Genomic DNA, 119,505 nt, shown 5'->3' on the forward strand with positions numbered 1-119,505 from the left:
CACTATGGCATGGTCAAAGAGCAGGGCTTTAGAGCTGTGTACGTCTATTTTGAATGACAGGTAGCTTCTCAGAACTACAGATTCCTCATCTGTATAAATGAAGATTAGCATGCCTGTCCTTCAAGCAGGGTTTCTCAGCCTCAGTACTATTGACATTTGGGGCCAAATAATCCTCATTGTGAGGACCTGTCCTATACACTGTAGGATGTTTAGCAGCATCCCTGACCTCTACCCACTAGATGCCAGGGGCACCCGCTAGTTGTGAAAATAAAAATGTCTCTAGACATTGGCAAATGTTCTCTTGGGGGCAACACTGCCCCTGGTTGAGAACCACTGCACTCAAGGCTTTTGAAAATTAAAAGAGAATTTGCGTGTTAGCAAAGTCCCTAGTGCGTTGTGGGTATCAAGTCAATGCTAGTTTCCCTTTTCTGCTTTCTGTTGTCATCCTCATCGACATTTGCTCACCCTCAACATCCCCAGAACATGAGTTGCTCTGGGTTCTCTCTTGCGGCCCTTTGCTGGGGCCTCTCTCCCAAAAGCTCTCTGAGGAAGCAAGCTGTAATATTCAAGGAAATGACATTGTGAAACCTGTTCTTACACTCTGTGGTCTTCAGAGACCTCAACAGCCCCACTTCTCTGGCCAAGGCTTTTCTACTGGCCCCGTTCTACCCCACCTCCCACCCCCAATCTACCTCCAGCCCTTATCTGATTTTTAGGTGAAAAAATTTCTTTAACCACTGAAAAGACTCCAGTGAGCTGACATCAACACTTTAAAGGTTAATTTATACAATGGGACCCACACATTGGAGCCACCCCAGTGGACCAGACCACATCATAAATCTAAACCTAAGTCAGCCTGCACTTAACAGGAAAAACCTGTCCAGGGACATAACATACACCAACCACAATCCTCCATCTCAGCTTTAGCTAGCTCACCTTACTCTAGAAATCAGGACCTGTTAGCCTTATAAGGAAATTCCCAACCTCCTAGCCAGTCATGCCCTATCTCCACGTTGCCTCTTGTAAAGCTCTATAAAACCTGGTCTTGCTCAAATCCCTTGGGAAGAGTTCTCCACTGCTTATGAGGAACTGTACTATCTCAATCCATGGCATGTTTTCCCTTGAATAACCTTGTAACTAAATTGTTTTAGTTTTGTCATCGGACAGGTCAGGCATATCTCATTTTATTGTGCTAACTTAACTGCGCTTTGCATTTTTTACAAATTGAAGGTTCGTGGCAACCCTCGTTGAGTAAGTCTATCAGTGCAATTTTTCCCAACTGCATTTGGCTCACCTTGTGTCTCTGTGTCATATTTTAGTAATTCTCACAATATTTCGAACTTTTTCATTATTATTATGTGTTATAATGATCTGTGATCAGTGATCTTTGATGTTATTATTGAAATTGTTTTGGTATTTTTAGCAATAAGGTCATCTTAAATTAAGGTATGTATGTTGTTTTATAGACATGAAGCTATTGCACACTTCATAGACTATGGTGTAAACGTAACTTTTATATGCACTGGGAAACCAAAACATTTGTGTCTCATTTTATTGCAATATTGGCTTTATTACAGTGGTCTGGAAGCAAACCCGCAATCTTTGCAAGGTATAGCCTGTATTGTCAATGAGGTGTGATGTGAAAACAGCCACTGAAGGTTCCCGGGTTGGCTCCTAGATGAAGGTGAAGGTTCCTACAGAGCCACTTTAGTTTGCTACCTCTCCAGCTGCTCTCCAGTATCTCTGGTAATTTCTCTTAGATCGAGCTCCACCTAGTTCCCATTTGGAGCTCAAGTTTGTTTGTTCTAATCCTTTTAGGTGGAAATTTGGGGTGTGAGAGACTTCAGATATTTCATGGTGAGACCTAGTAGGCCACAACATTTGAGTTTATGCCCAATCTCAGCTACAGTGTAAGCACCTTCAGGAGGTACTGACAGATCTCAGGAACAGTGCTCAAGCAGTCAGAAACAGTAAGTCTGGTTGAACCAGGGAGAATTACTTAAATGAGGGAAAATAATGGGTGCCCCTGAAGCAAAAGAAAGCATGATGGCAGCCATTAGGAAACTCACAAAGCTTGAGGTAAGTCCACAGCATGAACTGCTGAGGGACTTGGGGAATTGAATTAAGACAATACACGTGGGCTGTACTAAGCGCTCACCACCTCACGCTCAGACTCCTGGGCTAGGATAAGTTGGTCAAGGAATGGGTTAGATCAACAGTGGTCACATGCCAACCTCACGAAAATTTCCATGTAACAAGCTACACTGTTAAATACCACATAATCGGGGCTTCCCTGGTAGCACACTGGTTAAGAATCCACCTGCCAGCGCAGGGGACACAGGTTCAAGCCCTGGTCGGGGAAGATCTCACATGCCACAGAGCAACTAAGCCTGTGCGCCACAACTACTGAGCCTGTGCTCTGGAGCCTGCAAGCCATAACTACTGAGCCCACGTGCCACAACTTCTGGAGCCCACGCCCTTAAAGCCCATGCTCCACAACAAGAGAAGCCACCACAATGAGAAGCCCACACACCGCAACGAAAAGTAGCCCCCGCTAGCTGCAACTAGAGAAAGCCCTCACGCAGCAACAAAGATCCAACGCAGCCAAAAGTAAATAAATGCATAAATTTGTTAAAAAAAAAAAATACCACATAATCTGGTGGCACATCCCTATTAGGCATTAATTTGGCTCTAAGAGATCCAAGGCTTAGCTACAGAAGTGGGACCCTCAAATATCAAAGAATTAAGCTTGCCACCTTCTGGCACACCTGCCTATTTTATGTCTGATAAATGCGGTCCAAGAAGCTATAGATATCTACAAAAATGGCAACATCTTACTAAGACAACCTAGAATGACAACGACCATTATAGGGAATCTTCCAGTTAGACAAGATGGCTCATTTAACAGTACACTTGAAAGTAAGAGTCCTCAAATCAAACAAACAGAATGGGATACCTATTTTAATTGGTATGCCTCCAAAAGGCTTCAAGAGTCCCAGAGAGCTTCATTGAAAGATTCATCGCAAAAGGGTAATGAGAAAGTAAAGACACAAGAGGTACCTAAAACAAAAGACTACAAGACTGATGTGACCCCTACTACTCCCCTGTCCTCCTTTACCTGAGCACCCACAGTCTGCTAATCCTCTGTCTGAATTGCTTTTCCACTCTGAAGAGACTATAGAACTGTAAACAAAAGTCTGCCAAGTTAGTGGTCTCACAGATACCTTGTATCTACCCTCAAAGGAGGGTCACCAAATGGCCTCTCTCAGGGTTGGTGAGACTCTGAGGGAGTCTCTGGTAAACTGCTACCAATTATTCCCTTAAGCAGCCAAGGGGACACTAAAACTAATATTAATGGAAACCCTTGTTAAATTCTGATAGATACCAGAGCTACACTCTAAATACCTCATGCTCCAGAGCCTCCAGAAGGGATCCTGGAAAAACTGGCAGAAGCTGGTGAAGGATGAGAATTCTTACCACAGTCAGGTCTCCCAGATCTCTGTAGTGCCTGGTCAACAGAGGAAAATAAAATTTCATGTTGTCCTTTCTTTTCCAAATTCAGGCTTTTTGGATTTTGGTTTTGGGGTACCTATTGGTTATCAATTCTTCTCTCCCAGGGACAGTTATTTTCTTCTGTTTGTCTCATTTTGTGTTGAGAACTTGACTTGGCAACCATCAGTTTGGGGCCCCCAAAATATGGCCAGGCAGAAATATGGGTTTGTAGTGTAAGCCCTGACAGTTTTCTTCTTTTTTGCAATACAAGTGGCTGACTTAAGCTTTGATTGCCAAGGCATCCATTTCAAAGGGCAGCCATTTCAAAGAAGGCTGTCTCAGCTGAACACAGTACCAACCACACAAGTAGATAAAGAGCCAGGCCACCTCCACTCACTGAGGCTCCTTTGTTTTAGAGATTTTGGTAGATTTAAATAACTGACCAATTGGCCTACATGGTTTTTGTTTTTTTCCATCCTGTCCTTTAAATTTCTGCTCTTATGTTTTAAATTCACCAATAAAGAGTGAGCCCCCCAAAACCCTAGGACCCACCCTCAGCCCCAATAAAAGCAGAACCCCAGGCCCACGTGCAGTCTCTGTCTCCCCATGACCTTGCTGTGTGGCCCCAGGTGTGCTGTGTAATTTCCAGGTGTTATAAGCGATGAGCCTCTGTTTTCTTCAAACTTTCCCAATGGTTATTGCTGAAGGGCATCTGGCACTCATTATAAGAACCACAAGAGCTGGTCCAACCACAACACTGGTTGTTGATAGGCTGAGGCTGGCACAAAACAAGGGTGCATCCCATTTATAGCTGTGGTCCTACTGACTGTTGCCAGCTCACAGGAGAATTATCTAAGTTTTTGTCTTGGCAACTTTTGTGAGTGGCTCTGGATCTTGGGAGAGCTATTATGTTTACATCCTATTTCTTATTTATTTATTTATTTTTTTGCGGTACGCGGGCCTCTCACTGTTGTGGCCTCTCCCGTTGCAGAGCACAGGCTCCAGACGCGCAGGCTCAGCGGCCATGGCTCACGGGCCCAGCCGCTCCGCGGCATGTGGGATCTTCCCGGACCGGGGCACGAACTGGCGTCCCCTGCATCGGCAAGCGGACTCTCAACCACTGTGCCACCAGGGAAGCCCCAGACCCTTAACTCTTAAATCATAACTCATTTGACCTCCAGGGCTTGGCTGATCACTCTGCACTCCTATTCCAATATTCTCCATCATGGGAATACCTCTTTTGGTGGTGCCACCTGTGCTTCTCTCAGGTTTATCTATATCTGTGGATGATAGTACCCCCTCATGCATGGGAAACTCAATGTTAAAATACTTGGGAGGTGGTGAGAAGCTGCGGTTGAGCTAACTCTTTACGTCTCCGACTGCCCACAATCAAATCAAGGCTTCACGGTGGGCTGCACCTATCTACCTACATTACAGATCAAATGGGAATTACCAGGAGGCATTCATGACTCAAAATTTTCTTCCTTTGGCAGATCCCTGTTTCCCAGACTAGGAGTCAGGTGATCACAGAATCCACTGCTAAAACAGTAGCTGCCCAACCAAAATCCCTAGATTCTCTGGCCAAAGTTGTTCTTGTAATACGAAAGCCCTTGATTGTCTTTTAGCTAAGCAAGGTGTGTCTGTGCCATAGCCAACACCACTTGCTGCACTTGGATTAACACTTCTGGGGAGGTTGAAACTCAGTTACCTAAGATAACTAAAAAAGCCACTTTGCTTACGAAAATGTCTCCTTCAGTGTGGTCTTTCTTTAATTTATTTGATCTATGTTGTTTTGGGTCATGGGGACTGTGGTTTTTGAGTGCCCTCCAAATGTTGGGAATTATTCTGCTTATAGTCGTTTTAATAGTCTCCCTGGTGGTCTACATTCTCTCAAAAGCTTTAAATGCATGTGTCAGCTGCGGGAGACCAGACAAATGATCTCCGACACAAATGTCCTCCCTTCATCTAGAACGCCAAAAATGGGATTAAGGAAACAGCTAACTACTCGACGGAGACCTCAATATCCCAACCTATGGGTTCAGTCAGAGAGCCAAACTGATTCCAATATCAAACAGAAGCGGTAGCTCAGAGTCATGCCAATATTTTAAGTTTGATCAACACTCTTAGTACAACTGAAAGTGTGATCAAAGGGGGGTGGAATTAATAAAGTTAATTTACGTTAATATGGAGGCTGTCCCAGTGGCCCAGCCCACACCTCACATCTAAACCTAAGGCAGCCTGTACTTACAGAAAACACCTGTCAAGGTAAGCTAACATACACCAATCACAATCCTCCAGCTCAGTTTTAGCCAGCTTACCTTACCCTAGGAATATGGTACACTGGGTTTTCCAGTTTCAATTTTGGGGGAAAAGTTTTTATAAGCAAAATTTGGGGTGAAGGCCGCATGGTGTGTGACTTTCTTCTGATTGGTGGATGGTGAGGTAATAGGGTAGCCTTCCAGGAATCTTGTGCTCAGCATGAAGTTACCGTCTTCCACCTGGGTGGAGGACCTTAGTTTTTTGGCTGCCTTGGGTCTTTGTTGCTGCGTGTGGGCTTTCTGTATTGCAGCAAGCAGGGCCTACGCTTCACTGTGGTGCTCGGGCTTCTTATTGCGGCGGCTTCTCTTGTTGCGGGGCACCGGCTCTAGGCGGGCGGGCTTCAGTAATTGTGGCTCGTGGGCTCTAGTGCACAGGCTCAGTAGTTGTGGTGCACGGGCTTAGTTGCTCTAGCGGCATGTGGGATCTTCCCGGACCAGGGATTGAACCTATGTCCCCTGCACTGGTAGGCGGATTCTTAACCACTGCGCCACCAGGGAAGTCCTGGGACCTTAGTTTTGAAACCAAGCAGGACCCTGTGGGGCTCATGGGCAAAGAAGCCTTTCTGTGTCCTCTGTCTATTCCTTGTTTGTAGGGAATAGACTCTAGGCTCCATGACCTTCCCTGAGTTCCAAAGGGCAGATTCAAACAGTTGCTAATCAGGGAAGGGAGGGGATGCAGAGACAAGGAAGGAGCAGACAAGAAACAATAGTGCAGCCTTGGGGCAGGGTCCTGTTCCATCTCAAGGGATACACATAACAGTATCTTTGAGGTTTTCTACAGAACTAAAACCCCCAACAAATGGAAGATGAGCTACTTGATGAAGCAAACCACATTCCAGAGAGAAATTCATGGTTTGATAGCCTCAAGAACCAGAGAAGCTTATCCAGAGACCACCTGAGGCCAGATTAAAGGAGTGCAGGCCCTGCGCACACCCTAATCTTATCAGCAACCCTGCCATTGAAACATGGCTATAAAACTCCTTACCAAATCCTCCTGGGTTGGGACACACAGTTTTTGAGGGGCATGAGCCTGCTGTGTCCCCCTTTGCCCAGCCAAGCAATAAAGCTATTCTTTTCTACTTCACCCAAAACTCTGTCTCCAAGATTTGACTCAGCGCCCGTGCACAAAGGCTGAGTTTTTGGCATCAGTTTCTGCAGAAGAACTCAAATATATGTGTCATATTGCTATGTATACCCCTTGAGGAGGAACTAGGACTCTGTTTTTTTTTTATCACTGAGCTACTGTTTCTTGACTGCTTTATTTCTGCATTCCCTCACTTCCCTAATTAAAAACTGCTTGCATCTGCCCTTTGGAACTAGAGAAGTTCCAGGAGCCTGAAGCCTTTTCCCTACAAACAAAAAACAAGGGACATGGAAAAGCTTTTATACCCAGGAGGGCCCAGCAGGGTCGGTTTCAATTGCCTTTAGCTTAAAATAATTCTCACACAAAAGGGCACATTTTGGGGAGGCTCATTCTGAACCCCTATACCTTCATTTGCACACAAAAAAACTGTTAAAAGATAAACTGAGGCATATGAAAATTTTTTAAAAGTTCATTTGAGCAAAAATCAATTCCACTTGGGCCACACCAAACTGGAAGTGATTAGGAGTGGTCCACAAATAGGAACTTGGCGAAAGACTTTTTTGGAGAAAAGATGGAAGCAAAGCAAGGGAATTATTTGACTGGCTATAGGTTAAGTATTTGCATTATTTTAGAAAAGCCTAGGTGGCTCTTTGTAATTGGTTGAGAAGGGAGCAGACTATGCCACCCCAAAATATGCCTCTCTCACTTAAGGATTATCTTGAGCTGTATTTTTTAGAAACAGCAGTTACTGGAAAAGCTCTGAGAACTAAGCAGAATTTTCTCTCGGAAAGGGAAACTTACATTTAGAAGGGAAATTCCCATTTATATGGGTATCTAGCTATATACACCAGGAAGAGAAGGATGACTCTAAAGCACAAGAAATTCTTATCAATGGAGAAGACACAGACTTAAATCTGCGAACAACCTTACCCTTTAATGTGCTTTTCCTGATAACCTGCCATAACTGGCTCCTCCTCTTCCAAAATCTTTCTTCTGTCTTTAGCAGAATATAGTGTTTAAGGTGATGCACCATTTCAGGGAGCCACTCAGTTTTCCTGGGTATTTCCCGCGTATACAGGAGGTATATATGTTATCAAAATTCTGTTTGTTTTTCTCCTGTTAATCTGTCTTTTATTATGGGGCCGGGTGGGAGGGGGGACGGGGGGGTAAGCAGGTGTCTCAACCAAGACCCTAGAAGGGTAGAGCGAAAACTATTTTTCCTCCCATACAAAACCAAAACATAAGTAGGAGTCTCTCCTTCCCATCACGGCTGAGAAAAAGAGTAAAGAAAGAACAAACTACAAGGAGATGTTTCTAAAAGAAAAGTGAAATGAACAGGACCCTGGGGGGCCCTCTCGGGTGCAACGTCCTTTCCGTGTCCCTTTCTTGTTTGCAGAAAAAAGGCTTCAGCCTCCTAGACCTTCACTGAGTTCCAAAGAGTAGATTCAAACACTTAACTAATCAGGGAAGTGAGGGAATGCGGAAACAAAGGAGGAGCAGTCAAGAAACTATAGTGCAGGAATCGGCAAGGTCCTGGTTCCTCCTGAAGGAAAATACATAACAGTATCTTTGAGTCCTGCAGGAACTAAGGCCCCCATCCAGGTGGAGGATGGTAACTTCAGACTGAGTCCAAGATTCCAACAGGAACACTGTCCTGTTGCTGAAACTGTGCAACTCAGATTGGGACTTGAACCTATGGTTTTTTCAACTGAGATCACACACTTGGTCTCAGGACTTAATGAAGCTCAGGTTCTTGATGTCTCATCGCAGAAAGAATTCAGTGAGAGACAAAGTGATAGGTAAGAAGTGGATTTATTTAGAGAGAAGCATACTGCACAGAGTGTGGGCCATCTCAGAAGGCCAGAGGCCCCAAAATATGGTGTGGTTAGTTTTTATGGGCTTGGTAACTTCATAGGCTAATGAGTGGGAGGATTATTCCAACTATTTCAGGGGGGAAAGGGCAGGGATTTCCAGGAACTGGGCCACTGCCCACTTTTGGCTTTATTTATTTATTTATCCTGAAAATTTCTCCTTTGTTGGATATTGATTTTTTTATAGTTGTTAATTGAGGTACAATTCACATCACATAAAATTAACCATTTTAAAGTGTACAATTCAGTGGCATTTAGGACATTCACAGTGCTGTACCACCACCCCCTCTATCTAGTTACAGATCATTTCCATCAGTCCAAAGTAAAGCCGTGTACCATTAAGCAGTTTCTCCCCATCGTCTCTTCCCCCCAGCTCTGGCAACCACCAGTCTGTTCTCTGAATTGATCTAAGCTGGGCCACTTTTGGCTTTTTATGGTTAGTTCTGAACTGTCATGACCCTGGTGGGTGTGTCATTTATCTTATGCATCACAGTGAGCACATAATGAGGCTCAAGGTCTACTGGAAGTCGAATCTCCCACCATCTTTGATCTGGTTAGTTCTAAGCAGTTTTGTCATGTCCTATGGTTATGTCATTCTTTTAAAGGTTGTGCCCTGCCCCCTTCCCTCCTGTTTCCACCACCTCACCAGCAGCCAATCAGAAGTAAGTCATACACCTCGCAGCCCTCACCCCAAATTTTGCCTATAAAAATTCTCCCCAAAAACCATCAGAGAGTTCCTCTTTTTTTTTTTTTTTAGCATGAGCCATACATTCTCCTTGCTTGGCCCTACAATAAACTTTCTCTGCTCCAAACTCTGATGTTTTAGTTTGTTTGGCCTCACTGTTAGGCACACGAACTTGCGTTTGGTAACAATTTTGGTGAGCCAGCCCAGGAGTCTGTGCCCATGGCAGGCTGACTCCAGCCAGGGGCAGCCCCTTGAGTCCCCAGCAGCTGCCGGAGCTCATTTTGCTCTGGGAAACTCAAAGGCACTCTTCCTGACAGTGCTGGCCACCCAGCATGAGGCTTTTTGGAGTTGGGAAATGTCCTGAGCTACCGTCCACGTTCTGCATCACTTGGGGGTGAGTTGCTCCAGCTTGTGCAGGCTGGGAATTTCTCTCCACTCCATCTGGGCTCATTCCCTTGTAGGAACTGAGCCACTCTGGGCTCATTGTGAGCCATTCTGGGTCCGTTCTCTTTCAAGAGTTGGGCCAATCTGTTTGGAGGCCTCCGTCTGGGAATGGCAGTAAAATTTTGGACTACACTTCCTCTGATTTTCTATCTGTGTGACCATACTTTATTTGTTGTTTGTGTTTTTGTGTGTATTGTTTTGGGGAGAGCCACTCTTGGCTTGCTCGGGCTGGGAAAATTCTACCCACACCATCTCGACTCACTTCCCTTTTAGGGAGTCAGCCATTCTGGGCTCGTTGCAAGACACTCTGGGTCCATTCTCTTTCAGGAGCCAGGCCACTCTGGAAGCCTGCATCTGGGAGTGGAAGTGGAATTTTGGGGCTACACCTTGTCTGATCTTTTGTTTGTGGGACAATATTTGTTGTCTGTGTGTGTGTATCGGTCCTGCCATTGGCTGGTTGAGACATCTACAGTTGTTGAGCTCTGTTAAGGTATTCTTCTTTATTGCATTGGCTTTGCCTACAGTGGAGCACTGGTTGGGAATTTCCCTTTCTGGGCCTAGGGAACTGCGACCCTGAGAGACCCTTCTGCATTGCTTTGGTTTGCTATTTGGCTGTGAATAATTAAGTATGGGTGACCAGAGCTCTGTTCATCTTGTAGTCCCCTAGGGGGTATTTTTGCTCCCATAAATGAAAGGAATTGGTATGTCTCTTCCTGTGCCTTTGAGATGTAGATGATCTACCTCAGCTCTCAGGAATTTTAATCTAATCATGGTTTAACTTAAATTTTACTGACCAGCGTGGCCTGTTTTGTGGCTTACTAAACATACATTGTGCATCTGCTTTGGTGATTGAGGAGGGGAATGCATTGAAGAGTCAAAATGGGGGTAGCTATGGTTCAGACATCCAGTGTAAAACTAGGTGGATGTGATTTCAAGCACTTTCATGTATTGCTGAGAACTTGAATTTTCCAAACTGTATCAGATTTAAGAACACAACCAGCCATCCGCAAAACAGTATCTGCTAGCAGCTGCCAACTGCAACCTTATTGTCTGAAGGTCTCCTCTTGTAACTATGAAACCTTTCTCTTACTTTAGTGACAAAGTGACCAAACAAATAGTAGTGACAAACAACACAGCTCAAGCTATAGTCTCCCAGCGGAAGGCACTAGATTCTTTAGATATGTATTAATATCCCAGGAGAGACTGATACCCAGAAAAATAGAATAATTCAAAAGTCTGCTTGATTACAAGAGATTCGTAGAGAGGACCCGCTCCATAACTTATTGGTCTGGTTGCCATCTGAACTAGGAACGCTCCTTGGGGAAATGCTACAAGGATGTATTTTGATCATTATACTAATTGTAATATCTCTAGTAGTTTTCAAATGTCTGTCCAGCTGCCATGACAAAGCCATCAAGAACAGAGGTAATGTATTTTCGCAATACAAAGTGTCGATGCTAAGCTTGGGACTCAAGAATTCTTTGAAATGAAAGTCAACAACTTTCTCTCCTCTAATCCTGAAAAACTGACTTTGCCCCCATTCGGCAAGAAATAGAAGAGCAGTTGTCACCCTGTTCTCACGACTGAGGAGTATCAGAGAAAAGGGGGGAATTGTAACGAGCAGGACTGTATGGGGCCTTCCTGGGACAGACCTTTCCCCATATCCTCTGCTTTACCTCCTCTCTGAAGTACCTAGATAACAGTATCTGACGCACATTTCCTGAGTTGTTTTACAGATGCTAAAAAACCCACCAAATGGAAGATGTTAACTACTTGATGACCATGGGCACATAGCCCCCAGGCCTACCGGAGCCTAAGGACTGTTAATGTTAACCCCCCCTGTTACCTCATTATCTACCAATCAGAGAATTGTGCATGAGCTGATCCCATACCCTGCAACTCCCCTTCCTCACTTGGTCTTTTAAAATGTTTTCCTGAAACCCATCAGGGAGTCCAGGCTTTTTCAGCACTAGCTGTCCCAGACTCCTTTGCTTGGTACCCTACAACGAATGCTACACTTTCCTTTACCACAACAGGATGTCAGTAGATTGACTTTACTGCGTGTGGGTGAGAGGACCCTTTTGGTTCAGTAACAAAATGATTACAAATACAAGGGCACACTCTATTCAAAACTGAAATATGCCAGTGAAAAAGAAGAATTCCTGGCACGCGGGATCTTAGTTCCCCGACCAGGGATTGAACCCATGCCCCCTGCAATGGAAGTGTGGAGTTCTTAACCACTGGAATGCCAGGGAAGTCCAGAAAGAAGAATTCTTTAAAAGGGACAGCTTGATTTAAAATGTATATGTTTGGGGGACTTCCCTGGTGTCCAGTGGTAAAGAATCCGCCTTACAATGCAGGGGACGCGGGTTTGATCCCTGGTCAGGGAACTACGATCACACATGCCATGGGGCAACTAAGCCTGCACACCACAACTACTGAGCTCATGCGCCTCAGCAAGAGAGCCCAAGTGCCGCAAAATACAGAGCCCACACACACTGGAACCTGCACACCACAACTACGGAGCCCACACACCCTGGGGCGTGCACGCCACAACTAGAGAAGAGAAAACCTGCACGCCAAAACTAGAGAGAAGCCCAAGCGCCGCAATGAAGATCCTGCGAGCCGCAACTAAGACCCGATGCAGCCAAAAATAATAATAATAAATAACTAATAAATCTTTTAAAAAATGCATATGTGTGGAAATAGGAAAGGTATAAGTAATTCAAAAGTCAGAAAAGTCCAGTGATTAAGAGTATGGACTCTGAAGACAGAGATTCAGATCAAAATTCCCATCCCCTACCAGCTGTGTAATCTTAGATATATTATTCATTCTTTCTAAGATTTGTTGCCTCATCTGTAAATTGCAGACTACATTGGTACTTACCTTATAATGCTGTTATGAAGATTAAATGAGAAAATTCATGAATCATGCTGTTAAAAAAACAAAATTCAACTCAGTAAATTTTATTTTTCGGTACGCAGGCCTCTCACTGCTGTGGCCTCTCCCGTTGCGGAGCACAGGCTCCGGACGCGCAGGCTCAGCGGCCATGGTTCACGGGCCCAGCCGCTCCGCGGCATGTGGGGTCTTCCCGGACCGGGGCACGAACCCGTGTCCCCTGCATCGGCAGGCGGACTCTCAACCACTGTGCCACCAGGGAAGCCCACTCAGCAAATTTTAAATGTCTTATTGGCTTTATTCAGTGATTCATGAATCAGGATGCATCCAATCTAGCAGATAGAAAGGAGTTCTGAGAAGCTGTACAAAATGAAGGACTTTTATAGGCAGAAGGGAGCAGGAAGAAGGAAGTTGTATTAGCCCAAAAAGCAGATGGCTTATGGCAGGTTTACTTTCCTTAGGGGATGGCAGGGGTCTGTCAGGCAGATTACCTAACTAGTGCTGATCAGGTGATTCCTGAATCCATTTCTGGGAGAGCCAAAACTGCAATTAGTTTTGGTTTCATGACATGGGGCTTAGCAAAAGTGACTCCATTTTGGGCCTATTGTCTTGTTTTTAACAATGCTTAACAGAGAACCTGGCATAATTTTAGTTTTTATCATTATTATTATTAAAAGGCTGGGAGAGTCTACTTCACTGGTTCTGTATAAGCAGAAAGGGTAGGGGACCCCCAGAGAAAGAGAATCATGGCTTTTGTCACTTAAGCCATTTTTGGCCTAAGCCATTTTGTGACCTAAGCCTAGCCATAGTGCTTGCCTTTGAACAGGTCTCAGTAATTAATGGTCTTAAGGGAACAAAAGAATGCAGGAGGGGCTTCCCTGGTGGTGCAGTGGTTAAGAATCCACCTGCCAATGCAGGGAACACAGGTTCAAGCCCTGGTCCTGGAAGATCCCACATGCCGTGGAGCAAGTAAGCCCGTGCACCACAACTACTGAGCCTACACTCTAGAGCCCGTGAGCCACAACTACTGAGCCCATGTGCCACAACTACTGAAGCCTGCGTGCCTAGAGCCTGTACTCCGCAATGAGAGAAGCCACCACAATGAGAAGCTCGTGCACCACAACTAGAGAAAGCCTGTGCACAGCAACAAAGACCCAACGCAGCCAAAAATAAATTAAAAAAAAAAAAGAATGCAGGAACAAACCACTGTTAGGCAAGAGAAGTAACAATAGCAAAGATAATAGATCAGCTGTAAAGACTCCTAGTTCTGTTTCAGAGGTAAAGATTTAGCCTGAAGTGCTCAATCACCAGATCAACTGGAACCTAAGAGATGCTGACCTTTTCTGACCCTCTTGACTTCAATCAACTAAAGCCTGGACTCTGTCAACCTTTGACTCAATTCTATGTGGAATTCTCTTCTGCTCAAGCCCCTTCATGAATATGCATGTACCCTTAGCTTAAAACTTACCCAACTTGGGGCTTCCCTGGTGGTGCAGTGGTTAAGAATCCACCTGCCAATGCAGGGGACACGGGTTTGAGCCCTGGTCCAGGAAGATCCCACATGACGAGGAGCAACTAAACCCGTGCACCACATCTACTGAACCTGTGTTCTAGAGCCCGCAAGCCACAATTACTGAGCTGCGTGCCACAACTACTGAAGCCCGCGTGCCTAGATCCTGTGGTCTGCAACAAGAGAAGCCACCCCAATGAGAAGCCCGCGCACCGCAACGAAGAGTAGCCCCCGCTCACAACTAGAGAAAGCCCGCACGCAGCAACAAAGACCCAATGCAGCCAAAAATAAATAAATTAATTAAAAAAAAAAACTTAACCAGTTTGGCTGTTCAGGGAGACATTGCTTTGGGAAGGACTCCTTATTTGCTGTAAGTAATGAATCCTTCCTTCTCCTGCTCTTTGGCTTGGTTGTGTCTTGGCTTGACACCCACCAAGAGGTGAACCCAGTTTTTGGTTAGCACTTCCAGTGGGTACTGGTGTTTACGGAACCACTTTGGGAAGGACAGATAAATGCTATAAACTCAAGTGACTCCAGCTCTAGACACCCTCAGATTCTAGCCACTTGATTCAGAAGGTGCTCTTTTCTCTGTTTGGTTGGGTTCTGTTCCTCTTCTTAATATACTGACCACCCTTTCAGCAGATCTCTGTAATTGCTTTATCAGTCCTTTCTAGGGTTTCCTTGTTACAGCCACTTCCTCAACAGCTGAGACACCCTAGGCAACACTACAATCAACTGCTGACCCCAAAGGAGGAGGATGTCTGGAAGGAAAGGCAACCACAGAAGGGAAGAGGGGAGAAAGAATGATGGAATTATAGAAGCTCTGGTTTGAAGGGGCTCAGCCAGGTCCACACACTAGCATCAACAGTCCAGCCTGAAAACTTCCTTTGGGAATTCATGTCTTTGTGTTAAAGCATTGTCATCTTTAACAACCTTTAGTTAGGCAAATACCCTAAGTTAGGTGGATAATTCACTTCAGAGTGTGAATTTGTTCACCATTCACTTTTTCAGAACAGCAGAGTGCTGAAGACTTTTGATGAGAGGAGAGAGAAACAATATGAGAGAAGGAAGGGCTATTTCTCAGGAAGCAAAGACCCATTGATCTTGGAGAGACAGCAGTGAGCAGCAGCAAGCAGCAGCTGGAAGCAAGACCGGGATCAAACCCTGTTTGCGGTGGTGAGAGCCCCAAATCTTAACCACTAGACCATGAAGGCCACTGGCTAAAGTCTGGGCCCACGTTCTCTGCCTTGAAAAACATTTTTCGCCAAGGAGACAGAAGGTAGAGGAAAGTAAGGCATTTATTAGAAAAGCAGAGTACGTGCCGGCAGATGCATGGGTGAGCTCAGAGAAAAGTTGCACCTTTGGGAAGTTTAAATCATTTATTTATTTATCTTTGGCTGTGTTGGGTATTTGTTGCTGTGTGAGAGCTTTTCTCTAGTTGTGGCAAGCAGGGGCTACTCTTCGTTGCGGTTCACGGGCTTCTCATTGCAGTGGCTTCTCTTGTTGCGGAGCACGGGCTGTAGGTGCGCGGGCTTCAGTAGCTGTGGCTCACAGGCTGTAGAGCTCTGGCTCAGTAGTTGTGGCGCACGGGCTTAGTTGCTCCATGGCACGTGGGATCTTCCCAGACCAGGGCTCAAACCCATGTGCCCTGCATTCGCAGGTGGATTCTCAACCACTGCGCCACCAGGGAAGCCTGGAATTAGATCATTTATAAGGGAGCAGTCTTCCGGGTCTTTGTTTTCCTCTGGCCAATAGTCTTGTTTTGACCTCATGGCTGATTTGCCTCAGGGCCCTCCCTAAAGTGCGTGTATATCCTTAAGCCAAGGTGGATTTCAATGCAAGGGCCTTTGGGAGAGCTAGCCACAACTTTTTATGGTCTCGTGTCTCCTCCCTTTTGACCCCCAAGGAGCCTTTCTGCACATGTGCAGTTGAGGTCTCCCTGAACCCAAGGATGAGAAATATGTGACCTCTTGACCTTTTACCCAAGCAGGGCTTAGCCCCTCTCTGCTCCTCCCATTACTGTTATCTTAAAGTGTCTACAGGAGACAAAGTCCAGCTATTTACCCTGTCCCTGTTGTTATTTCTATCTTGAAGTATGTTTAGGAGGCTGGCTGTAAATGTCTAACATGAGTCCATCTATTTCCTGCCTCAAGAAATAATAGACAGGAGGCTGGTTGTAAAGTCTAGCCTGGAGCACATCTATCTCCTGCCTCACCAAGGCAAAGTGAGGGACATGAAGAGCAGAGTGTTATTTATCTCTGAGGACCTAGGTTAGGAGGGGAGAGATGAGAGCTGGTTTTAGACCCAGCTTTGCCACTGTGTGGTATTGGGCAAGGCTCTTTGCTTCTCCAGTCCTCAGTAAAGTAAGGGGGTTCTTTATCAGATATGACTTGCAAATATTTTCTTCCAGTGTGTGGCTTGTCTTATCCTCTTGACAGTGCCTTTGCAGAGCAGAAGTTTTTAATTTTAATAAGGTCAAGCTTATCAATTCTTTCTTTCATAGATCATACTTTTGGTGTTGTATTTAAACAGCCATTGTCATACTCAAGGTCATCTAAATTTTCCTCCTTTGTTATCTTCTAGGAGTTTTATAATTTTGCATTTAAGTCTATGATCCATTTAGAGTTAATTTATGTGAAGGGTGTAAGATCCGTGTCTAGAATCTTTTTTTTTTTTGCATGTGGATGTCCAGTTGTTCCAGCATTATTTTTTGAAGAGGTTATTTTTTCTCTATTGTATTCCCTTTGCTTCTTTGTCAAAGATCAGTTGACTATATTATGTGGGTCTATTTCTGGGCTCTCTGTTCTGTTCCATTGATTTATTTGTCTCTTCTATTATTTTTTTAATTAATTAATTTATTTGGCTGTGCGGGGTCTTAGTTGTGGCACGTAGGATCTTCGTTGCCACGTGCAAGATCTTCCTTGTGGCATGTGGGATCTTTAGTTGCGGCATGTGGGATCTTTTAGTTGTGGCATGCGGGATCTAGTTCACTAACCAGGGATCGAACATGGGCCCCTGCATTGGGAGCACAGAGTCTTAACCAATGGACCACGAGGGAAGTCCCTGTCTGTTCTATTCTTAAGAGTTCTTCCTGTCCTAACCAGATCTTCCTGTTCATTAGCCTATATGTTAATGAAGATAAGCATTAACTCATTTCCAATTTTACCCAAATCAGGCTCCAGATTCTGCTTTCTCTTCAATGTGATTCCCAGGCTGAGGACAAGAATGCTCACATTTATTTAGCATCAGATTTTATTACCCTAAATCAACTGAATGGCCTCAATCAGTAATTATCTAATAATTGTCAGAAAGAATGCTCAACTTCTCTAAAATGATATTGGGAAGGCAAATCCTTGGCAGCCCAGTGTTTAGGAGTCTGTACTTCCACTGCAGTGGGCCTGGGATCGATCCTTGGTCAGGGAACTAAGATCCCTGCAAGCCGTGTGGTGCAGCCAAAAATAAATTTTTTTTAATAAAATAAAATGATGTTGGTGGTTGGGGAGAATATTCCCCCAAAGTTTAGGTGTCTTATATTTTCTTTCAGTAGGAGATGCAATGAGGAAGTCTTGCAGGCAGAAATTTACTTAAAGAGGATTACTGCATTTGCACCAATTCATAAATGAATAATTTAATCCCTGAAGTTTAACACCACTGACTACAGTCAAGATGATATTTACCTACAGAACCACAAGAGTAATTGGTATTAAGATGCTCCCTACACTCATGGAACAATGTCAGTGTTTCCACTGATTGACTGATTTTTTTAATAATATAGCATCTGTTTAGTTCACCTCTCATAGTAGTAAAATCAAGCAAGTTAGCTCAATAGATATGGATCCTTTGGGATCAGGATGGATGGATGGCTGTGGGTATGTTGACAGCAAAAATGTCTATGGCTGAAGGTTCATAGATTAAAGAGCAAATTAGAAATTGTGTTGAGGAAAGAGTATCATGTGTCAAAATCAGAGAATTCTTCCAAATAGATCATCAAAAGGACTTGAGAGTTTGAGAGCTGAATTACAGATAAATGGGAGAGAGTTCTAGGTGAGTACCAAAGGCAATACCAATTACTGTTTGCTAATTAGAGATTGTCATTCCATATTAACTAGGGACATGGAATAGATAGGCATCACCAGAAGAAACAGTTTCCCGGTAAACCTGACAAGACAAATTTGTTGTTAAATATACCTCTATTGCAGTGCTGTTCAGTAGAAATGTAATGTGAGCCACATATATAAATTCAAATTGTCTAGAAGCCACATTTAAAAAAGTAAAAAGTGAAAAATCATCCCATCCTTGATGGAGATGATCCCTCTAGCATTTATGAAATAACAAATATATAAATTTTACATTAATTGTTTATACATCCAGATACAATAACCATAACATATGGAAAAATAGGTAATATAGTATCTATTATAAGACAACGAGATAATGTCAATACATAACTGATATACACGCTCTACTTCCCTTGCCTTGCTTGCAGCTAGAAGAGGCAGCCCTAGGTCTTTCATGTTGACAAAATCCTTTCCTAATTTCTCCCCCAGCCCTCTCAGTTCAGGCTAGGTTCCATCATTGCCCAAGGAGGAGCGAGTTCAGTGAGTGACCAGTGACTAATTAGACTGTCTTTAGAAATTAACTGAGGGTCAGAGACCTTAGTTAGATGATGGCAGGCACTTAATTGTAAGATCATATAGAGTCAGACCATGCTAGGTCATGTTAAAGTAAAGCAAGCCATCTAAGAGAAGGAGAGAGGATAGAAGGGAGGAAGGAAAGGGGAGACAGTGAGAAAGCAAAAGAGAATCGGAATTGATTAATTTTGAAATTGGAGAGAAGTAGAGAGAAAAGCAGATGAGTGGTCATGTCTTCAAATTCTGGCTTCCCCAAAACACTTCCAGTTTTGCTTTCAGTTAGCTCACATCATACTTTGTTCTCTGTCTTTGAGTGTCTTTTTTATTTAATCTAGTATGCGTGGGTTTTGTTTTCTTTAAATCAACATTTTTTTCTAGTTGAGGACACAGTCTAATGACACACCTTAGAGAGAATCAGCTTCTCAAGCTAGTAGTTTCATCAGAGGGGACATAGACCCAGAGTGCTGGGAAATCAAGGCAATTAGGGAGGGAGCCAGTGCGAAGGGAGAAGGGAGCTCAGGGAAGGGTTGGAAGGATGGAAATAAAAAGCTTTTAACTTACAGTTGTACTGAGGGCTCACCTCATTCCTTTGGATATGCGCCTAAACAAAATAGGATTAGAAAAGTTATTTTCTTCTTCAAACCAAAAACAAAACAAAAAATTCAGAGAAAAAGCCAAATAAATGATTTACTCTCCCAGATTTTTGTGCTACTGTCCACCTCCACTGTAATTCTTGACTGTGATGTTCTCCTCACAGTTCTTCATGTTGCAACAGTTTGTAACAGGGACGAGCCAAATCTGACTACATGTGGTATCTGTTTCTTGCACTTTAACCTTTGCTTCCTTTGCTTCCTGTTGCTTTTGTTCACTAAAAGGATACTGTCAGTACATAACGGGCTGCCTTGGGGAACACTGCCCCGCTGCCTGAGCCCATCTGCCTGAATGTTAAACCAAAGTGCCTTTGTTCAGGGAAACATCTGGACCCTGTCCACCTGTGATGGCTGCAAGAAAGAAGAAAGGAACACATCCCCTCCCATATGCTAGCCATTCTAGGCGATATTTGCAAAACGTATGGCCTTTTTATTTACTTCCTCATCTCCTCCCCCTCTCTGTGCTATAAAAGAAACTGGCATCCAAACCCTGATAAGATGGTTATTTTGAGCCTTTAGTCTGCCATCTTCCTGGTCTGCTGGCTTTCCGAATAAAGTCATATTCCTTTTGCCTCAACACCTCGTCTCTGATCCATCGGCCTGTGCTGCAGCGAGCAGTGAGCTTGGACTTGGTAACAATTACACCCTCCAGAGTTAAGAGTGCAGGAAAAAGTGTCCCTTCCATCACAGGCATGTGGAGCCAGACTCCATTCTCATTGCCTTAACCGTGGAAGGTTTCCCCTGTGGGCCCCTACCACCTTAGGCACCATATTACACGATAAAGGAGTATGTTTACTTTCATCTTAAATGGGATTGCATAATTTTTCAGAAACCCATACATTAGTTCCATAGGGTATTTGAAAAGGGAAGAGAGAGGGCCTTCTTCAAGAAGGAGTATTTTAAAAAAAGTAAAAAGGAACAGGTAAAATTAATATTTTATTTAACCTAGTGTATTCGTTTTTCAGGGCTGCCATAAAAAAAGTACCACAAACTGAGTAATTTAAACAACAGAAATTTATTATTTCCATTTCAGAGGCTAGGAGTCAGATCAAAGTGTCAAGTAGGGCCATGGCCCCTCTGAAGGCCCTAGGGAAAGATCTGTTCTAGGCCTCTTTCCTAGGTTCTAATAGCTCCTTGGCTTGTGGCTGCATAACTCCAAACTTCACCTGTGTTCTCCCTCTGTTTGTGTGTGTGTTTGTGTCTGACTTTCCCTTTTTAATATGGATGCTAGGACCTACCTGGCGGTCCAGTGGTCAAGACTCTGTACTTCCAATGCGAAGGGCCGGGTTGGACCCCTAGTCGGGGAACTAAGATCCCACATGCCATGTGGTGCAGCCAAAAAAAAAAAAAGGGATATTAGGCCTATTGCATTAGGGGTCCACTCTACCTCATCTTAACTAATTACATAGGAAATAGATATCCTAGTTCCAAATAAATTCACATTCTGAAGTACTGGGAGTTAGGACCTCTCCATATGAATTTTTGCGGGGGGGGACACAATTCAATACATAAATGCAATACATCCAGTATAGTATCATTTCAGTATATAATCAGTATAAAATGTTAATGAGATATTTTATATTCTTGTCTTCACATTAAGTCTTTGAAATCCAGTGTGTATTACACTTACAGGATTTCTCAATTTAGATAAGCCTCTTTTCAAGAGCTCAATAGCCACATGTGAATAGTGGCTCCATATTGGACAATGCAGATATAAGACATTTTCATTATCACAGAAATATTACTGGACAGTTATGTCCTATAAAGTGAAAACTAATCAATGGTGACAGAAAGCAAGTTAACTGTTGCCTGGGGAGGGATGTGATTAAAAAGGGGAAGGAGAAAATTTGGGGGGTGATAATATGTTCATTATCTTGATCGTAGTGATGGATCTGTATGGCAAAACTTATACTGTACACTTTAAATGTGTACATTTTACTGTATATCAATCATATACCAATAAAGCTCAATTACACATCAATTATAAGAGTTAATTATAAAAATTTAAATAATACAATAGGACAAATGACATAAGATCTACTCACCACATTATTATATTATACCTACTCACCATAATATTATGTTATGAATTTCAAGAATTTATATGAAAAAATGTGTATGTATATATAAGATTTACCATTATATGATTACACTATGGTATAATTTACTTTTTTAACATACTATTTGTATTAGTTACCTATGGCTGCATAACATATTACTAAAACTTAGCAAGTTAAAACAACATTTATTATGTCACAGTTTCTAGGGTCAGGAATCCAGGAGCAACTTAGCTGCATAGTTCTGCCTCAAGGTCCTCATGAAGTTGCCATCAAGCTGTTGGCTGGGTCTGCAGTCATCTGAAGCTTCAGCTGGACTGGAGGATCCAGTTCTGAGCTCATTCAGGTGGCTGCTTACCTGCTTAGCCTTGCTTCCTCACCACGTAGGTCTCCCCATAGGCTGCCCGTGTATCCTCACAAAATGTCAACTGGCTTCTCCCAAAGAAGGTTATGCGAGAGAGAGAGAGACAGAGAGACAGAGAGACAGAGAGACAGAGAGACAGAGAGACAGAGAGAGAGAGATCACCCAAGATGAAAGCCATAGTATTTTCTAACCTAATGTTGGAAGTGACATACCTTCATTTTGGCTATATTCTGTTGACATAGACATACCCTGACATAGTGTGGGAGGCGACTGCAGAGGGTTTGGAAGCCAGGAGGTGATGATCATTAAAAGCTGTCTTGGAGAGAGAGGCATGGACATATATACACTACCAAACGTAAGGTAGATAGCTAGTGGGAAGCAGCCGCATAGCACAGGGATATCAACTCGGTGCTTTGTGACCACCTGGAGGGGTGGGATAGGGAGGGTGGGAGGGAGGGAGACGCAAGAGGGGAAGAGATATGGGAACATATGTATATGTATAACTGATTCACTTTGTTATAAAGCAGAAACTAACACACCATTGTAAAGCAATTATACCCCAATAAAGATGCTAAAAAAAAAAAAAAGCTGTCTTGGAAGCTGACTACCACAAAAGTATAATTGACATATATACTTATCTACTCATTCTTTCAAACAGCTACATTGTGTTATGTATTTCATAAACAGGCTCTTAACTATGAACACGTGAGGTATTTCCTAGTTTCTATAATAAAGCAAGGAACATACAACCTTGTCCACTAGTGCAAATATTTGGGAAAGACAAGTTCCTATAGTGGAATTGTTTGATAAAAAAAATAAACATTTAAAATTTAGATAGATCCAAATTTTTCTCTAAAACCTTTGTAGAATAATTTTACTTCCAACAGAGTGCATAATACTGATCGTCCCCTCAGACCCTCAGGAACATTGCAATGCCAAATATTGAAAATATTGATAATATCTGAGAAGTCTAAAAATATCACAAACTAGAAGTTTGGATAAATAGACAAATATGTGATAAAGTAGAATGTTAATTGGAAAACCTAGATGGTAGGTATGCAAATTGCATTCGTTTCCCAGGGCTGCCGTAACAAACTACCATACCGAGTGGCTTAAAACAACAGGAATTTATTCTCTCACAGCCCTGGAGCCTAGAAGTCTGAAATCAAGGTGTCAGCAGGGTCATGCTCCCTCTGAAGTTTCTAGGGAAGAATCCTTCCTTGCCTCCTTCTAGCTTTTGGTGACTCCCAGAATTCCTTTGCTTGTGGTAATATAACTCTAATCTCTTTTTTCATCTCCATCTTATACAGCCTTCTCTCTGTGTGTCTCTATGTGTCCTCTCCTCTTTTTATAAGGACACCGGTTACTAGATTTAGGGCCTACCCTAAATCCAGAATGATTTTATCTCAAGAACCTTAACTAATTACATCTACAAAGACCCTATACCAAATAAGCTCACATTCTGAGGTTCCAAGTGGGTATTAATTAAAGGGGGGGTACTATTCAAGCCACTACACAAGTGTTTATGGTAAAATTCTTTCACTTTTGCTATTTCTATGAAGTGCTCATATGAAATGGGAAAAGATATTTAAAATATCACAAGCTTTTTAAAATCAACATTTCATAGATTTTTAGTGAGACTGAACATGTTCACATAGGGATTGTCTATTTGAAATTCTTCTATGAATATGTAATCTCAGAACCAGCCAAAAACTAGCCCTGTCCTGTTTGCAACAAGATACTAAGTTGGTTTTCAGAGACAAACAAACTACAAGTCATGCATCCAAGGCATGAGCAAAGAAGAAAACTTTGACCTCAAACAACACCTGGAAAAAAAGGTTATCCCCCCCTCCCCCACCATGGAACCAAAGGAGGTGGACATGAAGGTAACCTGAATGCCGGAACTCTTTCAGAGAAAAGAGTCCCTTGTCCAGGAAAATCCAGTGCTGAAGACCCATTTACTATATCTTACCATAAATGGCCAAGTTTCAAATTCCTCCATTCAAAACTTGTGCCATCAGCATATACCAACTAACCTTCCCCTAATTCATAAAAGTTGGCTGAATCTCAACTATTTACAATAGTCAAGACATGAAAGCACCTAAGTGTCCATTGACAGATGAATGGATACAGAATGTAGTATATATACACAATGGAATATTACTCAGCCATAAAAAAGAATAAAATAATGCCATTTGTGGCAACAGGGATGGACCTAAAGATTATCATATTAAGGGAAGTAACTCAGAAGAAAAAGACAAATACCATACGATATCACATATACACGTAATCTAAAATGTGTGTAATCTAAAATGAACTTACAAGACAGAAACAGACTGACAGACATACAAAACAAACTTATGGTTACCAAAGGGGAAAGGCGGGGAGGGATAAATTGAGAGTTTGAGATTGATACCAAGCAGGGCCCTGTGGGGCTCCTGGGCACAAAGCCTTTCTGTGTCCCCCATGTCTTTGATTACAGGCCCTGCTGTAATTCATTCAGCCTCCAGGACCTTCCCTAAGTTCCAACTGGCAGATTCAAGCATCGTTAATTAGGAAAGGGAGGGAATGCAAGACCAGGGAGAAACAAACTGTCGAGAGAAACAATATTGCAGCCTTGGGGCAAGGTCCTGGTTGCCCATCAACTAACACATACAACAATATCTTTGAGCTACTTTGCAGATACTGAAACCTCCACCAGATGGGAGAAATTAATGATGGTATGCTGCCCACAAGCATGTAGACCCTGGACCAGTTGAAGGTTGGTGATGCTAACTTCTACTTACCTTACCACCAAGCCATCAGAAGAATCTCCACGAACTGATAATACCCTATTTGAACATTACTGTAAAACTTCTCACTATCCTCTCCAAGTGGGTACACATAGCTTTTTTTTTTTTTTTGCAGTACACGGGCCTCTCCCGTTGCGGAGCACAGGCTCCGGACACGCAGGCTCAGCAGCCATGGCTCACGGGCCTAGCTGCTCCGCGGCATGTGGGATCTTCCCAGACCGGGGCACGAACCCGTGTCCCCTGCATCGGCAGGCGGACTCTCAACCACTGCGCCACCAGGGAAGCCCCCACATAGCTTTTTGATGGAGGAGCCCGCTGTGTCCCCCTTTGCCTGGCAAAGTAATAAACCTATCTTTTTCTACTTCACCCAAAACTCTGTCTCCGAGATTTGATTCGGCACTGGTGTACAGAGAAGTTGTGCTATCAGCATCAAGATCAGCATGTACGCACTACTGTCTATAAAAAGGGTAAACAACAAGGACCTACTGTATAGCATAGGGAACTCGTTTCATTATTTTGTAATGAACTATAATGGAAAAGAATCTGAAAAAGAATACATTATATTCAATTATATTTCAATTAAAAAGTCAACTCTACTTCAATAAAAAAATTTTTTTCTAAAGGTTTGGCTTAATTGCAAAATGAGGAGACAGATTAAAGTTATCTCCTTGCCATGAACCTCCCAGTAAAGATTTTCCTTTTATAAAAAGCCGGTGATCTACTGGTTAGGATTCTGGGCTTTCACTTCCTTGGCCAGGATTTAACCCATGGTGGGACACTGAAATCACACAAACCCTGCAGCGTGGCCAAAAAATAAGTAAATAAATGAAATAAAAAGCCAGTGATATAATAGTGGCTTCATGCTAGATGGGCAACAGGCCTTTTGTTAAGTACAAAGATTGTCACAATTCTGAAAATGGACATATCAGATTTGTCATTTCATCCCATATAATTTAGAAAAAGAAAAATAGTAAGAAAAAAATATATATATGTATATATGTTAAATGAATGGCACTAATTCAGAAGTGTTAGGACAATAAACTAAGCGAGAAAGTCCCAAGCATGTGCTAAAATGTGGAACCCAGTAAGTGAATACCAGCTACCTAAAAAACACGACCATGATGTGTAGATGCCTCTCAACTGCCTACCAATTTCCTGCCCGAAGCAGTGGCAATCGACGACCATCACAAACTAAATCATTACCACCTCCAGTACCACTAGACTGGGAACCACCAGGACCACAGGAGCACCACATCTTGTAGATCTTGTTGTTGTGGTAGATCACTCTCCCAAACCTTCTGCAGTCGCCTCCACCGCTGAGGGTGCCAGGACTCAACACAAACACCACCACCCTCACCGCTAACCCCCACCTCACCGCACCCCTGCCCACCACCACCCCCTTTACAACAAAGAGCAGCATCAGCGCCCACACAACACCAGAACCAGAGGCCACCACCAGCAGCACCAGCACCAAGACCACAAGCACCAGCAGCACCAGCACCTCACGAGGAAAGAAGGGGTGGGTGGTCAGAAGGGAGGGGCGTCACGGGGGAAGCAGTGCGGCTGGAGAGTCCAAACACAGGCGGGGGCGTTTGCGCATGGCCACAGCCGCGGCGGGGAGTGGCGCTGCCCTGGCCACTGGTGTTGGGGGCTGAGGCAAGCGTCCGAAAAGGAAGACACGGGACGTCGAAGGCCTCGAGTGGGCGCTCGCAAAAATGCGGCTAGCAGCTCTGTCCGGGAAGAGGGAGAAGATTGCCTGCCACGGCTTGGAGTGGAGGTGCTGGGAGTGCGTTACGTGTTGTCGGGTCCACAAGGCCGCACAGCTACCGTGGGCTAAAAAGAGAATGGGGACGGTGGTAGGCTGAGAGAAAGAAGACAAAAGCACAACTGGAAGGCACTAGAAGGCTCCGATAGGCCGGAGGCATTTGTTAGGAAAAGGATTCGAACCGACGGTTACAGGAGAGACTGCGACTTGAACGCAGCGACTTAGACCGCTCGGCCATCCTGACGGCGGGCCTGGGCGTGCGCGTGGCCGCTCGGCTGGCTGGGACCCGACGCGACACGAACCCCGGTGCCCTTTGCGGGACGCTGTGCTCCGTGCCAGGCGCGCGGCCGTGTGGGTGCGCGACGGAGCGGGCGCACGGCGGCCGACGGGGAGCAAGGCCAGACGACGCGCCTGGCTCCGCCGTGCTGGCGCCCTCGCCCACCCCTGGCCCCGCACGGAGCCGGGCCGCGTCTTGCCAGCCCCTGCCGCCGGCCCCCACCGGCGCCTCTCCTCGCCGGCCATGGCCAGGCGCGCTCCCACCCCCTCCTCGCAGCCTTGCTTTCGGTCTCGGGGCCCCTCCTCCCGGCGCGATCCCCGCGTCGGAGGCAATAGGGAGAGCGCACTCGGAGCTTTCAGCGCCACTTGGGTCCGGGTCCCTGTCGGGTCGGGGGCTGCTGCTTTGGAGGACGCGGTTGGTGTGGCGTTGGGTCGGGTCGGGCACGTGCCGGGCGCCCGTGGTGGGCAGGGGGCCGGAGGGCAGGGAGAGGCGTCGGCAGGCAGCCCGAGAGCGCCCGGGCGCGGGAGTGGTGGCCGCCGTCCTCGTTAGTATAGTGGTGAGTATCCCCGCCTGTCACGCGGGAGACCGGGGTTCGATTCCCCGACGGGGAGGCAACACGCCCCCTTTTGGTGGCTGGCGCTGCTCTCTGTCCTGCCGCCGGGCTCCCAAGGGCCCTTCTTCTCCTCCCTCCGCCCTCCGCCCTCCAGTGACGCGCAGGACGCCAACGCTTGCCCAGCCTCCCCACCCTCGACCCCCTCCAGCCCTCCAGCCCTGCCTAGTAGCCGGGCACTCAGTTGCCACGTCCGAGCGAGGGCCTCCTCTGGACCCCACAAGCGCCCGATGACATTACAGCCCGCACAAAGTGCCTGTCGCAGTAGGCTCCTTGCGTCGCAACGCAAAGCTGCGCAGCTATGCACAGCGGCATAGCGGCATAGGTGCACAGCTGCCGGGACGGGTGGGAGGCGACTGAGTGCCGTCCCTGTCGGTGCGGGAAGTGGCCTGGCCCAGGGCCCAGTGGAAAAGGTCTTTGGTGAGCCAGGGTCTAGAAGACCCGTGCCCCGGGGGCGTGGGCGGGCCGCGGCGTGGAGCCCAGGGACCTGGAGCAGCAAGGCAGCGAGAGCGCCCCCCTGAGGCGGACGGGCGGGTGGCCTAGGGCAGCTTCGTAGGGCTGGCGCCGGTGGGGCGCCGGGGGGCCTTGGTGCCACCTTGGTGAGGTATGTGACATCACAGAGCTGCCGGCCGGCGTGGGGTCGGAGTAGGGCTGCTCTAAGCGGCGACAGCGGCTAAGGAGGACGACGACGAGGGAGACAAAGGGGAGCAGGAGGAGGAAGAGGAGGAGTCGGAGGAGGAGGAGGACGAGGGGGAAGAGGAGGCGGCGACGAGAGTGCACTCGGGCGAGCCCGGTGCCGGCATCTCGGGGCGACCTGGACTGTGCAGCGTTGGTGGTATAGTGGTGAGCATAGTTGCCTTCCAAGCAGTTGACCCGGGTTCGATTCCCGGCCAACGCAGCAGGCTGACCTTTTGCCGAGCTCCGCGGGCGGCCGGCCCGGGGCCTGTGAGGGAGAGCTGGGAGCAGGGAGCTCGGTGGCCCTAGCGGCTCTTCTTGTGTGTGCGAGAAGCAGGCGCGCAGTGTTCTGAGGGTGCTGCAAGCAGGAAGGACGGGAGGACACGTGGATTGCCAGGGGCGGCGCGTGGCTGGACTTGGAAAGGCGGGGTGTTGGCGCCAAGGTGGCGCCGAGCGGCTGCTATGGGTCGAGCAGGAGCAGCGGTAGAGCCTGACGCTCCCTGGTGGTCTAGTGGTTAGGATTCGGCGCTCTCACCGCCGCGGCCCGGGTTCGATTCCCGGTCAGGGAAGCCTTTCTTCTTCCTCTCTACCTCACACCGTCCACAACCCACTTTTAGGCCACGCTTGCTCCGCGGCCTCGGCGTCGCGCCCTGCCCGACAACAGCCGCCCGGTGCCCTGCACCTGCAGCCCAAGCCCTGCCACGCAACCTCCACCCCCCTCCCCGCCCGGCCAAACCTTTTGGCCGCACTGGCGCGCGCCCACTCGAGGCCTTCGACGTCCCGTGTCTTCGTTTCCACTCGCTTGCCTCAGCCCCAAACACGAATGGCCGGGGCAGCGCCTCTCCCCGCCGAGGCTGTGGCCACGAGCAAACGCCCCCGCCTGTGTTTGGACTCTCCAGCAGCACTGCTTCTCCCCCACGGCGACGGCGGCGGCGGCACCGACGGCGCTGTCACACGCGGTGCCTTCTGACATCGCCGGATCCCCTGTGGAAAGGAGCACCGGTGGGCAGACGGGTGCTTCGCAACACCGCAGCAGGTTTCCTGAACGCCCTTGCCGGTGCCCTGGGGGTGGCTGACAGTGTGGGATGAAGGTGTTTGTGGCCGCGGTCGGTGGCCACCCCACGCGGGTTAGGGAACGGAGCAGAACGAGCCCATGGAGAGAGGGCGGCGCTGGGCCGCGTGCTGGGAGGTGCGAGGAAGGGCCTGGGGTGTCTGGCTGGAGCGCGGGCAGGAGCGGGAGGTGTTGGGCTGGCGGGGACCTGGCCCGGGAGAGCGGCTGGCCACTCAGGCAGGGGCTCGGCAGAAGCTTGGAGTGGTGGCGGCCCCTGGCCCGGCACGGGTGTGCGGGTGGGTGAGATCAGGGGGTGGGGTGGGCCTGGAGTAGGAGTGGGTCTGAGGAGCGCTGGCGGAAGTGAGACTTCCGGGCAGGACATGTGACGGTCGGGTCTGTGATACAAGGGGCAGGTGGCAAGGAGAGGGGTCCGAGCCTGCAGGCTGGGGGGAAGGGCGGGGTGTGTGAGTGGGCTGTGGGGCGAGGAAGATGGCGGGAGAGGACCCCTTCGCGGTGGGGTGGCGGGTGAGCGCCCCACACTGGTGTGCTGTACGGCAAGGTGGTCCGGCCAAGCAACGGGTTGGTACTGGGGACGGTGGGTAGGAGGCAGGTAAGAGAACAACAGAAACGGAGCGCGCCACAGGGGCTAGGCGGGGTCCGAATGGGGTGGGGGCTCTCTACTGCCCCAGAGGCGTACATCACCTCTCACCGGGAGAAACCATCCAGTCTCAGGTGTGTGTGGCGGCGGGGGTGGGGGGAGGAGGGGTTGAGGCTGAAAGAGGCCAAGGGAGAGGTCCCGTCTGATCCAGCAATCCCACTCCTGGGTACGTACCTGGAAATGACGAAACAAGAGTTCAAAAAGGCCCAAGCACCTCCATGTTCACAGCGGCACTATTTGCACTAGCCAAGACATGGAAAGAACCCAAGTGCCCGTCAACGGGTGGCTAGTGCAAGAAGAGGTGGTGTCTGTGTACTACGGGCTATCACTCAGCCATCAATAAGAAAGAATGAAATATTGCCACTTGCTGCCACAAGAATGCTCCCAGAGAATATTACGCTTACTGAAGTATGTCCGACAGAGAAACACAAAGATATGTGGAATCTCAAAAGTACTACCACTGAATCTATGTGCGAAACAGAAACAGGTTCACAGACCTGGAAAACACAGTGATGGTTACCCGAGGGAGAAAGGAGGGGTGGAGGGACAAATTAGGAGCTCGATGAACCGATACACAGTACTTCATATAAAGGAGATAAGCAACAAGGATTTACCGAATAACACAGGGAATGATATTCAATCTCCTGCAATAACCTATACTGGAAATCAATCTGAAACAATATTAGACATGGAAAACAGTATCCCCTTTGCTGTACACCTGAAACTAACTCAGTGTGGTTAATCAACTCTTCTTCCTAAACCACAAGTACTAGTACTTAAAAATAAGCAAGTAAATAAATGAATAAAAGCAACGAACAAAATAAATAGGAGAAACTGAGCCATCAGATGATCCAGCAATCCCCGTCGTGGGTACACATCCGCCAAAGAGAAAAACTGTTTTTTGGAGAGGTCCATGCACCCCCGTGTTTGTAGCTGCGCTACGTGCCACAGCCAAGACACAGAAGAAAACCCATGTGCCCATCAGCAGTTGGCTGACAGAAAAAGATGTGGTGTATATGTACTGTGGAGTATTACTCAGCCATTTCAGAGAATGAAATATTGCCATTTGCCACAATAAGGACGGTCCTAGAGATTATTACACTTAGTGAAGTAAGTCTGACAGAGAAGCACAAAGATACGTGGAATCTAAAACAAAATAGAAAAGAATGTATGTGCAAAAGAGAAACAGATTCACAGACGGAGAAAACACACTGATGGTTACCCGAGGAGAAAGGCAGGGGTGCAGACATAAATTAGGAGCTGCGATGAACAGATACACCGGACTTCATATAAAAGACATAAGCAACAAGGATTTCCAGTATAGCACAGGGAATGATATACAATATCCTGTAGTAAGCTATCATGGAAAGCAATCTGAAACAATATTAGACATGGAAAACAGTATCCGCTTTGCTGTGCACCTGAAACTAACTCAATATTGTTAATCAACTTTTCTTCCAAAATTACAGCTAGTAGTTCTTATAAGTAAGTAAGTAAATGAGTAAATATTAAATGCACAAATAAAAACAACACACTAAAGAAATAGGTGAAATATGAGCTCTCATACGATCCAGCAATCCCCATCGTGGGTACACATCGGCAGAGGAGAGAAACTGTCATTTGAAGAGATGCATGCACCCCCATGTTCACAGCAGCACTACGGGCCACAGCCAAGACATGGGCAAAACCCAAGTGCCCATCAACCGATGGCTGGCACAGGAAGACGTGGTATATATGTACTGTGGAATATTACTCAGCCATACAAAAGAGTGAGATATTGCCATTTGCACCCAGAAGGAGGGACGTAGAGTATATTACACTTAGCGACGTAAGTCAGGCAGAGAAGCACAAAGATATGTGGAACCTAAACCGTACTACGAACGAATGTATGTGCCAAAGAGAAGCAGACACACAGACATAGAAAACACACTGTTTGTTACCCAAGGGGAAAGTGTAGGGCAGGGGGAAATCCGGAGCTGCGATTAACAGAGAGGAAATAACTATACGTAAAGCACATAAGCAACAAGGATTTACCGTACAGCACAGGGAACTGTATTCATGTGTCGTGATAACGTATAATGGAAAATAACCTGGAAAAGGACATATAACTGAATCACTTTGCTGTACCCCTGAAAGTAACACAATGTTTAAACCAACCATACTGCTACGAAAAGGAGAAGACGACGAAGGGGAAAAAAAGAGGGCAACGGGACAGAGGCAAGGGCAGGATCCTTGACAACGCAGGATTTGGAAAGGATCGGGGGGCGGGGGGGAAAGTGGCGAGACAGGAGGTGGGAGGGGGGTGTTTGTGGGAGTAGGCAGGAGGCTGAGGTGGTGGTGCTGGGGGTGCTGTCCCGAGGGCTGATGCTGTTGGTGGGAGCAGAGGTTTAGAGGAGGGGGTGGTGTTTGTCGTGCCGATGGTGCTGGTGGCAGTAGCGGTGGAGGAGCGGGCCGGTGTCGGAAACGTATTTCTGTCGAGGGTCAAAACATGAATCTAGAGTGTAGTCTGCGATGATAGTGTGGACTTCTTTGGAACTCTTCGTGCAAGCGAGCGCTTCTGGGACTCTCTAGGAAAATGGGCTGTATCGCTCCCAGAGGTGGCAACTTGCTTGCTCCTGGTTGTGCAAAGATAGTATAATTTTCGGAGTGGGGGCAGAGTGAGGCAGAGAGCTTGGACACGTGGCGAAAGGTGACGAGGTTGGGCTGTGCGGGTGCCAGTGTGGGGTGTTCCTTACTAGTGACAAGCGGGACACAAGCGGGGTCGGGGTCAGGAAGAGAACAAGGACAAGGAAGGGGTCTGGGCGAAAGAGTGGCTGAGCCCGCGAGGTGTCAGGTCCCGGAGGCCTGGCTCCCGGGCGTGTGTGGGGTGGGGGCGTCTGCGTGGGAAGGACAGGGGCCGGAAGGTGCGGTGGTGAGCGAGCTGTTGCAGGACCGGTGCCTTGAGTGTGGCAGCTGGGAAACCCAGCTCCGCTTTGGGGCTGCGGGAACCAAAAGGGGACGCTGCGTCTGCACGGGCCGGGAATCGAACCCGGGCCTCCCGCGTGGCAGGCGAGAATTCTACCACTGAACCACCCATGCACCGATGGCCGCCGGTGCCCGCCGCTGCCCCAGCGGCGCTCGCCGCCAACCGCCGGACCCTGGTCACTGCTCGCCCCGTGGGCATGTGCTCCATTTGAGCAGGAGGCCGACGGGCCACCTGAATGAGAGGCTCCGGGCACTCTGGCGACCCCACGGCGCGAGGCGGTCGGAAGCACCGACGGATGGAGGGACGCAGGCGGGCTCGGCCCGTCCTGCGCTTTCTCTGCCGTCCACGGAGCCGCGTGACTGTCGGTGTCGCCAGAGGAAGCCAGGAGGCGAACCGGCCTGGCCCGCGCCCGAATCCCAGTCAGGGCAGGCGAGGCGTGGCCGCTGCGGCTGAGCACCGGCGTTCCTCTCAGCCGCCGCCCGGCTCCGACGCAGGCAGGCAGGCAGGCAGGCAGGCAGGCAGGTGTGGTCCGGCCAGGGTCCCAAGGCGAAAAAGCACCGAGGGCACGCACCGCAGGCCGGCAAGACGCTGTCGGCGGCCACCTCGCTGTGGCTGTGGAGGGAATGGAATGGGCAGGCGGGCCGTTGGGGCTGGCGGGAAGGACAGGATGTTGGAAAGAGGGAGAGCTGCTGCTGGCGGAAGTGGAAGAAAGGCTGTGAGAACGAGTCCGCTGTTCAGCAGGCAGAAGTCGGAGGGCGGGCGAGGCGTGGAGGGCTTTCCACGCGCGGCCGTTCTGCGTGTGGCGGTGGGGGCGGGGTGGAGCGGGGCAGAGGGCGTGGGGGGGAGGGGCGAAGGCAGGCAGGCAGGCCGACCAGCAGCAGCAGCAGCCGCCAGCAGGTGAGGAAAGATGTGCTGCGAAGGGCTGAAGGGCTTCCTGGTGTGTGGGTGCAGGTAGGAGGGGGCGTAGGAGCTGGCGGGGAGGGCGTTTGTCCGGAAAGCCCGTGGCCGGAGGGTTCCTAGCGGGCCGTTTCTGCCAGGCCCGCGGCCGTGGCTGAGAAGGTCCCGCGTCTGAGAGGCGTGGATGTCCGGGCCGCAGTTTGGAGAGGCGGCAAGAGTGCAAGGCGCGAACGGACTGGAAGGCAGTAAAGCGCCGCCATAGGGCGGGCCAAAAGGCTGGCTTGTCAGGAGTGGGATTCGAACCCACGCCTCCAGGGGAGACTGCGACCTGAACGCAGCGCCTTAGACCGCTCGGCCATCCTGACGGCGGGCCTGGGCGTGCGCGTGGCCGCTCGGCTGGCTGGGACCCGACGCGACGCGACGCGACGCGAAGCCCGGTGCCCTTGGCGGGACGCGGTGCTCCGCGCCAGGCGCGCGGCCGTGTGGGTGCGCGACGGAGCGGGCGCGCGGCGGCCGACGGGGAGCAAGGCCAGACGACGCGCCTGGCTCCGCCGCGCTGGCGCCCTCGCCCACCCCTGGCCCCGCACGGAGCCGGGCCGCGTCTTGCCAGCCCCTGCCGCCGGCCCCCACCGGCGCCTCTCCTCGCCGGCCATGGCCAGGCGCGCGCCCACCCGCTCCTCGCAGCCTTGCTTTCGGTCTCGGGCCCCCTCCTCCCGGCGCGATCCCCGCGTCGGAGGCAATAGGCAGCGCGCACTCGGAGCTTTCAGCGCCACTTGGGTCCGGGTCCCTGTCGGGTCGGGGGCTGCTGCTTTGGAGGACGCGGTTGGTGTGGCGTTGGGTCGGGTCGGGCACGTGCCGGACGCCCGAGGTGGGCAGGGGGCCGGAGGGCAGGGGGAGGCGTCGGCAGGCAGCCCGAGGGCGTCCGGGCGCGGGGGCGGTGGCCGCCGTCCTCGTTAGTATAGTGGTGAGTATCCCCGCCTGTCACGCGGGAGACCGGGGTTCGATTCCCCGACGGGGAGGCAACACGCCCCCTTTTGGTGGCTGGCGCCGCTCTCTGTCCCGCCGCCTATCTCCCAAGGACCCTGCTTCTCCGCCCTGTGCCCTCCGTCCTCCAGCGAGGCGCAGGGCCCCAGCGCGTGCCCAGCCTGCCCACCCTCGGCCCCCTCCAGCCCTCCAGCCCTCCAGCCCTTCCTCGTCGCCGGGCACTCAGTCGCCACGGCCGAGCGACGGCCTCCTCTGGACACCACAAGCTCTCGATGACGTTGCGGCCCGCCCAAAGTGGCTGTCTCCGTGGGCTCCTTGCGTCGCGACGCAAAGCTGCGCAGCTATGCACAGCTGCACAGGTGCACAGCTGCCGGGACGGGTGCGAGGCGGATGAGTGCCGTCCCCTGTCGGTGCGGGAAGTGGCCTGGCCAGGCGCCGGGTGGAGAAGGGCTTTGGCGAGCCGGGGTGCTGGAAGATGCGTGCGCCGGGGGCGGGGGCGGGCCGCGGCATGGAGCCGAGGGACCTGGAGCAGCAAGGCAGCGAGAGCGCCCCCCTGAGGCGATCGGGCGGGTGGTCTAGGGCAGCTTCGTAGGGCTGGCGCGGGTGGGGCGCCGGGGGGCCTTGGTGGCGTCTGTGACGTCACAGAGCTGCCGGCCGGCGTGGCGTCGGGGCAGGGCTGCTCCAAGCGGCGGCTGCGGCGGCGGCGGCTGAGGAGGACGAGGAGGACGAGGGAGAGAAAGGGGAGCAGGAGTCGGAAGAGAAGGAGGAGGAGGAGGAGGAGGAGGAGGAGGAGGGGGAGGAGGAAGCGGCGACGAGAGTGCGCTCGGGCGAGCCCGGTGCCGGCGTCTCGGGGGCGGCCCGGGCTGTGCAGCGTTGGTGGTATAGTGGTGAGCATAGCTGCCTTCCAAGCAGTTGACCCGGGTTCGATTCCCGGCCAACGCAGCAGGCCGACCTTTTGCCGAGCTCCGCGGGCGGCCGGCCCGGGGCCTGTGAGGGAGAGCTGGGAGCAGGGAGCGCGGTGGCCCTAGCGGCTCTTCTTGTGTGTGCGAGGAGCAGGCGCGCAGTGTTCTGAGGGTGCTGCAAGCAGGAAGGACGGGAGGACGCGTGGATTGCCAGGGGCGGCGCGTGGCTGGACTTGGAAAGGCGGGGTGTTGGCGCCAAGGTGGCGCCGAGCGGCTGCTATGGGTCGAGCAGGAGCAGCGGTAGAGCCTGACGCTCCCTGGTGGTCTAGTGGTTAGGATTCGGCGCTCTCACCGCCGCGGCCCGGGTTCGATTCCCGGTCAGGGAAGCCTTTCTTCTTCCTCTCTACCTCACACCGTCCACAACCCACTTTTAGGCCACGCTTGCTCCGCGGCCTCGGCGTCGCGCCCTGCCCGACAACAGCCGCCCGGTGCCCTGCACCTGCAGCCCAAGCCCTGCCACGCAACCTCCACCCCCCTCCCCGCCCGGCCAAACCTTTTGGCCGCACTGGCGCGCGCCCACTCGAGGCCTTCGACGTCCCGTGTCTTCGTTTCCACTCGCTTGCCTCAGCCCCAAACACGAATGGCCGGGGCAGCGCCTCTCCCCGCCGAGGCTGTGGCCACGAGCAAACGCCCCCGCCTGTGTTTGGACTCTCCAGCAGCACTGCTTCTCCCCCACGGCGACGGCGGCGGCGGCACCGACGGCGCTGTCACACGCGGTGCCTTCTGACATCGCCGGATCCCCTGTGGAAAGGAGCACCGGTGGGCAGACGGGTGCTTCGCAACACCGCAGCAGGCTTCCTGAACGCCCTTGCCGGTGCCCTGGGGGTGGCTGACAGTGTGGGATGAAGGTGTTTGTGGCCGCGGTCGGTGGCCACCCCACGCGGGTTAGGGAACGGAGCAGAACGAGCCCATGGAGAGAGGGCGGCGCTGGGCCGCGTGCTGGGAGGTGCGAGGAAGGGCCTGGGGTGTCTGGCTGGAGCGCGGGCAGGAGCGGGAGGTGTTGGGCTGGCGGGGACCTGGCCCGGGAGAGCGGCTGGCCACTCAGGCAGAAGCTTGGAGTGGTGGCGGCCCCTGGCCCGGCACGGGTGTGCGGGTGGGTGAGATCAGGGGGTGGGGTGGGCCTGGAGTAGGAGTGGGTCTGAGGAGCGCTGGCGGAAGTGAGACTTCCGGGCAGGACATGTGACGGTCGGGTCTGTGATACAAGGGGCAGGTGGCAAGGAGAGGGGTCCGAGCCTGCAGGCTGGGGGGAAGGGCGGGGTGTGTGAGTGGGCTGTGGGGCGAGGAAGATGGCGGGAGAGGACCCCTTCGCGGTGGGGTGGCGGGTGAGCGCCCCACACTGGTGTGCTGTACGGCAAGGTGGTCCGGCCAAGCAACGGGTTGGTACTGGGGACGGTGGGTAGGAGGCAGGTAAGAGAACAACAGAAACGGAGCGCGCCACAGGGGCTAGGCGGGGTCCGAATGGGGTGGGGGCTCTCTACTGCCCCAGAGGCGTACATCACCTCTCACCGGGAGAAACCATCCAGTCTCAGGTGTGTGTGGCGGCGGGGGTGGGGGGAGGAGGGGTTGAGGCTGAAAGAGGCCAAGGGAGAGGTCCCGTCTGATCCAGCAATCCCACTCCTGGGTACGTACCTGGAAATGACGAAACAAGAGTTCAAAAAGGCCCAAGCACCTCCATGTTCACAGCGGCACTATTTGCACTAGCCAAGACATGGAAAGAACCCAAGTGCCCGTCAACGGGTGGCTAGTGCAAGAAGAGGTGGTGTCTGTGTACTACGGGCTATCACTCAGCCATCAATAAGAAAGAATGAAATATTGCCACTTGCTGCCACAAGAATGCTCCCAGAGAATATTACGCTTACTGAAGTATGTCCGACAGAGAAACACAAAGATATGTGGAATCTCAAAAGTACTACCACTGAATCTATGTGCGAAACAGAAACAGGTTCACAGACCTGGAAAACACAGTGATGGTTACCCGAGGGAGAAAGGAGGGGTGGAGGGACAAATTAGGAGCTCGATGAACCGATACACAGTACTTCATATAAAGGAGATAAGCAACAAGGATTTACCGAATAACACAGGGAATGATATTCAATCTCCTGCAATAACCTATACTGGAAATCAATCTGAAACAATATTAGACATGGAAAACAGTATCCCCTTTGCTGTACACCTGAAACTAACTCAGTGTGGTTAATCAACTCTTCTTCCTAAACCACAAGTACTAGTACTTAAAAATAAGCAAGTAAATAAATGAATAAAAGCAACGAACAAAATAAATAGGAGAAACTGAGCCATCAGATGATCCAGCAATCCCCGTCGTGGGTACACATCCGCCAAAGAGAAAAACTGTTTTTTGGAGAGGTCCATGCACCCCCGTGTTTGTAGCTGCGCTACGTGCCACAGCCAAGACACAGAAGAAAACCCATGTGCCCATCAGCAGTTGGCTGACAGAAAAAGATGTGGTGTATATGTACTGTGGAGTATTACTCAGCCATTTCAGAGAATGAAATATTGCCATTTGCCACAATAAGGACGGTCCTAGAGATTATTACACTTAGTGAAGTAAGTCTGACAGAGAAGCACAAAGATACGTGGAATCTAAAACAAAATAGAAAAGAATGTATGTGCAAAAGAGAAACAGATTCACAGACGGAGAAAACACACTGATGGTTACCCGAGGAGAAAGGCAGGGGTGCAGACATAAATTAGGAGCTGCGATGAACAGATACACCGGACTTCATATAAAAGACATAAGCAACAAGGATTTCCAGTATAGCACAGGGAATGATATACAATATCCTGTAGTAAGCTATCATGGAAAGCAATCTGAAACAATATTAGACATGGAAAACAGTATCCGCTTTGCTGTGCACCTGAAACTAACTCAATATTGTTAATCAACTTTTCTTCCAAAATTACAGCTAGTAGTTCTTATAAGTAAGTAAGTAAATGAGTAAATATTAAATGCACAAATAAAAACAACACACTAAAGAAATAGGTGAAATATGAGCTCTCATACGATCCAGCAATCCCCATCGTGGGTACACATCGGCAGAGGAGAGAAACTGTCATTTGAAGAGATGCATGCACCCCCATGTTCACAGCAGCACTACGGGCCACAGCCAAGACATGGGCAAAACCCAAGTGCCCATCAACCGATGGCTGGCACAGGAAGACGTGGTATATATGTACTGTGGAATATTACTCAGCCATACAAAAGAGTGAGATATTGCCATTTGCACCCAGAAGGAGGGACGTAGAGTATATTACACTTAGCGACGTAAGTCAGGCAGAGAAGCACAAAGATATGTGGAACCTAAACCGTACTACGAACGAATGTATGTGCCAAAGAGAAGCAGACACACAGACATAGAAAACACACTGTTTGTTACCCAAGGGGAAAGTGTAGGGCAGGGGGAAATCCGGAGCTGCGATTAACAGAGAGGAAATAACTATACGTAAAGCACATAAGCAACAAGGATTTACCGTACAGCACAGGGAACTGTATTCATGTGTCGTGATAACGTATAATGGAAAATAACCTGGAAAAGGACATATAACTGAATCACTTTGCTGTACACCTGAAAGTAACACAATGTTTAAACCAACCATACTGCTACGAAAAGGAGAAGACGACGAAGGGGAAAAAAAGAGGGCAACGGGACAGAGGCAAGGGCAGGATCCTTGACAACGCAGGATTTGGAAAGGATCGGGGGGCGGGGGGGAAAGTGGCGAGACAGGAGGTGGGAGGGGGGTGTTTGTGGGAGTAGGCAGGAGGCTGAGGTGGTGGTGCTGGGGGTGCTGTCCCGAGGGCTGATGCTGTTGGTGGGAGCAGAGGTTTAGAGGAGGGGGTGGTGTTTGTCGTGCCGATGGTGCTGGTGGCAGTAGCGGTGGAGGAGCGGGCCGGTGTCGGAAACGTATTTCTGTCGAGGGTCAAAACATGAATCTAGAGTGTAGTCTGCGATGATAGTGTGGACTTCTTTGGAACTCTTCGTGCAAGCGAGCGCTTCTGGGACTCTCTAGGAAAATGGGCTGTATCGCTCCCAGAGGTGGCAACTTGCTTGCTCCTGGTTGTGCAAAGATAGTATAATTTTCGGAGTGGGGGCAGAGTGAGGCAGAGAGCTTGGACACGTGGCGAAAGGTGACGAGGTTGGGCTGTGCGGGTGCCAGTGTGGGGTGTTCCTTACTAGTGACAAGCGGGACACAAGCGGGGTCGGGGTCAGGAAGAGAACAAGGACAAGGAAGGGGTCTGGGCGAAAGAGTGGCTGAGCCCGCGAGGTGTCAGGTCCCGGAGGCCTGGCTCCCGGGCGTGTGTGGGGTGGGGGCGTCTGCGTGGGAAGGACAGGGGCCGGAAGGTGCGGTGGTGAGCGAGCTGTTGCAGGACCGGTGCCTTGAGTGTGGCAGCTGGGAAACCCAGCTCCGCTTTGGGGCTGCGGGAACCAAAAGGGGACGCTGCGTCTGCACGGGCCGGGAATCGAACCCGGGCCTCCCGCGTGGCAGGCGAGAATTCTACCACTGAACCACCCATGCACCGATGGCCGCCGGTGCCCGCCGCTGCCCCAGCGGCGCTCGCCGCCAACCGCCGGACCCTGGTCACTGCTCGCCCCGTGGGCATGTGCTCCATTTGAGCAGGAGGCCGACGGGCCACCTGAATGAGAGGCTCCGGGCACTCTGGCGACCCCACGGCGCGAGGCGGTCGGAAGCACCGACGGATGGAGGGACGCAGGCGGGCTCGGCCCGTCCTGCGCTTTCTCTGCCGTCCACGGAGCCGCGTGACTGTCGGTGTCGCCAGAGGAAGCCAGGAGGCGAACCGGCCTGGCCCGCGCCCGAATCCCAGTCAGGGCAGGCGAGGCGTGGCCGCTGCGGCTGAGCACCGGCGTTCCTCTCAGCCGCCGCCCGGCTCCGACGCAGGCAGGCAGGCAGGCAGGCAGGCAGGTGTGGTCCGGCCAGGGTCCCAAGGCGAAAAAGCACCGAGGGCACGCACCGCAGGCCGGCAAGACGCTGTCGGCGGCCACCTCGCTGTGGCTGTGGAGGGAATGGAATGGGCAGGCGGGCCGTTGGGGCTGGCGGGAAGGACAGGATGTTGGAAAGAGGGAGAGCTGCTGCTGGCGGAAGTGGAAGAAAGGCTGTGAGAACGAGTCCGCTGTTCAGCAGGCAGAAGTCGGAGGGCGGGCGAGGCGTGGAGGGCTTTCCACGCGCGGCCGTTCTGCGTGTGGCGGTGGGGGCGGGGTGGAGCGGGGCAGAGGGCGTGGGGGGGAGGGGCGAAGGCAGGCAGGCAGGCCGACCAGCAGCAGCAGCAGCCGCCAGCAGGTGAGGAAAGATGTGCTGCGAAGGGCTGAAGGGCTTCCTGGTGTGTGGGTGCAGGTAGGAGGGGGCGTAGGAGCTGGCGGGGAGGGCGTTTGTCCGGAAAGCCCGTGGCCGGAGGGTTCCTAGCGGGCCGTTTCTGCCAGGCCCGCGGCCGTGGCTGAGAAGGTCCCGCGTCTGAGAGGCGTGGATGTCCGGGCCGCAGTTTGGAGAGGCGGCAAGAGTGCAAGGCGCGAACGGACTGGAAGGCAGTAAAGCGCCGCCATAGGGCGGGCCAAAAGGCTGGCTTGTCAGGAGTGGGATTCGAACCCACGCCTCCAGGGGAGACTGCGACCTGAACGCAGCGCCTTAGACCGCTCGGCCATCCTGACGGCGGGCCTGGGCGTGCGCGTGGCCGCTCGGCTGGCTGGGACCCGACGCGACGCGACGCGACGCGAAGCCCGGTGCCCTTGGCGGGACGCGGTGCTCCGCGCCAGGCGCGCGGCCGTGTGGGTGCGCGACGGAGCGGGCGCGCGGCGGCCGACGGGGAGCAAGGCCAGACGACGCGCCTGGCTCCGCCGCGCTGGCGCCCTCGCCCACCCCTGGCCCCGCACGGAGCCGGGCCGCGTCTTGCCAGCCCCTGCCGCCGGCCCCCACCGGCGCCTCTCCTCGCCGGCCATGGCCAGGCGCGCGCCCACCCGCTCCTCGCAGCCTTGCTTTCGGTCTCGGGCCCCCTCCTCCCGGCGCGATCCCCGCGTCGGAGGCAATAGGCAGCGCGCACTCGGAGCTTTCAGCGCCACTTGGGTCCGGGTCCCTGTCGGGTCGGGGGCTGCTGCTTTGGAGGACGCGGTTGGTGTGGCGTTGGGTCGGGTCGGGCACGTGCCGGACGCCCGAGGTGGGCAGGGGGCCGGAGGGCAGGGGGAGGCGTCGGCAGGCAGCCCGAGGGCGTCCGGGCGCGGGGGCGGTGGCCGCCGTCCTCGTTAGTATAGTGGTGAGTATCCCCGCCTGTCACGCGGGAGACCGGGGTTCGATTCCCCGACGGGGAGGCAACACGCCCCCTTTTGGTGGCTGGCGCCGCTCTCTGTCCCGCCGCCTATCTCCCAAGGACCCTGCTTCTCCGCCCTGTGCCCTCCGTCCTCCAGCGAGGCGCAGGGCCCCAGCGCGTGCCCAGCCTGCCCACCCTCGGCCCCCTCCAGCCCTCCAGCCCTCCAGCCCTTCCTCGTCGCCGGGCACTCAGTCGCCACGGCCGAGCGACGGCCTCCTCTGGACACCACAAGCTCTCGATGACGTTGCGGCCCGCCCAAAGTGGCTGTCTCCGTGGGCTCCTTGCGTCGCGACGCAAAGCTGCGCAGCTATGCACAGCTGCACAGGTGCACAGCTGCCGGGACGGGTGCGAGGCGGATGAGTGCCGTCCCCTGTCGGTGCGGGAAGTGGCCTGGCCAGGCGCCGGGTGGAGAAGGGCTTTGGCGAGCCGGGGTGCTGGAAGATGCGTGCGCCGGGGGCGGGGGCGGGCCGCGGCATGGAGCCGAGGGACCTGGAGCAGCAAGGCAGCGAGAGCGCCCCCCTGAGGCGATCGGGCGGGTGGTCTAGGGCAGCTTCGTAGGGCTGGCGCGGGTGGGGCGCCGGGGGGCCTTGGTGGCGTCTGTGACGTCACAGAGCTGCCGGCCGGCGTGGCGTCGGGGCAGGGCTGCTCCAAGCGGCGGCTGCGGCGGCGGCGGCTGAGGAGGACGAGGAGGACGAGGGAGAGAAAGGGGAGCAGGAGTCGGAAGAGAAGGAGGAGGAGGAGGAGGAGGAGGAGGAGGAGGGGGAGGAGGAAGCGGCGACGAGAGTGCGCTCGGGCGAGCCCGGTGCCGGCGTCTCGGGGGCGGCCCGGGCTGTGCAGCGTTGGTGGTATAGTGGTGAGCATAGCTGCCTTCCAAGCAGTTGACCCGGGTTCGATTCCCGGCCAACGCAGCAGGCCGACCTTTTGCCGAGCTCCGCGGGCGGCCGGCCCGGGGCCTGTGAGGGAGAGCTGGGAGCAGGGAGCGCGGTGGCCCTAGCGGCTCTTCTTGTGTGTGCGAGGAGCAGGCGCGCAGTGTTCTGAGGGTGCTGCAAGCAGGAAGGACGGGAGGACGCGTGGATTGCCAGGGGCGGCGCGTGGCTGGACTTGGAAAGGCGGGGTGTTGGCGCCAAGGTGGCGCCGAGCGGCTGCTATGGGTCGAGCAGGAGCAGCGGTAGAGCCTGACGCTCCCTGGTGGTCTAGTGGTTAGGATTCGGCGCTCTCACCGCCGCGGCCCGGGTTCGATTCCCGGTCAGGGAAGCCTTTCTTCTTCCTCTCTACCTCACACCGTCCACAACCCACTTTTAGGCCACGCTTGCTCCGCGGCCTCGGCGTCGCGCCCTGCCCGACAACAGCCGCCCGGTGCCCTGCACCTGCAGCCCAAGCCCTGCCACGCAACCTCCACCCCCCTCCCCGCCCGGCCAAACCTTTTGGCCGCACTGGCGCGCGCCCACTCGAGGCCTTCGACGTCCCGTGTCTTCGTTTCCACTCGCTTGCCTCAGCCCCAAACACGAATGGCCGGGGCAGCGCCTCTCCCCGCCGAGGCTGTGGCCACGAGCAAACGCCCCCGCCTGTGTTTGGACTCTCCAGCAGCACTGCTTCTCCCCCACGGCGACGGCGGCGGCGGCACCGACGGCGCTGTCACACGCGGTGCCTTCTGACATCGCCGGATCCCCTGTGGAAAGGAGCACCGGTGGGCAGACGGGTGCTTCGCAACACCGCAGCAGGCTTCCTGAACGCCCTTGCCGGTGCCCTGGGGGTGGCTGACAGTGTGGGATGAAGGTGTTTGTGGCCGCGGTCGGTGGCCACCCCACGCGGGTTAGGGAACGGAGCAGAACGAGCCCATGGAGAGAGGGCGGCGCTGGGCCGCGTGCTGGGAGGTGCGAGGAAGGGCCTGGGGTGTCTGGCTGGAGCGCGGGCAGGAGCGGGAGGTGTTGGGCTGGCGGGGACCTGGCCCGGGAGAGCGGCTGGCCACTCAGGCAGGGGCTCGGCAGAAGCTTGGAGTGGTGGCGGCCCCTGGCCCGGCACGGGTGTGCGGGTGGGTGAGATCAGGGGGTGGGGTGGGCCTGGAGTAGGAGTGGGTCTGAGGAGCGCTGGCGGAAGTGAGACTTCCGGGCAGGACATGTGACGGTCGGGTCTGTGATACAAGGGGCAGGTGGCAAGGAGAGGGGTCCGAGCCTGCAGGCTGGGGGGAAGGGCGGGGTGTGTGAGTGGGCTGTGGGGCGAGGAAGATGGCGGGAGAGGACCCCTTCGCGGTGGGGTGGCGGGTGAGCGCCCCACACTGGTGTGCTGTACGGCAAGGTGGTCCGGCCAAGCAACGGGTTGGTACTGGGGACGGTGGGTAGGAGGCAGGTAAGAGAACAACAGAAACGGAGCGCGCCACAGGGGCTAGGCGGGGTCCGAATGGGGTGGGGGCTCTCTACTGCCCCAGAGGCGTACATCACCTCTCACCGGGAGAAACCATCCAGTCTCAGGTGTGTGTGGCGGCGGGGGTGGGGGGAGGAGGGGTTGAGGCTGAAAGAGGCCAAGGGAGAGGTCCCGTCTGATCCAGCAATCCCACTCCTGGGTACGTACCTGGAAATGACGAAACAAGAGTTCAAAAAGGCCCAAGCACCTCCATGTTCACAGCGGCACTATTTGCACTAGCCAAGACATGGAAAGAACCCAAGTGCCCGTCAACGGGTGGCTAGTGCAAGAAGAGGTGGTGTCTGTGTACTACGGGCTATCACTCAGCCATCAATAAGAAAGAATGAAATATTGCCACTTGCTGCCACAAGAATGCTCCCAGAGAATATTACGCTTACTGAAGTATGTCCGACAGAGAAACACAAAGATATGTGGAATCTCAAAAGTACTACCACTGAATCTATGTGCGAAACAGAAACAGGTTCACAGACCTGGAAAACACAGTGATGGTTACCCGAGGGAGAAAGGAGGGGTGGAGGGACAAATTAGGAGCTCGATGAACCGATACACAGTACTTCATATAAAGGAGATAAGCAACAAGGATTTACCGAATAACACAGGGAATGATATTCAATCTCCTGCAATAACCTATACTGGAAATCAATCTGAAACAATATTAGACATGGAAAACAGTATCCCCTTTGCTGTACACCTGAAACTAACTCAGTGTGGTTAATCAACTCTTCTTCCTAAACCACAAGTACTAGTACTTAAAAATAAGCAAGTAAATAAATGAATAAAAGCAACGAACAAAATAAATAGGAGAAACTGAGCCATCAGATGATCCAGCAATCCCCGTCGTGGGTACACATCCGCCAAAGAGAAAAACTGTTTTTTGGAGAGGTCCATGCACCCCCGTGTTTGTAGCTGCGCTACGTGCCACAGCCAAGACACAGAAGAAAACCCATGTGCCCATCAGCAGTTGGCTGACAGAAAAAGATGTGGTGTATATGTACTGTGGAGTATTACTCAGCCATTTCAGAGAATGAAATATTGCCATTTGCCACAATAAGGACGGTCCTAGAGATTATTACACTTAGTGAAGTAAGTCTGACAGAGAAGCACAAAGATACGTGGAATCTAAAACAAAATAGAAAAGAATGTATGTGCAAAAGAGAAACAGATTCACAGACGGAGAAAACACACTGATGGTTACCCGAGGAGAAAGGCAGGGGTGCAGACATAAATTAGGAGCTGCGATGAACAGATACACCGGACTTCATATAAAAGACATAAGCAACAAGGATTTCCAGTATAGCACAGGGAATGATATACAATATCCTGTAGTAAGCTATCATGGAAAGCAATCTGAAACAATATTAGACATGGAAAACAGTATCCGCTTTGCTGTGCACCTGAAACTAACTCAATATTGTTAATCAACTTTTCTTCCAAAATTACAGCTAGTAGTTCTTATAAGTAAGTAAGTAAATGAGTAAATATTAAATGCACAAATAAAAACAACACACTAAAGAAATAGGTGAAATATGAGCTCTCATACGATCCAGCAATCCCCATCGTGGGTACACATCGGCAGAGGAGAGAAACTGTCATTTGAAGAGATGCATGCACCCCCATGTTCACAGCAGCACTACGGGCCACAGCCAAGACATGGGCAAAACCCAAGTGCCCATCAACCGATGGCTGGCACAGGAAGACGTGGTATATATGTACTGTGGAATATTACTCAGCCATACAAAAGAGTGAGATATTGCCATTTGCACCCAGAAGGAGGGACGTAGAGTATATTACACTTAGCGACGTAAGTCAGGCAGAGAAGCACAAAGATATGTGGAACCTAAACCGTACTACGAACGAATGTATGTGCCAAAGAGAAGCAGACACACAGACATAGAAAACACACTGTTTGTTACCCAAGGGGAAAGTGTAGGGCAGGGGGAAATCCGGAGCTGCGATTAACAGAGAGGAAATAACTATACGTAAAGCACATAAGCAACAAGGATTTACCGTACAGCACAGGGAACTGTATTCATGTGTCGTGATAACGTATAATGGAAAATAACCTGGAAAAGGACATATAACTGAATCACTTTGCTGTACACCTGAAAGTAACACAATGTTTAAACCAACCATACTGCTACGAAAAGGAGAAGACGACGAAGGGGAAAAAAAGAGGGCAACGGGACAGAGGCAAGGGCAGGATCCTTGACAACGCAGGATTTGGAAAGGATCGGGGGGCGGGGGGGAAAGTGGCGAGACAGGAGGTGGGAGGGGGGTGTTTGTGGGAGTAGGCAGGAGGCTGAGGTGGTGGTGCTGGGGGTGCTGTCCCGAGGGCTGATGCTGTTGGTGGGAGCAGAGGTTTAGAGGAGGGGGTGGTGTTTGTCGTGCCGATGGTGCTGGTGGCAGTAGCGGTGGAGGAGCGGGCCGGTGTCGGAAACGTATTTCTGTCGAGGGTCAAAACATGAATCTAGAGTGTAGTCTGCGATGATAGTGTGGACTTCTTTGGAACTCTTCGTGCAAGCGAGCGCTTCTGGGACTCTCTAGGAAAATGGGCTGTATCGCTCCCAGAGGTGGCAACTTGCTTGCTCCTGGTTGTGCAAAGATAGTATAATTTTCGGAGTGGGGGCAGAGTGAGGCAGAGAGCTTGGACACGTGGCGAAAGGTGACGAGGTTGGGCTGTGCGGGTGCCAGTGTGGGGTGTTCCTTACTAGTGACAAGCGGGACACAAGCGGGGTCGGGGTCAGGAAGAGAACAAGGACAAGGAAGGGGTCTGGGCGAAAGAGTGGCTGAGCCCGCGAGGTGTCAGGTCCCGGAGGCCTGGCTCCCGGGCGTGTGTGGGGTGGGGGCGTCTGCGTGGGAAGGACAGGGGCCGGAAGGTGCGGTGGTGAGCGAGCTGTTGCAGGACCGGTGCCTTGAGTGTGGCAGCTGGGAAACCCAGCTCCGCTTTGGGGCTGCGGGAACCAAAAGGGGACGCTGCGTCTGCACGGGCCGGGAATCGAACCCGGGCCTCCCGCGTGGCAGGCGAGAATTCTACCACTGAACCACCCATGCACCGATGGCCGCCGGTGCCCGCCGCTGCCCCAGCGGCGCTCGCCGCCAACCGCCGGACCCTGGTCACTGCTCGCCCCGTGGGCATGTGCTCCATTTGAGCAGGAGGCCGACGGGCCACCTGAATGAGAGGCTCCGGGCACTCTGGCGACCCCACGGCGCGAGGCGGTCGGAAGCACCGACGGATGGAGGGACGCAGGCGGGCTCGGCCCGTCCTGCGCTTTCTCTGCCGTCCACGGAGCCGCGTGACTGTCGGTGTCGCCAGAGGAAGCCAGGAGGCGAACCGGCCTGGCCCGCGCCCGAATCCCAGTCAGGGCAGGCGAGGCGTGGCCGCTGCGGCTGAGCACCGGCGTTCCTCTCAGCCGCCGCCCGGCTCCGACGCAGGCAGGCAGGCAGGCAGGCAGGCAGGCAGGTGTGGTCCGGCCAGGGTCCCAAGGCGAAAAAGCACCGAGGGCACGCACCGCAGGCCGGCAAGACGCTGTCGGCGGCCACCTCGCTGTGGCTGTGGAGGGAATGGAATGGGCAGGCGGGCCGTTGGGGCTGGCGGGAAGGACAGGATGTTGGAAAGAGGGAGAGCTGCTGCTGGCGGAAGTGGAAGAAAGGCTGTGAGAACGAGTCCGCTGTTCAGCAGGCAGAAGTCGGAGGGCGGGCGAGGCGTGGAGGGCTTTCCACGCGCGGCCGTTCTGCGTGTGGCGGTGGGGGCGGGGTGGAGCGGGGCAGAGGGCGTGGGGGGGAGGGGCGAAGGCAGGCAGGCAGGCCGACCAGCAGCAGCAGCAGCCGCCAGCAGGTGAGGAAAGATGTGCTGCGAAGGGCTGAAGGGCTTCCTGGTGTGTGGGTGCAGGTAGGAGGGGGCGTAGGAGCTGGCGGGGAGGGCGTTTGTCCGGAAAGCCCGTGGCCGGAGGGTTCCTAGCGGGCCGTTTCTGCCAGGCCCGCGGCCGTGGCTGAGAAGGTCCCGCGTCTGAGAGGCGTGGATGTCCGGGCCGCAGTTTGGAGAGGCGGCAAGAGTGCAAGGCGCGAACGGACTGGAAGGCAGTAAAGCGCCGCCATAGGGCGGGCCAAAAGGCTGGCTTGTCAGGAGTGGGATTCGAACCCACGCCTCCAGGGGAGACTGCGACCTGAACGCAGCGCCTTAGACCGCTCGGCCATCCTGACGGCGGGCCTGGGCGTGCGCGTGGCCGCTCGGCTGGCTGGGACCCGACGCGACGCGACGCGAAGCCCGGTGCCCTTGGCGGGACGCGGTGCTCCGCGCCAGGCGCGCGGCCGTGTGGGTGCGCGACGGAGCGGGCGCGCGGCGGCCGACGGGGAGCAAGGCCAGACGACGCGCCTGGCTCCGCCGCGCTGGCGCCCTCGCCCACCCCTGGCCCCGCACGGAGCCGGGCCGCGTCTTGCCAGCCCCTGCCGCCGGCCCCCACCGGCGCCTCTCCTCGCCGGCCATGGCCAGGCGCGCGCCCACCCGCTCCTCGCAGCCTTGCTTTCGGTCTCGGGCCCCCTCCTCCCGGCGCGATCCCCGCGTCGGAGGCAATAGGCAGCGCGCACTCGGAGCTTTCAGCGCCACTTGGGTCCGGGTCCCTGTCGGGTCGGGGGCTGCTGCTTTGGAGGACGCGGTTGGTGTGGCGTTGGGTCGGGTCGGGCACGTGCCGGACGCCCGAGGTGGGCAGGGGGCCGGAGGGCAGGGGGAGGCGTCGGCAGGCAGCCCGAGGGCGTCCGGGCGCGGGGGCGGTGGCCGCCGTCCTCGTTAGTATAGTGGTGAGTATCCCCGCCTGTCACGCGGGAGACCGGGGTTCGATTCCCCGACGGGGAGGCAACACGCCCCCTTTTGGTGGCTGGCGCCGCTCTCTGTCCCGCCGCCTATCTCCCAAGGACCCTGCTTCTCCGCCCTGTGCCCTCCGTCCTCCAGCGAGGCGCAGGGCCCCAGCGCGTGCCCAGCCTGCCCACCCTCGGCCCCCTCCAGCCCTCCAGCCCTCCAGCCCTTCCTCGTCGCCGGGCACTCAGTCGCCACGGCCGAGCGACGGCCTCCTCTGGACACCACAAGCTCTCGATGACGTTGCGGCCCGCCCAAAGTGGCTGTCTCCGTGGGCTCCTTGCGTCGCGACGCAAAGCTGCGCAGCTATGCACAGCTGCACAGGTGCACAGCTGCCGGGACGGGTGCGAGGCGGATGAGTGCCGTCCCCTGTCGGTGCGGGAAGTGGCCTGGCCAGGCGCCGGGTGGAGAAGGGCTTTGGCGAGCCGGGGTGCTGGAAGATGCGTGCGCCGGGGGCGGGGGCGGGCCGCGGCGTGGAGCCGAGGGACCTGGAGCAGCAAGGCAGCGAGAGCGCCCCCCTGAGGCGATCGGGCGGGTGGTCTAGGGCAGCTTCGTAGGGCTGGCGCGGGTGGGGCGCCGGGGGGCCTTGGTGGCGTCTGTGACGTCACAGAGCTGCCGGCCGGCGTGGCGTCGGGGCAGGGCTGTTCCAAGCGGCGGCTGCGGCGGCGGCGGCTGAGGAGGACGAGGAGGACGAGGGAGAGAAAGGGGAGCAGGAGTCGGAAGAGAAGGAGGAGGAGGAGGAGGAGGAGGAGGAGGAGGGGGAGGAGGAAGCGGCGACGAGAGTGCGCTCGGGCGAGCCCGGTGCCGGCGTCTCGGGGGCGGCCCGGGCTGTGCAGCGTTGGTGGTATAGTGGTGAGCATAGCTGCCTTCCAAGCAGTTGACCCGGGTTCGATTCCCGGCCAACGCAGCAGGCCGACCTTTTGCCGAGCTCCGCGGGCGGCCGGCCCGGGGCCTGTGAGGGAGAGCTGGGAGCAGGGAGCGCGGTGGCCCTAGCGGCTCTTCTTGTGTGTGCGAGGAGCAGGCGCGCAGTGTTCTGAGGGTGCTGCAAGCAGGAAGGACGGGAGGACGCGTGGATTGCCAGGGGCGGCGCGTGGCTGGACTTGGAAAGGCGGGGTGTTGGCGCCAAGGTGGCGCCGAGCGGCTGCTATGGGTCGAGCAGGAGCAGCGGTAGAGCCTGACGCTCCCTGGTGGTCTAGTGGTTAGGATTCGGCGCTCTCACCGCCGCGGCCCGGGTTCGATTCCCGGTCAGGGAAGCCTTTCTTCTTCCTCTCTACCTCACACCGTCCACAACCCACTTTTAGGCCACGCTTGCTCCGCGGCCTCGGCGTCGCGCCCTGCCCGACAACAGCCGCCCGGTGCCCTGCACCTGCAGCCCAAGCCCTGCCACGCAACCTCCACCCCCCTCCCCGCCCGGCCAAACCTTTTGGCCGCACTGGCGCGCGCCCACTCGAGGCCTTCGACGTCCCGTGTCTTCGTTTCCACTCGCTTGCCTCAGCCCCAAACACGAATGGCCGGGGCAGCGCCTCTCCCCGCCGAGGCTGTGGCCACGAGCAAACGCCCCCGCCTGTGTTTGGACTCTCCAGCAGCACTGCTTCTCCCCCACGGCGACGGCGGCGGCGGCACCGACGGCGCTGTCACACGCGGTGCCTTCTGACATCGCCGGATCCCCTGTGGAAAGGAGCACCGGTGGGCAGACGGGTGCTTCGCAACACCGCAGCAGGCTTCCTGAACGCCCTTGCCGGTGCCCTGGGGGTGGCTGACAGTGTGGGATGAAGGTGTTTGTGGCCGCGGTCGGTGGCCACCCCACGCGGGTTAGGGAACGGAGCAGAACGAGCCCATGGAGAGAGGGCGGCGCTGGGCCGCGTGCTGGGAGGTGCGAGGAAGGGCCTGGGGTGTCTGGCTGGAGCGCGGGCAGGAGCGGGAGGTGTTGGGCTGGCGGGGACCTGGCCCGGGAGAGCGGCTGGCCACTCAGGCAGGGGCTCGGCAGAAGCTTGGAGTGGTGGCGGCCCCTGGCCCGGCACGGGTGTGCGGGTGGGTGAGATCAGGGGGTGGGGTGGGCCTGGAGTAGGAGTGGGTCTGAGGAGCGCTGGCGGAAGTGAGACTTCCGGGCAGGACATGTGACGGTCGGGTCTGTGATACAAGGGGCAGGTGGCAAGGAGAGGGGTCCGAGCCTGCAGGCTGGGGGGAAGGGCGGGGTGTGTGAGTGGGCTGTGGGGCGAGGAAGATGGCGGGAGAGGACCCCTTCGCGGTGGGGTGGCGGGTGAGCGCCCCACACTGGTGTGCTGTACGGCAAGGTGGTCCGGCCAAGCAACGGGTTGGTACTGGGGACGGTGGGTAGGAGGCAGGTAAGAGAACAACAGAAACGGAGCGCGCCACAGGGGCTAGGCGGGGTCCGAATGGGGTGGGGGCTCTCTACTGCCCCAGAGGCGTACATCACCTCTCACCGGGAGAAACCATCCAGTCTCAGGTGTGTGTGGCGGCGGGGGTGGGGGGAGGAGGGGTTGAGGCTGAAAGAGGCCAAGGGAGAGGTCCCGTCTGATCCAGCAATCCCACTCCTGGGTACGTACCTGGAAATGACGAAACAAGAGTTCAAAAAGGCCCAAGCACCTCCATGTTCACAGCGGCACTATTTGCACTAGCCAAGACATGGAAAGAACCCAAGTGCCCGTCAACGGGTGGCTAGTGCAAGAAGAGGTGGTGTCTGTGTACTACGGGCTATCACTCAGCCATCAATAAGAAAGAATGAAATATTGCCACTTGCTGCCACAAGAATGCTCCCAGAGAATATTACGCTTACTGAAGTATGTCCGACAGAGAAACACAAAGATATGTGGAATCTCAAAAGTACTACCACTGAATCTATGTGCGAAACAGAAACAGGTTCACAGACCTGGAAAACACAGTGATGGTTACCCGAGGGAGAAAGGAGGGGTGGAGGGACAAATTAGGAGCTCGATGAACCGATACACAGTACTTCATATAAAGGAGATAAGCAACAAGGATTTACCGAATAACACAGGGAATGATATTCAATCTCCTGCAATAACCTATACTGGAAATCAATCTGAAACAATATTAGACATGGAAAACAGTATCCCCTTTGCTGTACACCTGAAACTAACTCAGTGTGGTTAATCAACTCTTCTTCCTAAACCACAAGTACTAGTACTTAAAAATAAGCAAGTAAATAAATGAATAAAAGCAACGAACAAAATAAATAGGAGAAACTGAGCCATCAGATGATCCAGCAATCCCCGTCGTGGGTACACATCCGCCAAAGAGAAAAACTGTTTTTTGGAGAGGTCCATGCACCCCCGTGTTTGTAGCTGCGCTACGTGCCACAGCCAAGACACAGAAGAAAACCCATGTGCCCATCAGCAGTTGGCTGACAGAAAAAGATGTGGTGTATATGTACTGTGGAGTATTACTCAGCCATTTCAGAGAATGAAATATTGCCATTTGCCACAATAAGGACGGTCCTAGAGATTATTACACTTAGTGAAGTAAGTCTGACAGAGAAGCACAAAGATACGTGGAATCTAAAACAAAATAGAAAAGAATGTATGTGCAAAAGAGAAACAGATTCACAGACGGAGAAAACACACTGATGGTTACCCGAGGAGAAAGGCAGGGGTGCAGACATAAATTAGGAGCTGCGATGAACAGATACACCGGACTTCATATAAAAGACATAAGCAACAAGGATTTCCAGTATAGCACAGGGAATGATATACAATATCCTGTAGTAAGCTATCATGGAAAGCAATCTGAAACAATATTAGACATGGAAAACAGTATCCGCTTTGCTGTGCACCTGAAACTAACTCAATATTGTTAATCAACTTTTCTTCCAAAATTACAGCTAGTAGTTCTTATAAGTAAGTAAGTAAATGAGTAAATATTAAATGCACAAATAAAAACAACACACTAAAGAAATAGGTGAAATATGAGCTCTCATACGATCCAGCAATCCCCATCGTGGGTACACATCGGCAGAGGAGAGAAACTGTCATTTGAAGAGATGCATGCACCCCCATGTTCACAGCAGCACTACGGGCCACAGCCAAGACATGGGCAAAACCCAAGTGCCCATCAACCGATGGCTGGCACAGGAAGACGTGGTATATATGTACTGTGGAATATTACTCAGCCATACAAAAGAGTGAGATATTGCCATTTGCACCCAGAAGGAGGGACGTAGAGTATATTACACTTAGCGACGTAAGTCAGGCAGAGAAGCACAAAGATATGTGGAACCTAAACCGTACTACGAACGAATGTATGTGCCAAAGAGAAGCAGACACACAGACATAGAAAACACACTGTTTGTTACCCAAGGGGAAAGTGTAGGGCAGGGGGAAATCCGGAGCTGCGATTAACAGAGAGGAAATAACTATACGTAAAGCACATAAGCAACAAGGATTTACCGTACAGCACAGGGAACTGTATTCATGTGTCGTGATAACGTATAATGGAAAATAACCTGGAAAAGGACATATAACTGAATCACTTTGCTGTACACCTGAAAGTAACACAATGTTTAAACCAACCATACTGCTACGAAAAGGAGAAGACGACGAAGGGGAAAAAAAGAGGGCAACGGGACAGAGGCAAGGGCAGGATCCTTGACAACGCAGGATTTGGAAAGGATCGGGGGGCGGGGGGGAAAGTGGCGAGACAGGAGGTGGGAGGGGGGTGTTTGTGGGAGTAGGCAGGAGGCTGAGGTGGTGGTGCTGGGGGTGCTGTCCCGAGGGCTGATGCTGTTGGTGGGAGCAGAGGTTTAGAGGAGGGGGTGGTGTTTGTCGTGCCGATGGTGCTGGTGGCAGTAGCGGTGGAGGAGCGGGCCGGTGTCGGAAACGTATTTCTGTCGAGGGTCAAAACATGAATCTAGAGTGTAGTCTGCGATGATAGTGTGGACTTCTTTGGAACTCTTCGTGCAAGCGAGCGCTTCTGGGACTCTCTAGGAAAATGGGCTGTATCGCTCCCAGAGGTGGCAACTTGCTTGCTCCTGGTTGTGCAAAGATAGTATAATTTTCGGAGTGGGGGCAGAGTGAGGCAGAGAGCTTGGACACGTGGCGAAAGGTGACGAGGTTGGGCTGTGCGGGTGCCAGTGTGGGGTGTTCCTTACTAGTGACAAGCGGGACACAAGCGGGGTCGGGGTCAGGAAGAGAACAAGGACAAGGAAGGGGTCTGGGCGAAAGAGTGGCTGAGCCCGCGAGGTGTCAGGTCCCGGAGGCCTGGCTCCCGGGCGTGTGTGGGGTGGGGGCGTCTGCGTGGGAAGGACAGGGGCCGGAAGGTGCGGTGGTGAGCGAGCTGTTGCAGGACCGGTGCCTTGAGTGTGGCAGCTGGGAAACCCAGCTCCGCTTTGGGGCTGCGGGAACCAAAAGGGGACGCTGCGTCTGCACGGGCCGGGAATCGAACCCGGGCCTCCCGCGTGGCAGGCGAGAATTCTACCACTGAACCACCCATGCACCGATGGCCGCCGGTGCCCGCCGCTGCCCCAGCGGCGCTCGCCGCCAACCGCCGGACCCTGGTCACTTCTCGCCCCGTGGGCATGTGCTCCATTTGAGCAGGAGGCCGACGGGCCACCTGAATGAGAGGCTCCGGGCACTCTGGCGACCCCACGGCGCGAGGCGGTCGGAAGCACCGACGGATGGAGGGACGCAGGCGGGCTCGGCCCGTCCTGCGCTTTCTCTGCCGTCCACGGAGCCGCGTGACTGTCGGTGTCGCCAGAGGAAGCCAGGAGGCGAACCGGCCTGGCCCGCGCCCGAATCCCAGTCAGGGCAGGCGAGGCGTGGCCGCTGCGGCTGAGCACCGGCGTTCCTCTCAGCCGCCGCCCGGCTCCGACGCAGGCAGGCAGGCAGGCAGGCAGGCAGGCAGGTGTGGTCCGGCCAGGGTCCCAAGGCGAAAAAGCACCGAGGGCACGCACCGCAGGCCGGCAAGACGCTGTCGGCGGCCACCTCGCTGTGGCTGTGGAGGGAATGGAATGGGCAGGCGGGCCGTTGGGGCTGGCGGGAAGGACAGGATGTTGGAAAGAGGGAGAGCTGCTGCTGGCGGAAGTGGAAGAAAGGCTGTGAGAACGAGTCCGCTGTTCAGCAGGCAGAAGTCGGAGGGCGGGCGAGGCGTGGAGGGCTTTCCACGCGCGGCCGTTCTGCGTGTGGCGGTGGGGGCGGGGTGGAGCGGGGCAGAGGGCGTGGGGGGGAGGGGCGAAGGCAGGCAGGCAGGCCGACCAGCAGCAGCAGCAGCCGCCAGCAGGTGAGGAAAGATGTGCTGCGAAGGGCTGAAGGGCTTCCTGGTGTGTGGGTGCAGGTAGGAGGGGGCGTAGGAGCTGGCGGGGAGGGCGTTTGTCCGGAAAGCCCGTGGCCGGAGGGTTCCTAGCGGGCCGTTTCTGCCAGGCCCGCGGCCGTGGCTGAGAAGGTCCCGCGTCTGAGAGGCGTGGATGTCCGGGCCGCAGTTTGGAGAGGCGGCAAGAGTGCAAGGCGCGAACGGACTGGAAGGCAGTAAAGCGCCGCCATAGGGCGGGCCAAAAGGCTGGCTTGTCAGGAGTGGGATTCGAACCCACGCCTCCAGGGGAGACTGCGACCTGAACGCAGCGCCTTAGACCGCTCGGCCATCCTGACGGCGGGCCTGGGCGTGCGCGTGGCCGCTCGGCTGGCTGGGACCCGACGCGACGCGACGCGAAGCCCGGTGCCCTTGGCGGGACGCGGTGCTCCGCGCCAGGCGCGCGGCCGTGTGGGTGCGCGACGGAGCGGGCGCGCGGCGGCCGACGGGGAGCAAGGCCAGACGACGCGCCTGGCTCCGCCGCGCTGGCGCCCTCGCCCACCCCTGGCCCCGCACGGAGCCGGGCCGCGTCTTGCCAGCCCCTGCCGCCGGCCCCCACCGGCGCCTCTCCTCGCCGGCCATGGCCAGGCGCGCGCCCACCCGCTCCTCGCAGCCTTGCTTTCGGTCTCGGGCCCCCTCCTCCCGGCGCGATCCCCGCGTCGGAGGCAATAGGCAGCGCGCACTCGGAGCTTTCAGCGCCACTTGGGTCCGGGTCCCTGTCGGGTCGGGGGCTGCTGCTTTGGAGGACGCGGTTGGTGTGGCGTTGGGTCGGGTCGGGCACGTGCCGGACGCCCGAGGTGGGCAGGGGGCCGGAGGGCAGGGGGAGGCGTCGGCAGGCAGCCCGAGGGCGTCCGGGCGCGGGGGCGGTGGCCGCCGTCCTCGTTAGTATAGTGGTGAGTATCCCCGCCTGTCACGCGGGAGACCGGGGTTCGATTCCCCGACGGGGAGGCAACACGCCCCCTTTTGGTGGCTGGCGCCGCTCTCTGTCCCGCCGCCTATCTCCCAAGGACCCTGCTTCTCCGCCCTGTGCCCTCCGTCCTCCAGCGAGGCGCAGGGCCCCAGCGCGTGCCCAGCCTGCCCACCCTCGGCCCCCTCCAGCCCTCCAGCCCTCCAGCCCTTCCTCGTCGCCGGGCACTCAGTCGCCACGGCCGAGCGACGGCCTCCTCTGGACACCACAAGCTCTCGATGACGTTGCGGCCCGCCCAAAGTGGCTGTCTCCGTGGGCTCCTTGCGTCGCGACGCAAAGCTGCGCAGCTATGCACAGCTGCACAGGTGCACAGCTGCCGGGACGGGTGCGAGGCGGATGAGTGCCGTCCCCTGTCGGTGCGGGAAGTGGCCTGGCCAGGCGCCGGGTGGAGAAGGGCTTTGGCGAGCCGGGGTGCTGGAAGATGCGTGCGCCGGGGGCGGGGGCGGGCCGCGGCGTGGAGCCGAGGGACCTGGAGCAGCAAGGCAGCGAGAGCGCCCCCCTGAGGCGATCGGGCGGGTGGTCTAGGGCAGCTTCGTAGGGCTGGCGCGGGTGGGGCGCCGGGGGGCCTTGGTGGCGTCTGTGACGTCACAGAGCTGCCGGCCGGCGTGGCGTCGGGGCAGGGCTGTTCCAAGCGGCGGCTGCGGCGGCGGCGGCTGAGGAGGACGAGGAGGACGAGGGAGAGAAAGGGGAGCAGGAGTCGGAAGAGAAGGAGGAGGAGGAGGAGGAGGAGGAGGAGGAGGGGGAGGAGGAAGCGGCGACGAGAGTGCGCTCGGGCGAGCCCGGTGCCGGCGTCTCGGGGGCGGCCCGGGCTGTGCAGCGTTGGTGGTATAGTGGTGAGCATAGCTGCCTTCCAAGCAGTTGACCCGGGTTCGATTCCCGGCCAACGCAGCAGGCCGACCTTTTGCCGAGCTCCGCGGGCGGCCGGCCCGGGGCCTGTGAGGGAGAGCTGGGAGCAGGGAGCGCGGTGGCCCTAGCGGCTCTTCTTGTGTGTGCGAGGAGCAGGCGCGCAGTGTTCTGAGGGTGCTGCAAGCAGGAAGGACGGGAGGACGCGTGGATTGCCAGGGGCGGCGCGTGGCTGGACTTGGAAAGGCGGGGTGTTGGCGCCAAGGTGGCGCCGAGCGGCTGCTATGGGTCGAGCAGGAGGAGCGGTAGAGCCTGACGCTCCCTGGTGGTCTAGTGGTTAGGATTCGGCGCTCTCACCGCCGCGGCCCGGGTTCGATTCCCGGTCAGGGAAGCCTTTCTTCTTCCTCTCTACCTCACACCGTCCACAACCCACTTTTAGGCCACGCTTGCTCCGCGGCCTCGGCGTCGCGCCCTGCCCGACAACAGCCGCCCGGTGCCCTGCACCTGCAGCCCAAGCCCTGCCACGCAACCTCCACCCCCCTCCCCGCCCGGCCAAACCTTTTGGCCGCACTGGCGCGCGCCCACTCGAGGCCTTCGACGTCCCGTGTCTTCGTTTCCACTCGCTTGCCTCAGCCCCAAACACGAATGGCCGGGGCAGCGCCTCTCCCCGCCGAGGCTGTGGCCACGAGCAAACGCCCCCGCCTGTGTTTGGACTCTCCAGCAGCACTGCTTCTCCCCCACGGCGACGGCGGCGGCGGCACCGACGGCGCTGTCACACGCGGTGCCTTCTGACATCGCCGGATCCCCTGTGGAAAGGAGCACCGGTGGGCAGACGGGTGCTTCGCAACACCGCAGCAGGCTTCCTGAACGCCCTTGCCGGTGCCCTGGGGGTGGCTGACAGTGTGGGATGAAGGTGTTTGTGGCCGCGGTCGGTGGCCACCCCACGCGGGTTAGGGAACGGAGCAGAACGAGCCCATGGAGAGAGGGCGGCGCTGGGCCGCGTGCTGGGAGGTGCGAGGAAGGGCCTGGGGTGTCTGGCTGGAGCGCGGGCAGGAGCGGGAGGTGTTGGGCTGGCGGGGACCTGGCCCGGGAGAGCGGCTGGCCACTCAGGCAGGGGCTCGGCAGAAGCTTGGAGTGGTGGCGGCCCCTGGCCCGGCACGGGTGTGCGGGTGGGTGAGATCAGGGGGTGGGGTGGGCCTGGAGTAGGAGTGGGTCTGAGGAGCGCTGGCGGAAGTGAGACTTCCGGGCAGGACATGTGACGGTCGGGTCTGTGATACAAGGGGCAGGTGGCAAGGAGAGGGGTCCGAGCCTGCAGGCTGGGGGGAAGGGCGGGGTGTGTGAGTGGGCTGTGGGGCGAGGAAGATGGCGGGAGAGGACCCCTTCGCGGTGGGGTGGCGGGTGAGCGCCCCACACTGGTGTGCTGTACGGCAAGGTGGTCCGGCCAAGCAACGGGTTGGTACTGGGGACGGTGGGTAGGAGGCAGGTAAGAGAACAACAGAAACGGAGCGCGCCACAGGGGCTAGGCGGGGTCCGAATGGGGTGGGGGCTCTCTACTGCCCCAGAGGCGTACATCACCTCTCACCGGGAGAAACCATCCAGTCTCAGGTGTGTGTGGCGGCGGGGGTGGGGGGAGGAGGGGTTGAGGCTGAAAGAGGCCAAGGGAGAGGTCCCGTCTGATCCAGCAATCCCACTCCTGGGTACGTACCTGGAAATGACGAAACAAGAGTTCAAAAAGGCCCAAGCACCTCCATGTTCACAGCGGCACTATTTGCACTAGCCAAGACATGGAAAGAACCCAAGTGCCCGTCAACGGGTGGCTAGTGCAAGAAGAGGTGGTGTCTGTGTACTACGGGCTATCACTCAGCCATCAATAAGAAAGAATGAAATATTGCCACTTGCTGCCACAAGAATGCTCCCAGAGAATATTACGCTTACTGAAGTATGTCCGACAGAGAAACACAAAGATATGTGGAATCTCAAAAGTACTACCACTGAATCTATGTGCGAAACAGAAACAGGTTCACAGACCTGGAAAACACAGTGATGGTTACCCGAGGGAGAAAGGAGGGGTGGAGGGACAAATTAGGAGCTCGATGAACCGATACACAGTACTTCATATAAAGGAGATAAGCAACAAGGATTTACCGAATAACACAGGGAATGATATTCAATCTCCTGCAATAACCTATACTGGAAATCAATCTGAAACAATATTAGACATGGAAAACAGTATCCCCTTTGCTGTACACCTGAAACTAACTCAGTGTGGTTAATCAACTCTTCTTCCTAAACCACAAGTACTAGTACTTAAAAATAAGCAAGTAAATAAATGAATAAAAGCAACGAACAAAATAAATAGGAGAAACTGAGCCATCAGATGATCCAGCAATCCCCGTCGTGGGTACACATCCGCCAAAGAGAAAAACTGTTTTTTGGAGAGGTCCATGCACCCCCGTGTTTGTAGCTGCGCTACGTGCCACAGCCAAGACACAGAAGAAAACCCATGTGCCCATCAGCAGTTGGCTGACAGAAAAAGATGTGGTGTATATGTACTGTGGAGTATTACTCAGCCATTTCAGAGAATGAAATATTGCCATTTGCCACAATAAGGACGGTCCTAGAGATTATTACACTTAGTGAAGTAAGTCTGACAGAGAAGCACAAAGATACGTGGAATCTAAAACAAAATAGAAAAGAATGTATGTGCAAAAGAGAAACAGATTCACAGACGGAGAAAACACACTGATGGTTACCCGAGGAGAAAGGCAGGGGTGCAGACATAAATTAGGAGCTGCGATGAACAGATACACCGGACTTCATATAAAAGACATAAGCAACAAGGATTTCCAGTATAGCACAGGGAATGATATACAATATCCTGTAGTAAGCTATCATGGAAAGCAATCTGAAACAATATTAGACATGGAAAACAGTATCCGCTTTGCTGTGCACCTGAAACTAACTCAATATTGTTAATCAACTTTTCTTCCAAAATTACAGCTAGTAGTTCTTATAAGTAAGTAAGTAAATGAGTAAATATTAAATGCACAAATAAAAACAACACACTAAAGAAATAGGTGAAATATGAGCTCTCATACGATCCAGCAATCCCCATCGTGGGTACACATCGGCAGAGGAGAGAAACTGTCATTTGAAGAGATGCATGCACCCCCATGTTCACAGCAGCACTACGGGCCACAGCCAAGACATGGGCAAAACCCAAGTGCCCATCAACCGATGGCTGGCACAGGAAGACGTGGTATATATGTACTGTGGAATATTACTCAGCCATACAAAAGAGTGAGATATTGCCATTTGCACCCAGAAGGAGGGACGTAGAGTATATTACACTTAGCGACGTAAGTCAGGCAGAGAAGCACAAAGATATGTGGAACCTAAACCGTACTACGAACGAATGTATGTGCCAAAGAGAAGCAGACACACAGACATAGAAAACACACTGTTTGTTACCCAAGGGGAAAGTGTAGGGCAGGGGGAAATCCGGAGCTGCGATTAACAGAGAGGAAATAACTATACGTAAAGCACATAAGCAACAAGGATTTACCGTACAGCACAGGGAACTGTATTCATGTGTCGTGATAACGTATAATGGAAAATAACCTGGAAAAGGACATATAACTGAATCACTTTGCTGTACACCTGAAAGTAACACAATGTTTAAACCAACCATACTGCTACGAAAAGGAGAAGACGACGAAGGGGAAAAAAAGAGGGCAACGGGACAGAGGCAAGGGCAGGATCCTTGACAACGCAGGATTTGGAAAGGATCGGGGGGCGGGGGGGAAAGTGGCGAGACAGGAGGTGGGAGGGGGGTGTTTGTGGGAGTAGGCAGGAGGCTGAGGTGGTGGTGCTGGGGGTGCTGTCCCGAGGGCTGATGCTGTTGGTGGGAGCAGAGGTTTAGAGGAGGGGGTGGTGTTTGTCGTGCCGATGGTGCTGGTGGCAGTAGCGGTGGAGGAGCGGGCCGGTGTCGGAAACGTATTTCTGTCGAGGGTCAAAACATGAATCTAGAGTGTAGTCTGCGATGATAGTGTGGACTTCTTTGGAACTCTTCGTGCAAGCGAGCGCTTCTGGGACTCTCTAGGAAAATGGGCTGTATCGCTCCCAGAGGTGGCAACTTGCTTGCTCCTGGTTGTGCAAAGATAGTATAATTTTCGGAGTGGGGGCAGAGTGAGGCAGAGAGCTTGGACACGTGGCGAAAGGTGACGAGGTTGGGCTGTGCGGGTGCCAGTGTGGGGTGTTCCTTACTAGTGACAAGCGGGACACAAGCGGGGTCGGGGTCAGGAAGAGAACAAGGACAAGGAAGGGGTCTGGGCGAAAGAGTGGCTGAGCCCGCGAGGTGTCAGGTCCCGGAGGCCTGGCTCCCGGGCGTGTGTGGGGTGGGGGCGTCTGCGTGGGAAGGACAGGGGCCGGAAGGTGCGGTGGTGAGCGAGCTGTTGCAGGACCGGTGCCTTGAGTGTGGCAGCTGGGAAACCCAGCTCCGCTTTGGGGCTGCGGGAACCAAAAGGGGACGCTGCGTCTGCACGGGCCGGGAATCGAACCCGGGCCTCCCGCGTGGCAGGCGAGAATTCTACCACTGAACCACCCATGCACCGATGGCCGCCGGTGCCCGCCGCTGCCCCAGCGGCGCTCGCCGCCAACCGCCGGACCCTGGTCACTGCTCGCCCCGTGGGCATGTGCTCCATTTGAGCAGGAGGCCGACGGGCCACCTGAATGAGAGGCTCCGGGCACTCTGGCGACCCCACGGCGCGAGGCGGTCGGAAGCACCGACGGATGGAGGGACGCAGGCGGGCTCGGCCCGTCCTGCGCTTTCTCTGCCGTCCACGGAGCCGCGTGACTGTCGGTGTCGCCAGAGGAAGCCAGGAGGCGAACCGGCCTGGCCCGCGCCCGAATCCCAGTCAGGGCAGGCGAGGCGTGGCCGCTGCGGCTGAGCACCGGCGTTCCTCTCAGCCGCCGCCCGGCTCCGACGCAGGCAGGCAGGCAGGCAGGCAGGCAGGCAGGTGTGGTCCGGCCAGGGTCCCAAGGCGAAAAAGCACCGAGGGCACGCACCGCAGGCCGGCAAGACGCTGTCGGCGGCCACCTCGCTGTGGCTGTGGAGGGAATGGAATGGGCAGGCGGGCCGTTGGGGCTGGCGGGAAGGACAGGATGTTGGAAAGAGGGAGAGCTGCTGCTGGCGGAAGTGGAAGAAAGGCTGTGAGAACGAGTCCGCTGTTCAGCAGGCAGAAGTCGGAGGGCGGGCGAGGCGTGGAGGGCTTTCCACGCGCGGCCGTTCTGCGTGTGGCGGTGGGGGCGGGGTGGAGCGGGGCAGAGGGCGTGGGGGGGAGGGGCGAAGGCAGGCAGGCAGGCCGACCAGCAGCAGCAGCAGCCGCCAGCAGGTGAGGAAAGATGTGCTGCGAAGGGCTGAAGGGCTTCCTGGTGTGTGGGTGCAGGTAGGAGGGGGCGTAGGAGCTGGCGGGGAGGGCGTTTGTCCGGAAAGCCCGTGGCCGGAGGGTTCCTAGCGGGCCGTTTCTGCCAGGCCCGCGGCCGTGGCTGAGAAGGTCCCGCGTCTGAGAGGCGTGGATGTCCGGGCCGCAGTTTGGAGAGGCGGCAAGAGTGCAAGGCGCGAACGGACTGGAAGGCAGTAAAGCGCCGCCATAGGGCGGGCCAAAAGGCTGGCTTGTCAGGAGTGGGATTCGAACCCACGCCTCCAGGGGAGACTGCGACCTGAACGCAGCGCCTTAGACCGCTCGGCCATCCTGACGGCGGGCCTGGGCGTGCGCGTGGCCGCTCGTCTGGCTGGGACCCGACGCGACGCGACGCGAAGCCCGGTGCCCTTGGCGGGACGCGGTGCTCCGCGCCAGGCGCGCGGCCGTGTGGGTGCGCGACGGAGCGGGCGCGCGGCGGCCGACGGGGAGCAAGGCCAGACGACGCGCCTGGCTCCGCCGCGCTGGCGCCCTCGCCCACCCCTGGCCCCGCACGGAGCCGGGCCGCGTCTTGCCAGCCCCTGCCGCCGGCCCCCACCGGCGCCTCTCCTCGCCGGCCATGGCCAGGCGCGCGCCCACCCGCTCCTCGCAGCCTTGCTTTCGGTCTCGGGCCCCCTCCTCCCGGCGCGATCCCCGCGTCGGAGGCAATAGGCAGCGCGCACTCGGAGCTTTCAGCGCCACTTGGGTCCGGGTCCCTGTCGGGTCGGGGGCTGCTGCTTTGGAGGACGCGGTTGGTGTGGCGTTGGGTCGGGTCGGGCACGTGCCGGACGCCCGAGGTGGGCAGGGGGCCGGAGGGCAGGGGGAGGCGTCGGCAGGCAGCCCGAGGGCGTCCGGGCGCGGGGGCGGTGGCCGCCGTCCTCGTTAGTATAGTGGTGAGTATCCCCGCCTGTCACGCGGGAGACCGGGGTTCGATTCCCCGACGGGGAGGCAACACGCCCCCTTTTGGTGGCTGGCGCCGCTCTCTGTCCCGCCGCCTATCTCCCAAGGACCCTGCTTCTCCGCCCTGTGCCCTCCGTCCTCCAGCGAGGCGCAGGGCCCCAGCGCGTGCCCAGCCTGCCCACCCTCGGCCCCCTCCAGCCCTCCAGCCCTCCAGCCCTTCCTCGTCGCCGGGCACTCAGTCGCCACGGCCGAGCGACGGCCTCCTCTGGACACCACAAGCTCTCGATGACGTTGCGGCCCGCCCAAAGTGGCTGTCTCCGTGGGCTCCTTGCGTCGCGACGCAAAGCTGCGCAGCTATGCACAGCTGCACAGGTGCACAGCTGCCGGGACGGGTGCGAGGCGGATGAGTGCCGTCCCCTGTCGGTGCGGGAAGTGGCCTGGCCAGGCGCCGGGTGGAGAAGGGCTTTGGCGAGCCGGGGTGCTGGAAGATGCGTGCGCCGGGGGCGGGGGCGGGCCGCGGCGTGGAGCCGAGGGACCTGGAGCAGCAAGGCAGCGAGAGCGCCCCCCTGAGGCGATCGGGCGGGTGGTCTAGGGCAGCTTCGTAGGGCTGGCGCGGGTGGGGCGCCGGGGGGCCTTGGTGGCGTCTGTGACGTCACAGAGCTGCCGGCCGGCGTGGCGTCGGGGCAGGGCTGCTCCAAGCGGCGGCTGCGGCGGCGGCGGCTGAGGAGGACGAGGAGGACGAGGGAGAGAAAGGGGAGCAGGAGTCGGAAGAGAAGGAGGAGGAGGAGGAGGAGGAGGAGGAGGAGGGGGAGGAGGAAGCGGCGACGAGAGTGCGCTCGGGCGAGCCCGGTGCCGGCGTCTCGGGGGCGGCCCGGGCTGTGCAGCGTTGGTGGTATAGTGGTGAGCATAGCTGCCTTCCAAGCAGTTGACCCGGGTTCGATTCCCGGCCAACGCAGCAGGCCGACCTTTTGCCGAGCTCCGCGGGCGGCCGGCCCGGGGCCTGTGAGGGAGAGCTGGGAGCAGGGAGCGCGGTGGCCCTAGCGGCTCTTCTTGTGTGTGCGAGGAGCAGGCGCGCAGTGTTCTGAGGGTGCTGCAAGCAGGAAGGACGGGAGGACGCGTGGATTGCCAGGGGCGGCGCGTGGCTGGACTTGGAAAGGCGGGGTGTTGGCGCCAAGGTGGCGCCGAGCGGCTGCTATGGGTCGAGCAGGAGCAGCGGTAGAGCCTGACGCTCCCTGGTGGTCTAGTGGTTAGGATTCGGCGCTCTCACCGCCGCGGCCCGGGTTCGATTCCCGGTCAGGGAAGCCTTTCTTCTTCCTCTCTACCTCACACCGTCCACAACCCACTTTTAGGCCACGCTTGCTCCGCGGCCTCGGCGTCGCGCCCTGCCCGACAACAGCCGCCCGGTGCCCTGCACCTGCAGCCCAAGCCCTGCCACGCAACCTCCACCCCCCTCCCCGCCCGGCCAAACCTTTTGGCCGCACTGGCGCGCGCCCACTCGAGGCCTTCGACGTCCCGTGTCTTCGTTTCCACTCGCTTGCCTCAGCCCCAAACACGAATGGCCGGGGCAGCGCCTCTCCCCGCCGAGGCTGTGGCCACGAGCAAACGCCCCCGCCTGTGTTTGGACTCTCCAGCAGCACTGCTTCTCCCCCACGGCGACGGCGGCGGCGGCACCGACGGCGCTGTCACACGCGGTGCCTTCTGACATCGCCGGATCCCCTGTGGAAAGGAGCACCGGTGGGCAGACGGGTGCTTCGCAACACCGCAGCAGGTTTCCTGAACGCCCTTGCCGGTGCCCTGGGGGTGGCTGACAGTGTGGGATGAAGGTGTTTGTGGCCGCGGTCGGTGGCCACCCCACGCGGGTTAGGGAACGGAGCAGAACGAGCCCATGGAGAGAGGGCGGCGCTGGGCCGCGTGCTGGGAGGTGCGAGGAAGGGCCTGGGGTGTCTGGCTGGAGCGCGGGCAGGAGCGGGAGGTGTTGGGCTGGCGGGGACCTGGCCCGGGAGAGCGGCTGGCCACTCAGGCAGGGGCTCGGCAGAAGCTTGGAGTGGTGGCGGCCCCTGGCCCGGCACGGGTGTGCGGGTGGGTGAGATCAGGGGGTGGGGTGGGCCTGGAGTAGGAGTGGGTCTGAGGAGCGCTGGCGGAAGTGAGACTTCCGGGCAGGACATGTGACGGTCGGGTCTGTGATACAAGGGGCAGGTGGCAAGGAGAGGGGTCCGAGCCTGCAGGCTGGGGGGAAGGGCGGGGTGTGTGAGTGGGCTGTGGGGCGAGGAAGATGGCGGGAGAGGACCCCTTCGCGGTGGGGTGGCGGGTGAGCGCCCCACACTGGTGTGCTGTACGGCAAGGTGGTCCGGCCAAGCAACGGGTTGGTACTGGGGACGGTGGGTAGGAGGCAGGTAAGAGAACAACAGAAACGGAGCGCGCCACAGGGGCTAGGCGGGGTCCGAATGGGGTGGGGGCTCTCTACTGCCCCAGAGGCGTACATCACCTCTCACCGGGAGAAACCATCCAGTCTCAGGTGTGTGTGGCGGCGGGGGTGGGGGGAGGAGGGGTTGAGGCTGAAAGAGGCCAAGGGAGAGGTCCCGTCTGATCCAGCAATCCCACTCCTGGGTACGTACCTGGAAATGACGAAACAAGAGTTCAAAAAGGCCCAAGCACCTCCATGTTCACAGCGGCACTATTTGCACTAGCCAAGACATGGAAAGAACCCAAGTGCCCGTCAACGGGTGGCTAGTGCAAGAAGAGGTGGTGTCTGTGTACTACGGGCTATCACTCAGCCATCAATAAGAAAGAATGAAATATTGCCACTTGCTGCCACAAGAATGCTCCCAGAGAATATTAACGCTTACTGAAGTATGTCCGACAGAGAAACACAAAGATATGTGGAATCTCAAAAGTACTACCACTGAATCTATGTGCGAAACAGAAACAGGTTCACAGACCTGGAAAACACAGTGATGGTTACCCGAGGGAGAAAGGAGGGGTGGAGGGACAAATTAGGAGCTCGATGAACCGATACACAGTACTTCATATAAAGGAGATAAGCAACAAGGATTTACCGAATAACACAGGGAATGATATTCAATCTCCTGCAATAACCTATACTGGAAATCAATCTGAAACAATATTAGACATGGAAAACAGTATCCCCTTTGCTGTACACCTGAAACTAACTCAGTGTGGTTAATCAACTCTTCTTCCTAAACCACAAGTACTAGTACTTAAAAATAAGCAAGTAAATAAATGAATAAAAGCAACGAACAAAATAAATAGGAGAAACTGAGCCATCAGATGATCCAGCAATCCCCGTCGTGGGTACACATCCGCCAAAGAGAAAAACTGTTTTTTGGAGAGGTCCATGCACCCCCGTGTTTGTAGCTGCGCTACGTGCCACAGCCAAGACACAGAAGAAAACCCATGTGCCCATCAGCAGTTGGCTGACAGAAAAAGATGTGGTGTATATGTACTGTGGAGTATTACTCAGCCATTTCAGAGAATGAAATATTGCCATTTGCCACAATAAGGACGGTCCTAGAGATTATTACACTTAGTGAAGTAAGTCTGACAGAGAAGCACAAAGATACGTGGAATCTAAAACAAAATAGAAAAGAATGTATGTGCAAAAGAGAAACAGATTCACAGACGGAGAAAACACACTGATGGTTACCCGAGGAGAAAGGCAGGGGTGCAGACATAAATTAGGAGCTGCGATGAACAGATACACCGGACTTCATATAAAAGACATAAGCAACAAGGATTTCCAGTATAGCACAGGGAATGATATACAATATCCTGTAGTAAGCTATCATGGAAAGCAATCTGAAACAATATTAGACATGGAAAACAGTATCCGCTTTGCTGTGCACCTGAAACTAACTCAATATTGTTAATCAACTTTTCTTCCAAAATTACAGCTAGTAGTTCTTATAAGTAAGTAAGTAAATGAGTAAATATTAAATGCACAAATAAAAACAACACACTAAAGAAATAGGTGAAATATGAGCTCTCATACGATCCAGCAATCCCCATCGTGGGTACACATCGGCAGAGGAGAGAAACTGTCATTTGAAGAGATGCATGCACCCCCATGTTCACAGCAGCACTACGGGCCACAGCCAAGACATGGGCAAAACCCAAGTGCCCATCAACCGATGGCTGGCACAGGAAGACGTGGTATATATGTACTGTGGAATATTACTCAGCCATACAAAAGAGTGAGATATTGCCATTTGCACCCAGAAGGAGGGACGTAGAGTATATTACACTTAGCGACGTAAGTCAGGCAGAGAAGCACAAAGATATGTGGAACCTAAACCGTACTACGAACGAATGTATGTGCCAAAGAGAAGCAGACACACAGACATAGAAAACACACTGTTTGTTACCCAAGGGGAAAGTGTAGGGCAGGGGGAAATCCGGAGCTGCGATTAACAGAGAGGAAATAACTATACGTAAAGCACATAAGCAACAAGGATTTACCGTACAGCACAGGGAACTGTATTCATGTGTCGTGATAACGTATAATGGAAAATAACCTGGAAAAGGACATATAACTGAATCACTTTGCTGTACCCCTGAAAGTAACACAATGTTTAAACCAACCATACTGCTACGAAAAGGAGAAGACGACGAAGGGGAAAAAAAGAGGGCAACGGGACAGAGGCAAGGGCAGGATCCTTGACAACGCAGGATTTGGAAAGGATCGGGGGGCGGGGGGGAAAGTGGCGAGACAGGAGGTGGGAGGGGGGTGTTTGTGGGAGTAGGCAGGAGGCTGAGGTGGTGGTGCTGGGGGTGCTGTCCCGAGGGCTGATGCTGTTGGTGGGAGCAGAGGTTTAGAGGAGGGGGTGGTGTTTGTCGTGCCGATGGTGCTGGTGGCAGTAGCGGTGGAGGAGCGGGCCGGTGTCGGAAACGTATTTCTGTCGAGGGTCAAAACATGAATCTAGAGTGTAGTCTGCGATGATAGTGTGGACTTCTTTGGAACTCTTCGTGCAAGCGAGCGCTTCTGGGACTCTCTAGGAAAATGGGCTGTATCGCTCCCAGAGGTGGCAACTTGCTTGCTCCTGGTTGTGCAAAGATAGTATAATTTTCGGAGTGGGGGCAGAGTGAGGCAGAGAGCTTGGACACGTGGCGAAAGGTGACGAGGTTGGGCTGTGCGGGTGCCAGTGTGGGGTGTTCCTTACTAGTGACAAGCGGGACACAAGCGGGGTCGGGGTCAGGAAGAGAACAAGGACAAGGAAGGGGTCTGGGCGAAAGAGTGGCTGAGCCCGCGAGGTGTCAGGTCCCGGAGGCCTGGCTCCCGGGCGTGTGTGGGGTGGGGGCGTCTGCGTGGGAAGGACAGGGGCCGGAAGGTGCGGTGGTGAGCGAGCTGTTGCAGGACCGGTGCCTTGAGTGTGGCAGCTGGGAAACCCAGCTCCGCTTTGGGGCTGCGGGAACCAAAAGGGGACGCTGCGTCTGCACGGGCCGGGAATCGAACCCGGGCCTCCCGCGTGGCAGGCGAGAATTCTACCACTGAACCACCCATGCACCGATGGCCGCCGGTGCCCGCCGCTGCCCCAGCGGCGCTCGCCGCCAACCGCCGGACCCTGGTCACTGCTCGCCCCGTGGGCATGTGCTCCATTTGAGCAGGAGGCCGACGGGCCACCTGAATGAGAGGCTCCGGGCACTCTGGCGACCCCACGGCGCGAGGCGGTCGGAAGCACCGACGGATGGAGGGACGCAGGCGGGCTCGGCCCGTCCTGCGCTTTCTCTGCCGTCCACGGAGCCGCGTGACTGTCGGTGTCGCCAGAGGAAGCCAGGAGGCGAACCGGCCTGGCCCGCGCCCGAATCCCAGTCAGGGCAGGCGAGGCGTGGCCGCTGCGGCTGAGCACCGGCGTTCCTCTCAGCCGCCGCCCGGCTCCGACGCAGGCAGGCAGGCAGGCAGGCAGGCAGGCAGGTGTGGTCCGGCCAGGGTCCCAAGGCGAAAAAGCACCGAGGGCACGCACCGCAGGCCGGCAAGACGCTGTCGGCGGCCACCTCGCTGTGGCTGTGGAGGGAATGGAATGGGCAGGCGGGCCGTTGGGGCTGGCGGGAAGGACAGGATGTTGGAAAGAGGGAGAGCTGCTGCTGGCGGAAGTGGAAGAAAGGCTGTGAGAACGAGTCCGCTGTTCAGCAGGCAGAAGTCGGAGGGCGGGCGAGGCGTGGAGGGCTTTCCACGCGCGGCCGTTCTGCGTGTGGCGGTGGGGGCGGGGTGGAGCGGGGCAGAGGGCGTGGGGGGGAGGGGCGAAGGCAGGCAGGCAGGCCGACCAGCAGCAGCAGCAGCCGCCAGCAGGTGAGGAAAGATGTGCTGCGAAGGGCTGAAGGGCTTCCTGGTGTGTGGGTGCAGGTAGGAGGGGGCGTAGGAGCTGGCGGGGAGGGCGTTTGTCCGGAAAGCCCGTGGCCGGAGGGTTCCTAGCGGGCCGTTTCTGCCAGGCCCGCGGCCGTGGCTGAGAAGGTCCCGCGTCTGAGAGGCGTGGATGTCCGGGCCGCAGTTTGGAGAGGCGGCAAGAGTGCAAGGCGCGAACGGACTGGAAGGCAGTAAAGCGCCGCCATAGGGCGGGCCAAAAGGCTGGCTTGTCAGGAGTGGGATTCGAACCCACGCCTCCAGGGGAGACTGCGACCTGAACGCAGCGCCTTAGACCGCTCGGCCATCCTGACGGCGGGCCTGGGCGTGCGCGTGGCCGCTCGGCTGGCTGGGACCCGACGCGACGCGACGCGACGCGAAGCCCGGTGCCCTTGGCGGGACGCGGTGCTCCGCGCCAGGCGCGCGGCCGTGTGGGTGCGCGACGGAGCGGGCGCGCGGCGGCCGACGGGGAGCAAGGCCAGACGACGCGCCTGGCTCCGCCGCGCTGGCGCCCTCGCCCACCCCTGGCCCCGCACGGAGCCGGGCCGCGTCTTGCCAGCCCCTGCCGCCGGCCCCCACCGGCGCCTCTCCTCGCCGGCCATGGCCAGGCGCGCGCCCACCCGCTCCTCGCAGCCTTGCTTTCGGTCTCGGGCCCCCTCCTCCCGGCGCGATCCCCGCGTCGGAGGCAATAGGCAGCGCGCACTCGGAGCTTTCAGCGCCACTTGGGTCCGGGTCCCTGTCGGGTCGGGGGCTGCTGCTTTGGAGGACGCGGTTGGTGTGGCGTTGGGTCGGGTCGGGCACGTGCCGGACGCCCGAGGTGGGCAGGGGGCCGGAGGGCAGGGGGAGGCGTCGGCAGGCAGCCCGAGGGCGTCCGGGCGCGGGGGCGGTGGCCGCCGTCCTCGTTAGTATAGTGGTGAGTATCCCCGCCTGTCACGCGGGAGACCGGGGTTCGATTCCCCGACGGGGAGGCAACACGCCCCCTTTTGGTGGCTGGCGCCGCTCTCTGTCCCGCCGCCTATCTCCCAAGGACCCTGCTTCTCCGCCCTGTGCCCTCCGTCCTCCAGCGAGGCGCAGGGCCCCAGCGCGTGCCCAGCCTGCCCACCCTCGGCCCCCTCCAGCCCTCCAGCCCTCCAGCCCTTCCTCGTCGCCGGGCACTCAGTCGCCACGGCCGAGCGACGGCCTCCTCTGGACACCACAAGCTCTCGATGACGTTGCGGCCCGCCCAAAGTGGCTGTCTCCGTGGGCTCCTTGCGTCGCGACGCAAAGCTGCGCAGCTATGCACAGCTGCACAGGTGCACAGCTGCCGGGACGGGTGCGAGGCGGATGAGTGCCGTCCCCTGTCGGTGCGGGAAGTGGCCTGGCCAGGCGCCGGGTGGAGAAGGGCTTTGGCGAGCCGGGGTGCTGGAAGATGCGTGCGCCGGGGGCGGGGGCGGGCCGCGGCATGGAGCCGAGGGACCTGGAGCAGCAAGGCAGCGAGAGCGCCCCCCTGAGGCGATCGGGCGGGTGGTCTAGGGCAGCTTCGTAGGGCTGGCGCGGGTGGGGCGCCGGGGGGCCTTGGTGGCGTCTGTGACGTCACAGAGCTGCCGGCCGGCGTGGCGTCGGGGCAGGGCTGCTCCAAGCGGCGGCTGCGGCGGCGGCGGCTGAGGAGGACGAGGAGGACGAGGGAGAGAAAGGGGAGCAGGAGTCGGAAGAGAAGGAGGAGGAGGAGGAGGAGGAGGAGGAGGAGGGGGAGGAGGAAGCGGCGACGAGAGTGCGCTCGGGCGAGCCCGGTGCCGGCGTCTCGGGGGCGGCCCGGGCTGTGCAGCGTTGGTGGTATAGTGGTGAGCATAGCTGCCTTCCAAGCAGTTGACCCGGGTTCGATTCCCGGCCAACGCAGCAGGCCGACCTTTTGCCGAGCTCCGCGGGCGGCCGGCCCGGGGCCTGTGAGGGAGAGCTGGGAGCAGGGAGCGCGGTGGCCCTAGCGGCTCTTCTTGTGTGTGCGAGGAGCAGGCGCGCAGTGTTCTGAGGGTGCTGCAAGCAGGAAGGACGGGAGGACGCGTGGATTGCCAGGGGCGGCGCGTGGCTGGACTTGGAAAGGCGGGGTGTTGGCGCCAAGGTGGCGCCGAGCGGCTGCTATGGGTCGAGCAGGAGCAGCGGTAGAGCCTGACGCTCCCTGGTGGTCTAGTGGTTAGGATTCGGCGCTCTCACCGCCGCGGCCCGGGTTCGATTCCCGGTCAGAGAAGCCTTTCTTCTTCCTCTCTACCTCACACCGTCCACAACCCACTTTTAGGCCACGCTTGCTCCGCGGCCTCGGCGTCGCGCCCTGCCCGACAACAGCCGCCCGGTGCCCTGCACCTGCAGCCCAAGCCCTGCCACGCAACCTCCACCCCCCTCCCCGCCCGGCCAAACCTTTTGGCCGCACTGGCGCGCGCCCACTCGAGGCCTTCGACGTCCCGTGTCTTCGTTTCCACTCGCTTGCCTCAGCCCCAAACACGAATGGCCGGGGCAGCGCCTCTCCCCGCCGAGGCTGTGGCCACGAGCAAACGCCCCCGCCTGTGTTTGGACTCTCCAGCAGCACTGCTTCTCCCCCACGGCGACGGCGGCGGCGGCACCGACGGCGCTGTCACACGCGGTGCCTTCTGACATCGCCGGATCCCCTGTGGAAAGGAGCACCGGTGGGCAGACGGGTGCTTCGCAACACCGCAGCAGGCTTCCTGAACGCCCTTGCCGGTGCCCTGGGGGTGGCTGACAGTGTGGGATGAAGGTGTTTGTGGCCGCGGTCGGTGGCCACCCCACGCGGGTTAGGGAACGGAGCAGAACGAGCCCATGGAGAGAGGGCGGCGCTGGGCCGCGTGCTGGGAGGTGCGAGGAAGGGCCTGGGGTGTCTGGCTGGAGCGCGGGCAGGAGCGGGAGGTGTTGGGCTGGCGGGGACCTGGCCCGGGAGAGCGGCTGGCCACTCAGGCAGGGGCTCGGCAGAAGCTTGGAGTGGTGGCGGCCCCTGGCCCGGCACGGGTGTGCGGGTGGGTGAGATCAGGGGGTGGGGTGGGCCTGGAGTAGGAGTGGGTCTGAGGAGCGCTGGCGGAAGTGAGACTTCCGGGCAGGACATGTGACGGTCGGGTCTGTGATACAAGGGGCAGGTGGCAAGGAGAGGGGTCCGAGCCTGCAGGCTGGGGGGAAGGGCGGGGTGTGTGAGTGGGCTGTGGGGCGAGGAAGATGGCGGGAGAGGACCCCTTCGCGGTGGGGTGGCGGGTGAGCGCCCCACACTGGTGTGCTGTACGGCAAGGTGGTCCGGCCAAGCAACGGGTTGGTACTGGGGACGGTGGGTAGGAGGCAGGTAAGAGAACAACAGAAACGGAGCGCGCCACAGGGGCTAGGCGGGGTCCGAATGGGGTGGGGGCTCTCTACTGCCCCAGAGGCGTACATCACCTCTCACCGGGAGAAACCATCCAGTCTCAGGTGTGTGTGGCGGCGGGGGTGGGGGGAGGAGGGGTTGAGGCTGAAAGAGGCCAAGGGAGAGGTCCCGTCTGATCCAGCAATCCCACTCCTGGGTACGTACCTGGAAATGACGAAACAAGAGTTCAAAAAGGCCCAAGCACCTCCATGTTCACAGCGGCACTATTTGCACTAGCCAAGACATGGAAAGAACCCAAGTGCCCGTCAACGGGTGGCTAGTGCAAGAAGAGGTGGTGTCTGTGTACTACGGGCTATCACTCAGCCATCAATAAGAAAGAATGAAATATTGCCACTTGCTGCCACAAGAATGCTCCCAGAGAATATTACGCTTACTGAAGTATGTCCGACAGAGAAACACAAAGATATGTGGAATCTCAAAAGTACTACCACTGAATCTATGTGCGAAACAGAAACAGGTTCACAGACCTGGAAAACACAGTGATGGTTACCCGAGGGAGAAAGGAGGGGTGGAGGGACAAATTAGGAGCTCGATGAACCGATACACAGTACTTCATATAAAGGAGATAAGCAACAAGGATTTACCGAATAACACAGGGAATGATATTCAATCTCCTGCAATAACCTATACTGGAAATCAATCTGAAACAATATTAGACATGGAAAACAGTATCCCCTTTGCTGTACACCTGAAACTAACTCAGTGTGGTTAATCAACTCTTCTTCCTAAACCACAAGTACTAGTACTTAAAAATAAGCAAGTAAATAAATGAATAAAAGCAACGAACAAAATAAATAGGAGAAACTGAGCCATCAGATGATCCAGCAATCCCCGTCGTGGGTACACATCCGCCAAAGAGAAAAACTGTTTTTTGGAGAGGTCCATGCACCCCCGTGTTTGTAGCTGCGCTACGTGCCACAGCCAAGACACAGAAGAAAACCCATGTGCCCATCAGCAGTTGGCTGACAGAAAAAGATGTGGTGTATATGTACTGTGGAGTATTACTCAGCCATTTCAGAGAATGAAATATTGCCATTTGCCACAATAAGGACGGTCCTAGAGATTATTACACTTAGTGAAGTAAGTCTGACAGAGAAGCACAAAGATACGTGGAATCTAAAACAAAATAGAAAAGAATGTATGTGCAAAAGAGAAACAGATTCACAGACGGAGAAAACACACTGATGGTTACCCGAGGAGAAAGGCAGGGGTGCAGACATAAATTAGGAGCTGCGATGAACAGATACACCGGACTTCATATAAAAGACATAAGCAACAAGGATTTCCAGTATAGCACAGGGAATGATATACAATATCCTGTAGTAAGCTATCATGGAAAGCAATCTGAAACAATATTAGACATGGAAAACAGTATCCGCTTTGCTGTGCACCTGAAACTAACTCAATATTGTTAATCAACTTTTCTTCCAAAATTACAGCTAGTAGTTCTTATAAGTAAGTAAGTAAATGAGTAAATATTAAATGCACAAATAAAAACAACACACTAAAGAAATAGGTGAAATATGAGCTCTCATACGATCCAGCAATCCCCATCGTGGGTACACATCGGCAGAGGAGAGAAACTGTCATTTGAAGAGATGCATGCACCCCCATGTTCACAGCAGCACTACGGGCCACAGCCAAGACATGGGCAAAACCCAAGTGCCCATCAACCGATGGCTGGCACAGGAAGACGTGGTATATATGTACTGTGGAATATTACTCAGCCATACAAAAGAGTGAGATATTGCCATTTGCACCCAGAAGGAGGGACGTAGAGTATATTACACTTAGCGACGTAAGTCAGGCAGAGAAGCACAAAGATATGTGGAACCTAAACCGTACTACGAACGAATGTATGTGCCAAAGAGAAGCAGACACACAGACATAGAAAACACACTGTTTGTTACCCAAGGGGAAAGTGTAGGGCAGGGGGAAATCCGGAGCTGCGATTAACAGAGAGGAAATAACTATACGTAAAGCACATAAGCAACAAGGATTTACCGTACAGCACAGGGAACTGTATTCATGTGTCGTGATAACGTATAATGGAAAATAACCTGGAAAAGGACATATAACTGAATCACTTTGCTGTACCCCTGAAAGTAACACAATGTTTAAACCAACCATACTGCTACGAAAAGGAGAAGACGACGAAGGGGAAAAAAAGAGGGCAACGGGACAGAGGCAAGGGCAGGATCCTTGACAACGCAGGATTTGGAAAGGATCGGGGGGCGGGGGGGAAAGTGGCGAGACAGGAGGTGGGAGGGGGGTGTTTGTGGGAGTAGGCAGGAGGCTGAGGTGGTGGTGCTGGGGGTGCTGTCCCGAGGGCTGATGCTGTTGGTGGGAGCAGAGGTTTAGAGGAGGGGGTGGTGTTTGTCGTGCCGATGGTGCTGGTGGCAGTAGCGGTGGAGGAGCGGGCCGGTGTCGGAAACGTATTTCTGTCGAGGGTCAAAACATGAATCTAGAGTGTAGTCTGCGATGATAGTGTGGACTTCTTTGGAACTCTTCGTGCAAGCGAGCGCTTCTGGGACTCTCTAGGAAAATGGGCTGTATCGCTCCCAGAGGTGGCAACTTGCTTGCTCCTGGTTGTGCAAAGATAGTATAATTTTCGGAGTGGGGGCAGAGTGAGGCAGAGAGCTTGGACACGTGGCGAAAGGTGACGAGGTTGGGCTGTGCGGGTGCCAGTGTGGGGTGTTCCTTACTAGTGACAAGCGGGACACAAGCGGGGTCGGGGTCAGGAAGAGAACAAGGACAAGGAAGGGGTCTGGGCGAAAGAGTGGCTGAGCCCGCGAGGTGTCAGGTCCCGGAGGCCTGGCTCCCGGGCGTGTGTGGGGTGGGGGCGTCTGCGTGGGAAGGACAGGGGCCGGAAGGTGCGGTGGTGAGCGAGCTGTTGCAGGACCGGTGCCTTGAGTGTGGCAGCTGGGAAACCCAGCTCCGCTTTGGGGCTGCGGGAACCAAAAGGGGACGCTGCGTCTGCACGGGCCGGGAATCGAACCCGGGCCTCCCGCGTGGCAGGCGAGAATTCTACCACTGAACCACCCATGCACCGATGGCCGCCGGTGCCCGCCGCTGCCCCAGCGGCGCTCGCCGCCAACCGCCGGACCCTGGTCACTGCTCGCCCCGTGGGCATGTGCTCCATTTGAGCAGGAGGCCGACGGGCCACCTGAATGAGAGGCTCCGGGCACTCTGGCGACCCCACGGCGCGAGGCGGTCGGAAGCACCGACGGATGGAGGGACGCAGGCGGGCTCGGCCCGTCCTGCGCTTTCTCTGCCGTCCACGGAGCCGCGTGACTGTCGGTGTCGCCAGAGGAAGCCAGGAGGCGAACCGGCCTGGCCCGCGCCCGAATCCCAGTCAGGGCAGGCGAGGCGTGGCCGCTGCGGCTGAGCACCGGCGTTCCTCTCAGCCGCCGCCCGGCTCCGACGCAGGCAGGCAGGCAGGCAGGCAGGCAGGCAGGTGTGGTCCGGCCAGGGTCCCAAGGCGAAAAAGCACCGAGGGCACGCACCGCAGGCCGGCAAGACGCTGTCGGCGGCCACCTCGCTGTGGCTGTGGAGGGAATGGAATGGGCAGGCGGGCCGTTGGGGCTGGCGGGAAGGACAGGATGTTGGAAAGAGGGAGAGCTGCTGCTGGCGGAAGTGGAAGAAAGGCTGTGAGAACGAGTCCGCTGTTCAGCAGGCAGAAGTCGGAGGGCGGGCGAGGCGTGGAGGGCTTTCCACGCGCGGCCGTTCTGCGTGTGGCGGTGGGGGCGGGGTGGAGCGGGGCAGAGGGCGTGGGGGGGAGGGGCGAAGGCAGGCAGGCAGGCCGACCAGCAGCAGCAGCAGCCGCCAGCAGGTGAGGAAAGATGTGCTGCGAAGGGCTGAAGGGCTTCCTGGTGTGTGGGTGCAGGTAGGAGGGGGCGTAGGAGCTGGCGGGGAGGGCGTTTGTCCGGAAAGCCCGTGGCCGGAGGGTTCCTAGCGGGCCGTTTCTGCCAGGCCCGCGGCCGTGGCTGAGAAGGTCCCGCGTCTGAGAGGCGTGGATGTCCGGGCCGCAGTTTGGAGAGGCGGCAAGAGTGCAAGGCGCGAACGGACTGGAAGGCAGTAAAGCGCCGCCATAGGGCGGGCCAAAAGGCTGGCTTGTCAGGAGTGGGATTCGAACCCACGCCTCCAGGGGAGACTGCGACCTGAACGCAGCGCCTTAGACCGCTCGGCCATCCTGACGGCGGGCCTGGGCGTGCGCGTGGCCGCTCGGCTGGCTGGGACCCGACGCGACGCGACGCGACGCGAAGCCCGGTGCCCTTGGCGGGACGCGGTGCTCCGCGCCAGGCGCGCGGCCGTGTGGGTGCGCGACGGAGCGGGCGCGCGGCGGCCGACGGGGAGCAAGGCCAGACGACGCGCCTGGCTCCGCCGCGCTGGCGCCCTCGCCCACCCCTGGCCCCGCACGGAGCCGGGCCGCGTCTTGCCAGCCCCTGCCGCCGGCCCCCACCGGCGCCTCTCCTCGCCGGCCATGGCCAGGCGCGCGCCCACCCGCTCCTCGCAGCCTTGCTTTCGGTCTCGGGCCCCCTCCTCCCGGCGCGATCCCCGCGTCGGAGGCAATAGGCAGCGCGCACTCGGAGCTTTCAGCGCCACTTGGGTCCGGGTCCCTGTCGGGTCGGGGGCTGCTGCTTTGGAGGACGCGGTTGGTGTGGCGTTGGGTCGGGTCGGGCACGTGCCGGACGCCCGAGGTGGGCAGGGGGCCGGAGGGCAGGGGGAGGCGTCGGCAGGCAGCCCGAGGGCGTCCGGGCGCGGGGGCGGTGGCCGCCGTCCTCGTTAGTATAGTGGTGAGTATCCCCGCCTGTCACGCGGGAGACCGGGGTTCGATTCCCCGACGGGGAGGCAACACGCCCCCTTTTGGTGGCTGGCGCCGCTCTCTGTCCCGCCGCCTATCTCCCAAGGACCCTGCTTCTCCGCCCTGTGCCCTCCGTCCTCCAGCGAGGCGCAGGGCCCCAGCGCGTGCCCAGCCTGCCCACCCTCGGCCCCCTCCAGCCCTCCAGCCCTCCAGCCCTTCCTCGTCGCCGGGCACTCAGTCGCCACGGCCGAGCGACGGCCTCCTCTGGACACCACAAGCTCTCGATGACGTTGCGGCCCGCCCAAAGTGGCTGTCTCCGTGGGCTCCTTGCGTCGCGACGCAAAGCTGCGCAGCTATGCACAGCTGCACAGGTGCACAGCTGCCGGGACGGGTGCGAGGCGGATGAGTGCCGTCCCCTGTCGGTGCGGGAAGTGGCCTGGCCAGGCGCCGGGTGGAGAAGGGCTTTGGCGAGCCGGGGTGCTGGAAGATGCGTGCGCCGGGGGCGGGGGCGGGCCGCGGCATGGAGCCGAGGGACCTGGAGCAGCAAGGCAGCGAGAGCGCCCCCCTGAGGCGATCGGGCGGGTGGTCTAGGGCAGCTTCGTAGGGCTGGCGCGGGTGGGGCGCCGGGGGGCCTTGGTGGCGTCTGTGACGTCACAGAGCTGCCGGCCGGCGTGGCGTCGGGGCAGGGCTGCTCCAAGCGGCGGCTGCGGCGGCGGCGGCTGAGGAGGACGAGGAGGACGAGGGAGAGAAAGGGGAGCAGGAGTCGGAAGAGAAGGAGGAGGAGGAGGAGGAGGAGGAGGAGGAGGGGGAGGAGGAAGCGGCGACGAGAGTGCGCTCGGGCGAGCCCGGTGCCGGCGTCTCGGGGGCGGCCCGGGCTGTGCAGCGTTGGTGGTATAGTGGTGAGCATAGCTGCCTTCCAAGCAGTTGACCCGGGTTCGATTCCCGGCCAACGCAGCAGGCCGACCTTTTGCCGAGCTCCGCGGGCGGCCGGCCCGGGGCCTGTGAGGGAGAGCTGGGAGCAGGGAGCGCGGTGGCCCTAGCGGCTCTTCTTGTGTGTGCGAGGAGCAGGCGCGCAGTGTTCTGAGGGTGCTGCAAGCAGGAAGGACGGGAGGACGCGTGGATTGCCAGGGGCGGCGCGTGGCTGGACTTGGAAAGGCGGGGTGTTGGCGCCAAGGTGGCGCCGAGCGGCTGCTATGGGTCGAGCAGGAGCAGCGGTAGAGCCTGACGCTCCCTGGTGGTCTAGTGGTTAGGATTCGGCGCTCTCACCGCCGCGGCCCGGGTTCGATTCCCGGTCAGGGAAGCCTTTCTTCTTCCTCTCTACCTCACACCGTCCACAACCCACTTTTAGGCCACGCTTGCTCCGCGGCCTCGGCGTCGCGCCCTGCCCGACAACAGCCGCCCGGTGCCCTGCACCTGCAGCCCAAGCCCTGCCACGCAACCTCCACCCCCCTCCCCGCCCGGCCAAACCTTTTGGCCGCACTGGCGCGCGCCCACTCGAGGCCTTCGACGTCCCGTGTCTTCGTTTCCACTCGCTTGCCTCAGCCCCAAACACGAATGGCCGGGGCAGCGCCTCTCCCCGCCGAGGCTGTGGCCACGAGCAAACGCCCCCGCCTGTGTTTGGACTCTCCAGCAGCACTGCTTCTCCCCCACGGCGACGGCGGCGGCGGCACCGACGGCGCTGTCACACGCGGTGCCTTCTGACATCGCCGGATCCCCTGTGGAAAGGAGCACCGGTGGGCAGACGGGTGCTTCGCAACACCGCAGCAGGCTTCCTGAACGCCCTTGCCGGTGCCCTGGGGGTGGCTGACAGTGTGGGATGAAGGTGTTTGTGGCCGCGGTCGGTGGCCACCCCACGCGGGTTAGGGAACGGAGCAGAACGAGCCCATGGAGAGAGGGCGGCGCTGGGCCGCGTGCTGGGAGGTGCGAGGAAGGGCCTGGGGTGTCTGGCTGGAGCGCGGGCAGGAGCGGGAGGTGTTGGGCTGGCGGGGACCTGGCCCGGGAGAGCGGCTGGCCACTCAGGCAGAAGCTTGGAGTGGTGGCGGCCCCTGGCCCGGCACGGGTGTGCGGGTGGGTGAGATCAGGGGGTGGGGTGGGCCTGGAGTAGGAGTGGGTCTGAGGAGCGCTGGCGGAAGTGAGACTTCCGGGCAGGACATGTGACGGTCGGGTCTGTGATACAAGGGGCAGGTGGCAAGGAGAGGGGTCCGAGCCTGCAGGCTGGGGGGAAGGGCGGGGTGTGTGAGTGGGCTGTGGGGCGAGGAAGATGGCGGGAGAGGACCCCTTCGCGGTGGGGTGGCGGGTGAGCGCCCCACACTGGTGTGCTGTACGGCAAGGTGGTCCGGCCAAGCAACGGGTTGGTACTGGGGACGGTGGGTAGGAGGCAGGTAAGAGAACAACAGAAACGGAGCGCGCCACAGGGGCTAGGCGGGGTCCGAATGGGGTGGGGGCTCTCTACTGCCCCAGAGGCGTACATCACCTCTCACCGGGAGAAACCATCCAGTCTCAGGTGTGTGTGGCGGCGGGGGTGGGGGGAGGAGGGGTTGAGGCTGAAAGAGGCCAAGGGAGAGGTCCCGTCTGATCCAGCAATCCCACTCCTGGGTACGTACCTGGAAATGACGAAACAAGAGTTCAAAAAGGCCCAAGCACCTCCATGTTCACAGCGGCACTATTTGCACTAGCCAAGACATGGAAAGAACCCAAGTGCCCGTCAACGGGTGGCTAGTGCAAGAAGAGGTGGTGTCTGTGTACTACGGGCTATCACTCAGCCATCAATAAGAAAGAATGAAATATTGCCACTTGCTGCCACAAGAATGCTCCCAGAGAATATTACGCTTACTGAAGTATGTCCGACAGAGAAACACAAAGATATGTGGAATCTCAAAAGTACTACCACTGAATCTATGTGCGAAACAGAAACAGGTTCACAGACCTGGAAAACACAGTGATGGTTACCCGAGGGAGAAAGGAGGGGTGGAGGGACAAATTAGGAGCTCGATGAACCGATACACAGTACTTCATATAAAGGAGATAAGCAACAAGGATTTACCGAATAACACAGGGAATGATATTCAATCTCCTGCAATAACCTATACTGGAAATCAATCTGAAACAATATTAGACATGGAAAACAGTATCCCCTTTGCTGTACACCTGAAACTAACTCAGTGTGGTTAATCAACTCTTCTTCCTAAACCACAAGTACTAGTACTTAAAAATAAGCAAGTAAATAAATGAATAAAAGCAACGAACAAAATAAATAGGAGAAACTGAGCCATCAGATGATCCAGCAATCCCCGTCGTGGGTACACATCCGCCAAAGAGAAAAACTGTTTTTTGGAGAGGTCCATGCACCCCCGTGTTTGTAGCTGCGCTACGTGCCACAGCCAAGACACAGAAGAAAACCCATGTGCCCATCAGCAGTTGGCTGACAGAAAAAGATGTGGTGTATATGTACTGTGGAGTATTACTCAGCCATTTCAGAGAATGAAATATTGCCATTTGCCACAATAAGGACGGTCCTAGAGATTATTACACTTAGTGAAGTAAGTCTGACAGAGAAGCACAAAGATACGTGGAATCTAAAACAAAATAGAAAAGAATGTATGTGCAAAAGAGAAACAGATTCACAGACGGAGAAAACACACTGATGGTTACCCGAGGAGAAAGGCAGGGGTGCAGACATAAATTAGGAGCTGCGATGAACAGATACACCGGACTTCATATAAAAGACATAAGCAACAAGGATTTCCAGTATAGCACAGGGAATGATATACAATATCCTGTAGTAAGCTATCATGGAAAGCAATCTGAAACAATATTAGACATGGAAAACAGTATCCGCTTTGCTGTGCACCTGAAACTAACTCAATATTGTTAATCAACTTTTCTTCCAAAATTACAGCTAGTAGTTCTTATAAGTAAGTAAGTAAATGAGTAAATATTAAATGCACAAATAAAAACAACACACTAAAGAAATAGGTGAAATATGAGCTCTCATACGATCCAGCAATCCCCATCGTGGGTACACATCGGCAGAGGAGAGAAACTGTCATTTGAAGAGATGCATGCACCCCCATGTTCACAGCAGCACTACGGGCCACAGCCAAGACATGGGCAAAACCCAAGTGCCCATCAACCGATGGCTGGCACAGGAAGACGTGGTATATATGTACTGTGGAATATTACTCAGCCATACAAAAGAGTGAGATATTGCCATTTGCACCCAGAAGGAGGGACGTAGAGTATATTACACTTAGCGACGTAAGTCAGGCAGAGAAGCACAAAGATATGTGGAACCTAAACCGTACTACGAACGAATGTATGTGCCAAAGAGAAGCAGACACACAGACATAGAAAACACACTGTTTGTTACCCAAGGGGAAAGTGTAGGGCAGGGGGAAATCCGGAGCTGCGATTAACAGAGAGGAAATAACTATACGTAAAGCACATAAGCAACAAGGATTTACCGTACAGCACAGGGAACTGTATTCATGTGTCGTGATAACGTATAATGGAAAATAACCTGGAAAAGGACATATAACTGAATCACTTTGCTGTACACCTGAAAGTAACACAATGTTTAAACCAACCATACTGCTACGAAAAGGAGAAGACGACGAAGGGGAAAAAAAGAGGGCAACGGGACAGAGGCAAGGGCAGGATCCTTGACAACGCAGGATTTGGAAAGGATCGGGGGGCGGGGGGGAAAGTGGCGAGACAGGAGGTGGGAGGGGGGTGTTTGTGGGAGTAGGCAGGAGGCTGAGGTGGTGGTGCTGGGGGTGCTGTCCCGAGGGCTGATGCTGTTGGTGGGAGCAGAGGTTTAGAGGAGGGGGTGGTGTTTGTCGTGCCGATGGTGCTGGTGGCAGTAGCGGTGGAGGAGCGGGCCGGTGTCGGAAACGTATTTCTGTCGAGGGTCAAAACATGAATCTAGAGTGTAGTCTGCGATGATAGTGTGGACTTCTTTGGAACTCTTCGTGCAAGCGAGCGCTTCTGGGACTCTCTAGGAAAATGGGCTGTATCGCTCCCAGAGGTGGCAACTTGCTTGCTCCTGGTTGTGCAAAGATAGTATAATTTTCGGAGTGGGGGCAGAGTGAGGCAGAGAGCTTGGACACGTGGCGAAAGGTGACGAGGTTGGGCTGTGCGGGTGCCAGTGTGGGGTGTTCCTTACTAGTGACAAGCGGGACACAAGCGGGGTCGGGGTCAGGAAGAGAACAAGGACAAGGAAGGGGTCTGGGCGAAAGAGTGGCTGAGCCCGCGAGGTGTCAGGTCCCGGAGGCCTGGCTCCCGGGCGTGTGTGGGGTGGGGGCGTCTGCGTGGGAAGGACAGGGGCCGGAAGGTGCGGTGGTGAGCGAGCTGTTGCAGGACCGGTGCCTTGAGTGTGGCAGCTGGGAAACCCAGCTCCGCTTTGGGGCTGCGGGAACCAAAAGGGGACGCTGCGTCTGCACGGGCCGGGAATCGAACCCGGGCCTCCCGCGTGGCAGGCGAGAATTCTACCACTGAACCACCCATGCACCGATGGCCGCCGGTGCCCGCCGCTGCCCCAGCGGCGCTCGCCGCCAACCGCCGGACCCTGGTCACTGCTCGCCCCGTGGGCATGTGCTCCATTTGAGCAGGAGGCCGACGGGCCACCTGAATGAGAGGCTCCGGGCACTCTGGCGACCCCACGGCGCGAGGCGGTCGGAAGCACCGACGGATGGAGGGACGCAGGCGGGCTCGGCCCGTCCTGCGCTTTCTCTGCCGTCCACGGAGCCGCGTGACTGTCGGTGTCGCCAGAGGAAGCCAGGAGGCGAACCGGCCTGGCCCGCGCCCGAATCCCAGTCAGGGCAGGCGAGGCGTGGCCGCTGCGGCTGAGCACCGGCGTTCCTCTCAGCCGCCGCCCGGCTCCGACGCAGGCAGGCAGGCAGGCAGGCAGGCAGGTGTGGTCCGGCCAGGGTCCCAAGGCGAAAAAGCACCGAGGGCACGCACCGCAGGCCGGCAAGACGCTGTCGGCGGCCACCTCGCTGTGGCTGTGGAGGGAATGGAATGGGCAGGCGGGCCGTTGGGGCTGGCGGGAAGGACAGGATGTTGGAAAGAGGGAGAGCTGCTGCTGGCGGAAGTGGAAGAAAGGCTGTGAGAACGAGTCCGCTGTTCAGCAGGCAGAAGTCGGAGGGCGGGCGAGGCGTGGAGGGCTTTCCACGCGCGGCCGTTCTGCGTGTGGCGGTGGGGGCGGGGTGGAGCGGGGCAGAGGGCGTGGGGGGGAGGGGCGAAGGCAGGCAGGCAGGCCGACCAGCAGCAGCAGCAGCCGCCAGCAGGTGAGGAAAGATGTGCTGCGAAGGGCTGAAGGGCTTCCTGGTGTGTGGGTGCAGGTAGGAGGGGGCGTAGGAGCTGGCGGGGAGGGCGTTTGTCCGGAAAGCCCGTGGCCGGAGGGTTCCTAGCGGGCCGTTTCTGCCAGGCCCGCGGCCGTGGCTGAGAAGGTCCCGCGTCTGAGAGGCGTGGATGTCCGGGCCGCAGTTTGGAGAGGCGGCAAGAGTGCAAGGCGCGAACGGACTGGAAGGCAGTAAAGCGCCGCCATAGGGCGGGCCAAAAGGCTGGCTTGTCAGGAGTGGGATTCGAACCCACGCCTCCAGGGGAGACTGCGACCTGAACGCAGCGCCTTAGACCGCTCGGCCATCCTGACGGCGGGCCTGGGCGTGCGCGTGGCCGCTCGGCTGGCTGGGACCCGACGCGACGCGACGCGACGCGAAGCCCGGTGCCCTTGGCGGGACGCGGTGCTCCGCGCCAGGCGCGCGGCCGTGTGGGTGCGCGACGGAGCGGGCGCGCGGCGGCCGACGGGGAGCAAGGCCAGACGACGCGCCTGGCTCCGCCGCGCTGGCGCCCTCGCCCACCCCTGGCCCCGCACGGAGCCGGGCCGCGTCTTGCCAGCCCCTGCCGCCGGCCCCCACCGGCGCCTCTCCTCGCCGGCCATGGCCAGGCGCGCGCCCACCCGCTCCTCGCAGCCTTGCTTTCGGTCTCGGGCCCCCTCCTCCCGGCGCGATCCCCGCGTCGGAGGCAATAGGCAGCGCGCACTCGGAGCTTTCAGCGCCACTTGGGTCCGGGTCCCTGTCGGGTCGGGGGCTGCTGCTTTGGAGGACGCGGTTGGTGTGGCGTTGGGTCGGGTCGGGCACGTGCCGGACGCCCGAGGTGGGCAGGGGGCCGGAGGGCAGGGGGAGGCGTCGGCAGGCAGCCCGAGGGCGTCCGGGCGCGGGGGCGGTGGCCGCCGTCCTCGTTAGTATAGTGGTGAGTATCCCCGCCTGTCACGCGGGAGACCGGGGTTCGATTCCCCGACGGGGAGGCAACACGCCCCCTTTTGGTGGCTGGCGCCGCTCTCTGTCCCGCCGCCTATCTCCCAAGGACCCTGCTTCTCCGCCCTGTGCCCTCCGTCCTCCAGCGAGGCGCAGGGCCCCAGCGCGTGCCCAGCCTGCCCACCCTCGGCCCCCTCCAGCCCTCCAGCCCTCCAGCCCTTCCTCGTCGCCGGGCACTCAGTCGCCACGGCCGAGCGACGGCCTCCTCTGGACACCACAAGCTCTCGATGACGTTGCGGCCCGCCCAAAGTGGCTGTCTCCGTGGGCTCCTTGCGTCGCGACGCAAAGCTGCGCAGCTATGCACAGCTGCACAGGTGCACAGCTGCCGGGACGGGTGCGAGGCGGATGAGTGCCGTCCCCTGTCGGTGCGGGAAGTGGCCTGGCCAGGCGCCGGGTGGAGAAGGGCTTTGGCGAGCCGGGGTGCTGGAAGATGCGTGCGCCGGGGGCGGGGGCGGGCCGCGGCATGGAGCCGAGGGACCTGGAGCAGCAAGGCAGCGAGAGCGCCCCCCTGAGGCGATCGGGCGGGTGGTCTAGGGCAGCTTCGTAGGGCTGGCGCGGGTGGGGCGCCGGGGGGCCTTGGTGGCGTCTGTGACGTCACAGAGCTGCCGGCCGGCGTGGCGTCGGGGCAGGGCTGCTCCAAGCGGCGGCTGCGGCGGCGGCGGCTGAGGAGGACGAGGAGGACGAGGGAGAGAAAGGGGAGCAGGAGTCGGAAGAGAAGGAGGAGGAGGAGGAGGAGGAGGAGGAGGAGGGGGAGGAGGAAGCGGCGACGAGAGTGCGCTCGGGCGAGCCCGGTGCCGGCGTCTCGGGGGCGGCCCGGGCTGTGCAGCGTTGGTGGTATAGTGGTGAGCATAGCTGCCTTCCAAGCAGTTGACCCGGGTTCGATTCCCGGCCAACGCAGCAGGCCGACCTTTTGCCGAGCTCCGCGGGCGGCCGGCCCGGGGCCTGTGAGGGAGAGCTGGGAGCAGGGAGCGCGGTGGCCCTAGCGGCTCTTCTTGTGTGTGCGAGGAGCAGGCGCGCAGTGTTCTGAGGGTGCTGCAAGCAGGAAGGACGGGAGGACGCGTGGATTGCCAGGGGCGGCGCGTGGCTGGACTTGGAAAGGCGGGGTGTTGGCGCCAAGGTGGCGCCGAGCGGCTGCTATGGGTCGAGCAGGAGCAGCGGTAGAGCCTGACGCTCCCTGGTGGTCTAGTGGTTAGGATTCGGCGCTCTCACCGCCGCGGCCCGGGTTCGATTCCCGGTCAGGGAAGCCTTTCTTCTTCCTCTCTACCTCACACCGTCCACAACCCACTTTTAGGCCACGCTTGCTCCGCGGCCTCGGCGTCGCGCCCTGCCCGACAACAGCCGCCCGGTGCCCTGCACCTGCAGCCCAAGCCCTGCCACGCAACCTCCACCCCCCTCCCCGCCCGGCCAAACCTTTTGGCCGCACTGGCGCGCGCCCACTCGAGGCCTTCGACGTCCCGTGTCTTCGTTTCCACTCGCTTGCCTCAGCCCCAAACACGAATGGCCGGGGCAGCGCCTCTCCCCGCCGAGGCTGTGGCCACGAGCAAACGCCCCCGCCTGTGTTTGGACTCTCCAGCAGCACTGCTTCTCCCCCACGGCGACGGCGGCGGCGGCACCGACGGCGCTGTCACACGCGGTGCCTTCTGACATCGCCGGATCCCCTGTGGAAAGGAGCACCGGTGGGCAGACGGGTGCTTCGCAACACCGCAGCAGGCTTCCTGAACGCCCTTGCCGGTGCCCTGGGGGTGGCTGACAGTGTGGGATGAAGGTGTTTGTGGCCGCGGTCGGTGGCCACCCCACGCGGGTTAGGGAACGGAGCAGAACGAGCCCATGGAGAGAGGGCGGCGCTGGGCCGCGTGCTGGGAGGTGCGAGGAAGGGCCTGGGGTGTCTGGCTGGAGCGCGGGCAGGAGCGGGAGGTGTTGGGCTGGCGGGGACCTGGCCCGGGAGAGCGGCTGGCCACTCAGGCAGGGGCTCGGCAGAAGCTTGGAGTGGTGGCGGCCCCTGGCCCGGCACGGGTGTGCGGGTGGGTGAGATCAGGGGGTGGGGTGGGCCTGGAGTAGGAGTGGGTCTGAGGAGCGCTGGCGGAAGTGAGACTTCCGGGCAGGACATGTGACGGTCGGGTCTGTGATACAAGGGGCAGGTGGCAAGGAGAGGGGTCCGAGCCTGCAGGCTGGGGGGAAGGGCGGGGTGTGTGAGTGGGCTGTGGGGCGAGGAAGATGGCGGGAGAGGACCCCTTCGCGGTGGGGTGGCGGGTGAGCGCCCCACACTGGTGTGCTGTACGGCAAGGTGGTCCGGCCAAGCAACGGGTTGGTACTGGGGACGGTGGGTAGGAGGCAGGTAAGAGAACAACAGAAACGGAGCGCGCCACAGGGGCTAGGCGGGGTCCGAATGGGGTGGGGGCTCTCTACTGCCCCAGAGGCGTACATCACCTCTCACCGGGAGAAACCATCCAGTCTCAGGTGTGTGTGGCGGCGGGGGTGGGGGGAGGAGGGGTTGAGGCTGAAAGAGGCCAAGGGAGAGGTCCCGTCTGATCCAGCAATCCCACTCCTGGGTACGTACCTGGAAATGACGAAACAAGAGTTCAAAAAGGCCCAAGCACCTCCATGTTCACAGCGGCACTATTTGCACTAGCCAAGACATGGAAAGAACCCAAGTGCCCGTCAACGGGTGGCTAGTGCAAGAAGAGGTGGTGTCTGTGTACTACGGGCTATCACTCAGCCATCAATAAGAAAGAATGAAATATTGCCACTTGCTGCCACAAGAATGCTCCCAGAGAATATTACGCTTACTGAAGTATGTCCGACAGAGAAACACAAAGATATGTGGAATCTCAAAAGTACTACCACTGAATCTATGTGCGAAACAGAAACAGGTTCACAGACCTGGAAAACACAGTGATGGTTACCCGAGGGAGAAAGGAGGGGTGGAGGGACAAATTAGGAGCTCGATGAACCGATACACAGTACTTCATATAAAGGAGATAAGCAACAAGGATTTACCGAATAACACAGGGAATGATATTCAATCTCCTGCAATAACCTATACTGGAAATCAATCTGAAACAATATTAGACATGGAAAACAGTATCCCCTTTGCTGTACACCTGAAACTAACTCAGTGTGGTTAATCAACTCTTCTTCCTAAACCACAAGTACTAGTACTTAAAAATAAGCAAGTAAATAAATGAATAAAAGCAACGAACAAAATAAATAGGAGAAACTGAGCCATCAGATGATCCAGCAATCCCCGTCGTGGGTACACATCCGCCAAAGAGAAAAACTGTTTTTTGGAGAGGTCCATGCACCCCCGTGTTTGTAGCTGCGCTACGTGCCACAGCCAAGACACAGAAGAAAACCCATGTGCCCATCAGCAGTTGGCTGACAGAAAAAGATGTGGTGTATATGTACTGTGGAGTATTACTCAGCCATTTCAGAGAATGAAATATTGCCATTTGCCACAATAAGGACGGTCCTAGAGATTATTACACTTAGTGAAGTAAGTCTGACAGAGAAGCACAAAGATACGTGGAATCTAAAACAAAATAGAAAAGAATGTATGTGCAAAAGAGAAACAGATTCACAGACGGAGAAAACACACTGATGGTTACCCGAGGAGAAAGGCAGGGGTGCAGACATAAATTAGGAGCTGCGATGAACAGATACACCGGACTTCATATAAAAGACATAAGCAACAAGGATTTCCAGTATAGCACAGGGAATGATATACAATATCCTGTAGTAAGCTATCATGGAAAGCAATCTGAAACAATATTAGACATGGAAAACAGTATCCGCTTTGCTGTGCACCTGAAACTAACTCAATATTGTTAATCAACTTTTCTTCCAAAATTACAGCTAGTAGTTCTTATAAGTAAGTAAGTAAATGAGTAAATATTAAATGCACAAATAAAAACAACACACTAAAGAAATAGGTGAAATATGAGCTCTCATACGATCCAGCAATCCCCATCGTGGGTACACATCGGCAGAGGAGAGAAACTGTCATTTGAAGAGATGCATGCACCCCCATGTTCACAGCAGCACTACGGGCCACAGCCAAGACATGGGCAAAACCCAAGTGCCCATCAACCGATGGCTGGCACAGGAAGACGTGGTATATATGTACTGTGGAATATTACTCAGCCATACAAAAGAGTGAGATATTGCCATTTGCACCCAGAAGGAGGGACGTAGAGTATATTACACTTAGCGACGTAAGTCAGGCAGAGAAGCACAAAGATATGTGGAACCTAAACCGTACTACGAACGAATGTATGTGCCAAAGAGAAGCAGACACACAGACATAGAAAACACACTGTTTGTTACCCAAGGGGAAAGTGTAGGGCAGGGGGAAATCCGGAGCTGCGATTAACAGAGAGGAAATAACTATACGTAAAGCACATAAGCAACAAGGATTTACCGTACAGCACAGGGAACTGTATTCATGTGTCGTGATAACGTATAATGGAAAATAACCTGGAAAAGGACATATAACTGAATCACTTTGCTGTACACCTGAAAGTAACACAATGTTTAAACCAACCATACTGCTACGAAAAGGAGAAGACGACGAAGGGGAAAAAAAGAGGGCAACGGGACAGAGGCAAGGGCAGGATCCTTGACAACGCAGGATTTGGAAAGGATCGGGGGGCGGGGGGGAAAGTGGCGAGACAGGAGGTGGGAGGGGGGTGTTTGTGGGAGTAGGCAGGAGGCTGAGGTGGTGGTGCTGGGGGTGCTGTCCCGAGGGCTGATGCTGTTGGTGGGAGCAGAGGTTTAGAGGAGGGGGTGGTGTTTGTCGTGCCGATGGTGCTGGTGGCAGTAGCGGTGGAGGAGCGGGCCGGTGTCGGAAACGTATTTCTGTCGAGGGTCAAAACATGAATCTAGAGTGTAGTCTGCGATGATAGTGTGGACTTCTTTGGAACTCTTCGTGCAAGCGAGCGCTTCTGGGACTCTCTAGGAAAATGGGCTGTATCGCTCCCAGAGGTGGCAACTTGCTTGCTCCTGGTTGTGCAAAGATAGTATAATTTTCGGAGTGGGGGCAGAGTGAGGCAGAGAGCTTGGACACGTGGCGAAAGGTGACGAGGTTGGGCTGTGCGGGTGCCAGTGTGGGGTGTTCCTTACTAGTGACAAGCGGGACACAAGCGGGGTCGGGGTCAGGAAGAGAACAAGGACAAGGAAGGGGTCTGGGCGAAAGAGTGGCTGAGCCCGCGAGGTGTCAGGTCCCGGAGGCCTGGCTCCCGGGCGTGTGTGGGGTGGGGGCGTCTGCGTGGGAAGGACAGGGGCCGGAAGGTGCGGTGGTGAGCGAGCTGTTGCAGGACCGGTGCCTTGAGTGTGGCAGCTGGGAAACCCAGCTCCGCTTTGGGGCTGCGGGAACCAAAAGGGGACGCTGCGTCTGCACGGGCCGGGAATCGAACCCGGGCCTCCCGCGTGGCAGGCGAGAATTCTACCACTGAACCACCCATGCACCGATGGCCGCCGGTGCCCGCCGCTGCCCCAGCGGCGCTCGCCGCCAACCGCCGGACCCTGGTCACTGCTCGCCCCGTGGGCATGTGCTCCATTTGAGCAGGAGGCCGACGGGCCACCTGAATGAGAGGCTCCGGGCACTCTGGCGACCCCACGGCGCGAGGCGGTCGGAAGCACCGATGGATGGAGGGACGCAGGCGGGCTCGGCCCGTCCTGCGCTTTCTCTGCCGTCCACGGAGCCGCGTGACTGTCGGTGTCGCCAGAGGAAGCCAGGAGGCGAACCGGCCTGGCCCGCGCCCGAATCCCAGTCAGGGCAGGCGAGGCGTGGCCGCTGCGGCTGAGCACCGGCGTTCCTCTCAGCCGCCGCCCGGCTCCGACGCAGGCAGGCAGGCAGGCAGGCAGGCAGGCAGGTGTGGTCCGGCCAGGGTCCCAAGGCGAAAAAGCACCGAGGGCACGCACCGCAGGCCGGCAAGACGCTGTCGGCGGCCACCTCGCTGTGGCTGTGGAGGGAATGGAATGGGCAGGCGGGCCGTTGGGGCTGGCGGGAAGGACAGGATGTTGGAAAGAGGGAGAGCTGCTGCTGGCGGAAGTGGAAGAAAGGCTGTGAGAACGAGTCCGCTGTTCAGCAGGCAGAAGTCGGAGGGCGGGCGAGGCGTGGAGGGCTTTCCACGCGCGGCCGTTCTGCGTGTGGCGGTGGGGGCGGGGTGGAGCGGGGCAGAGGGCGTGGGGGGGAGGGGCGAAGGCAGGCAGGCAGGCCGACCAGCAGCAGCAGCAGCCGCCAGCAGGTGAGGAAAGATGTGCTGCGAAGGGCTGAAGGGCTTCCTGGTGTGTGGGTGCAGGTAGGAGGGGGCGTAGGAGCTGGCGGGGAGGGCGTTTGTCCGGAAAGCCCGTGGCCGGAGGGTTCCTAGCGGGCCGTTTCTGCCAGGCCCGCGGCCGTGGCTGAGAAGGTCCCGCGTCTGAGAGGCGTGGATGTCCGGGCCGCAGTTTGGAGAGGCGGCAAGAGTGCAAGGCGCGAACGGACTGGAAGGCAGTAAAGCGCCGCCATAGGGCGGGCCAAAAGGCTGGCTTGTCAGGAGTGGGATTCGAACCCACGCCTCCAGGGGAGACTGCGACCTGAACGCAGCGCCTTAGACCGCTCGGCCATCCTGACGGCGGGCCTGGGCGTGCGCGTGGCCGCTCGGCTGGCTGGGACCCGACGCGACGCGACGCGAAGCCCGGTGCCCTTGGCGGGACGCGGTGCTCCGCGCCAGGCGCGCGGCCGTGTGGGTGCGCGACGGAGCGGGCGCGCGGCGGCCGACGGGGAGCAAGGCCAGACGACGCGCCTGGCTCCGCCGCGCTGGCGCCCTCGCCCACCCCTGGCCCCGCACGGAGCCGGGCCGCGTCTTGCCAGCCCCTGCCGCCGGCCCCCACCGGCGCCTCTCCTCGCCGGCCATGGCCAGGCGCGCGCCCACCCGCTCCTCGCAGCCTTGCTTTCGGTCTCGGGCCCCCTCCTCCCGGCGCGATCCCCGCGTCGGAGGCAATAGGCAGCGCGCACTCGGAGCTTTCAGCGCCACTTGGGTCCGGGTCCCTGTCGGGTCGGGGGCTGCTGCTTTGGAGGACGCGGTTGGTGTGGCGTTGGGTCGGGTCGGGCACGTGCCGGACGCCCGAGGTGGGCAGGGGGCCGGAGGGCAGGGGGAGGCGTCGGCAGGCAGCCCGAGGGCGTCCGGGCGCGGGGGCGGTGGCCGCCGTCCTCGTTAGTATAGTGGTGAGTATCCCCGCCTGTCACGCGGGAGACCGGGGTTCGATTCCCCGACGGGGAGGCAACACGCCCCCTTTTGGTGGCTGGCGCCGCTCTCTGTCCCGCCGCCTATCTCCCAAGGACCCTGCTTCTCCGCCCTGTGCCCTCCGTCCTCCAGCGAGGCGCAGGGCCCCAGCGCGTGCCCAGCCTGCCCACCCTCGGCCCCCTCCAGCCCTCCAGCCCTCCAGCCCTTCCTCGTCGCCGGGCACTCAGTCGCCACGGCCGAGCGACGGCCTCCTCTGGACACCACAAGCTCTCGATGACGTTGCGGCCCGCCCAAAGTGGCTGTCTCCGTGGGCTCCTTGCGTCGCGACGCAAAGCTGCGCAGCTATGCACAGCTGCACAGGTGCACAGCTGCCGGGACGGGTGCGAGGCGGATGAGTGCCGTCCCCTGTCGGTGCGGGAAGTGGCCTGGCCAGGCGCCGGGTGGAGAAGGGCTTTGGCGAGCCGGGGTGCTGGAAGATGCGTGCGCCGGGGGCGGGGGCGGGCCGCGGCGTGGAGCCGAGGGACCTGGAGCAGCAAGGCAGCGAGAGCGCCCCCCTGAGGCGATCGGGCGGGTGGTCTAGGGCAGCTTCGTAGGGCTGGCGCGGGTGGGGCGCCGGGGGGCCTTGGTGGCGTCTGTGACGTCACAGAGCTGCCGGCCGGCGTGGCGTCGGGGCAGGGCTGTTCCAAGCGGCGGCTGCGGCGGCGGCGGCTGAGGAGGACGAGGAGGACGAGGGAGAGAAAGGGGAGCAGGAGTCGGAAGAGAAGGAGGAGGAGGAGGAGGAGGAGGAGGAGGAGGGGGAGGAGGAAGCGGCGACGAGAGTGCGCTCGGGCGAGCCCGGTGCCGGCGTCTCGGGGGCGGCCCGGGCTGTGCAGCGTTGGTGGTATAGTGGTGAGCATAGCTGCCTTCCAAGCAGTTGACCCGGGTTCGATTCCCGGCCAACGCAGCAGGCCGACCTTTTGCCGAGCTCCGCGGGCGGCCGGCCCGGGGCCTGTGAGGGAGAGCTGGGAGCAGGGAGCGCGGTGGCCCTAGCGGCTCTTCTTGTGTGTGCGAGGAGCAGGCGCGCAGTGTTCTGAGGGTGCTGCAAGCAGGAAGGACGGGAGGACGCGTGGATTGCCAGGGGCGGCGCGTGGCTGGACTTGGAAAGGCGGGGTGTTGGCGCCAAGGTGGCGCCGAGCGGCTGCTATGGGTCGAGCAGGAGGAGCGGTAGAGCCTGACGCTCCCTGGTGGTCTAGTGGTTAGGATTCGGCGCTCTCACCGCCGCGGCCCGGGTTCGATTCCCGGTCAGGGAAGCCTTTCTTCTTCCTCTCTACCTCACACCGTCCACAACCCACTTTTAGGCCACGCTTGCTCCGCGGCCTCGGCGTCGCGCCCTGCCCGACAACAGCCGCCCGGTGCCCTGCACCTGCAGCCCAAGCCCTGCCACGCAACCTCCACCCCCCTCCCCGCCCGGCCAAACCTTTTGGCCGCACTGGCGCGCGCCCACTCGAGGCCTTCGACGTCCCGTGTCTTCGTTTCCACTCGCTTGCCTCAGCCCCAAACACGAATGGCCGGGGCAGCGCCTCTCCCCGCCGAGGCTGTGGCCACGAGCAAACGCCCCCGCCTGTGTTTGGACTCTCCAGCAGCACTGCTTCTCCCCCACGGCGACGGCGGCGGCGGCACCGACGGCGCTGTCACACGCGGTGCCTTCTGACATCGCCGGATCCCCTGTGGAAAGGAGCACCGGTGGGCAGACGGGTGCTTCGCAACACCGCAGCAGGCTTCCTGAACGCCCTTGCCGGTGCCCTGGGGGTGGCTGACAGTGTGGGATGAAGGTGTTTGTGGCCGCGGTCGGTGGCCACCCCACGCGGGTTAGGGAACGGAGCAGAACGAGCCCATGGAGAGAGGGCGGCGCTGGGCCGCGTGCTGGGAGGTGCGAGGAAGGGCCTGGGGTGTCTGGCTGGAGCGCGGGCAGGAGCGGGAGGTGTTGGGCTGGCGGGGACCTGGCCCGGGAGAGCGGCTGGCCACTCAGGCAGGGGCTCGGCAGAAGCTTGGAGTGGTGGCGGCCCCTGGCCCGGCACGGGTGTGCGGGTGGGTGAGATCAGGGGGTGGGGTGGGCCTGGAGTAGGAGTGGGTCTGAGGAGCGCTGGCGGAAGTGAGACTTCCGGGCAGGACATGTGACGGTCGGGTCTGTGATACAAGGGGCAGGTGGCAAGGAGAGGGGTCCGAGCCTGCAGGCTGGGGGGAAGGGCGGGGTGTGTGAGTGGGCTGTGGGGCGAGGAAGATGGCGGGAGAGGACCCCTTCGCGGTGGGGTGGCGGGTGAGCGCCCCACACTGGTGTGCTGTACGGCAAGGTGGTCCGGCCAAGCAACGGGTTGGTACTGGGGACGGTGGGTAGGAGGCAGGTAAGAGAACAACAGAAACGGAGCGCGCCACAGGGGCTAGGCGGGGTCCGAATGGGGTGGGGGCTCTCTACTGCCCCAGAGGCGTACATCACCTCTCACCGGGAGAAACCATCCAGTCTCAGGTGTGTGTGGCGGCGGGGGTGGGGGGAGGAGGGGTTGAGGCTGAAAGAGGCCAAGGGAGAGGTCCCGTCTGATCCAGCAATCCCACTCCTGGGTACGTACCTGGAAATGACGAAACAAGAGTTCAAAAAGGCCCAAGCACCTCCATGTTCACAGCGGCACTATTTGCACTAGCCAAGACATGGAAAGAACCCAAGTGCCCGTCAACGGGTGGCTAGTGCAAGAAGAGGTGGTGTCTGTGTACTACGGGCTATCACTCAGCCATCAATAAGAAAGAATGAAATATTGCCACTTGCTGCCACAAGAATGCTCCCAGAGAATATTACGCTTACTGAAGTATGTCCGACAGAGAAACACAAAGATATGTGGAATCTCAAAAGTACTACCACTAAATCTATGTGCGAAACAGAAACAGGTTCACAGACCTGGAAAACACAGTGATGGTTACCCGAGGGAGAAAGGAGGGGTGGAGGGACAAATTAGGAGCTCGATGAACCGATACACAGTACTTCATATAAAGGAGATAAGCAACAAGGATTTACCGAATAACACAGGGAATGATATTCAATCTCCTGCAATAACCTATACTGGAAATCAATCTGAAACAATATTAGACATGGAAAACAGTATCCCCTTTGCTGTACACCTGAAACTAACTCAGTGTGGTTAATCAACTCTTCTTCCTAAACCACAAGTACTAGTACTTAAAAATAAGCAAGTAAATAAATGAATAAAAGCAACGAACAAAATAAATAGGAGAAACTGAGCCATCAGATGATCCAGCAATCCCCGTCGTGGGTACACATCTGCCAAAGAGAAAAACTGTTTTTTGGAGAGGTCCATGCACCCCCGTGTTTGTAGCTGCGCTACGTGCCACAGCCAAGACACAGAAGAAAACCCATGTGCCCATCAGCAGTTGGCTGACAGAAAAAGATGTGGTGTATATGTACTGTGGAGTATTACTCAGCCATTTCAGAGAATGAAATATTGCCATTTGCCACAATAAGGACGGTCCTAGAGATTATTACACTTAGTGAAGTAAGTCTGACAGAGAAGCACAAAGATACGTGGAATCTAAAACAAAATAGAAAAGAATGTATGTGCAAAAGAGAAACAGATTCACAGACGGAGAAAACACACTGATGGTTACCCGAGGAGAAAGGCAGGGGTGCAGACATAAATTAGGAGCTGCGATGAACAGATACACCGGACTTCATATAAAAGACATAAGCAACAAGGATTTCCAGTATAGCACAGGGAATGATATACAATATCCTGTAGTAAGCTATCATGGAAAGCAATCTGAAACAATATTAGACATGGAAAACAGTATCCGCTTTGCTGTGCACCTGAAACTAACTCAATATTGTTAATCAACTTTTCTTCCAAAATTACAGCTAGTAGTTCTTATAAGTAAGTAAGTAAATGAGTAAATATTAAATGCACAAATAAAAACAACACACTAAAGAAATAGGTGAAATATGAGCTCTCATACGATCCAGCAATCCCCATCGTGGGTACACATCGGCAGAGGAGAGAAACTGTCATTTGAAGAGATGCATGCACCCCCATGTTCACAGCAGCACTACGGGCCACAGCCAAGACATGGGCAAAACCCAAGTGCCCATCAACCGATGGCTGGCACAGGAAGACGTGGTATATATGTACTGTGGAATATTACTCAGCCATACAAAAGAGTGAGATATTGCCATTTGCACCCAGAAGGAGGGACGTAGAGTATATTACACTTAGCGACGTAAGTCAGGCAGAGAAGCACAAAGATATGTGGAACCTAAACCGTACTACGAACGAATGTATGTGCCAAAGAGAAGCAGACACACAGACATAGAAAACACACTGTTTGTTACCCAAGGGGAAAGTGTAGGGCAGGGGGAAATCCGGAGCTGCGATTAACAGAGAGGAAATAACTATACGTAAAGCACATAAGCAACAAGGATTTACCGTACAGCACAGGGAACTGTATTCATGTGTCGTGATAACGTATAATGGAAAATAACCTGGAAAAGGACATATAACTGAATCACTTTGCTGTACACCTGAAAGTAACACAATGTTTAAACCAACCATACTGCTACGAAAAGGAGAAGACGACGAAGGGGAAAAAAAGAGGGCAACGGGACAGAGGCAAGGGCAGGATCCTTGACAACGCAGGATTTGGAAAGGATCGGGGGGCGGGGGGGAAAGTGGCGAGACAGGAGGTGGGAGGGGGGTGTTTGTGGGAGTAGGCAGGAGGCTGAGGTGGTGGTGCTGGGGGTGCTGTCCCGAGGGCTGATGCTGTTGGTGGGAGCAGAGGTTTAGAGGAGGGGGTGGTGTTTGTCGTGCCGATGGTGCTGGTGGCAGTAGCGGTGGAGGAGCGGGCCGGTGTCGGAAACGTATTTCTGTCGAGGGTCAAAACATGAATCTAGAGTGTAGTCTGCGATGATAGTGTGGACTTCTTTGGAACTCTTCGTGCAAGCGAGCGCTTCTGGGACTCTCTAGGAAAATGGGCTGTATCGCTCCCAGAGGTGGCAACTTGCTTGCTCCTGGTTGTGCAAAGATAGTATAATTTTCGGAGTGGGGGCAGAGTGAGGCAGAGAGCTTGGACACGTGGCGAAAGGTGACGAGGTTGGGCTGTGCGGGTGCCAGTGTGGGGTGTTCCTTACTAGTGACAAGCGGGACACAAGCGGGGTCGGGGTCAGGAAGAGAACAAGGACAAGGAAGGGGTCTGGGCGAAAGAGTGGCTGAGCCCGCGAGGTGTCAGGTCCCGGAGGCCTGGCTCCCGGGCGTGTGTGGGGTGGGGGCGTCTGCGTGGGAAGGACAGGGGCCGGAAGGTGCGGTGGTGAGCGAGCTGTTGCAGGACCGGTGCCTTGAGTGTGGCAGCTGGGAAACCCAGCTCCGCTTTGGGGCTGCGGGAACCAAAAGGGGACGCTGCGTCTGCACGGGCCGGGAATCGAACCCGGGCCTCCCGCGTGGCAGGCGAGAATTCTACCACTGAACCACCCATGCACCGATGGCCGCCGGTGCCCGCCGCTGCCCCAGCGGCGCTCGCCGCCAACCGCCGGACCCTGGTCACTTCTCGCCCCGTGGGCATGTGCTCCATTTGAGCAGGAGGCCGACGGGCCACCTGAATGAGAGGCTCCGGGCACTCTGGCGACCCCACGGCGCGAGGCGGTCGGAAGCACCGACGGATGGAGGGACGCAGGCGGGCTCGGCCCGTCCTGCGCTTTCTCTGCCGTCCACGGAGCCGCGTGACTGTCGGTGTCGCCAGAGGAAGCCAGGAGGCGAACCGGCCTGGCCCGCGCCCGAATCCCAGTCAGGGCAGGCGAGGCGTGGCCGCTGCGGCTGAGCACCGGCGTTCCTCTCAGCCGCCGCCCGGCTCCGACGCAGGCAGGCAGGCAGGCAGGCAGGCAGGCAGGTGTGGTCCGGCCAGGGTCCCAAGGCGAAAAAGCACCGAGGGCACGCACCGCAGGCCGGCAAGACGCTGTCGGCGGCCACCTCGCTGTGGCTGTGGAGGGAATGGAATGGGCAGGCGGGCCGTTGGGGCTGGCGGGAAGGACAGGATGTTGGAAAGAGGGAGAGCTGCTGCTGGCGGAAGTGGAAGAAAGGCTGTGAGAACGAGTCCGCTGTTCAGCAGGCAGAAGTCGGAGGGCGGGCGAGGCGTGGAGGGCTTTCCACGCGCGGCCGTTCTGCGTGTGGCGGTGGGGGCGGGGTGGAGCGGGGCAGAGGGCGTGGGGGGGAGGGGCGAAGGCAGGCAGGCAGGCCGACCAGCAGCAGCAGCAGCCGCCAGCAGGTGAGGAAAGATGTGCTGCGAAGGGCTGAAGGGCTTCCTGGTGTGTGGGTGCAGGTAGGAGGGGGCGTAGGAGCTGGCGGGGAGGGCGTTTGTCCGGAAAGCCCGTGGCCGGAGGGTTCCTAGCGGGCCGTTTCTGCCAGGCCCGCGGCCGTGGCTGAGAAGGTCCCGCGTCTGAGAGGCGTGGATGTCCGGGCCGCAGTTTGGAGAGGCGGCAAGAGTGCAAGGCGCGAACGGACTGGAAGGCAGTAAAGCGCCGCCATAGGGCGGGCCAAAAGGCTGGCTTGTCAGGAGTGGGATTCGAACCCACGCCTCCAGGGGAGACTGCGACCTGAACGCAGCGCCTTAGACCGCTCGGCCATCCTGACGGCGGGCCTGGGCGTGCGCGTGGCCGCTCGGCTGGCTGGGACCCGACGCGACGCGACGCGAAGCCCGGTGCCCTTGGCGGGACGCGGTGCTCCGCGCCAGGCGCGCGGCCGTGTGGGTGCGCGACGGAGCGGGCGCGCGGCGGCCGACGGGGAGCAAGGCCAGACGACGCGCCTGGCTCCGCCGCGCTGGCGCCCTCGCCCACCCCTGGCCCCGCACGGAGCCGGGCCGCGTCTTGCCAGCCCCTGCCGCCGGCCCCCACCGGCGCCTCTCCTCGCCGGCCATGGCCAGGCGCGCGCCCACCCGCTCCTCGCAGCCTTGCTTTCGGTCTCGGGCCCCCTCCTCCCGGCGCGATCCCCGCGTCGGAGGCAATAGGCAGCGCGCACTCGGAGCTTTCAGCGCCACTTGGGTCCGGGTCCCTGTCGGGTCGGGGGCTGCTGCTTTGGAGGACGCGGTTGGTGTGGCGTTGGGTCGGGTCGGGCACGTGCCGGACGCCCGAGGTGGGCAGGGGGCCGGAGGGCAGGGGGAGGCGTCGGCAGGCAGCCCGAGGGCGTCCGGGCGCGGGGGCGGTGGCCGCCGTCCTCGTTAGTATAGTGGTGAGTATCCCCGCCTGTCACGCGGGAGACCGGGGTTCGATTCCCCGACGGGGAGGCAACACGCCCCCTTTTGGTGGCTGGCGCCGCTCTCTGTCCCGCCGCCTATCTCCCAAGGACCCTGCTTCTCCGCCCTGTGCCCTCCGTCCTCCAGCGAGGCGCAGGGCCCCAGCGCGTGCCCAGCCTGCCCACCCTCGGCCCCCTCCAGCCCTCCAGCCCTCCAGCCCTTCCTCGTCGCCGGGCACTCAGTCGCCACGGCCGAGCGACGGCCTCCTCTGGACACCACAAGCTCTCGATGACGTTGCGGCCCGCCCAAAGTGGCTGTCTCCGTGGGCTCCTTGCGTCGCGACGCAAAGCTGCGCAGCTATGCACAGCTGCACAGGTGCACAGCTGCCGGGACGGGTGCGAGGCGGATGAGTGCCGTCCCCTGTCGGTGCGGGAAGTGGCCTGGCCAGGCGCCGGGTGGAGAAGGGCTTTGGCGAGCCGGGGTGCTGGAAGATGCGTGCGCCGGGGGCGGGGGCGGGCCGCGGCGTGGAGCCGAGGGACCTGGAGCAGCAAGGCAGCGAGAGCGCCCCCCTGAGGCGATCGGGCGGGTGGTCTAGGGCAGCTTCGTAGGGCTGGCGCGGGTGGGGCGCCGGGGGGCCTTGGTGGCGTCTGTGACGTCACAGAGCTGCCGGCCGGCGTGGCGTCGGGGCAGGGCTGTTCCAAGCGGCGGCTGCGGCGGCGGCGGCTGAGGAGGACGAGGAGGACGAGGGAGAGAAAGGGGAGCAGGAGTCGGAAGAGAAGGAGGAGGAGGAGGAGGAGGAGGAGGAGGAGGGGGAGGAGGAAGCGGCGACGAGAGTGCGCTCGGGCGAGCCCGGTGCCGGCGTCTCGGGGGCGGCCCGGGCTGTGCAGCGTTGGTGGTATAGTGGTGAGCATAGCTGCCTTCCAAGCAGTTGACCCGGGTTCGATTCCCGGCCAACGCAGCAGGCCGACCTTTTGCCGAGCTCCGCGGGCGGCCGGCCCGGGGCCTGTGAGGGAGAGCTGGGAGCAGGGAGCGCGGTGGCCCTAGCGGCTCTTCTTGTGTGTGCGAGGAGCAGGCGCGCAGTGTTCTGAGGGTGCTGCAAGCAGGAAGGACGGGAGGACGCGTGGATTGCCAGGGGCGGCGCGTGGCTGGACTTGGAAAGGCGGGGTGTTGGCGCCAAGGTGGCGCCGAGCGGCTGCTATGGGTCGAGCAGGAGGAGCGGTAGAGCCTGACGCTCCCTGGTGGTCTAGTGGTTAGGATTCGGCGCTCTCACCGCCGCGGCCCGGGTTCGATTCCCGGTCAGGGAAGCCTTTCTTCTTCCTCTCTACCTCACACCGTCCACAACCCACTTTTAGGCCACGCTTGCTCCGCGGCCTCGGCGTCGCGCCCTGCCCGACAACAGCCGCCCGGTGCCCTGCACCTGCAGCCCAAGCCCTGCCACGCAACCTCCACCCCCCTCCCCGCCCGGCCAAACCTTTTGGCCGCACTGGCGCGCGCCCACTCGAGGCCTTCGACGTCCCGTGTCTTCGTTTCCACTCGCTTGCCTCAGCCCCAAACACGAATGGCCGGGGCAGCGCCTCTCCCCGCCGAGGCTGTGGCCACGAGCAAACGCCCCCGCCTGTGTTTGGACTCTCCAGCAGCACTGCTTCTCCCCCACGGCGACGGCGGCGGCGGCACCGACGGCGCTGTCACACGCGGTGCCTTCTGACATCGCCGGATCCCCTGTGGAAAGGAGCACCGGTGGGCAGACGGGTGCTTCGCAACACCGCAGCAGGCTTCCTGAACGCCCTTGCCGGTGCCCTGGGGGTGGCTGACAGTGTGGGATGAAGGTGTTTGTGGCCGCGGTCGGTGGCCACCCCACGCGGGTTAGGGAACGGAGCAGAACGAGCCCATGGAGAGAGGGCGGCGCTGGGCCGCGTGCTGGGAGGTGCGAGGAAGGGCCTGGGGTGTCTGGCTGGAGCGCGGGCAGGAGCGGGAGGTGTTGGGCTGGCGGGGACCTGGCCCGGGAGAGCGGCTGGCCACTCAGGCAGGGGCTCGGCAGAAGCTTGGAGTGGTGGCGGCCCCTGGCCCGGCACGGGTGTGCGGGTGGGTGAGATCAGGGGGTGGGGTGGGCCTGGAGTAGGAGTGGGTCTGAGGAGCGCTGGCGGAAGTGAGACTTCCGGGCAGGACATGTGACGGTCGGGTCTGTGATACAAGGGGCAGGTGGCAAGGAGAGGGGTCCGAGCCTGCAGGCTGGGGGGAAGGGCGGGGTGTGTGAGTGGGCTGTGGGGCGAGGAAGATGGCGGGAGAGGACCCCTTCGCGGTGGGGTGGCGGGTGAGCGCCCCACACTGGTGTGCTGTACGGCAAGGTGGTCCGGCCAAGCAACGGGTTGGTACTGGGGACGGTGGGTAGGAGGCAGGTAAGAGAACAACAGAAACGGAGCGCGCCACAGGGGCTAGGCGGGGTCCGAATGGGGTGGGGGCTCTCTACTGCCCCAGAGGCGTACATCACCTCTCACCGGGAGAAACCATCCAGTCTCAGGTGTGTGTGGCGGCGGGGGTGGGGGGAGGAGGGGTTGAGGCTGAAAGAGGCCAAGGGAGAGGTCCCGTCTGATCCAGCAATCCCACTCCTGGGTACGTACCTGGAAATGACGAAACAAGAGTTCAAAAAGGCCCAAGCACCTCCATGTTCACAGCGGCACTATTTGCACTAGCCAAGACATGGAAAGAACCCAAGTGCCCGTCAACGGGTGGCTAGTGCAAGAAGAGGTGGTGTCTGTGTACTACGGGCTATCACTCAGCCATCAATAAGAAAGAATGAAATATTGCCACTTGCTGCCACAAGAATGCTCCCAGAGAATATTACGCTTACTGAAGTATGTCCGACAGAGAAACACAAAGATATGTGGAATCTCAAAAGTACTACCACTGAATCTATGTGCGAAACAGAAACAGGTTCACAGACCTGGAAAACACAGTGATGGTTACCCGAGGGAGAAAGGAGGGGTGGAGGGACAAATTAGGAGCTCGATGAACCGATACACAGTACTTCATATAAAGGAGATAAGCAACAAGGATTTACCGAATAACACAGGGAATGATATTCAATCTCCTGCAATAACCTATACTGGAAATCAATCTGAAACAATATTAGACATGGAAAACAGTATCCCCTTTGCTGTACACCTGAAACTAACTCAGTGTGGTTAATCAACTCTTCTTCCTAAACCACAAGTACTAGTACTTAAAAATAAGCAAGTAAATAAATGAATAAAAGCAACGAACAAAATAAATAGGAGAAACTGAGCCATCAGATGATCCAGCAATCCCCGTCGTGGGTACACATCCGCCAAAGAGAAAAACTGTTTTTTGGAGAGGTCCATGCACCCCCGTGTTTGTAGCTGCGCTACGTGCCACAGCCAAGACACAGAAGAAAACCCATGTGCCCATCAGCAGTTGGCTGACAGAAAAAGATGTGGTGTATATGTACTGTGGAGTATTACTCAGCCATTTCAGAGAATGAAATATTGCCATTTGCCACAATAAGGACGGTCCTAGAGATTATTACACTTAGTGAAGTAAGTCTGACAGAGAAGCACAAAGATACGTGGAATCTAAAACAAAATAGAAAAGAATGTATGTGCAAAAGAGAAACAGATTCACAGACGGAGAAAACACACTGATGGTTACCCGAGGAGAAAGGCAGGGGTGCAGACATAAATTAGGAGCTGCGATGAACAGATACACCGGACTTCATATAAAAGACATAAGCAACAAGGATTTCCAGTATAACACAGGGAATGATATACAATATCCTGTAGTAAGCTATCATGGAAAGCAATCTGAAACAATATTAGACATGGAAAACAGTATCCGCTTTGCTGTGCACCTGAAACTAACTCAATATTGTTAATCAACTTTTCTTCCAAAATTACAGCTAGTAGTTCTTATAAGTAAGTAAGTAAATGAGTAAATATTAAATGCACAAATAAAAACAACACACTAAAGAAATAGGTGAAATATGAGCTCTCATACGATCCAGCAATCCCCATCGTGGGTACACATCGGCAGAGGAGAGAAACTGTCATTTGAAGAGATGCATGCACCCCCATGTTCACAGCAGCACTACGGGCCACAGCCAAGACATGGGCAAAACCCAAGTGCCCATCAACCGATGGCTGGCACAGGAAGACGTGGTATATATGTACTGTGGAATATTACTCAGCCATACAAAAGAGTGAGATATTGCCATTTGCACCCAGAAGGAGGGACGTAGAGTATATTACACTTAGCGACGTAAGTCAGGCAGAGAAGCACAAAGATATGTGGAACCTAAACCGTACTACGAACGAATGTATGTGCCAAAGAGAAGCAGACACACAGACATAGAAAACACACTGTTTGTTACCCAAGGGGAAAGTGTAGGGCAGGGGGAAATCCGGAGCTGCGATTAACAGAGAGGAAATAACTATACGTAAAGCACATAAGCAACAAGGATTTACCGTACAGCACAGGGAACTGTATTCATGTGTCGTGATAACGTATAATGGAAAATAACCTGGAAAAGGACATATAACTGAATCACTTTGCTGTACACCTGAAAGTAACACAATGTTTAAACCAACCATACTGCTACGAAAAGGAGAAGACGACGAAGGGGAAAAAAAGAGGGCAACGGGACAGAGGCAAGGGCAGGATCCTTGACAACGCAGGATTTGGAAAGGATCGGGGGGCGGGGGGGAAAGTGGCGAGACAGGAGGTGGGAGGGGGGTGTTTGTGGGAGTAGGCAGGAGGCTGAGGTGGTGGTGCTGGGGGTGCTGTCCCGAGGGCTGATGCTGTTGGTGGGAGCAGAGGTTTAGAGGAGGGGGTGGTGTTTGTCGTGCCGATGGTGCTGGTGGCAGTAGCGGTGGAGGAGCGGGCCGGTGTCGGAAACGTATTTCTGTCGAGGGTCAAAACATGAATCTAGAGTGTAGTCTGCGATGATAGTGTGGACTTCTTTGGAACTCTTCGTGCAAGCGAGCGCTTCTGGGACTCTCTAGGAAAATGGGCTGTATCGCTCCCAGAGGTGGCAACTTGCTTGCTCCTGGTTGTGCAAAGATAGTATAATTTTCGGAGTGGGGGCAGAGTGAGGCAGAGAGCTTGGACACGTGGCGAAAGGTGACGAGGTTGGGCTGTGCGGGTGCCAGTGTGGGGTGTTCCTTACTAGTGACAAGCGGGACACAAGCGGGGTCGGGGTCAGGAAGAGAACAAGGACAAGGAAGGGGTCTGGGCGAAAGAGTGGCTGAGCCCGCGAGGTGTCAGGTCCCGGAGGCCTGGCTCCCGGGCGTGTGTGGGGTGGGGGCGTCTGCGTGGGAAGGACAGGGGCCGGAAGGTGCGGTGGTGAGCGAGCTGTTGCAGGACCGGTGCCTTGAGTGTGGCAGCTGGGAAACCCAGCTCCGCTTTGGGGCTGCGGGAACCAAAAGGGGACGCTGCGTCTGCACGGGCCGGGAATCGAACCCGGGCCTCCCGCGTGGCAGGCGAGAATTCTACCACTGAACCACCCATGCACCGATGGCCGCCGGTGCCCGCCGCTGCCCCAGCGGCGCTCGCCGCCAACCGCCGGACCCTGGTCACTGCTCGCCCCGTGGGCATGTGCTCCATTTGAGCAGGAGGCCGACGGGCCACCTGAATGAGAGGCTCCGGGCACTCTGGCGACCCCACGGCGCGAGGCGGTCGGAAGCACCGACGGATGGAGGGACGCAGGCGGGCTCGGCCCGTCCTGCGCTTTCTCTGCCGTCCACGGAGCCGCGTGACTGTCGGTGTCGCCAGAGGAAGCCAGGAGGCGAACCGGCCTGGCCCGCGCCCGAATCCCAGTCAGGGCAGGCGAGGCGTGGCCGCTGCGGCTGAGCACCGGCGTTCCTCTCAGCCGCCGCCCGGCTCCGACGCAGGCAGGCAGGCAGGCAGGCAGGCAGGCAGGTGTGGTCCGGCCAGGGTCCCAAGGCGAAAAAGCACCGAGGGCACGCACCGCAGGCCGGCAAGACGCTGTCGGCGGCCACCTCGCTGTGGCTGTGGAGGGAATGGAATGGGCAGGCGGGCCGTTGGGGCTGGCGGGAAGGACAGGATGTTGGAAAGAGGGAGAGCTGCTGCTGGCGGAAGTGGAAGAAAGGCTGTGAGAACGAGTCCGCTGTTCAGCAGGCAGAAGTCGGAGGGCGGGCGAGGCGTGGAGGGCTTTCCACGCGCGGCCGTTCTGCGTGTGGCGGTGGGGGCGGGGTGGAGCGGGGCAGAGGGCGTGGGGGGGAGGGGCGAAGGCAGGCAGGCAGGCCGACCAGCAGCAGCAGCAGCCGCCAGCAGGTGAGGAAAGATGTGCTGCGAAGGGCTGAAGGGCTTCCTGGTGTGTGGGTGCAGGTAGGAGGGGGCGTAGGAGCTGGCGGGGAGGGCGTTTGTCCGGAAAGCCCGTGGCCGGAGGGTTCCTAGCGGGCCGTTTCTGCCAGGCCCGCGGCCGTGGCTGAGAAGGTCCCGCGTCTGAGAGGCGTGGATGTCCGGGCCGCAGTTTGGAGAGGCGGCAAGAGTGCAAGGCGCGAACGGACTGGAAGGCAGTAAAGCGCCGCCATAGGGCGGGCCAAAAGGCTGGCTTGTCAGGAGTGGGATTCGAACCCACGCCTCCAGGGGAGACTGCGACCTGAACGCAGCGCCTTAGACCGCTCGGCCATCCTGACGGCGGGCCTGGGCGTGCGCGTGGCCGCTCGGCTGGCTGGGACCCGACGCGACGCGACGCGACGCGAAGCCCGGTGCCCTTGGCGGGACGCGGTGCTCCGCGCCAGGCGCGCGGCCGTGTGGGTGCGCGACGGAGCGGGCGCGCGGCGGCCGACGGGGAGCAAGGCCAGACGACGCGCCTGGCTCCGCCGCGCTGGCGCCCTCGCCCACCCCTGGCCCCGCACGGAGCCGGGCCGCGTCTTGCCAGCCCCTGCCGCCGGCCCCCACCGGCGCCTCTCCTCGCCGGCCATGGCCAGGCGCGCGCCCACCCGCTCCTCGCAGCCTTGCTTTCGGTCTCGGGCCCCCTCCTCCCGGCGCGATCCCCGCGTCGGAGGCAATAGGCAGCGCGCACTCGGAGCTTTCAGCGCCACTTGGGTCCGGGTCCCTGTCGGGTCGGGGGCTGCTGCTTTGGAGGACGCGGTTGGTGTGGCGTTGGGTCGGGTCGGGCACGTGCCGGACGCCCGAGGTGGGCAGGGGGCCGGAGGGCAGGGGGAGGCGTCGGCAGGCAGCCCGAGGGCGTCCGGGCGCGGGGGCGGTGGCCGCCGTCCTCGTTAGTATAGTGGTGAGTATCCCCGCCTGTCACGCGGGAGACCGCGGTTCGATTCCCCGACGGGGAGGCAACACGCCCCCTTTTGGTGGCTGGCGCCGCTCTCTGTCCCGCCGCCTATCTCCCAAGGACCCTGCTTCTCCGCCCTGTGCCCTCCGTCCTCCAGCGAGGCGCAGGGCCCCAGCGCGTGCCCAGCCTGCCCACCCTCGGCCCCCTCCAGCCCTCCAGCCCTCCAGCCCTTCCTCGTCGCCGGGCACTCAGTCGCCACGGCCGAGCGACGGCCTCCTCTGGACACCACAAGCTCTCGATGACGTTGCGGCCCGCCCAAAGTGGCTGTCTCCGTGGGCTCCTTGCGTCGCGACGCAAAGCTGCGCAGCTATGCACAGCTGCACAGGTGCACAGCTGCCGGGACGGGTGCGAGGCGGATGAGTGCCGTCCCCTGTCGGTGCGGGAAGTGGCCTGGCCAGGCGCCGGGTGGAGAAGGGCTTTGGCGAGCCGGGGTGCTGGAAGATGCGTGCGCCGGGGGCGGGGGCGGGCCGCGGCGTGGAGCCGAGGGACCTGGAGCAGCAAGGCAGCGAGAGCGCCCCCCTGAGGCGATCGGGCGGGTGGTCTAGGGCAGCTTCGTAGGGCTGGCGCGGGTGGGGCGCCGGGGGGCCTTGGTGGCGTCTGTGACGTCACAGAGCTGCCGGCCGGCGTGGCGTCGGGGCAGGGCTGCTCCAAGCGGCGGCTGCGGCGGCGGCGGCTGAGGAGGACGAGGAGGACGAGGGAGAGAAAGGGGAGCAGGAGTCGGAAGAGAAGGAGGAGGAGGAGGAGGAGGAGGAGGAGGAGGGGGAGGAGGAAGCGGCGACGAGAGTGCGCTCGGGCGAGCCCGGTGCCGGCGTCTCGGGGGCGGCCCGGGCTGTGCAGCGTTGGTGGTATAGTGGTGAGCATAGCTGCCTTCCAAGCAGTTGACCCGGGTTCGATTCCCGGCCAACGCAGCAGGCCGACCTTTTGCCGAGCTCCGCGGGCGGCCGGCCCGGGGCCTGTGAGGGAGAGCTGGGAGCAGGGAGCGCGGTGGCCCTAGCGGCTCTTCTTGTGTGTGCGAGGAGCAGGCGCGCAGTGTTCTGAGGGTGCTGCAAGCAGGAAGGACGGGAGGACGCGTGGATTGCCAGGGGCGGCGCGTGGCTGGACTTGGAAAGGCGGGGTGTTGGCGCCAAGGTGGCGCCGAGCGGCTGCTATGGGTCGAGCAGGAGCAGCGGTAGAGCCTGACGCTCCCTGGTGGTCTAGTGGTTAGGATTCGGCGCTCTCACCGCCGCGGCCCGGGTTCGATTCCCGGTCAGGGAAGCCTTTCTTCTTCCTCTCTACCTCACACCGTCCACAACCCACTTTTAGGCCACGCTTGCTCCGCGGCCTCGGCGTCGCGCCCTGCCCGACAACAGCCGCCCGGTGCCCTGCACCTGCAGCCCAAGCCCTGCCACGCAACCTCCACCCCCCTCCCCGCCCGGCCAAACCTTTTGGCCGCACTGGCGCGCGCCCACTCGAGGCCTTCGACGTCCCGTGTCTTCGTTTCCACTCGCTTGCCTCAGCCCCAAACACGAATGGCCGGGGCAGCGCCTCTCCCCGCCGAGGCTGTGGCCACGAGCAAACGCCCCCGCCTGTGTTTGGACTCTCCAGCAGCACTGCTTCTCCCCCACGGCGACGGCGGCGGCGGCACCGACGGCGCTGTCACACGCGGTGCCTTCTGACATCGCCGGATCCCCTGTGGAAAGGAGCACCGGTGGGCAGACGGGTGCTTCGCAACACCGCAGCAGGCTTCCTGAACGCCCTTGCCGGTGCCCTGGGGGTGGCTGACAGTGTGGGATGAAGGTGTTTGTGGCCGCGGTCGGTGGCCACCCCACGCGGGTTAGGGAACGGAGCAGAACGAGCCCATGGAGAGAGGGCGGCGCTGGGCCGCGTGCTGGGAGGTGCGAGGAAGGGCCTGGGGTGTCTGGCTGGAGCGCGGGCAGGAGCGGGAGGTGTTGGGCTGGCGGGGACCTGGCCCGGGAGAGCGGCTGGCCACTCAGGCAGGGGCTCGGCAGAAGCTTGGAGTGGTGGCGGCCCCTGGCCCGGCACGGGTGTGCGGGTGGGTGAGATCAGGGGGTGGGGTGGGCCTGGAGTAGGAGTGGGTCTGAGGAGCGCTGGCGGAAGTGAGACTTCCGGGCAGGACATGTGACGGTCGGGTCTGTGATACAAGGGGCAGGTGGCAAGGAGAGGGGTCCGAGCCTGCAGGCTGGGGGGAAGGGCGGGGTGTGTGAGTGGGCTGTGGGGCGAGGAAGATGGCGGGAGAGGACCCCTTCGCGGTGGGGTGGCGGGTGAGCGCCCCACACTGGCGTGCTGTACGGCAAGGTGGTCCGGCCAAGCAACGGGTTGGTACTGGGGACGGTGGGTAGGAGGCAGGTAAGAGAACAACAGAAACGGAGCGCGCCACAGGGGCTAGGCGGGGTCCGAATGGGGTGGGGGCTCTCTACTGCCCCAGAGGCGTACATCACCTCTCACCGGGAGAAACCATCCAGTCTCAGGTGTGTGTGGCGGCGGGGGTGGGGGGAGGAGGGGTTGAGGCTGAAAGAGGCCAAGGGAGAGGTCCCGTCTGATCCAGCAATCCCACTCCTGGGTACGTACCTGGAAATGACGAAACAAGAGTTCAAAAAGGCCCAAGCACCTCCATGTTCACAGCGGCACTATTTGCACTAGCCAAGACATGGAAAGAACCCAAGTGCCCGTCAACGGGTGGCTAGTGCAAGAAGAGGTGGTGTCTGTGTACTACGGGCTATCACTCAGCCATCAATAAGAAAGAATGAAATATTGCCACTTGCTGCCACAAGAATGCTCCCAGAGAATATTAACGCTTACTGAAGTATGTCCGACAGAGAAACACAAAGATATGTGGAATCTCAAAAGTACTACCACTGAATCTATGTGCGAAACAGAAACAGGTTCACAGACCTGGAAAACACAGTGATGGTTACCCGAGGGAGAAAGGAGGGGTGGAGGGACAAATTAGGAGCTCGATGAACCGATACACAGTACTTCATATAAAGGAGATAAGCAACAAGGATTTACCGAATAACACAGGGAATGATATTCAATCTCCTGCAATAACCTATACTGGAAATCAATCTGAAACAATATTAGACATGGAAAACAGTATCCCCTTTGCTGTACACCTGAAACTAACTCAGTGTGGTTAATCAACTCTTCTTCCTAAACCACAAGTACTAGTACTTAAAAATAAGCAAGTAAATAAATGAATAAAAGCAACGAACAAAATAAATAGGAGAAACTGAGCCATCAGATGATCCAGCAATCCCCGTCGTGGGTACACATCCGCCAAAGAGAAAAACTGTTTTTTGGAGAGGTCCATGCACCCCCGTGTTTGTAGCTGCGCTACGTGCCACAGCCAAGACACAGAAGAAAACCCATGTGCCCATCAGCAGTTGGCTGACAGAAAAAGATGTGGTGTATATGTACTGTGGAGTATTACTCAGCCATTTCAGAGAATGAAATATTGCCATTTGCCACAATAAGGACGGTCCTAGAGATTATTACACTTAGTGAAGTAAGTCTGACAGAGAAGCACAAAGATACGTGGAATCTAAAACAAAATAGAAAAGAATGTATGTGCAAAAGAGAAACAGATTCACAGACGGAGAAAACACACTGATGGTTACCCGAGGAGAAAGGCAGGGGTGCAGACATAAATTAGGAGCTGCGATGAACAGATACACCGGACTTCATATAAAAGACATAAGCAACAAGGATTTCCAGTATAACACAGGGAATGATATACAATATCCTGTAGTAAGCTATCATGGAAAGCAATCTGAAACAATATTAGACATGGAAAACAGTATCCGCTTTGCTGTGCACCTGAAACTAACTCAATATTGTTAATCAACTTTTCTTCCAAAATTACAGCTAGTAGTTCTTATAAGTAAGTAAGTAAATGAGTAAATATTAAATGCACAAATAAAAACAACACACTAAAGAAATAGGTGAAATATGAGCTCTCATACGATCCAGCAATCCCCATCGTGGGTACACATCGGCAGAGGAGAGAAACTGTCATTTGAAGAGATGCATGCACCCCCATGTTCACAGCAGCACTACGGGCCACAGCCAAGACATGGGCAAAACCCAAGTGCCCATCAACCGATGGCTGGCACAGGAAGACGTGGTATATATGTACTGTGGAATATTACTCAGCCATACAAAAGAGTGAGATATTGCCATTTGCACCCAGAAGGAGGGACGTAGAGTATATTACACTTAGCGACGTAAGTCAGGCAGAGAAGCACAAAGATATGTGGAACCTAAACCGTACTACGAACGAATGTATGTGCCAAAGAGAAGCAGACACACAGACATAGAAAACACACTGTTTGTTACCCAAGGGGAAAGTGTAGGGCAGGGGGAAATCCGGAGCTGCGATTAACAGAGAGGAAATAACTATACGTAAAGCACATAAGCAACAAGGATTTACCGTACAGCACAGGGAACTGTATTCATGTGTCGTGATAACGTATAATGGAAAATAACCTGGAAAAGGACATATAACTGAATCACTTTGCTGTACCCCTGAAAGTAACACAATGTTTAAACCAACCATACTGCTACGAAAAGGAGAAGACGACGAAGGGGAAAAAAAGAGGGCAACGGGACAGAGGCAAGGGCAGGATCCTTGACAACGCAGGATTTGGAAAGGATCGGGGGGCGGGGGGGAAAGTGGCGAGACAGGAGGTGGGAGGGGGGTGTTTGTGGGAGTAGGCAGGAGGCTGAGGTGGTGGTGCTGGGGGTGCTGTCCCGAGGGCTGATGCTGTTGGTGGGAGCAGAGGTTTAGAGGAGGGGGTGGTGTTTGTCGTGCCGATGGTGCTGGTGGCAGTAGCGGTGGAGGAGCGGGCCGGTGTCGGAAACGTATTTCTGTCGAGGGTCAAAACATGAATCTAGAGTGTAGTCTGCGATGATAGTGTGGACTTCTTTGGAACTCTTCGTGCAAGCGAGCGCTTCTGGGACTCTCTAGGAAAATGGGCTGTATCGCTCCCAGAGGTGGCAACTTGCTTGCTCCTGGTTGTGCAAAGATAGTATAATTTTCGGAGTGGGGGCAGAGTGAGGCAGAGAGCTTGGACACGTGGCGAAAGGTGACGAGGTTGGGCTGTGCGGGTGCCAGTGTGGGGTGTTCCTTACTAGTGACAAGCGGGACACAAGCGGGGTCGGGGTCAGGAAGAGAACAAGGACAAGGAAGGGGTCTGGGCGAAAGAGTGGCTGAGCCCGCGAGGTGTCAGGTCCCGGAGGCCTGGCTCCCGGGCGTGTGTGGGGTGGGGGCGTCTGCGTGGGAAGGACAGGGGCCGGAAGGTGCGGTGGTGAGCGAGCTGTTGCAGGACCGGTGCCTTGAGTGTGGCAGCTGGGAAACCCAGCTCCGCTTTGGGGCTGCGGGAACCAAAAGGGGACGCTGCGTCTGCACGGGCCGGGAATCGAACCCGGGCCTCCCGCGTGGCAGGCGAGAATTCTACCACTGAACCACCCATGCACCGATGGCCGCCGGTGCCCGCCGCTGCCCCAGCGGCGCTCGCCGCCAACCGCCGGACCCTGGTCACTGCTCGCCCCGTGGGCATGTGCTCCATTTGAGCAGGAGGCCGACGGGCCACCTGAATGAGAGGCTCCGGGCACTCTGGCGACCCCACGGCGCGAGGCGGTCGGAAGCACCGACGGATGGAGGGACGCAGGCGGGCTCGGCCCGTCCTGCGCTTTCTCTGCCGTCCACGGAGCCGCGTGACTGTCGGTGTCGCCAGAGGAAGCCAGGAGGCGAACCGGCCTGGCCCGCGCCCGAATCCCAGTCAGGGCAGGCGAGGCGTGGCCGCTGCGGCTGAGCACCGGCGTTCCTCTCAGCCGCCGCCCGGCTCCGACGCAGGCAGGCAGGCAGGCAGGCAGGCAGGCAGGCAGGTGTGGTCCGGCCAGGGTCCCAAGGCGAAAAAGCACCGAGGGCACGCACCGCAGGCCGGCAAGACGCTGTCGGCGGCCACCTCGCTGTGGCTGTGGAGGGAATGGAATGGGCAGGCGGGCCGTTGGGGCTGGCGGGAAGGACAGGATGTTGGAAAGAGGGAGAGCTGCTGCTGGCGGAAGTGGAAGAAAGGCTGTGAGAACGAGTCCGCTGTTCAGCAGGCAGAAGTCGGAGGGCGGGCGAGGCGTGGAGGGCTTTCCACGCGCGGCCGTTCTGCGTGTGGCGGTGGGGGCGGGGTGGAGCGGGGCAGAGGGCGTGGGGGGGAGGGGCGAAGGCAGGCAGGCAGGCCGACCAGCAGCAGCAGCAGCCGCCAGCAGGTGAGGAAAGATGTGCTGCGAAGGGCTGAAGGGCTTCCTGGTGTGTGGGTGCAGGTAGGAGGGGGCGTAGGAGCTGGCGGGGAGGGCGTTTGTCCAGAAAGCCCGTGGCCGGAGGGTTCCTAGCGGGCCGTTTCTGCCAGGCCCGCGGCCGTGGCTGAGAAGGTCCCGCGTCTGAGAGGCGTGGATGTCCGGGCCGCAGTTTGGAGAGGCGGCAAGAGTGCAAGGCGCGAACGGACTGGAAGGCAGTAAAGCGCCGCCATAGGGCGGGCCAAAAGGCTGGCTTGTCAGGAGTGGGATTCGAACCCACGCCTCCAGGGGAGACTGCGACCTGAACGCAGCGCCTTAGACCGCTCGGCCATCCTGACGGCGGGCCTGGGCGTGCGCGTGGCCGCTCGTCTGGCTGGGACCCGACGCGACGCGACGCGAAGCCCGGTGCCCTTGGCGGGACGCGGTGCTCCGCGCCAGGCGCGCGGCCGTGTGGGTGCGCGACGGAGCGGGCGCGCGGCGGCCGACGGGGAGCAAGGCCAGACGACGCGCCTGGCTCCGCCGCGCTGGCGCCCTCGCCCACCCCTGGCCCCGCACGGAGCCGGGCCGCGTCTTGCCAGCCCCTGCCGCCGGCCCCCACCGGCGCCTCTCCTCGCCGGCCATGGCCAGGCGCGCGCCCACCCGCTCCTCGCAGCCTTGCTTTCGGTCTCGGGCCCCCTCCTCCCGGCGCGATCCCCGCGTCGGAGGCAATAGGCAGCGCGCACTCGGAGCTTTCAGCGCCACTTGGGTCCGGGTCCCTGTCGGGTCGGGGGCTGCTGCTTTGGAGGACGCGGTTGGTGTGGCGTTGGGTCGGGTCGGGCACGTGCCGGACGCCCGAGGTGGGCAGGGGGCCGGAGGGCAGGGGGAGGCGTCGGCAGGCAGCCCGAGGGCGTCCGGGCGCGGGGGCGGTGGCCGCCGTCCTCGTTAGTATAGTGGTGAGTATCCCCGCCTGTCACGCGGGAGACCGCGGTTCGATTCCCCGACGGGGAGGCAACACGCCCCCTTTTGGTGGCTGGCGCCGCTCTCTGTCCCGCCGCCTATCTCCCAAGGACCCTGCTTCTCCGCCCTGTGCCCTCCGTCCTCCAGCGAGGCGCAGGGCCCCAGCGCGTGCCCAGCCTGCCCACCCTCGGCCCCCTCCAGCCCTCCAGCCCTCCAGCCCTTCCTCGTCGCCGGGCACTCAGTCGCCACGGCCGAGCGACGGCCTCCTCTGGACACCACAAGCTCTCGATGACGTTGCGGCCCGCCCAAAGTGGCTGTCTCCGTGGGCTCCTTGCGTCGCGACGCAAAGCTGCGCAGCTATGCACAGCTGCACAGGTGCACAGCTGCCGGGACGGGTGCGAGGCGGATGAGTGCCGTCCCCTGTCGGTGCGGGAAGTGGCCTGGCCAGGCGCCGGGTGGAGAAGGGCTTTGGCGAGCCGGGGTGCTGGAAGATGCGTGCGCCGGGGGCGGGGGCGGGCCGCGGCGTGGAGCCGAGGGACCTGGAGCAGCAAGGCAGCGAGAGCGCCCCCCTGAGGCGATCGGGCGGGTGGTCTAGGGCAGCTTCGTAGGGCTGGCGCGGGTGGGGCGCCGGGGGGCCTTGGTGGCGTCTGTGACGTCACAGAGCTGCCGGCCGGCGTGGCGTCGGGGCAGGGCTGCTCCAAGCGGCGGCTGCGGCGGCGGCGGCTGAGGAGGACGAGGAGGACGAGGGAGAGAAAGGGGAGCAGGAGTCGGAAGAGAAGGAGGAGGAGGAGGAGGAGGAGGAGGAGGGGGAGGAGGAAGCGGCGACGAGAGTGCGCTCGGGCGAGCCCGGTGCCGGCGTCTCGGGGCGGCCCGGGCTGTGCAGCGTTGGTGGTATAGTGGTGAGCATAGCTGCCTTCCAAGCAGTTGACCCGGGTTCGATTCCCGGCCAACGCAGCAGGCCGACCTTTTGCCGAGCTCCGCGGGCGGCCGGCCCGGGGCCTGTGAGGGAGAGCTGGGAGTAGGGAGCTCGGTGGCCCTAGCGGCGCTTCTTGTGTGTGCGAGGAGCAGGCGCGCAGTGTTCTGAGGGTGCTGCAAGCAGGAAGGACGGGAGGACGCGTGGATTGCCAGGGGCGGCGCGTGGCTGGACTTGGAAAGGCGGGGTGTTGGCGCCAAGGTGGCGCCGAGCGGCTGCTATGGGTCGAGCAGGAGCAGCGGTAGAGCCTGGTGGTCTAGTGGTTAGGATTCGGCGCTCTCACCGCCGCGGCCCGGGTTCGATTCCCGGTCAGGGAAGCCTTTCTTCTTCCTCTCTACCTCACACCGTCCACAACCCACTTTTAGGCCACGCTTGCTCCGCGGCCTCGGCGTCGCGCCCTGCCCGACAACAGCCGCCCGGTGCCCTGCACCTGCAGCCCAAGCCCTGCCACGCAACCTCCACCCCCCTCCCCGCCCGGCCAAACCTTTTGGCCGCACTGGCGCGCGCCCACTCGAGGCCTTCGACGTCCCGTGTCTTCGTTTTCACTCGCTTGCCTCAGCCCCAAACACGAATGGCCGGGGCAGCGCCTCTCCCCGCCGAGGCTGTGGCCACGAGCAAACGCCCCCGCCTGTGTTTGGACTCTCCAGCACCACTGCCTCCCCCACGACGCCCCTCACGTCTGACCAGCCACCCCTTCTTTCCTCGTGAGGTGCTGGTGCTGTTTGTGGTAAAGGTGGGGGTGGTGGGCCGGGGGTGGCCGTGTTCAGTGCCCGCAGCGGCGGCGACGGCGAGCGGGAGAGGGATCTATCTACATCTCCAAGTTGCAGGGACTCGCCTCCCTTATCTGTCTCTTAAGCCAGTAACTGCTCCGGGCAGCTTCCCTGTTGCGTGCCAGCTCCTGGGCTGCCTGTGAGTCCCGTTTGCCGGTGGTGTGCTCCTAGGGCGTCCGGTCTTGTTTGGGGCCCGGGAGCAGAGAGGCGGACTAATCACCCGGGGAGCAGAGATGTGAAAATGAATCTGGACACGTGCCAGTAGTTACACCGCCGGGCAGCGGAAGTGCGAGAGCAGGCAGGTACCGCAGGCCAAACTTAGCCAAGCAGGTGGGAGGCTGTGGAGGCAGATGCCTGACAGGGTGGACTACCAGCCATCATCTTGTTCCAGTTGCATGACTGGAATAAGTCATGCTTATTCCTATTCAATGCTCTCAATCCTATCACAGGGAGGCAGAATATTACCGAGAATACCTCCCTCCCGCACCCCCCAACCAAACACACATATGCCTCTCACGTAGATGTGACTTCTAATAATTTCCCATTCCGCCTTACCATCTGTGTACCCAGGATGCACCATCCTTCTCTCCACCCCTGTACCTGTCTTCTGATGATGCTCTCATAGTAAATCGCAGACCTCATTTTTTTTTAGGCCAGATGGCTGCAGCATTGCGGTAATTTCATTTGTTAAGGATACGTTTACATAACCTCCTTTTACACTCTGGCCTTGACTTTTGTTCTCCTCTTTTCCACCCGGCCTCTCTTTCCAGGACAATTCCCCACTTTTTTCACACCACTCTGTCTTTTCTTTGTCACCATCCTTCCTTACCAGGAAGTGGCATTCTCCTTGGTGCTGAGATTTATCTATTTATCAGTTTCCAGCTCCTGTCATTTCTGTTTCATATTTTCCTTGACAGTTACCTTTCTATGCAGGTGGAAGTTTCTGCGTTCAGTTCTTCTTCTAGACTCTTCTAGCTGCTATTTTTTTTCCTTTTTTTTTTTTTTAATAAGACTTTGATCATCTGACTCTTCTTAAAAAGTTTTAAGAAAAAAAAAAAAGAAAAAGAAGCCTCTCCACTCTGTGGACCCAGACTTTCTCTATGCCTCTTGCATTTCTAGCAAATCTTGTCTATGGAATTTGTACAAAAGCCTTTTGAATCAAATCAACTTTTTCCCTGGAGGAAGTGATGTCTTCCATTTGTATCTGCTTTACCTCCTAGCTAGGAAATGACATCGTATTATTTTTCATTTTATGAATATCATTTCTGATCTGGTTTTACACATAGCAGCATCAACATGTTTTTCTAGAAAAACTGACCATATGATTATATAGGTAAATTAACACCCAATTAATAATTAATTGATATTAATATAATATTAATTACATTAATAGTAATATATTAAGTGCTTTTTTCATTATGTAATTATATGATAAATGTGATAATACTAATACATTAATATTATAACACTAATGATTATTAAGTAATTAATAATCAATAAGTAGGCTTTTTCAGACCTTAAGTAAGTGTAATTGACACTCTGGTTTTCTCAATTGAGGAACTTCTGAATGGCAGGATCCACCAGTAGAAATGCCAGAGCGTTTGGTAAAATTGCCCAGTCTGCGCAGAACTCTGAATGGTTAACTGCTTTTAGAATTCCAAAGAATCCGGGGTAACTACGTTTATTACTAAAACTGATTTTCTTGATTCAAAGTAACTTGCAGGTGGGTTTCATGTTTCAGAATAAAAAATTATAGTGATACTCATTAAAAACTAGTGATTCTCTATGGCGAGCCATGGCTCATCAGCAATATTTTTGTATCACTACGTGTTAATAGGAGTAGCATTGGGGGGGAGTATTCAACCTACAGTCTCTCAGGTCCCCAGATGTTGCTCTGCCTCCAGTTGGTGTATTTGGTACTCCTTGAGAATCATTCAGGGAGAGCCTCGGAGCTCACTGCCATATTGAACTTATGTCTTTGAATAAACCCAGCATCTGGGTTTAAAATTCAGAAAGAGGCAATGAAACTGGGCTTCAAAGACGTTTACTGAAATTCGGACATCAGGCTGACTTCCCAAGCAGGGATCATTAGTTCAAATTAGCAGCGAACTATTTGCCCAAAACCCACCCCCGCTCCATTCTCCATTCCCTCAAGCCATTCTCACTTCCATCAAGTAGTGAATTCAGTTTTACTCGTGTCTCTGTCTCAACTTCGGGAGAAAGAGGCAGTCGCTTCCTGCTGGAATTGGGAAGAAAGGAAGTAAGGATCCTAGTGTCACATGCAGGGATGATTTCTTGTTTGAGTTTTTAGAATCACACAAGTCAGACCTACTTGCAATGTGAAAGTGAAGAAGTGGAAATCTTAGCGGAGAAACGTGGTGTTTGATTAAAGATCTGTGAATATAACCTGCAAGGATGAATATGCTGCCTTGGCTTCTGTGGTGCAAATGGTTAGTGTGTTAGGCTATTAGGTGTAAAGGTCATTGGTTCTAATCCCACTCCTGGACGTTTGTAACTTTTTAAATTTTTTGAGGTAACGTTGGTTTCTGGGAGGAGAGAGTATTAGGGAATAATTGCTTAATGGATATGGAGTTTTATTTTGGATGATGAAAATGTTTTGGACTAGATAGAGGTGGTGGTTGTGTAACCTTGAGAATGTATTAAATGCCACTGAACTGTTCACTTTAAAATGGTTAATTTTATGTTATGTGAATTTCACTTAAAAAAATTCAATGTGGTCCCTGATGTCCAATGCTCAGCAGGTTTAACTGTAAATCAATATATTGTTGGTTCAAGTGCTCCCAGGGGAGTGTGTTTTAGCCTACTATTGCCCAGCCCTGCTGTTTCTCTGCCAGAAGGGACTTTTTCTTTCTTAATTCATCCCTCTTATGCAACCAGATGAAAGCATCTTTGCGCTACATCCAGGTAGGGCAGAAGCAAAAATGCTCTGAAAAAGCAGTTATCCTAAACTAAAACCCAACCAAAGCAATTCTCTCTGTGTGTGCTTAGTATAATGGTGTCACCATCTGATGGTTAGTTTTATGTGTCAACTTGACTGAGCCATGGGTTGCCCAGATATTTGGTCAAATGTTATTTCAAGTGTTTCTGTGACGATGTTTTTGCATGGGATTAACGTTTC

At 57.2% G+C, this 119,505-nt stretch overlaps 59 non-coding genes across 59 annotated transcripts; 35 read left to right on the forward strand and 24 right to left on the reverse strand.

The window, feature by feature from the left end:
* Positions 1-27,378: 27,378 nt before the first annotated feature.
* TRNAD-GUC (transfer RNA aspartic acid (anticodon GUC)) lies at positions 27,379-27,450 on the forward strand. The gene has a single exon. It is a non-coding gene; the product is annotated as a tRNA-Asp (tRNA).
* An 825-nt stretch (positions 27,451-28,275) lies between these two features.
* Positions 28,276-28,347, forward strand: TRNAG-UCC (transfer RNA glycine (anticodon UCC)). The gene has a single exon. It is a non-coding gene; the product is annotated as a tRNA-Gly (tRNA).
* Positions 28,348-28,621: 274 nt separating this feature from the next.
* TRNAE-CUC (transfer RNA glutamic acid (anticodon CUC)) lies at positions 28,622-28,693 on the forward strand. The gene has a single exon. It is a non-coding gene; the product is annotated as a tRNA-Glu (tRNA).
* A 4,147-nt stretch (positions 28,694-32,840) lies between these two features.
* TRNAG-GCC (transfer RNA glycine (anticodon GCC)) lies at positions 32,841-32,911 on the reverse strand. The gene has a single exon. It is a non-coding gene; the product is annotated as a tRNA-Gly (tRNA).
* A 1,066-nt stretch (positions 32,912-33,977) lies between these two features.
* TRNAL-CAG (transfer RNA leucine (anticodon CAG)) lies at positions 33,978-34,060 on the reverse strand. The gene has a single exon. It is a non-coding gene; the product is annotated as a tRNA-Leu (tRNA).
* A 582-nt stretch (positions 34,061-34,642) lies between these two features.
* Positions 34,643-34,714, forward strand: TRNAD-GUC (transfer RNA aspartic acid (anticodon GUC)). Its single transcript has one exon. It is a non-coding gene; the product is annotated as a tRNA-Asp (tRNA).
* Positions 34,715-35,549: 835 nt separating this feature from the next.
* TRNAG-UCC (transfer RNA glycine (anticodon UCC)) lies at positions 35,550-35,621 on the forward strand. The gene has a single exon. It is a non-coding gene; the product is annotated as a tRNA-Gly (tRNA).
* Positions 35,622-35,895: 274 nt separating this feature from the next.
* TRNAE-CUC (transfer RNA glutamic acid (anticodon CUC)) lies at positions 35,896-35,967 on the forward strand. Its single transcript has one exon. It is a non-coding gene; the product is annotated as a tRNA-Glu (tRNA).
* A 4,136-nt stretch (positions 35,968-40,103) lies between these two features.
* TRNAG-GCC (transfer RNA glycine (anticodon GCC)) lies at positions 40,104-40,174 on the reverse strand. The gene has a single exon. It is a non-coding gene; the product is annotated as a tRNA-Gly (tRNA).
* Positions 40,175-41,236: 1,062 nt separating this feature from the next.
* TRNAL-CAG (transfer RNA leucine (anticodon CAG)) lies at positions 41,237-41,319 on the reverse strand. The gene has a single exon. It is a non-coding gene; the product is annotated as a tRNA-Leu (tRNA).
* Positions 41,320-41,901: 582 nt separating this feature from the next.
* TRNAD-GUC (transfer RNA aspartic acid (anticodon GUC)) lies at positions 41,902-41,973 on the forward strand. Its single transcript has one exon. It is a non-coding gene; the product is annotated as a tRNA-Asp (tRNA).
* An 835-nt stretch (positions 41,974-42,808) lies between these two features.
* Positions 42,809-42,880, forward strand: TRNAG-UCC (transfer RNA glycine (anticodon UCC)). Its single transcript has one exon. It is a non-coding gene; the product is annotated as a tRNA-Gly (tRNA).
* A 274-nt stretch (positions 42,881-43,154) lies between these two features.
* On the forward strand, positions 43,155-43,226 carry TRNAE-CUC (transfer RNA glutamic acid (anticodon CUC)). The gene has a single exon. It is a non-coding gene; the product is annotated as a tRNA-Glu (tRNA).
* A 4,147-nt stretch (positions 43,227-47,373) lies between these two features.
* Positions 47,374-47,444, reverse strand: TRNAG-GCC (transfer RNA glycine (anticodon GCC)). Its single transcript has one exon. It is a non-coding gene; the product is annotated as a tRNA-Gly (tRNA).
* Positions 47,445-48,510: 1,066 nt separating this feature from the next.
* TRNAL-CAG (transfer RNA leucine (anticodon CAG)) lies at positions 48,511-48,593 on the reverse strand. The gene has a single exon. It is a non-coding gene; the product is annotated as a tRNA-Leu (tRNA).
* A 577-nt stretch (positions 48,594-49,170) lies between these two features.
* TRNAD-GUC (transfer RNA aspartic acid (anticodon GUC)) lies at positions 49,171-49,242 on the forward strand. Its single transcript has one exon. It is a non-coding gene; the product is annotated as a tRNA-Asp (tRNA).
* An 835-nt stretch (positions 49,243-50,077) lies between these two features.
* Positions 50,078-50,149, forward strand: TRNAG-UCC (transfer RNA glycine (anticodon UCC)). Its single transcript has one exon. It is a non-coding gene; the product is annotated as a tRNA-Gly (tRNA).
* A 274-nt stretch (positions 50,150-50,423) lies between these two features.
* On the forward strand, positions 50,424-50,495 carry TRNAE-CUC (transfer RNA glutamic acid (anticodon CUC)). Its single transcript has one exon. It is a non-coding gene; the product is annotated as a tRNA-Glu (tRNA).
* A 4,147-nt stretch (positions 50,496-54,642) lies between these two features.
* TRNAG-GCC (transfer RNA glycine (anticodon GCC)) lies at positions 54,643-54,713 on the reverse strand. Its single transcript has one exon. It is a non-coding gene; the product is annotated as a tRNA-Gly (tRNA).
* A 1,066-nt stretch (positions 54,714-55,779) lies between these two features.
* TRNAL-CAG (transfer RNA leucine (anticodon CAG)) lies at positions 55,780-55,862 on the reverse strand. The gene has a single exon. It is a non-coding gene; the product is annotated as a tRNA-Leu (tRNA).
* Positions 55,863-56,439: 577 nt separating this feature from the next.
* TRNAD-GUC (transfer RNA aspartic acid (anticodon GUC)) lies at positions 56,440-56,511 on the forward strand. Its single transcript has one exon. It is a non-coding gene; the product is annotated as a tRNA-Asp (tRNA).
* Positions 56,512-57,346: 835 nt separating this feature from the next.
* On the forward strand, positions 57,347-57,418 carry TRNAG-UCC (transfer RNA glycine (anticodon UCC)). Its single transcript has one exon. It is a non-coding gene; the product is annotated as a tRNA-Gly (tRNA).
* A 274-nt stretch (positions 57,419-57,692) lies between these two features.
* Positions 57,693-57,764, forward strand: TRNAE-CUC (transfer RNA glutamic acid (anticodon CUC)). Its single transcript has one exon. It is a non-coding gene; the product is annotated as a tRNA-Glu (tRNA).
* A 4,147-nt stretch (positions 57,765-61,911) lies between these two features.
* Positions 61,912-61,982, reverse strand: TRNAG-GCC (transfer RNA glycine (anticodon GCC)). Its single transcript has one exon. It is a non-coding gene; the product is annotated as a tRNA-Gly (tRNA).
* Positions 61,983-63,048: 1,066 nt separating this feature from the next.
* On the reverse strand, positions 63,049-63,131 carry TRNAL-CAG (transfer RNA leucine (anticodon CAG)). The gene has a single exon. It is a non-coding gene; the product is annotated as a tRNA-Leu (tRNA).
* Positions 63,132-63,708: 577 nt separating this feature from the next.
* TRNAD-GUC (transfer RNA aspartic acid (anticodon GUC)) lies at positions 63,709-63,780 on the forward strand. Its single transcript has one exon. It is a non-coding gene; the product is annotated as a tRNA-Asp (tRNA).
* Positions 63,781-64,615: 835 nt separating this feature from the next.
* On the forward strand, positions 64,616-64,687 carry TRNAG-UCC (transfer RNA glycine (anticodon UCC)). Its single transcript has one exon. It is a non-coding gene; the product is annotated as a tRNA-Gly (tRNA).
* A 274-nt stretch (positions 64,688-64,961) lies between these two features.
* Positions 64,962-65,033, forward strand: TRNAE-CUC (transfer RNA glutamic acid (anticodon CUC)). Its single transcript has one exon. It is a non-coding gene; the product is annotated as a tRNA-Glu (tRNA).
* A 4,148-nt stretch (positions 65,034-69,181) lies between these two features.
* TRNAG-GCC (transfer RNA glycine (anticodon GCC)) lies at positions 69,182-69,252 on the reverse strand. Its single transcript has one exon. It is a non-coding gene; the product is annotated as a tRNA-Gly (tRNA).
* Positions 69,253-70,318: 1,066 nt separating this feature from the next.
* TRNAL-CAG (transfer RNA leucine (anticodon CAG)) lies at positions 70,319-70,401 on the reverse strand. Its single transcript has one exon. It is a non-coding gene; the product is annotated as a tRNA-Leu (tRNA).
* A 582-nt stretch (positions 70,402-70,983) lies between these two features.
* On the forward strand, positions 70,984-71,055 carry TRNAD-GUC (transfer RNA aspartic acid (anticodon GUC)). The gene has a single exon. It is a non-coding gene; the product is annotated as a tRNA-Asp (tRNA).
* An 835-nt stretch (positions 71,056-71,890) lies between these two features.
* Positions 71,891-71,962, forward strand: TRNAG-UCC (transfer RNA glycine (anticodon UCC)). Its single transcript has one exon. It is a non-coding gene; the product is annotated as a tRNA-Gly (tRNA).
* A 4,493-nt stretch (positions 71,963-76,455) lies between these two features.
* TRNAG-GCC (transfer RNA glycine (anticodon GCC)) lies at positions 76,456-76,526 on the reverse strand. Its single transcript has one exon. It is a non-coding gene; the product is annotated as a tRNA-Gly (tRNA).
* Positions 76,527-77,592: 1,066 nt separating this feature from the next.
* TRNAL-CAG (transfer RNA leucine (anticodon CAG)) lies at positions 77,593-77,675 on the reverse strand. Its single transcript has one exon. It is a non-coding gene; the product is annotated as a tRNA-Leu (tRNA).
* Positions 77,676-78,257: 582 nt separating this feature from the next.
* TRNAD-GUC (transfer RNA aspartic acid (anticodon GUC)) lies at positions 78,258-78,329 on the forward strand. The gene has a single exon. It is a non-coding gene; the product is annotated as a tRNA-Asp (tRNA).
* Positions 78,330-79,164: 835 nt separating this feature from the next.
* On the forward strand, positions 79,165-79,236 carry TRNAG-UCC (transfer RNA glycine (anticodon UCC)). Its single transcript has one exon. It is a non-coding gene; the product is annotated as a tRNA-Gly (tRNA).
* Positions 79,237-79,510: 274 nt separating this feature from the next.
* On the forward strand, positions 79,511-79,582 carry TRNAE-CUC (transfer RNA glutamic acid (anticodon CUC)). The gene has a single exon. It is a non-coding gene; the product is annotated as a tRNA-Glu (tRNA).
* A 4,136-nt stretch (positions 79,583-83,718) lies between these two features.
* TRNAG-GCC (transfer RNA glycine (anticodon GCC)) lies at positions 83,719-83,789 on the reverse strand. The gene has a single exon. It is a non-coding gene; the product is annotated as a tRNA-Gly (tRNA).
* A 1,062-nt stretch (positions 83,790-84,851) lies between these two features.
* On the reverse strand, positions 84,852-84,934 carry TRNAL-CAG (transfer RNA leucine (anticodon CAG)). Its single transcript has one exon. It is a non-coding gene; the product is annotated as a tRNA-Leu (tRNA).
* Positions 84,935-85,516: 582 nt separating this feature from the next.
* On the forward strand, positions 85,517-85,588 carry TRNAD-GUC (transfer RNA aspartic acid (anticodon GUC)). The gene has a single exon. It is a non-coding gene; the product is annotated as a tRNA-Asp (tRNA).
* An 835-nt stretch (positions 85,589-86,423) lies between these two features.
* Positions 86,424-86,495, forward strand: TRNAG-UCC (transfer RNA glycine (anticodon UCC)). The gene has a single exon. It is a non-coding gene; the product is annotated as a tRNA-Gly (tRNA).
* Positions 86,496-86,769: 274 nt separating this feature from the next.
* TRNAE-CUC (transfer RNA glutamic acid (anticodon CUC)) lies at positions 86,770-86,841 on the forward strand. The gene has a single exon. It is a non-coding gene; the product is annotated as a tRNA-Glu (tRNA).
* Positions 86,842-90,988: 4,147 nt separating this feature from the next.
* On the reverse strand, positions 90,989-91,059 carry TRNAG-GCC (transfer RNA glycine (anticodon GCC)). The gene has a single exon. It is a non-coding gene; the product is annotated as a tRNA-Gly (tRNA).
* A 1,066-nt stretch (positions 91,060-92,125) lies between these two features.
* On the reverse strand, positions 92,126-92,208 carry TRNAL-CAG (transfer RNA leucine (anticodon CAG)). The gene has a single exon. It is a non-coding gene; the product is annotated as a tRNA-Leu (tRNA).
* A 577-nt stretch (positions 92,209-92,785) lies between these two features.
* On the forward strand, positions 92,786-92,857 carry TRNAD-GUC (transfer RNA aspartic acid (anticodon GUC)). Its single transcript has one exon. It is a non-coding gene; the product is annotated as a tRNA-Asp (tRNA).
* An 835-nt stretch (positions 92,858-93,692) lies between these two features.
* Positions 93,693-93,764, forward strand: TRNAG-UCC (transfer RNA glycine (anticodon UCC)). Its single transcript has one exon. It is a non-coding gene; the product is annotated as a tRNA-Gly (tRNA).
* Positions 93,765-94,038: 274 nt separating this feature from the next.
* On the forward strand, positions 94,039-94,110 carry TRNAE-CUC (transfer RNA glutamic acid (anticodon CUC)). The gene has a single exon. It is a non-coding gene; the product is annotated as a tRNA-Glu (tRNA).
* Positions 94,111-98,257: 4,147 nt separating this feature from the next.
* On the reverse strand, positions 98,258-98,328 carry TRNAG-GCC (transfer RNA glycine (anticodon GCC)). Its single transcript has one exon. It is a non-coding gene; the product is annotated as a tRNA-Gly (tRNA).
* Positions 98,329-99,394: 1,066 nt separating this feature from the next.
* Positions 99,395-99,477, reverse strand: TRNAL-CAG (transfer RNA leucine (anticodon CAG)). Its single transcript has one exon. It is a non-coding gene; the product is annotated as a tRNA-Leu (tRNA).
* A 577-nt stretch (positions 99,478-100,054) lies between these two features.
* TRNAD-GUC (transfer RNA aspartic acid (anticodon GUC)) lies at positions 100,055-100,126 on the forward strand. The gene has a single exon. It is a non-coding gene; the product is annotated as a tRNA-Asp (tRNA).
* An 835-nt stretch (positions 100,127-100,961) lies between these two features.
* Positions 100,962-101,033, forward strand: TRNAG-UCC (transfer RNA glycine (anticodon UCC)). Its single transcript has one exon. It is a non-coding gene; the product is annotated as a tRNA-Gly (tRNA).
* Positions 101,034-101,307: 274 nt separating this feature from the next.
* On the forward strand, positions 101,308-101,379 carry TRNAE-CUC (transfer RNA glutamic acid (anticodon CUC)). The gene has a single exon. It is a non-coding gene; the product is annotated as a tRNA-Glu (tRNA).
* Positions 101,380-105,526: 4,147 nt separating this feature from the next.
* TRNAG-GCC (transfer RNA glycine (anticodon GCC)) lies at positions 105,527-105,597 on the reverse strand. Its single transcript has one exon. It is a non-coding gene; the product is annotated as a tRNA-Gly (tRNA).
* Positions 105,598-106,663: 1,066 nt separating this feature from the next.
* TRNAL-CAG (transfer RNA leucine (anticodon CAG)) lies at positions 106,664-106,746 on the reverse strand. The gene has a single exon. It is a non-coding gene; the product is annotated as a tRNA-Leu (tRNA).
* A 1,489-nt stretch (positions 106,747-108,235) lies between these two features.
* Positions 108,236-108,307, forward strand: TRNAG-UCC (transfer RNA glycine (anticodon UCC)). Its single transcript has one exon. It is a non-coding gene; the product is annotated as a tRNA-Gly (tRNA).
* A 274-nt stretch (positions 108,308-108,581) lies between these two features.
* On the forward strand, positions 108,582-108,653 carry TRNAE-CUC (transfer RNA glutamic acid (anticodon CUC)). The gene has a single exon. It is a non-coding gene; the product is annotated as a tRNA-Glu (tRNA).
* A 4,148-nt stretch (positions 108,654-112,801) lies between these two features.
* On the reverse strand, positions 112,802-112,872 carry TRNAG-GCC (transfer RNA glycine (anticodon GCC)). Its single transcript has one exon. It is a non-coding gene; the product is annotated as a tRNA-Gly (tRNA).
* A 1,070-nt stretch (positions 112,873-113,942) lies between these two features.
* On the reverse strand, positions 113,943-114,025 carry TRNAL-CAG (transfer RNA leucine (anticodon CAG)). Its single transcript has one exon. It is a non-coding gene; the product is annotated as a tRNA-Leu (tRNA).
* Positions 114,026-115,505: 1,480 nt separating this feature from the next.
* Positions 115,506-115,577, forward strand: TRNAG-UCC (transfer RNA glycine (anticodon UCC)). Its single transcript has one exon. It is a non-coding gene; the product is annotated as a tRNA-Gly (tRNA).
* Positions 115,578-119,505: the final 3,928 nt, after the last annotated feature.

Source organism: Delphinapterus leucas, chromosome 1 (genome assembly GCF_059928025.1).
Source record: "Delphinapterus leucas isolate spDelLeu-1000000601 "Yukka" chromosome 1, BTC_Dleu_Yukka2, whole genome shotgun sequence".
In the NCBI taxonomy this organism is placed as follows: domain Eukaryota; kingdom Metazoa; phylum Chordata; class Mammalia; order Artiodactyla; family Monodontidae; genus Delphinapterus; species Delphinapterus leucas.